This window comes from Mytilus edulis, chromosome 3 (genome assembly GCF_963676685.1).
Source record: "Mytilus edulis chromosome 3, xbMytEdul2.2, whole genome shotgun sequence".
In the NCBI taxonomy this organism is placed as follows: Eukaryota; Metazoa; Mollusca; class Bivalvia; order Mytilida; family Mytilidae; genus Mytilus; species Mytilus edulis.
The window spans coordinates 59876059-59985402 of NC_092346.1; the positions used below are offsets into that span (position 1 = coordinate 59876059).

Consider the following 109344-nt stretch of genomic DNA (forward strand, 5'->3'; position numbering starts at 1 on the left):
AAAGATATTGAGCCAAATAATTTACAAAAAGATTAATCAGAAGTTTTCAGAGTGATCTATGGATGATTTCACCTTGTACACCCGGAAAAAGTGTGAAAATGATGGTTAGTATTTTTTTATTTATACCTAGATATCCCAGATGATTTTAGATAACCATTATAGATAAATACCAGCAAATACTCAATGAAATTTTCGCTTTTAAAATGCATTACTGGCACGGGGCTGAACACTTTTTTTAGGCACAATTCTAACTTTGTTTACACCCCCGAGAGATCCGAAAGGAATTTGTTTATGAATTGAAAAAGGCATGAACTAACATAATAGTTTTAGCTGTAAGTAAACATGACACAATACAGTCTTTGTTATGTAATTATCACTCCGGTTTACAGGAATAACTGATAATCAAGGGAGATAACATACTTCATACGAGTAAAGTGAAATACATCATCACATGTGATTTTATCCAATAATTTGACCCATGGTCAGTAGATATCATATGCAGTTAATAAACAGTCAAACATGTACATGTATTAAGGGAATCATGAATTATTATTTGTAATGCACACTAGCAAATCACAAGATATTGTCTTTTCTCAGTGAAAAAGGGGGAGGATCAACAAAACTTTTCAAAACAATATTGCTGCACCTTTTCAACTATTAAGCTAGTTAGCTAGTACTCGTTGCTGCTAATATAAAAGATTTAAATGAAGGTTGATAAGCCACAAGGGAGAAGCATTTTTATACGACCGCAAAATTTTTTAATTTTTCGTCGTATATAATTGCTATCACGTTGGCGTCGTCCTTGTCCGAATACTTTTAGTTTTCGCACTCTAACTTTAGTAAAAGTGAATAGAAATCTATGAAATTTTAACACAAGGTTTATAACCACAAAAGGAAGGTTGGGATTGATTTTGGGAGTTTTGGTCCCAAAATTTTAGGAATAAGGGGCCAAAAAGGGCCCAAATAAGCATTTTCTTGGTTTTCGCACTATAACTTTAGTTTAAGTAAATAGAAATCTATGAAATTTTGACACAAGGTTTATGACCACAAAAGGAAGGTTGGGATTGATTTTGGGAGTTTTAGTTCAAACAGTTTAAGAATTAGGGGCCAAAAAAGGGCCCAAATAAGCATTATTCTTGGTTTCGCACAATAACTTTAGTATAAGTGAATAGAAATCAATGAAATTTAAACACAAGGTTTATGACCACACAAGGAAGGTTGGGATTGATTTTGGGGGTTAAAGTCTGAACAGTTTAGGAATTAGGGGCCAAAAAGAGGCCCAAGTAAGCATTATTCTTGGTTTTCGCGCCATAACTTTAGTATAAGTAAATAGAAATCTTTGAAATTTAAACACAAGGTTTATGACCATAAAAAGAAGGTTGGGTTTGATTTTGGGAGTTTTGGTCCCAGCAGGTTTTTAGGTATAAAGGGCCCAAAGGGTCCAAAATTGAACTTTGTTTGATTTCAGCAAAAATTGAGTAATTGGGGTTCTTTGATATGCCGGATCTAACTGTGTATGTAGATTCTTAATTTTTGGTCCCGTTTTCCAATTGGTCTACATTAAGGTCCAAGGGTCCAAAATTAAACTTAGTTTGATTTTAACAAAAATTGAATCCCTGGGGTTCTTTGATATGCTGAATCTAAAAATGTACTTAGATTTTTGATTATTGGCCCAGTTTTAAAGTTGGTCCAAATCGGGGTCCAAAACTAAACTTTGTTTGATTTCATCAAAAATTGAATAATTGGGGTTCTTTGATATGCCAAATCTAACTGTGTATGTAGATTCTTAATTTTTAGTCCCGTTTTCAAATTGGTCTACATTTTAAAAATACCAAAGGGTCCAAAATTAAACTAAGTTTGATTTTAATAAAAATTGAATTCTTTGGCTTTTTTGATATGCTGAATTTAATCATGTACTTAGATTTTTGATTATGGGCCCAGTTTTCAAGTTGGTTCAAATCAGGATCCGAAATTATTATATTAAGTATTGTGCAATAGTAAGAAATTTTCAATTGCACAGTATTCAGCAATAGCAAGAAATCTTCAATTGCACAGTATTGTGCAATAGCAAGAAATTTTCAATTGCACAGTATTACGCAATAGCAAGAAATCTTCAATTGCACAGTATTGTGCAATAGCAAATATTTTCAATTGCACAGTATTGCGCAATAGCAAGAAATATCTAATTGCACAATATTGTGCAATAGCAAGAAATTTTCCATTGATTGGAGTTATCTTTCTTTGTCCAGAATAGTAGTTGAATCAACTTAAATCATTGTTTTATACAATACACAATGTATATTCACTTTTGCTACCAACTGATAAATTAAAACAATCTTTACTATTCAGTGATAACAAAGGGAAAGGGGGATGTGAGAAAAAAAATGGGGGGGGGGGGGTTAAACTTTTCTCATTTCAGATTTCATAAATAAAAAGAAAATTTCTTCAAACATTTTTTTGAGAGGATTGATATTCAACAGCATAGTGAATTGCTCAAAGGAAAAAAAAGTATTTTAAGTTCATTAGACCACATTCATTCTGTGTCAGAAACCTATGGTGTGTCAACTATTTAATCACAATCCAAATTTAGAGCTGAATCCAGCTTGAATGTTGTGTCCATACTTGCCCCAACCGTTCAGGGTTCAACCTCTGCGGTCGTATAAAGCTGCGCCCTGCGGAGCATCTGGTTCTTTCTTTGCTATAAAACTTTCAAGAATTTGATTTTTGCTCTATCAATAATACTTATGTATCTAAACCAAATAATAACACAGCTTGAGTAATTTTTTTGGTCTTATTTCAGTTCCAGACATATCATTACTTTTTAACCTGAGATGGCAGGTTTTAAAAAGTCCTGAATAACTGGTAAGCATTTTGTTTTATTTGGCAAGCTCTAAATTGTTTATTTATGGTATTTATGCAATTCAAATTACAGTCGGTATGTTAAAAATATACTGATATGAAAACTGTTGCTATGGTCTTGGCATTAAATGAAAATGCTTGGTTACTGATCTTTTCGACTCCATATTTCAAGTTGAACCTTGCGGCAACTGTTCTTCATGTAACACTGCAAACTATAATTAGGTTTGTTTTGATATGTCGTTAGTTAATGACGCCATATTACGTGTGATGCCACAATGGTTCCTTAAAAACCTCATGCCGATATCTCACTGATAAAAGATTTTCACTGAAATACATGTAAAAAACATTTTTTCTCAAATAGAATTGTGTGAAAGAACAAGTTTTGAAAATTTGCACTTCATTGCACTCTAATTATATGATTCAAATGACTTTTACAGTAGTTTATTGTGGTTTCTACAGTGTAAAATACAAGGTTTCCACTGGCTAGAATAATTAAGTATTTTGGTGGTTTTTTTTATGAAATCTTCATTTTTGCATAATTCCTCTGTCAAAATGCACTTTTAGGCACCAGAAAATTTTATTGAATGCTTTAACAGGGTCTGTGTGTTGTAATTTAAGGTTACATTCAGATGTTTTGTCCTTCTTTTGACTAGTGAAGGTATACTGGAAGAAATTAATTATGCATACACTTTGTATTCAAAATAAATAAATATAGCGATACAAGTGTCATTGCCTTGTAGTGCTGAAACAACTTTATTTTTTTTTCAGAAATGGACAAAAATACACAGATTTATTCAGAATGTCATACCGATGAAGATCACATAAAAATATTTGGAAAAATCAGAACTATGGATTGCAATATGGGACAACATCCCTAATGCGCCTCGAAATGAGGAACTCAAAAGTCACGTGTAAAGAAAAAATCTCTGTGTAGTGATATTGGACATGTTTCTATTTTAACAAATGACTGAACTTAAATTATTTGTGGTGATTAGGAAAGTAGAGGAACATAGAATAAATGTGTAAAAACTATGGAGCTATTGAATGTGTTCAAAGTATTAAATTTTCAAAGAACTGATTGTGTTCAAAAGAGGATATTTTACCACAATGAGCCGCATCACAAAAGGATGTTCGGGGTTTGCTAATTTACGGAAAAAGTAATCTCACTTCGTACCCCGAAAATTTAACCACATATGTGAAAATGTCACAGCTTCGAAACGAGCTATCATACATATCCAAGTTTACGATATGGACTGAGCTACAGGAAAAAACGTTACCATTACCGCCTATGTAAAAACAATTAAAGATATTGAGCCAAATAATTTACAAAAAGTTTAATCAGAAGTTTTCAGAGTGATCTATGGATGATTTCACCTTGTACACCCGGAAAAAGTGTGAAAATGATGGTTAGTATTTTTTTATTTATACCTAGATATCCCAGATGATTTTAGATAACCATTATAGATAAATACCAGCAAATACTCAATGAAATTTTCGCTTTTAAAATGCATTACTGGCACGGGGCTGAACACTTTTTTAGGCACAATTCTAACTTTGTTTACACCCCCGAGAGATCCGAAAGGAATTTGTTTATGAATTGAAAAAGGCATGAACTAACATAATAGTTTTAGCTGTAAGTAAACATGACACAATACAGTCTTTGTTATGTAATTATCACTCCGGTTTACAGGAATAACTGATAATCAAGGGAGATAACATACTTCATACGAGTAAAGTGAAATACATCATCACATGTGATTTTATCCAATAATTTGACCCATGGTCAGTAGATATCATATGCAGTTAATAAACAGTCAAACATGTACATGTATTAAGGGAATCATGAATTATTATTTGTAATGCACACTAGCAAATCACAAGATATTGTCTTTTCTCAGTGAAAAAGGGGGAGGATCAACAAAACTTTTCAAAACAATATTGCTGCACCTTTTCAACTATTAAGCTAGTTAGCTAGTACTCGTTGCTGCTAATATAAAAGATTTAAATGAAGGTTGATAAGCCACAAGGGAGAAGCATTTTTATACGACCGCAAAATTTTTTAATTTTTCGTCGTATATAATTGCTATCACGTTGGCGTCGTCCTTGTCCGAATACTTTTAGTTTTCGCACTCTAACTTTAGTAAAAGTGAATAGAAATCTATGAAATTTTAACACAAGGTTTATAACCACAAAAGGAAGGTTGGGATTGATTTTGGGAGTTTTGGTCCCAAAATTTTAGGAATAAGGGGCCAAAAAGGGCCCAAATAAGCATTTTCTTGGTTTTCGCACTATAACTTTAGTTTAAGTAAATAGAAATCTATGAAATTTTGACACAAGGTTTATGACCACAAAAGGAAGGTTGGGATTGATTTTGGGAGTTTTAGTTCAAACAGTTTAAGAATTAGGGGCCAAAAAAGGGCCCAAATAAGCATTATTCTTGGTTTCGCACAATAACTTTAGTATAAGTGAATAGAAATCAATGAAATTTAAACACAAGGTTTATGACCACACAAGGAAGGTTGGGATTGATTTTGGGGGTTAAAGTCTGAACAGTTTAGGAATTAGGGGCCAAAAAGAGGCCCAAGTAAGCATTATTCTTGGTTTTCGCGCCATAACTTTAGTATAAGTAAATAGAAATCTTTGAAATTTAAACACAAGGTTTATGACCATAAAAAGAAGGTTGGGTTTGATTTTGGGAGTTTTGGTCCCAGCAGGTTTTTAGGTATAAAGGGCCCAAAGGGTCCAAAATTGAACTTTGTTTGATTTCAGCAAAAATTGAGTAATTGGGGTTCTTTGATATGCCGGATCTAACTGTGTATGTAGATTCTTAATTTTTGGTCCCGTTTTCCAATTGGTCTACATTAAGGTCCAAGGGTCCAAAATTAAACTTAGTTTGATTTTAACAAAAATTGAATCCCTGGGGTTCTTTGATATGCTGAATCTAAAAATGTACTTAGATTTTTGATTATTGGCCCAGTTTTAAAGTTGGTCCAAATCGGGGTCCAAAACTAAACTTTGTTTGATTTCATCAAAAATTGAATAATTGGGGTTCTTTGATATGCCAAATCTAACTGTGTATGTAGATTCTTAATTTTTAGTCCCGTTTTCAAATTGGTCTACATTTTAAAAATACCAAAGGGTCCAAAATTAAACTAAGTTTGATTTTAATAAAAATTGAATTCTTTGGCTTTTTTGATATGCTGAATTTAATCATGTACTTAGATTTTTGATTATGGGCCCAGTTTTCAAGTTGGTTCAAATCAGGATCCGAAATTATTATATTAAGTATTGTGCAATAGCAAGAAATTTTCAATTGCACAGTATTCAGCAATAGCAAGAAATCTTCAATTGCACAGTATTGTGCAATAGCAAGAAATTTTCAATTGCACAGTATTACGCAATAGCAAGAAATCTTCAATTGCACAGTATTGTGCAATAGCAAATATTTTCAATTGCACAGTATTGCGCAATAGCAAGAAATATCTAATTGCACAATATTGTGCAATAGCAAGAAATTTTCAATTGATTGGAGTTATCTTTCTTTGTCCAGAATAGTAGTTGAATCAACTTAAATCATTGTTTTATACAATACACAATGTATATTCACTTTTGCTACCAACTGATAAATTAAAACAATCTTTACTATTCAGTGATAACAAAGGGAAAGGGGGATGTGAGAAAAAAAATGGGGGGGGGGGGGGTAAACTTTTCTCATTTCAGATTTCATAAATAAAAAGAAAATTTCTTCAAACATTTTTTTGAGAGGATTGATATTCAACAGCATAGTGAATTGCTCAAAGGAAAAAAAAGTATTTTAAGTTCATTAGACCACATTCATTCTGTGTCAGAAACCTATGGTGTGTCAACTATTTAATCACAATCCAAATTTAGAGCTGAATCCAGCTTGAATGTTGTGTCCATACTTGCCCCAACCGTTCAGGGTTCAACCTCTGCGGTCGTATAAAGCTGCGCCCTGCGGAGCATCTGGTTCTTTCTTTGCGATAAAACTTTCAAGAATTTGATTTTTGCTCTATCAATAATACTTATGTATCTAAACCAAATAATAACACAGCTTGAGTAATTTTTTTGGTCTTATTTCAGTTCCAGACATATCATTACTTTTTAACCTGAGATGGCAAACTAGAGGTTTTAAAAAGTCCTGAATAACTGGTAAGCATTTTGTTTTATTTGGCAAGCTCTAAATTGTTTATTTATGGTATTTATGCAATTCAAATTACAGTCGGTATGTTAAAAATATACTGATATGAAAACTGTTGCTATGGTCTTGGCATTAAATGAAAATGCTTGGTTACTGATCTTTTCGACTCCATATTTCAAGTTGAACCTTGCGGCAACTGTTCTTCATGTAACACTGCAAACTATAATTAGGTTTGTTTTGATATGTCGTTAGTTAATGACGCCATATTACGTGTGATGCCACAATGGTTCCTTAAAAACCTCATGCCGATATCTCACTGATAAAAGATTTTCACTGAAATACATGTAAAAAACATTTTTTCTCAAATAGAATTGTGTGAAAGAACAAGTTTTGAAAATTTGCACTTCATTGCACTCTAATTATATGATTCAAATGACTTTTACAGTAGTTTATTGTGGTTTCTACAGTGTAAAATACAAGGTTTCCACTGGCTAGAATAATTAAGTATTTTGGTGTTTTTTTTTATGAAATCTTCATTTTTGCATAATTCCTCTGTCAAAATGCACTTTTAGGCACCAGAAAATTTTATTGAATGCTTTAACAGGGTCTGTGTGTTGTAATTTAAGGTTACATTCAGATGTTTTGTCCTTCTTTTGACTAGTGAAGGTATACTGGAAGAAATTAATTATGCATACACTTTGTATTCAAAATAAATAAATATAGCGATACAAGTGTCATTGCCTTATAGTGCTGAAACAACTTTATTTTTTTTTCAGAAATGGACAAAAATACACAGATTTATTCAGAATGTCATACCGATGAAGATCACATAAAAATATTTGGAAAAATCAGAACTATGGATTGCAATATGGGACAACATCCCTAATGCGCCTCGAAATGAGGAACTCAAAAGTCACGTGTAAAGAAAAAATCTCTGTGTAGTGATATTGGACATGTTTCTATTTTAACAAATGACTGAACTTAAATTATTTGTGGTGATTAGGAAAGTAGAGGAACATAGAATAAATGTGTAAAAACTATGGAGCTATTGAATGTGTTCAAAGTATTAAATTTTCAAAGAACTGATTGTGTTAAAAAGAGGATATTTTACCACAATGAGCCGCATCACAAAAGGATGTTCGGGGTTTGCTAATTTACGGAAAAAGTAATCTCACTTCGTACCCCGAAAATTTAACCACATATGTGAAAATGTCACAGCTTCGAAACGAGCTATCATACATATCCAAGTTTACGATATGGACTGAGCTACAGGAAAAAACGTTACCATTACCGCCTATGTAAAAACAATTAAAGATATTGAGCCAAATAATTTACAAAAAGATTAATCAGAAGTTTTCAGAGTGATCTATGGATGATTTCACCTTGTACACCCGGAAAAAGTGTGAAAATGATGGTTAGTATTTTTTTATTTATACCTAGATATCCCAGATGATTTTAGATAACCATTATAGATAAATACCAGCAAATACTCAATGAAATTTTCGCTTTTGAAATGCATTACTGGCACGGGGCTGAACACTTTTTTTAGGCACAATTCTAACTTTGTTTACACCCCCGAGAGATCCGAAAGGAATTTGTTTATGAATTGAAAAAGGCATGAACTAACATAATAGTTTTAGCTGTAAGTAAACATGACACAATACAGTCTTTGTTATGTAATTATACCCCCGCTTTAAAAAAGGGGGGGTATACTGTTTTACCTCTGTCTGTCCGTCAGTCCGTCCGTCAGTCCGTCCGTCAGTCCGTCAGTCCATCCGTCAGTCCGTCCGTCAGTCAGTCCGTCCCATGAAACTTTCGTCACATTTTTCTCAGGAACTACACATCCACCCTTTCTGTAATTTGGTATCAACATTTATATATGTTAGCCATACCGTGTGATGCGTTTTCAGATTCATCACTTGACAACTTCCTGTTTACCGAACACTTGTATGATTTTACACATAATAGCCAAGTTGAAAATTTTCGTCACATTTTTCTCAGGAACTACACATCCAATCTTTCTGTAATTTGGTATCAACATTTATATATGTTAGCCATACCGTGTGATGCGTTTTCAGATTCATCACTTGACAACTTCCTGTTTACCGAACACTTGTATGATTTTACACATGATAGCCAAGTTGAAAATTTTCGTCACATTTTTCTCAGCAACTACAATACAAGGATTTCTGAAATTTGGTTTCAGGATTTATATAAGTCAGCTATACCGTGTGATGCGTTTTCAGATTCATCACTCGACAACTTCCTGTTTACCGAACACTTGTATGATTTTACACATGATAGCCAAGTTGAAAATTTTCGTCACATTTTTCTCAGGAACTACAATACAAGGATTTCTGAAATTTGGTTTCAGGATTTATATAAGTCAGCTATACCGTGTGATGCGTTTTCAGATTCATCACTTGACAACTTCCTGTTTACCGAACACTTGCATATTTTTACACTATTAATATTATCCACTTGCGGCGGGGGTATCATCAGTGAGCAGTAGCTCGCAGTTTCACTTGTTATCACTCCGGTTTACAGGAATAACTGATAATCAAGGGAGATAACATACTTCATACGAGTAAAGTGAAATACATCATCACATGTGATTTTATCCAATAATTTGACCCATGGTCAGTAGATATCATATGCAGTTAATAAACAGTCAAACATGTACATGTATTAAGGGAATCATGAATTATTATTTGTAATGCACACTAGCAAATCACAAGATATTGTCTTTTCTCAGTGAAAAAGGGGGAGGATCAACAAAACTTTTCAAAACAATATTGCTGCACCTTTTCAACTATTAAGCTAGTTAGCTAGTACTCGTTGCTGCTAATATAAAAGATTTAAATGAAGGTTGATAAGCCACAAGGGAGAAGCATTTTTATACGACCGCAAAATTTTTTAATTTTTCGTCGTATATAATTGCTATCACGTTGGCGTCGTCCTTGTCCGAATACTTTTAGTTTTCGCACTCTAACTTTAGTAAAAGTGAATAGAAATCTATGAAATTTTAACACAAGGTTTATAACCACAAAAGGAAGGTTGGGATTGATTTTGGGAGTTTTGGTCCCAAAATTTTAGGAATAAGGGGCCAAAAAGGGCCCAAATAAGCATTTTCTTGGTTTTCGCACTATAACTTTAGTTTAAGTAAATAGAAATCTATGAAATTTTGACACAAGGTTTATGACCACAAAAGGAAGGTTGGGATTGATTTTGGGAGTTTTAGTTCAAACAGTTTAAGAATTAGGGGCCAAAAAAGGGCCCAAATAAGCATTATTCTTGGTTTCGCACAATAACTTTAGTATAAGTGAATAGAAATCAATGAAATTTAAACACAAGGTTTATGACCACACAAGGAAGGTTGGGATTGATTTTGGGGGTTAAAGTCTGAACAGTTTAGGAATTAGGGGCCAAAAAGAGGCCCAAGTAAGCATTATTCTTGGTTTTCGCGCCATAACTTTAGTATAAGTAAATAGAAATCTTTGAAATTTAAACACAAGGTTTATGACCATAAAAAGAAGGTTGGGTTTGATTTTGGGAGTTTTGGTCCCAGCAGGTTTTTAGGTATAAAGGGCCCAAAGGGTCCAAAATTGAACTTTGTTTGATTTCAGCAAAAATTGAGTAATTGGGGTTCTTTGATATGCCGGATCTAACTGTGTATGTAGATTCTTAATTTTTGGTCCCGTTTTCCAATTGGTCTACATTAAGGTCCAAGGGTCCAAAATTAAACTTAGTTTGATTTTAACAAAAATTGAATCCCTGGGGTTCTTTGATATGCTGAATCTAAAAATGTACTTAGATTTTTGATTATTGGCCCAGTTTTAAAGTTGGTCCAAATCGGGGTCCAAAACTAAACTTTGTTTGATTTCATCAAAAATTGAATAATTGGGGTTCTTTGATATGCCAAATCTAACTGTGTATGTAGATTCTTAATTTTTAGTCCCGTTTTCAAATTGGTCTACATTTTAAAAATACCAAAGGGTCCAAAATTAAACTAAGTTTGATTTTAATAAAAATTGAATTCTTTGGCTTTTTTGATATGCTGAATTTAATCATGTACTTAGATTTTTGATTATGGGCCCAGTTTTCAAGTTGGTTCAAATCAGGATCCGAAATTATTATATTAAGTATTGTGCAATAGCAAGAAATTTTCAATTGCACAGTATTCAGCAATAGCAAGAAATCTTCAATTGCACAGTATTGTGCAATAGCAAGAAATTTTCAATTGCACAGTATTACGCAATAGCAAGAAATCTTCAATTGCACAGTATTGTGCAATAGCAAATATTTTCAATTGCACAGTATTGCGCAATAGCAAGAAATATCTAATTGCACAATATTGTGCAATAGCAAGAAATTTTCAATTGATTGGAGTTATCTTTCTTTGTCCAGAATAGTAGTTGAATCAACTTAAATCATTGTTTTATACAATACACAATGTATATTCACTTTTGCTACCAACTGATAAATTAAAACAATCTTTACTATTCAGTGATAACAAAGGGAAAGGGGGATGTGAGAAAAAAAAATGGGGGGGGGGGGGGTTAAACTTTTCTCATTTCAGATTTCATAAATAAAAAGAAAATTTCTTCAAACATTTTTTTGAGAGGATTGATATTCAACAGCATAGTGAATTGCTCAAAGGAAAAAAAAGTATTTTAAGTTCATTAGACCACATTCATTCTGTGTCAGAAACCTATGGTGTGTCAACTATTTAATCACAATCCAAATTTAGAGCTGAATCCAGCTTGAATGTTGTGTCCATACTTGCCCCAACCGTTCAGGGTTCAACCTCTGCGGTCGTATAAAGCTGCGCCCTGCGGAGCATCTGGTTCTTTCTTTGCGATAAAACTTTCAAGAATTTGATTTTTGCTCTATCAATAATACTTATGTATCTAAACCAAATAATAACACAGCTTGAGTAATTTTTTTGGTCTTATTTCAGTTCCAGACATATCATTACTTTTTAACCTGAGATGGCAAACTAGAGGTTTTAAAAAGTCCTGAATAACTGGTAAGCATTTTGTTTTATTTGGCAAGCTCTAAATTGTTTATTTATGGTATTTATGCAATTCAAATTACAGTCGGTATGTTAAAAATATACTGATATGAAAACTGTTGCTATGGTCTTGGCATTAAATGAAAATGCTTGGTTACTGATCTTTTCGACTCCATATTTCAAGTTGAACCTTGCGGCAACTGTTCTTCATGTAACACTGCAAACTATAATTAGGTTTGTTTTGATATGTCGTTAGTTAATGACGCCATATTACGTGTGATGCCACAATGGTTCCTTAAAAACCTCATGCCGATATCTCACTGATAAAAGATTTTCACTGAAATACATGTAAAAAACATTTTTTCTCAAATAGAATTGTGTGAAAGAACAAGTTTTGAAAATTTGCACTTCATTGCACTCTAATTATATGATTCAAATGACTTTTACAGTAGTTTATTGTGGTTTCTACAGTGTAAAATACAAGGTTTCCACTGGCTAGAATAATTAAGTATTTTGGTGTTTTTTTTTATGAAATCTTCATTTTTGCATAATTCCTCTGTCAAAATGCACTTTTAGGCACCAGAAAATTTTATTGAATGCTTTAACAGGGTCTGTGTGTTGTAATTTAAGGTTACATTCAGATGTTTTGTCCTTCTTTTGACTAGTGAAGGTATACTGGAAGAAATTAATTATGCATACACTTTGAATTCAAAATAAATAAATATAGCGATACAAGTGTCATTGCCTTATAGTGCTGAAACAACTTTATTTTTTTTTCAGAAATGGACAAAAATACACAGATTTATTCAGAATGTCATACCGATGAAGATCACATAAAAATATTTGGAAAAATCAGAACTGAACTCAAAAGTCACGTGTAAAGAAAAAATCTCTGTGTAGTGATATTGGACATGTTTCTATTTTAACAAATGACTGAACTTAAATTATTTGTGGTGATTAGGAAAGTAGAGGAACATAGAATAAATGTGTAAAAACTATGGAGCTATTGAACATGTTGAATGTGTTCAAAGTATTAAATTTTCAAAGAACTGATTGTGTTAAAAAGAGGATATTTTACCACAATGAGCCGCATCACAAAAGGATGTTCGGGGTTTGCTAATTTACGGAAAAAGTAATCTCACTTCGTACCCCGAAAATTTAACCACATATGTGAAAATGTCACAGCTTCGAAACGAGCTATCATACATATCCAAGTTTACGATATGGACTGAGCTACAGGAAAAAACGTTACCATTACCGCCTATGTAAAAACAATTAAAGATATTGAGCCAAATAATTTACAAAAAGATTAATCAGAAGTTTTCAGAGTGATCTATGGATGATTTCACCTTGTACACCCGGAAAAAGTGTGAAAATGATGGTTAGTATTTTTTTATTTATACCTAGATATCCCAGATGATTTTAGATAACCATTATAGATAAATACCAGCAAATACTCAATGAAATTTTCGCTTTTAAAATGCATTACTGGCACGGGGCTGAACACTTTTTTTAGGCACAATTCTAACTTTGTTTACACCCCCGAGAGATCCGAAAGGAATTTGTTTATGAATTGAAAAAGGCATGAACTAACATAATAGTTTTAGCTGTAAGTAAACATGACACAATACAGTCTTTGTTATGTAATTATCACTCCGGTTTACAGGAATAACTGATAATCAAGGGAGATAACATACTTCATACGAGTAAAGTGAAATACATCATCACATGTGATTTTATCCAATAATTTGACCCATGGTCAGTAGATATCATATGCAGTTAATAAACAGTCAAACATGTACATGTATTAAGGGAATCATGAACTATTATTTGTAATGCACACTAGCAAATCACAAGATATTGTCTTTTCTCAGTGAAAAAGGGGGAGGATCAACAAAACTTTTCAAAACAATATTGCTGCACCTTTTCAACTATTAAGCTAGTTAGCTAGTACTCGTTGCTGCTAATATAAAAGATTTAAATGAAGGTTGATAAGCCACAAGGGAGAAGCATTTTTATACGACCGCAAAATTTTTTAATTTTTCGTCGTATATAATTGCTATCACGTTGGCGTCGTCCTTGTCCGAATACTTTTAGTTTTCGCACTCTAACTTTAGTAAAAGTGAATAGAAATCTATGAAATTTTAACACAAGGTTTATAACCACAAAAGGAAGGTTGGGATTGATTTTGGGAGTTTTGGTCCCAAAATTTTAGGAATAAGGGGCCAAAAAGGGCCCAAATAAGCATTTTCTTGGTTTTCGCACTATAACTTTAGTTTAAGTAAATAGAAATCTATGAAATTTTGACACAAGGTTTATGACCACAAAAGGAAGGTTGGGATTGATTTTGGGAGTTTTAGTTCAAACAGTTTAAGAATTAGGGGCCAAAAAAGGGCCCAAATAAGCATTATTCTTGGTTTCGCACAATAACTTTAGTATAAGTGAATAGAAATCAATGAAATTTAAACACAAGGTTTATGACCACACAAGGAAGGTTGGGATTGATTTTGGGGGTTAAAGTCTGAACAGTTTAGGAATTAGGGGCCAAAAAGAGGCCCAAGTAAGCATTATTCTTGGTTTTCGCGCCATAACTTTAGTATAAGTAAATAGAAATCTTTGAAATTTAAACACAAGGTTTATGACCATAAAAAGAAGGTTGGGTTTGATTTTGGGAGTTTTGGTCCCAGCAGGTTTTTAGGTATAAAGGGCCCAAAGGGTCCAAAATTGAACTTTGTTTGATTTCAGCAAAAATTGAGTAATTGGGGTTCTTTGATATGCCGGATCTAACTGTGTATGTAGATTCTTAATTTTTGGTCCCGTTTTCCAATTGGTCTACATTAAGGTCCAAGGGTCCAAAATTAAACTTAGTTTGATTTTAACAAAAATTGAATCCCTGGGGTTCTTTGATATGCTGAATCTAAAAATGTACTTAGATTTTTGATTATTGGCCCAGTTTTAAAGTTGGTCCAAATCGGGGTCCAAAACTAAACTTTGTTTGATTTCATCAAAAATTGAATAATTGGGGTTCTTTGATATGCCAAATCTAACTGTGTATGTAGATTCTTAATTTTTAGTCCCGTTTTCAAATTGGTCTACATTTTAAAAATACCAAAGGGTCCAAAATTAAACTAAGTTTGATTTTAATAAAAATTGAATTCTTTGGCTTTTTTGATATGCTGAATTTAATCATGTACTTAGATTTTTGATTATGGGCCCAGTTTTCAAGTTGGTTCAAATCAGGATCCGAAATTATTATATTAAGTATTGTGCAATAGCAAGAAATTTTCAATTGCACAGTATTCAGCAATAGCAAGAAATCTTCAATTGCACAGTATTGTGCAATAGCAAGAAATTTTCAATTGCACAGTATTACGCAATAGCAAGAAATCTTCAATTGCACAGTATTGTGCAATAGCAAATATTTTCAATTGCACAGTATTGCGCAATAGCAAGAAATATCTAATTGCACAATATTGTGCAATAGCAAGAAATTTTCAATTGATTGGAGTTATCTTTCTTTGTCCAGAATAGTAGTTGAATCAACTTAAATCATTGTTTTATACAATACACAATGTATATTCACTTTTGCTACCAACTGATAAATTAAAACAATCTTTACTATTCAGTGATAACAAAGGGAAAGGGGGATGTGAGAAAAAAAATGGGGGGGGGGGTTAAACTTTTCTCATTTCAGATTTCATAAATAAAAAGAAAATTTCTTCAAACATTTTTTTGAGAGGATTGATATTCAACAGCATAGTGAATTGCTCAAAGGAAAAAAAAGTATTTTAAGTTCATTAGACCACATTCATTCTGTGTCAGAAACCTATGGTGTGTCAACTATTTAATCACAATCCAAATTTAGAGCTGAATCCAGCTTGAATGTTGTGTCCATACTTGCCCCAACCGTTCAGGGTTCAACCTCTGCGGTCGTATAAAGCTGCGCCCTGCGGAGCATCTGGTTCTTTCTTTGCGATAAAACTTTCAAGAATTTGATTTTTGCTCTATCAATAATACTTATGTATCTAAACCAAATAATAACACAGCTTGAGTAATTTTTTTGGTCTTATTTCAGTTCCAGACATATCATTACTTTTTAACCTGAGATGGCAAACTAGAGGTTTTAAAAAGTCCTGAATAACTGGTAAGCATTTTGTTTTATTTGGCAAGCTCTAAATTGTTTATTTATGGTATTTATGCAATTCAAATTACAGTCGGTATGTTAAAAATATACTGATATGAAAACTGTTGCTATGGTCTTGGCATTAAATGAAAATGCTTGGTTACTGATCTTTTCGACTCCATATTTCAAGTTGAACCTTGCGGCAACTGTTCTTCATGTAACACTGCAAACTATAATTAGGTTTGTTTTTATATGTCGTTAGTTAATGACGCCATATTACGTGTGATGCCACAATGGTTCCTTAAAAACCTCATGCCGATATCTCACTGATAAAAGATTTTCACTGAAATACATGTAAAAAACATTTTTTCTCAAATAGAATTGTGTGAAAGAACAAGTTTTGAAAATTTGCACTTCATTGCACTCTAATTATATGATTCAAATGACTTTTACAGTAGTTTATTGTGGTTTCTACAGTGTAAAATACAAGGTTTCCACTGGCTAGAATAATTAAGTATTTTGGTGTTTTTTTTTATGAAATCTTCATTTTTGCATAATTCCTCTGTCAAAATGCACTTTTAGGCACCAGAAAATTTTATTGAATGCTTTAACAGGGTCTGTGTGTTGTAATTTAAGGTTACATTCAGATGTTTTGTCCTTCTTTTGACTAGTGAAGGTATACTGGAAGAAATTAATTATGCATACACTTTGAATTCAAAATAAATAAATATAGCGATACAAGTGTCATTGCCTTATAGTGCTGAAACAACTTTATTTTTTTTTCAGAAATGGACAAAAATACACAGATTTATTCAGAATGTCATACCGATGAAGATCACATAAAAATATTTGGAAAAATCAGAACTGAACTCAAAAGTCACGTGTAAAGAAAAAATCTCTGTGTAGTGATATTGGACATGTTTCTATTTTAACAAATGACTGAACTTAAATTATTTGTGGTGATTAGGAAAGTAGAGGAACATAGAATAAATGTGTAAAAACTATGGAGCTATTGAACATGTTGAATGTGTTCAAAGTATTAAATTTTCAAAGAACTGATTGTGTTAAAAAGAGGATATTTTACCACAATGAGCCGCATCACAAAAGGATGTTCGGGGTTTGCTAATTTACGGAAAAAGTAATCTCACTTCGTACCCCGAAAATTTAACCACATATGTGAAAATGTCACAGCTTCGAAACGAGCTATCATACATATCCAAGTTTACGATATGGACTGAGCTACAGGAAAAAACGTTACCATTACCGCCTATGTAAAAACAATTAAAGATATTGAGCCAAATAATTTACAAAAAGATTAATCAGAAGTTTTCAGAGTGATCTATGGATGATTTCACCTTGTACACCCGGAAAAAGTGTGAAAATGATGGTTAGTATTTTTTTATTTATACCTAGATATCCCAGATGATTTTAGATAACCATTATAGATAAATACCAGCAAATTCTCAATGAAATTTTCGCTTTTAAAATGCATTACTGGCACGGGGCTGAACACTTTTTTTAGGCACAATTCTAACTTTGTTTACACCCCCGAGAGATCCGAAAGGAATTTGTTTATGAATTGAAAAAGGCATGAACTAACATAATAGTTTTAGCTGTAAGTAAACATGACACAATACAGTCTTTGTTATGTAATTATCACTCCGGTTTACAGGAATAACTGATAATCAAGGGAGATAACATACTTCATACGAGTAAAGTGAAATACATCATCACATTTGATTTTATCCAATAATTTGACCCATGGTCAGTAGATATCATATGCAGTTAATAAACAGTCAAACATGTACATGTATTAAGGGAATCATGAATTATTATTTGTAATACACACTAGCAAATCACAAGATATTGTCTTTTCTCAGTGAAAAAGGGGGAGGATCAACAAAACTTTTGAAAACAATATTGCTGCACCTTTTCAACTATTAAGCTAGTTAGCTAGCACTCGTTGCTGCTAATATAAAAGATTTAAATGAAGGTTGATAAGCCACAAGGGAGAAGCATTTTTATACGACCGCAAATTTTTTTAATTTTTCGTCGTATATTGCTATCACGTTGGCGTCGTCCTTGTCCGAATACTTTTAGTTTTCGCACTCTAACTTTAGTAAAAGTGAATAGAAATCTATGAAATTTTAACACAAGGTTTATAACCACAAAAGGAAGGTTGGGATTGATTTTGGGAGTTTTAGTTCAAACAGTTTAAGAATTAGGGGCCAAAAAAGGGCCCAAATAAGCATTATTCTTGGTTTCGCACAATAACTTTAGTATAAGTGAATAGAAATCAATGAAATTTAAACACAAGGTTTATGACCACAAAAGGAAGGTTGGGATTGATTTTGGGGGTTAAAGTCTGAACAGTTTAGGAATTAGGGGCCAAAAAGAGGCCCAAGTAAGCATTATTCTTGGTTTTCGCGCCATAACTTTAGTATAAGTAAATAGAAATCTTTGAAATTTAAACACAAGGTTTATGACCATAAAAAGAAGGTTGGGTTTGATTTTGGGAGTTTTGGTCCCAACAGGTTTTTAGGTATAAAGGGCCCAAAGGGTCCAAAATTGAACTTTGTTTGATTTCAGCAAAAATTGAGTAATTGGGGTTCTTTGATATGCCGGATCTAACTGTGTATGTAGATTCTTAATTTTTGGTCCCGTTTTCCAATTGGTCTACATTAAGGTCCAAGGGTCCAAAATTAAACTTAGTTTGATTTTAACAAAAATTGAATCCCTGGGGTTCTTTGATATGCTGAATCTAAAAATGTACTTAGATTTTTGATTATTGGCCCAGTTTTAAAGTTGGTCCAAATCGGGGTCCAAAAACTAAACTTTGTTTGATTTCATCAAAAATTGAATAATTGGGGTTCTTTGATATGCCAAATCTAACTGTGTATGTAGATTCTTAATTTTTAGTCCCGTTTTCAAATTGGTCTACATTTTAAAAATACCAAAGGGTCCAAAATTAAACTAAGTTTGATTTTAATAAAAATTGAATTCTTTGGCTTTTTTGATATGCTGAATTTAATCATGTACTTAGATTTTTGATTATGGGCCCAGTTTTCAAGTTGGTTCAAATCAGGATCCGAAATTATTATATTAAGTATTGTGCAATAGCAAGAAATTTTCAATTGCACAGTATTCAGCAATAGCAAGAAATCTTCAATTGCACAGTATTGTGCAATAGCAAGAAATTTTGAATTGCACAGTATTCATGGTATTACGCAATAGCAAGAAATCTTCAATTGCACAGTATTGTGCAATAGCAAATATTTTCAATTGCACAGTATTGCGCAATAGCAAGAAATATCTAATTGCACAATATTGTGCAATAGCAAGAAATTTTCAATTGATTGGAGTTATCTTTCTTTGTCCAGAATAGTAGTTGAATCAACTTAAATCATTGTTTTATACAATACACAATGTATATTCACTTTTGCTACCAACTGATAAATTAAAACAATCTTTACTATTCAGTGATAACAAAGGGAAAGGGGGATGTGAGAAAAAAAATGGGGGGGGGGGGGGTTAAACTTTTCTCATTTCAGATTTCATAAATAAAAAGAAAATTTCTTCAAACATTTTTTTGAGAGGATTAATATTCAACAGCATAGTGAATTGCTCAAAGGAAAAAAAAGTATTTTAAGTTCATTAGACCACATTCATTCTGTGTCAGAAACCTATGGTGTGTCAACTATTTAATCACAATCCAAATTTAGAGCTGAATCCAGCTTGAATGTTGTGTCCATACTTGCCCCAACCGTTAAGGGTTCAACCTCTGCGGTCGTATAAAGCTGCGCCCTGCGGAGCATCTGGTTCTTTCTTTGCGATAAAACTTTCAAGAATTTGATTTTTGCTCTATCAATAATAATTATGTATCTTAACCAAATAATAACACAGCTTGAGTAATTTTTTTGGTCTTATTTCAGTTCCAGACATATCATTACTTTTTAACCTGAGATGGCAAACTAGAGGTTTTAAAAAGTCCTGAATAACTGGTAAGCATTTTGTTTTATTTGGCAAGCTCTAAATTGTTTATTTATGGTATTTATGCAATTCAAATTACAGTCGGTATGTTAAAAATATACTGATATGAAAACTGTTGCTATGGTCTTGGCATTAAATGAAAATGCTTGGTTACTGATCTTTTCGACTCCATATTTCAAGTTGAACCTTGCGGCAACTGTTCTTCATGTAACACTGCAAACTATAATTAGGTTTGTTTTGATATGTCGTTAGTTAATGACGCCATATTACGTGTGATGCCACAATGGTTCCTTAAAAACCTCATGCCGATATCTCACTGATAAAAGATTTTCACTGAAATACATGTAAAAAACATTTTTTCTCAAATAGAATTGTGTGAAAGAACAAGTTTTGAAAATTTGCACTTCATTGCACTCTAATTATATGATTCAAATGACTTTTACAGTAGTTTATTGTGGTTTCTACAGTGTAAAATACAAGGTTTCCACTGGCTAGAATAATTAAGTATTTTGGTGTTGTTTTTTTTTATGAAATCTTCATTTTTGCATAATTCCTCTGTCAAAATGCACTTTTAGGCACCAGAAAATTTTATTGAATGCTTTAACAGGGTCTGTGTGTTGTAATTTAAGGTTACATTCAGATGTTTTGTCCTTCTTTTGACTAGTGAAGGTATACTGGAAGAAATTAATTATGCATACACTTTGTATTCAAAATAAATAAATATAGCGATACAAGTGTCATTGCCTTATAGTGCTGAAACAACTTTATTTTTTTTTCAGAAATGGACAAAAATACACAGATTTATTCAGAATGTCATACCGATGAAGATCACATAAAAGTATTTGGAAAAATCAGAACTATGGATTGCAATATGGGACAACATCCCTAATGCGCCTCGAAATGAGGAACTCAAAAGTCACGTGTAAAGAAAAAATCTCTGTGTAGTGATATTGGACATGTTTCTATTTTTAACAAATGACTGAACTTAAATTATTTGTGGTGATTAGGAAAGTAGAGGAACATAGAATAAATGTGTAAAAACTATGGAGCTATTGAATGTGTTCAAAGTATTAAATTTTCAAAGAACTGATTGTGTTAAAAAGGGGATATTTTACCACAATGAGCCGCATCACAAAAGGCTGTTCGGGGTTTGCTAATTTACGGAAAAAGTAATCTCACTTCGTACCCCGAAAATTTAACCACATATGTGAAAATGTCACAGCTTCGAAACGAGCTATCATACATATCCAAGTTTACGATATGGACTGAGCTACAGGAAAAAACGTTACCATTACCGCCTATGTAAAACAATTAAAGATATTGAGCCAAATAATTTACAAAAAGATTAATCAGAAGTTTTCAGAGTGATCTATGGATGATTTCACCTTGTACACCCGGAAAAAGTGTGAAAATGATGGTTAGTATTTTTTTATTTATACCTAGATATCCCAGATGATTTTAGATAACCATTATAGATAAATACCAGCAAATACTCAATGAAATTTTTGCTTTTAAAATGCATTACTGGCACGGGGCTGAACACTTTTTTTAGGCACAATTCTAACTTTGTTTACACCCCCGAGAGATCCGAAAGGAATTTGTTTATGAATTGAAAAAGGCATGAACTAACATGATAATAGTTTTAGCTGTAAGTAAACATGACACAATACAGTCTTTGATATGTAATTAATACTCCGGTTTACAGGAATAACTGATAATCAAGGGAGATAACATACTTCATACGAGTAAAGTGAAATACATCATCACATGTGCTTTTATCCAATAATTTGACCCATGGTCAGTAGATATCATATGCAGTTAATAAACAGTCATGTATTAAGGAAATCATGAATTATTATTTGTAATGCACACTAGCAAATCACAAGATATTGTCTTTTCTCAGTGAAAAAGGGGGAGGATCAACAAAACTTTTGAAAACAATATTGCTGCACCTTTTCAACTATTAAGCTAGTTAGCTAGCACTCGTTGCTGCTAATATACATTTCCCCTACCATCACTCAATTTCCTGCCATCACTGTTTTTGCTACCATCACTCGTTTCCAGTAACTTCGGCTTGCGTACTGGACTAACAGCTTTAAGGATTTTTTTAAAATTATACCAGTTTAAGCAAGGACTGCAAAGATATGCCAACACAGAAATAGTAATTTGCGATATGAACTGGCACAACTCTAAAATTCCAAAGGTGACGACAGTTAAGATGTTACATAATTGCGTGGAAAAACAGTCCCTAAAAACGCCCTTACCGATCTAAGTTGGTACAGGAACATATACGGTTCCTAAGTTGATAAAATATTTCAAATTTGACTACGGGAGAGCAATTGCAACAGAGACTGCTTAGTTAAGCATCCCAAATTAATAGCAGTTAAAAAATGATAAGAAAAATAAGTAAACTTTTATTTACTAAGGTAAAATAATTAAACGTGGCTGCGTGCTTGTACATCCATCCCAAATGAATGGAGCCCTGTAATTTAAACTGATATAGTTTTCTAAAAATCCTTAAAACTGTAAGTCGTATATATAAGTACGTCGGAACCAGTGACGACTCTACAACAGATTTTTCCATCGGATCACCAACAGTGATGGTGATACATGGTTGTGTAGATTCTGTATATATACAACTCGTCTAAACATCAGCCCAACAATGTTAGATCTGTAAATTTGCTTTCGCAAATTTTTTGTTCTTTCCTCGCTGGGATTCGAACTCCTGCTACTAAAATATCGTGACACCAAATCGCCCTTACTGTATCCGACGCGCTAGACCACTCGACCACATAGGCTTCACAAATATAAAGCTTTCGGTGGCCGGGTGTTAACTTTCCTCGTCAGTTTTAATCTAGCGTCGTAATACAGTACATGATATATAAGGCGTGAAGATGGAATTGTTACAGATCAGCTGAAATATCTAATGTAAAGGATCCTACAAATTAATGAAAGATACAGTCACACAAATTATTATATTTATTAGTACGTCTGAACCAGTGACAACTCTACAACAGATGTATCCATCGGATCACCAGCAGTGACAACTCTACAACAGATTTATCCATCGGATCACCAGTCTAAACATCAGCCCAACAATGCTAGATCTGTAAATTTGCTTTCGAAATTTTTTGTTCTTCCTTCGCCGGGATTCAAACTCTTGCTACTGGGATATCGTGACACCAAATCGCCTACACTGTATCCGACACGCTAGACCACTCGACCACCTAGGCTTCACAAAAATAAAGCTTTCGGTGGCCGGGTGTTAACTTTCCTCGTCAGTTTTAGTCTAGCGTCGTAATACAGTACATGATATACAAGGCGTGAAGATGGAATTGTTACAAATCAGCTGAAATATCTATTGTAAAGGATCCTACAAATTATTGCAAGATACAGTCACAGAAATAATTATATTTATTAGCTCACCTGGCCTAAAAGGCCATGTGAGCTTTTCTCATCACTTGGCGTCCGTCGTCGTCGTCGTCGTCGACGTCGTCGTCGTCGTCGTCGTCGTCGTTAACAATTTTTCAAACATCTTCTCCTCTGAAACTACTGAATGGATTTGAATGAAACTTAACATGATTGTTCCTTAGTATATCCTGCACAAAATGTGCGCTTCGATTTTTGATCCGTTGAAAAACATGGCCGCCGTTACTTAAAATAGAACATAGGGGTCAAATGCAGTTTTTGGCTTATATCTCAAAAACGAAAGCATTTAGAGCAAATCTGACATGGGGTAAAAATGTTCATTAGGTCAAGATCTATCAGCCCTGAAATTTTCAGATGAATCAAACAAACCATTGTTGGGTTGCTGCCACTTAATTGGTAATTTGGTCATTATCTTGAATATTATTATAGATAAAGATAAACTGTAAACAGCAAAAAAGATCAGCAAAGTAAGATCTACAAATAAGTTAATATGACCAAAATTGTCAATTGACCCCTTAAGGGGTTATTGTCCTTTAATGACAATTTTTCACAATTTGTTCATCATATTTGCTAACTTTAAAAAATATTCTCCTCTGAAACTACTGAATGGATTTGGTTAAAACTTAGCATGATTGTTCCTTAGATTATCCTGCACAAAGTGTGCGCTTTGATTTTTGATCCGTCAAAAAACATGGCCGCCGTTACTTAAAATAGAACATAGGGGTCAAATGCAGTTTTTGGCTTATATCTCAAAAACGAAAGCATTTAGAGCAAATCGGACATGGAGTAAAAATGTTCATTAGGTCAAGATCTATCAGCCCTGAAATTTTTAGATGAATCAAACAAACCATTGTTGGGTTGCTGCCACTTAATTGGTAATTTTAAGGAAATTTTGCAGTTTTTGGTCATTATCTTGAATATTATTATAGATAAAGATAAACTGTAAACAGCAAAAAAGATCAGCAAAGTAAGATCTACAAATAAGTTAATATGACCAAAATTGTCAATTGACCCCTTAAGGGGTTATTGTCCTTTAATGACAATTTTTCACAATTTGTTCATCATATTTGCTAACTTTAAAAAATCTTCTCCTCTGAAACTACTGAATGGATTTGGTTAAAACTTAGCATGGTTGTTCCTTAGATTATCCTGCACAAAGTGTGTGCTTTGATTTTTGATCCATCAAAAAACATGGCCGCCGTTACTTAAAATAGAACATAGGGGTCAAATGCAGTTTTTGGCTTATATCTCAAAAACGAAAGCATTAAGAGCAAAACATGGAGTAAAAATGTTCATTAGGTCAATATCTATCAGCCCTGAAATTTTCAGATGAATCAAACATCCAATTGTTGGGTTGCTGCCACTTAATTGGTAATTTTAAGGAAATTTTGCAGTTTTTGGTCATTATCTTGAATATTATTATAGATAAAGATAAACTGTAAACAGCCAATATGATCAGCAAAGTAAGATCTACAAATAAGTCAATTTGACCAAAATTGTCAATTGACCTCTTTAGGAGTTATTGCCCTTTAAAGACTTTTTTCACAATTTGTTCACCATGTTGACTTACTTTAAAAAATCTTCTCTTATGAAACTGCTGTATCAATTTCAGCCAAACTTAGGCTAAATGAGTTTCAGAGTTTCAGAGTATCTAGTATAAATTTTATATTTCATTTCCTTGTATGTCAAGAAACATAGCTCCTATGGCTAAAATAGAACATAGGAGAAAATGATTTTTTTTTGCTTTTGAAGAAAATAGGACGATTCAAAGAACATTTAAATAAATTGAAAAGCCAAAATAATCATTGATGAGAGATTAAACCAAAAAAATTCAGGTGAGCGATTCAGGCTCTTGAGAGCCTCTTGTTAGTACGTCTGAACTAGTGACAAGTCTGCAACAGATTTATCCATCGGATCACCAGCAGTGATGGTGATACAAGGATGTGTACATTCGGTATATACAACTCGTCAAAACCTCAGTCCAACAATGTTTAATCTGTGTGTAAATTTGCTTTTGCAAATGTTTTGCTCTTCCCTCGCCGGTATTCAAACTCATGATACTGAAAGAGAGACGAACGATACTAGAGGGACAGTCAAACTCATAAATCGAAAATAAATTGACAACGCCATGGCTAAAAATAAAAAGGACAAACAGACAAACAATAGTACACACGACACAACATAGAAAATTAAAGAATAAACAACACAAACCCCACCAAAATCTAGAGGTGATCTCAGGTGCTCCGGAAGGGTAAGCAGCTCCTGCTCAACATGTGGCACCCGTCGTGTTGCTTATGAAATATCAAATCAGGCAAATAGTCGAATTCGGTAGGTCACATTTATGAAAGGGAAGGGGATTGTAGTTACGACGTAAGGAACATATCCGATATCATTAGTGAAACGGTTATTCCATAACGGTCAACCAACTCGTGATGGCGTCCGTAAATTTTACGAAGAGATGATTTCAACTTCACCATTTGGAACTCTTGATTTAATAGCTTCCTTGTAAGCAACAACCCTCTATAAAAAAATCATGATAGAAAATGCAAGCACGAGAATATCGTATCAATAGGCTATTTGCAAATTCCCGTAATTGACCCTGTAATTAGAGATCCCTAAAAAAGTTGTCTCCCTTATGAGGGACATTAATTTTTATTTACAATGTAGAGCTAGCAGAAAGAGCAAATTTACCTGTGCGTGATGTGAGTAATATATAAGGTTTTCAAATCTTTTAAAAACATTAATTTGTTGTTTAACTAAATACTTTTGACATCAGAAATTATTTTTCGTGAAAAATTAGTTAAACCGCCGAGACATCACTTTCAATTCATAATGCTTTGGATTGGCTAAAGCCAATGGAACCAGTCTACGATTGACAAAGGGAAGTAATCTGTTTAAAAGGTGTGTAATAATAGAATCAAATCGGTAATTGGCAAATGGACTATTGGTAGATATATACACCGTGTGCAGGTGCTGCTGGAATGTTGCTACTAGAAATGGAAAGTTCACAATTGGAAAGCTGAAATCATCTCTTTTGTCGTAAAGTTTTGTTTTCAATCGACCCTCATTGTCAATTTCTAGATGTAAGTCAAGATATGAGGCCGACTTAACTGTATCTGTTGTATCCTTTATCTCTAGTTCAATGGGATAGATGCGTTCGACATAGTCACCAAATTTTGAATTATTTAGTGAAAGAACATCATGTATATAGCGGAAAGTAGAGTTAAAGGATATTGCTAGCTTCTTATCTTTCTTTCTAAGAAATTCCTGTATGAAGTCAGCCTCATAATAATAAAGAAACAAGTAGGCAAGAAGAGGGGCACAATTCGTTCCCATTGGAATGCCGATAGTCTGTTGAAAAACACGTAGCGAACGTAGCAAATATGTTTTCAATCAAGAAATCAAGCATCTGGATAATGTCAGTTTCAGTACTTTTTTGTTTGAATCAGAGTGATCCTTTACAAAGTAGGATTTATCCCTTTCTAAGACAAAATACTTGTATCTTCGTTGGCCATTCTTTTTTATGAAACAAAGCAATACCAACTCTTTCAATTTGTCTTTTAGTTTGGAATGTGGAATACTTGTATAAAGTGTAGAAAAGTAAAATGTTTAAATACTATTACAAGATGAAAGAGAGTTAGATTGTATGTACTCTAAAAGATCTTTGGAATTTTTAAGTATCCACATCTGATTCACACCACCTCTAGAATAGGCAGTTTCACAATAACTTTGCAGCCAGTCTCTGATTGCTGATAAAATAGATGTTAATAATTTAGAAAGAGGTTTCGTGGAGCACTTGGAAGACTCAGCAATACACCGTTGTTTGTAAGGAAACTTATGCAGTTTAGATATCCAATACAGCGATGGAAGATCCAGTTCATCATCTTTGGTTGAAATTCGAAAGAAACCTAGAACAGACTTATGCTTATCCAGTATTTCCCCTTTGGTAAGTGTCGTGAGGGTATATGTCGGGTTTCCAAGTGAATTGTCAATACCTAATTCGTTTATCAAGCAGTTAATGTAATGAGTTTCACACACAAAAACGATATTGTTTGGGGCATTATCTGCGGGAACAACAATATATTTGTCATGAAGGTAGGATAAGTGTTTTGTAACACTAGGGTCTTTAAAGATTCACGTAGCATGGGCATTGAAATATCGTGACACCAAATCGCCTGCACTGTATCCGACGTGCTAGACTACTTTAACGTCGTAATACAGTACATGAAATATAAGGCATGAAAAGAGAATTGTTACACATCAGCTGAAATTTCTGTGACTGTATCTTGAATTAATTTGGAGGATCCTTTACAATATATTTTTTTGCTGAAATACAGGTGACTTTTACACGATTATTATTCTAGATATACCGAATGAAACCAGTATACATAGGGGCAAGTCCAAATGAGCACGAAAATCTGATACACTATAACAATTTCGTCCCCGAGGGTATCACCAGCCCAGTAGTCGGGACTTCAGTGTTTACATGAAAATTAATATTTGGTCATTTTTATACATTTACTATTTGCTAATGTATGAATTATTTGGAATACTAAGGATTTTCTTATCCAAGGCATATGTTACCATAGCCGTATTTGGTGCAACTTTTTTTTAGGAAGTTTTGGTTCTCAATGCTCTTCAATTTTATACTTGTTTGGCTTTCTAGCTCTTTTTAATCTGAGCTTCACAGACGAGTCTTATATATAAGCTTGGTTCCTTGATAACTAATTATGCATTGTTCGTTGTTTCTTGACTTTTTGTTATCTGGATAAACAAAGGCAACAGTAGTATACCGCTGTTCAATGGTCATAAATCAATTAAGCGAAAACAAATCACAATCACAAACCAAAAACCGACTGAAAACATACATTATTTGTGTGTGTTATATAGGAAATTTGATAATGTAGATTTAAGCTATGTCCCAATTTAAGATTTTTAAAATGCATGCCTAGTTTTTGTTTCAACACCAGCAGTTTATCTAATGCAGAAGATGACCAACGTATTACAATGAAATAACTGTCTCTGAAGTCATTTCACACTATACTGTAAAGACATGATCTTTGTACATCCTTCACCAGGTTCAACTTTAAATATTCTACATGGATTAAGTAAACAAGAAACTTTTAAGTTAAAAACAAATTGGGAAATAGAATAATACTAACGTAATTGGAAATTTCCTAATTTTATATTAATTCATAATACTTACGTAATTGGAAATTACATTAGGAGATTTCTAAGCTATCCACAGCTGAAGAATCTTTCTGTACTTTGTATACTGTATTTTCTTCACATCAGTTGAGATATAAATAACACAACACTATACAGTTAAAAAAAATTCTTCCATTTTCTATAAATTTTTCTCCTTTTTTTTCAGAATTTTCTTCCATATATACAAAATTCTTATTTACACAGAATTTAAAACTTTAACGTCTATGTGACGTAAATAAAAACGAGTAAAGGTTAATTCCGTTGTCCAGTCTGTTGTGTCCATAATAGACTTCACAGATGCGCCGTTATAAAGTGCCCAAGATGGGCCCAAGGCTCTTGTAGAATGAGCACGATTTTTTTTGTCTTTTTCATTGTAAGCACATTTAATTGCATTAACAATCCAAAACGAAATAGTCTGTGATGTAACCGGTTTATACGGTTCAATAAAAGATAAAAACAACTTGTTCTCAAACTCACTGTCAGAGTTTCTAAAAGGTGCAGTTTTCTTCAAATAATAATAAATAGACCGCTTCGGATCAAATAATTTATCTGATTGATAAGACGGAATAAAAATCTTGCTGCCAAACTGTTTTGGTCTATCCTGTTTTGATAGTCCATGACGAACAAAAGTCACCCATTTCTTCTGCACAACAATCGACTCTTCTCCAATACACAAAGATTTAGAAAAACCTTTCTCTTTAAACTGTTTGTCGATAAAAAAAAAAAAACATGCAGTCAGATAGAATACTGCTGGATTTGGATGAAATATGTTTGTTTTTGGCTGGTGTAATAGATCCTCCCTGAATGTCAGGCTCCTTGGATAATATATTATGTACTTCAGAAGATTTGTGTACCAAAGTCTGCGTGGCATTTGTGGGGCTATTATAATTAACTGACAATTGTACCTCGTCATGTGTTGCAGTATTTTTGGTATTAGACACATTGGAGGGTATGCATATGCATACATGTTGTTCCAAGGAATTGTTAGAGCATCTATTGCATAAGCCTGAGGGTCTGGGTTCCAGAAGCAATAGATCTGTGTTTGTCGAAAAATCGCAGAGGCGAAAAGATCTATGTGAGGTGTCTCCCAAATCTGAAACATTGCATGTGTTATCTCTTTGTTTAATTACCATTCCGTTGGTTAAATGGTCTCCTAGAATGTTCTTTTTTCCTGCAATGTGTGCAGTTTTCAGAAAAATTTGATTTTCTAGTGCTCATTGCCAAAGTTTCCAAGTTCTCATACACAGCTGGGAAGAACGAGTGCCTTCTTGTTTGTTTATGTATTATCAATGTTTATCATTTTTGGGAGAAAATGTTTTACAGGTAGAAAAACTGCCTCCATTTCTAAAGAATTTATGCGGAGAAGTTTTTCTTCTACTGACCATGTACCCTGAACTATGAGACTGTTGTTGATTTGACCTCCGTACCCTGAACTTGATGCGTCTGTTGTTACTGTTATTGACGTTTTCCAAGGTGTTATTGATCTGTCTATAACCAAATTTTCTATTTTTAACCACCATCTGAGGTGACCTTTTAAATGTTTTGAAAAAGGAATTTTCATACCTAGATTTTGACAAACTGGTTTCCAATGATAAAGGAGGTGTAACTGAATTGGTCTCATAAAGAGTCTTGCATTTGGAATTAATTCTTTGCATGAAGCCATAATACTTAATAATTGTAGCAAATCTCTTGCTGTTGCTTGATTTTGCTTGTTTAAGATAAGTTCTACTGCAGAAAGGAGTTTTGACACCCTTTCTGATGTAGGACGAACTATTCCTTTTTTTTTTAGAAAACACTGCTTCTATGTAGGTTATTGATTGTGTTGGAATTAGGCTTGACTTTTCTAGATTTACTACAAACCCTAAATTTGTTAGGAGGTTTAGCGTTTTCTCTCGATCTGAAATCAGCATTTTGTTGGTCTGATTTATCAAAAACCAATCGTCTAGATACGAATATTTTGGGCTCGTAAATGAGCTGCCACTACAAAACGCATTTTTGTGAAAATTCGAGGTGCTGATGTTGGACCGAAGCACAGCACCAGAAATTGGTAACACTGATTGTTGACACAAAATCTTAAATACTTTTTGTGTGTTTCGTGAATTGGTATGTGGAAATAAGCATCTTTTAGATCGTGAGAAATTGCCCAATCTCCTTTTTGTACTAAGTTTAAGATACTGTTTAGAGAATCCATTTTGAAGTGTTTTTTCTGGAGACACTTGTTCAGAGGTTTTAAATTTATGACAGGTCTCAAATCGCCTGTCTTTTTTGGTACTAGAAAAAACGTACGGTAAAAACCGTAGTTTTACAGGTACATTTTCTACAGCGTTTTTTTCAAAAAGTTGATCTATTTCTGTTAACAGAATAGGTAAATCTTTCGCAGGAGCATTTGTTTTCTTTATTCCTGTTTGTGGGATTTCCCCCGAAAATTCCAATTTGTAACCCTCTTTTATTTTTTTTAAACCCAACTGTCGTTTGTTATTTTTGCCCAATTTTGCCAAAAAAGTTTTAAACGACCATCTACAGGTATCTCCGGGTTCTGACATAAAATATTTGCCTGCTTTTTGTAGTCATTTTGATCTATCATTGCCACGAAAAGAACCTTTCTTTTCACCATCAGCCTCTTTTCTACCAGAACCAAAGCGTTTGAAATTAGGCTTAAATCCACCTTTCTTTTCACTAGGCTTAGCTGCTACCTTAGGAATGCAAAAATTAGAAAAATAATTTTTAGCCACTTTAGGACCATAAGTGTTTTGGCTAGTATGAATGACAGCACTCTTCCTTGTAACACTTGAAGTTGAAGCAGCTGATTTACGTGTTAATTCTGGCAGTAAATTTTTAATTTGTTTGTTTGTCTCTGAACGATTTTTTAGTTTCTCTTCAAAATCTTTCACAAAAACACCATCACCTGACAATTTAAGGGATAAAAATTTATCATTAGGCTCAATTATGTCCTCTAGACCTGTGTCTAACAAGGTAGCTTTCCTACGGATCAAATAATGAAACGCACCTGGTCTAGCTGTTTGATCCATAGATTTCACTGACATGGCAAAAATGTCTTAGAAAACACTGCTTCTATGTAGGTTATTGATTGTGTTGGAATTAGGCTTGACTTTTCTAGATTTACTACAAACCCTAAATTTGTTAGGAGGTTTAGCGTTTTCTCTCGATCTGAAATCAGCATTTTGTTGGTCTGATTTATCAAAAACCAATCGTCTAGATACGAATATTTTGGGCTCGTAAATGAGCTGCCACTACAGAACGCATTTTTGTGAAAATTCGAGGTGCTGATGTTGGACCGAAGCACAGCACCAGAAATTGGTAACACTGATTGTTGACACAAAATCTTAAATACTTTTTGTGTGTTTCGTGAATTGGTATGTGGAAATAAGCATCTTTTAGATCGTGAGAAATTGCCCAATCTCCTTTTTGTACTAAGTTTAAGATACTGTTTAGAGAATCCATTTTGAAGTGTTTTTTCTGGAGACACTTGTTCAGAGGTTTTAAATTTATGACAGGTCTCAAATCGCCTGTCTTTTTTGGTACTAGAAAAAACGTACGGTAAAAACCGTAGTTTTACAGGTACATTTTCTACAGCGTTTTTTTCAAAAAGTTGATCTATTTCTGTTAACAGAATAGGTAAATCTTTCGCAGGAGCATTTGTTTTCTTTATTCCTGTTTGTGGGATTTCCCCCGAAAATTCCAATTTGTAACCCTCTTTTATTTTTTTTAAACCCAACTGTCGTTTGTTATTTTTGCCCAATTTTGCCAAAAAAGTTTTAAACGACCATCTACAGGTATCTCCGGGTTCTGACATAAAATATTTGCCTGCTTTTTGTAGTCATTTTGATCTATCATTGCCACGAAAAGAACCTTTCTTTTCACCATCAGCCTCTTTTCTACCAGAACCAAAGCGTTTGAAATTAGGCTTAAATCCACCTTTCTTTTCACTAGGCTTAGCTGCTACCTTAGGAATGCAAAAATTAGAAAAATAATTTTTAGCCACTTTAGGACCATAAGTGTTTTGGCTAGTATGAATGACAGCACTCTTCCTTGTAACACTTGAAGTTGAAGCAGCTGATTTACGTGTTAATTCTGGCAGTAAATTTTTAATTTGTTTGTTTGTCTCTGAACGATTTTTTAGTTTCTCTTCAAAATCTTTCACAAAAACACCATCACCTGACAATTTAAGGGATAAAAATTTATCATTAGGCTCAATTATGTCCTCTAGACCTGTGTCTAACAAGGTAGCTTTCCTACGGATCAAATAATGAAACGCACCTGGTCTAGCTGTTTGATCCATAGATTTCACTGACATGGCAAAAATGTCTTTGACCATTTGTACAAGTAAATCAATATTTGGTTCAGAATCATTCAGTTCTTCCATTAATGAACCCAAAGCTTGTTGCATGTATGCAGTTATAATCAAACCCATTCTAGCTGCTGACTGACCTTTGAAAGCCATATTTTCAAAAAAATTCTCAGGTTGCTTTAACCCGGTTTTATATCTAGCTAAACCCCTCACTTATGTGACAGTCGCATATAAATCTATAATATTGACAACACTGTGTAATCAAAACAAAAAGACGTAATAGGTAAAATTGTCTTAATAAACATTTTAACAAAGAAACAAAATAAAAAACAGCATTTGAAAGACAGCAATACAAAAAAAAATGACCATAGCACAATAGCACACTAGAGGGTTGTATAAATACCAAGCCGCGCTTAAGTGTATACACAAACATTTACTGATTAATAAACAACGGCATTATCTAGAATCAATAAAGGCAATAGTGGTTTATACTGCTGTTCAATAGTCATAAACAGAATAACTGAAACGATTGCGGGTCATAAAACCAAATTCGACGGCACACTGCAACTAAAACGAATAAATGGAAAACAACGGAACAACATTTACATTGAACTGCAACAAAAAAAACCAAACGCCAACGTTCATAGAAACGGACTATTTAACATATTCCTCAAGACAAACTAATGAATTATTTTTGAAGTTGATAGCCACTAGCTCTTGAATATCAAATGAGTGAGGAAATGTATAACACACACGTAGATAACGTTGATATCTTGCTGCTAAGGTGGGGGGGGGGGGGGGGGGAGATATATAATTTCAAATTTGAGTCTGTCATAGATTCGGTAACTTAGATGACCGCTACGTTGGATTTGACTTTGGTTATATTTAATTTATAACGTGTTATTTAAATTCTTTTTATTGTCGAGCCTTCGACTTTAGTCGAAAAAGCGAGACTAAGCGATCCTACATTCCGTCGTCGTCGTCGTCGGCGGCGGCGTCCACAAATATTCACTCTGTGGTTAAAGTTTTTGAAATTTTAATAACTTTCTTAAACTATACTGAATTTCTACCAAACTTGGACAGAAGCTTGTTTATGATCATAAGAAAGTATCCAGAAGTAAATTTTGTAAAAATAAAATTCCATTTTTTCCGTATTTTACTTATAAATGGACTTAGTTTTTCTGCGAGGAAACATTACATTCACTCTGTGGTTAAAGTTTTTAAAATTTTAATAACTTTCATAAATTATCCTTGATTTGTACCAAACTTGGACAGAAGCTTGTTTATGATCATAAGATAGTATCAAGAAGAAAATTTTGTAAAAATAAATTTCCACTTTTCCGTATTTTACTTTATTTTACTTATAAATGGACTTAGTTTTTTTGCCAGAAACAAAACATTCACTCTGTGGTTTAAGTTTTTAAAATTTTTATAATGTTCTTAAACTATCCTGGATTTCTACCGAACTTAGACAAAAGCTTGTTTCTGATCATAAGATATTATTCAGAAGTAAATTTTGTAAAAAAAAAAATCACTTTTTCCGTATTTTACTTATAAATGGACTTAGTTTTTCTTTCAGTTAACATTACATACAGTCTGCAGTTAAAGTTTATAAAACATTTATTAGATTTATAAACTATCCTGGATTTTTTTCCAAACTTGGAAGCTTCTTTCAATCAAAAGACAGTATCGAGAGGGAAATTTTTATTGATGTTTTTCCTCATTTTTGTTGAGTCTGCGATTAACAGCAAAAGTAGGCGAGACACTGGGTTCCGTGGAACCCTTACGAATTTTGTCAAATTCGAAGTATTTACATGAGGAATGTAAAAGCGCTACCACAAACGTAACACTTACATTCTAAACATGTCTACAGATTGATATTTTAAATTCATTGATTCTTAGAGAGAATTTGTAAATCAATGCATTTTTTCGAGTATTATCTAAAAGTACTACACCAGAGTTCAAAATTTGAATGGTGTTTTAACCCCACTTTGAAGCTACTTAGAACACTTGGCTACCGAGGCCCCTCAAGAGTCCAAGAACTTTATATGTTTAAATGCATTATCAAATCTTTAACTTGAAAGAAAGGAGATTGATTGATATCATTACTGGACAACGAGCTGTAAGTAAACAAAAAAACACTTATCCTACCTTCATGACAAATATATTGTTGTTCCCGCAGATAATGCCCCAAACAATATCGTTTTTGTGTGTAAAACTCATTACATTAACTGCTTGATAAACGAATTAGGTATTGACAATTCACTTGGAAACCTAACATATACCCTCACGACACTTACCTTAGAGGAAATATGGATAATAATAGGTCTGTTCTACGTTCCTTTGGAATTTCAACCAAAGATGATAAACTGGATCTTCCATCACTGTATTGGATCCCTAAACTGCATAAGTGTCCTTACAAACAACGATGTATTGCTGGGTCTTCCAAGTGCTCCACGAAACCTCTTTCTAAATTATCAACATCTATTTTATCAGCAATCAAAGTTATTGTGAAACTGCCTATTCTTGAGGTGGCGTGAAAGAGATGTAGATACTTAAAAAATTCCAAAGATCTTTTATAGAGTACATACAATCTAACTCTCTTTCATCTTGTTATAGTATTAAAACATTTAACTTTTCTACACTTTATACAAGTATTCCACATTCCAAACTAGAAGAAAAATTGCAAGAGTTGGTATTGCTTTGTTTCATAAAAAAGAATGGCCAACCAAGATACAAGTATCTTGTCTTAGGAAGGGATAAATCCTACTTTGTAAAGGATCACTCTGATTCAAACAAAAAATTCTCTGAAACTGACATTATCAAGATGCTTGATTTTTTTATTGACAACATATTTGTTACGTTCGGAGGACGTGTTTTTCAAAAGACTATCGGCATTCCAATGGGAACGAATTGTGCCCCCCTTCTTGTCGATTTGTTTCTTTATTATTATGAGGTTGACTTCATTCAGGAACTTCTTAGAAAGAAAGATTAGAAGTTAGCAATATCCTTTAACTCTACTTTCCGCTATATAGATGATGTTCTTTCACTAAATAACTCAAAATTTGGTGACTATGTCGAACGCATCTATCCCATCGAACTAGAGATAAAGGATACAACAGATACAGTTAAGTCGGCCTCATATCTTGACTTACATATAGAAATTGACAATGAGGGTCGATTAAAAACAAAACTTTACGACAAAAGAGATGATTTCAGCTTTCCAATTGTGAACTTTCCATTTCTAAGTAGAAACATTCCAGCAGCACCTGCACACGGTGTATATATCTCCAAATTGATGCGATATTCCCGTGATTGCATTTTCTATCAAGGTTTTCTTAAAAGGGGTGTTGCTCACAAGGAGTTCCAAATGCTGAATTTGAAATCATCTCTTCGTAAATTTTACGGACGCCGTCACGAGTTGGTTAACCGCTATGGAATAACCGTTTAACTAATGATATCGGATATGTTCCTTACGTCGTAACTACAATCCCTTTCCCTTTCATAAATGTGACCTACCGAATTAGAATAAATACCGGATTTGTTATTTCATAAGCAACACGACAGGCGCCACATGTTGAGCAGGAGCTGCTTACCCTTCCCATGGCGTTGTCAGTTTCTTTTCGATTTATGAGTTTGACTGTCCCTCTAGTATCTTTCGTCCCTCTTTTATTTGAATTCTATAATGTATTAAAATGAAACTCAATTAGCTTCAATGCATTATTTACTATTTCAATAAAAAAGAACGCACAAAACTATCTTTATCCTTTTCATGGACAAAATACTGGATATGTACATTTTAGCTTACATGACCCGTTAACTGTTAAAAAAGAATCTCTTCGGTAACGTTACAACTGGGGCAATTGTATCCAAACTTGGCCAAATGTGTTACTAGGGTTAAAAAATGTATATAAATGTATATATTCATAAACTGTCAGACGAGGAAAAGTTATTGCCCTTAAATGACAAATTTTATTGTTTTTTCAAGTTTTTCTATTATCTTAAAACTGCAATAGATAAAGAGAAACTTTAAATTAGAAAAATTATCAGCAAGACCACGTTTACAAATAAGTCAGTATTAACAAAATCGTCAGTCGACATTTGGTTGCATTTTGCCCTTATTTAATAATAAAAGTCTAATAATTAAATATACGTTTTGATTCTGAAAAAAAATCCGCAAGTCACGATCTACTGACAATTTGAATTAATCTGGTAATATAAGAAGACTGTCAATCTGTAAGGAGTGATTGCCATAAAATGAGGATTTGTTTACCTTTTTAGCTCACCTGGCCAAAAGGGCCATGTGAGCTTTTCTCATCACTTGTCGTCCGTCGTCGTTACCTTTTACAAAAATCTTCTCCTCTGAAACTACTGGGCCAAATTAAACCAAACTTGGCCACAATTATCATTGGGGTATCTAGTTTGTAAAATGTGTCCGGTGACCTGGCCAACCAACCAAGATGGCCGCTATGGCTAAAAATAGAACATAGGGGTAAAATGAAGTTTTTGGCTTAAATCTCAAAAACCATAGCATTTAGAGCAAATCTGACAGCAAATAAAATTGTTTATCAGGTCAAGATATATCTGCCCTGAAATTTTCAGATGAATCGGACAACCCGTTGTTGGGTTGCTGCCCCTGAATTCGTAATTTTAAGGTAATTTTGCTGTTTTGGGTTATTATCTTGAATATTATTTTAGATAGAGATAAACTGTAAACAGCAATAAGGTTCAGCACAGTAAGATTTACAAATAAGTCCACATGACCAAAATGGTCACATAGACAAAGGTGAGAGACACAGGCTCTTAAGAGCCTTTGGTTAAATGTATGAGCAAAATCTTACAAAAAATACATCACATCAACTCTAAAGGAAGCGAACCTTTGAGTCGACAAGGTAAGCGTCTCCCTTTATGCATGCTTCATATAACATGCGAATTGTAATAATTCCGTCAAAAACTTAAGAGGTCAAGATAAGGTTTTGTTAAACAATCTTCGCTTATTTGTTGGTTTTACTGGGAACAATATTTTAAAAATATAGTGAAGATTTCGAGGAACCCTGTGTTTCTTTTGCTGTTATGGCTGATCGAGTAATAATGACTGAAAAATACATATTTCATTTAACAAACCTAGACATTATGTAAAATTGGTAATTGAAAAGTACCCAAGTCCATTATACTGTATAACACTGCAACACAGAAAGTATATTTTAAAAATTTTGCTTCAGACTTTCTTTCTTATAAAATAATCCTGTCAACGGTTTTTTTAACAGGAAAATTTACGAAAAATGATAAAGGAATTCAATAAAGTAATTTATTCGTGCAATTTTCATAAAATTTAATGCAGGTTTGGCAAAGTTATTTATGTCGGAAAAACTTTTGACCTATATTTTTTATTTATGGTATATAAAAAGAACTTATAGGTATTTGTCATTTGAATACAGGAAAATAAAACTAATATTTTTTATATGAACAATGGCGTATAATTATATAAAAAAAGCTTCTATGTGAGATTCATATGGTTCAATGAAGATATTGATGGTAAATTGATGTATACTTTTAAATTAATCCTACTAGTAAATGTTGAGCCGACAACAAGTGAGTTCAAGTACTATAATTTAATTTTCCACAACCCAAGTTATTTACTGTAATTTGCAGCTCTCTGTGTGTTATCCGTCCTTTTAAAAAGTAAAATTACAAAAATCCCGAGGAAAATTCAAAACGATAAGTCCGTAATCAAATGGCAAAATCAAATGATAAAACACATCAAACGAATGGACATCAACTGTCATATTCCTGACTTGGTACAGGCATTTTCAAATGTAAGAAATGGCGGATTGAACATGGTTTTATGGCGCTAAACCTCTCACTTGTACGACAGTATATTGACAATGATGCTTGAACAAAAAGTCCCTAATAGGGGTAAAAGTACATTACGAACCCCATCAAAAATTCGGGAATGTTTTCAGGTGCTCCGAAATGGTAAGCATATCCTTCCTCACATGTAACACCGTGCTGTTGCTTATGTTGTTACAAAGCCAGTAAATAGTCTTATTCGGTAGGTCACATTCGTGAAAAAGGATGGGATTGTAGGTACGACAAAGAGAACATATCTGATCACATATGTATAACGGATATTCCAAAACGGTCAACCAACTCGTGATGGCGTCCGTGAAATTTACGAAGAGATGATTTCAACTTCACCAGGTGGAACTCTTGGTTTAAAAATGAAAAGGTCACAATTGGGAAATAGAAATCATCTCTTTAGTCGTTAAGTTTTGTTTTAAATCGACCCTCATAGTCAATTTCTAGATATAATTAAGTTCTAATCAAATGGCAAAATCACAAGCTCAAACACATCATACGAATGGATAACAAATGTCATATACCTGACTTGGTACATGCAGGCATTTTCATATGTAGAAAAAAAAAGTATAATTTCACATGGGGAATGGTGGTATAAAGGGTTAAAAAATCAAAAGTTATTTTAGAACTAATTTCATGATTCTTTATTTGTTCTGTTCTTACACCATCGTTTTGTTTTATCTTTATCTGTTTGTGTGAACGTTTCATTTTTGGAATGTTGTTTGTCTTTTCGTCATGTTTAGCTCACCTGGCCCGAAGGGCCAAATGAGCTTTTCTCATCACTTGGCGTCCGTCGTCGTCGTCATCATCGTCGTCGTCCGACGTCGTTAACTTTTACAAAAATATTCTCCTCCGATACTACTAGGCCAAATTAAACCAAACTTAGCCACAATCATTGTTAGGGTATCTAGTTTGAAAAATGTGTCCGATGACCCGGCCAACAAACCAATATGGCCGCCATGGCTAAAAATAGAACATAGGGGTAAAATGCTGTTTTTGGCATATAACTCAAAAACAAAAGCATTTAGAGCAAGTCTTACAGAGGTAAAATTGTTTATCAGGTCAAGATTTATCTTCCCTGAAATTCTTAGATGAATTTGACAACCCGTTGTTAGGTTGCTGCCCCTGAATTGGTAATTTTAAGAAAATTTTGCTGTTTTGGGTTATAATCTTGAATATTATTATAGATATAGATAAACTGTAACAGCAATAATGTTCAGCTAAGTAAGATTTACAAATAAGTTAACATGACCAAAATGGTTAGTTGACCCCTTTAGGAGTTATTGCCCTTTATAGTAAATTTTTAACCATTTTCGTAAATCTTAGTAATCTTTAAAAAAATCTTCTCCTCTGAACATACTGAACCAAATTAAACCAAACTTGGCCATAATGATTATTGGGGTATTTAGTTTGTAAAATGTGTCCGGTGACCCGGCCAACCAACCAAGATGGCCGTCATGGCTAAAACTAGAACATAGGGGTGAAATGTAGTTTTTGGCTTAGAACTCAAAAACCAAAGCATTTAGAACAATCTGACAGGGGTAAAATTGTTTATCAGGTCAAGATCTATCGATCTGCTCTGATAATTTTCAGATGAATTGAACATCCGGTTGTTAGGTTGCCGCCCCTGAATTGGTAATTTTAAGGAAATTTTGCTGTTTTTTGTTATTATCTTGAATATTAATATAGATAGAGATAAACTGTAAACAGCAATAATGTACAGCAAAGTAAGACCTAAAAATAAGTCAACATGACCAAAATGGTCAATTGACCCCAAAGGAGTTATTGTCCTTTATAGTAGATTTTTAACAATTTCCATAAAATTTGTAAATTTTAAATAACTTCTTCCACTTTAACTACTGGGCCAAGTTTATTATAGATAGAGATAATTGTAAGCAGCAAAAATGTTCAGTATAGTAAGATCAACAAACACATCACCATCACCAAAACATAATTTTGTCATGAATCCATCTGTGTCCTTTGTTTAATATTCACATAGACCAAGGTGAGCGACACAGGCTCTTTAGAGCCTCAAGTTTAAGCCATGGTGTTGTCTATTTTTTTGTTCTCGACTTTTCAAAAAAGGATATGTAAAATGGATAAGGGGACGACCATTTGATATTCTGGGGGGGGGGAGGAGGATTTTGAAAATAAATAACTCATCCTTGATAATTACAAAAATAAATGGTTTGTTCTGTGGTAGTTTGAAAATAAATTACCTGACTTGCAATGTATTGAAAATAAATGACTCAGCAGGTCTAATCTAAAGTATGAGATGGCACCAGATTCTTCATAAATTCATCTTTTTTCCCAAAAAGTTCGCTATTTTGTTTTTTCTTCCTTTTATGACTTAAGTAAAGACTAAGTGGTCAATCAAAATATATCAATTATGTAGACTATGAATTTATACACTTTCGGTAAAAAATATTTATTTTGTGTTGTCAAATCGTACACTTTTACCTAACCGGTTATTCGGATAATCGTTCGACCAATTAACCGGTTAACCGATGGTTAAAGGTGATGTTTGAATGCCTTATCTATAGTACCATACATATGAAAACCTTCAATCCAAGTCATATATTTACGTTTTTATAATACAACGAATCGAAGTTTGTCCTTTGGTATTATAAGGCTTGTATGTGAAGATTCCTGACGAAGTTTGACTTTTAATAATCAAACACATCGTATCAACTATGGCGTTTGTACTAACTTCAGATTGAAAAAAAAGTCTTAATATCGTAAAATTCAATATGTCTGAAACCGACGATTCTTTCATTTTCTCTTTTTGTCTCCGAAAATAATGTGGAGTGTTTCAATTTGAAATGATTTAGCCAAAGCTTGTTACTTGTACTATCAAATATGCTTTGATTTCATTCACATTGTTTTGCATTGCACAATTTTTTTAGTTAGCATTTCGTTTAAAGTATGACAAAGCCTTGCACGACGGAGATTGCACATTCAGATATAGGTCTTTACGATATCAGAACAAAAATGAAATAATGAAGTAAATCGTTAAATTCAATCGTATTACTGATTCAAAATTACTGTTAAAAAAACATTTATACTAATTATGTTTCCTTAAGATCTTGCCCCGAGCTGAGAGACAAGTTCTAAATAATTCTATATTTTTGGATTAACAATAGCAATCAATATACTGGACAATTCATCTGTCAAATTAATCACCAAGACAATTTTTAAAGAAAACATAACTATTTAATGATTTCAATTCATATTCATATCAAATCTATCAAAATTGAAAAAAAGTCCGGTTAACCGGTTAGCGTTTTCGGTATTCGATATTCGGTCGTTCAAACGGTGAACCGGTTAACCGTTGACAACACTAATTTATCATCTATTTATTTCAAGGGTAACTGTTTTGTCTATTGTTAAAATTTAAGAAAAGCTGGTCAGTACAAAACAAAATACCACTTCTATCAAATTTGAAGAGAATTGCTGTGCATTATTAAGAATCATTTGATATTTGTAGTAGTGGCTTAAAGATTTGTCTCACAAAGATCAACGTGTTACCATTTTATAACATTATGTATAAGAATCGAGAGCATGCAGTTTTAGTTTGACGTTATAATGTTTGCGTGAAATAATTATCGATACCAAAAGTGTGTACCCCAAGCGCACGTGTAGTCTACAAAAGTCTCATCAGTGACGTTCGGTGAAAATGTAAAAAAAGTTTAAATAATCCTATGAAATTGACTGATCATGATTATTCATGTTTAACGCCACTTTCAGAACTATTTTTGATTTTGTTATGGTCAGTTTTTGTAGGTAAAAGAAGACGAAGTACCCGAATAGAATCATTGACCGTCGTAAGTAAACCTGACAATCCTAGTCAATCAAGATTTAACTCAAGCGCAACTGATACATGCGGGATTCCAACTCAATATCATTTTGATAAGTCAGTGATACAGTAGTTTGACAATTCGTTCATTGAGACCCCCGTACGAAGTTGAAAGCCATTGGATATTAATTGTGTCTGCTTCGTATGTAGACAGACACAGATTAATTAAGAAAACATACATAATTAATGTGAAGAGGACCAATTATACATAAACAACGATTTAAACAATCTACAGTTTATCCAAATAACACTAACGGTACCATATTTTCACCAATTTTGTCTATGAATGTCTCTTAATTGATGTTCGTGGCCAAAAGCAAGGGTTGCGAGAAGGTGTAAAATCGAGAAAAAAAACTATGATTTACACTTCATGACCTCATTATTTTGTTAGATATAGAGGGGGAACTATCATTGTTGAACAAGGTCATAATCATTTACAAATAGGAAATACTAATATATATATATCTTCATGAAATATTTCCTTGATTAAGATATATTTGTCAATCAATAACAAAAATGGATTAGAGAAATGATGATTCTTGTTTTATCATTTTGGATTTTTTTTAACACTGGTCTTATATACCAGGTTACTGGGGGTAGACGGTGTACCACCTCGGACGGGTAGGTTGTCTTTGTTAAAGTAAAGTATTTTAATATATCATCGACATAAATATCAATATTTCCTCTTTAATCACAGTACTCCAATTGTTTGATTTCATGTGTTCTGCATCATTGATTTACTACTTTTTTGTTTGTCGTCGATGTTTGGCGACATAAATGCTACTTCATAGTGTTCTAGAAAAGACCCCCAAATGACAAATGTTATACAAATCAATTCAGAAAACTAACGTTTTGATTTATATATAAAAAAATAAACGAAAACATATATGATATACAATAACATACGACAAGCACTAAATTATTAGTTCCGGACTTTGGACCGCTAAATACAGAATGTAGCGAGGTTAAACATGGCAAACCCTACCCCTAACTTGATTAAAACAGGAATGTAACAATACAACTTAAGAACAAACTATGCAAATCAGTTAAAGAGGTCTTCTCTCATCAAAATAATGCAATGCACACAAAAACTAACCACAATACAAAACGCACCGGTAATCTGAGAGTACTCGCAGTTTTTTAAAAGCTAATTCATAGCCAATAATAAAAACGTTACGTGTCTTAGATTAAATTACAAATCAGTACACATCAAAAATCCAACGGATTTAGTGTAAAGACTTCATTAACAGTCATAGAAAAATACAACCTTGTGCAATATCAAAAGTAGGTATCGGCAGATTTTAGAAGCAGGAAATTCAATGTGTATATGTATAAGTAGTGAGCACTTCGGTGTTGACATGAATTTCAATTATGTGGTCATTTTTTTTAATTTCCTGTTTACAAAACTTTAAATTTTTCGAAATACTAAGGATTTTCTTGTCCCAGGAAGGATTACCTTAGCCGTATGTGGCACAACTTTTTGGAATTTTGGATCCTCCATGCTCTTCAACTTTGTACTTGTTTGGCTTTATGACTATTTTGATATGAGCGTCACTGATGAGTCTTATGTAGACGAAACGCGCGTCTGGCGTACTAAATTATAATACTGGTACTTTTGATAACTATTATGAATGATACGCTTCTTTCGATATCTAAAAACCACAATCAGGAGAAACAGGATATCAAAATATATCTATTTTATCAGTCAGGATGGTATTGTTTTTTCTTTAAAACCCACTCCTTTTCTAGCTCACCTGGCCCGAAGGGCAAAGTGAGCTATTCTCATCACTTGGCGTCCGTCGCCGGTCGTTAATTTTTTTTACATTTTGAACTTCTTCTAGAGAACCACTGAATGGAATGGAACCTACATTGACATGAATGTTCCTTATGAGGATCTGACCAAGTGTTGTTACTTTGTATCTGCTCTATCATCAAAAATGGCCGCCAGCGGGAGGCTTAGTTTAACATAGGCCCCAATGGGAAGTACATACAAATGTCTTCTTTAAGAGAACCACTGAATGGAATGAAACCAAACAAAGCATGAATGTTCCTAATGTGGTGTTAACCAAGTGTTGTTACTTTGTTGCCGATCAATCATCCACGATGGCCACCAGCGGGGGACTTAGTTTAACATAGGACCCTATAGGAAATACATACAAATGTCTTACTTTAGAGAACCTCTGAATGGAATGAAACCAAACATAGCATGAATGTTTCTTATGAGATGCTGAACAAGTGTTGTTACTTTGTAACCGATCCATCACCAACGATGGCCGCCAGCGTGGGACTTAGTTCAACTTAGGACCCTATGGGAAATGTATACAAAAGTCATCTTCTAGAGAACCACTGAATGGAATGAAACCAAACATAGCATGCACTACAAAAGTCTAAAAGTCTGAAAAGACCAGTTTTTGTCTTGATTTGCATGAACTTTTAATCAACATTCTCCAAAAGTATGACTTGTGTCTTTAATTTTTCTTGACAAATTCTCATTTATATTAAATTTGTATGAAATTTACTTGACGTATTCTCGACATTCTGAATATGGTCTTAAAATTTCTTGACAAATTCTTGACATTTGAATACTGTCTTGAAATACTCTCGACATTCTTTTGTTTTTTCTCAGTATGGCTTGAACATTTTGAATTGTGTCTTTAATTGACCTGACAGTTCTGAGTTTTACAAATCATGACCAATATTCATGGAATGTAGGACAGAAAGTCACAGGACAAAAAGTCACAGACAAAAAGTCGCGGACAAAAAGTAACAGGACAAAAAGTCACAATTCATTTTTTCTTATTATTTTCTTTGAATAAAAAACGCTTATTTCTACAAAAATATTTTTGTATTTTTCTTTAACTATTGTATATAAACCAACTTTGTAAACAAGATTTATAAAAAAAATATCAAAAATGATCAAATAATTGTTAAAAGAAACAAAATGTCAAAGTGGCTTGGCACTTAAATGGCTTCATGGTGCCTAGAAATCTTTCTTTTTCATGATTAAAATTAAATAAATCTTCATTTTTCAAGTATAATGACACATTCCCTAACCGTTAATATGAATATATGTATTGAGGAGTAATTATTTCAAGATATTTCCTCTCCTATATTCAAACAATTGTCAACAGATTATTTGTGACTTTTTGTCCTGTGACTTTTTGTCCTACCAAATTTGTGACTTTATGCCCTGTGACTTTCTGTCCGTTTACCTATTCATGATATAATTTTAATCTTTTTTCTCTTTGTATAATATACTGTTACACTTCTTACAACAAAAATGAAAAGTGGGCATGTAAAATAATTGAAAATTTGGGTATCTAAATATTTTTTCAAATGCAAATATGGCTATGAAATATTATGTATAAAATAATTTAAATGTGAGTGTATTGATATCAAACAATTTAAATGTGGGTTTCTAAAAATTACAAATTCCTAAATCTTATAAATTAAATTATAAACAACCAATCATACTGTAGATAGATTTTATTCTACATTCACAAAATTCAATGTTAAAATGGCTAATAATTATTGTACAAAAATGTGGTTTGTATATTAAATAGAAAATTATGTTGATTTACAAATCATTCATTTGACAGAAGAAAAATTTATGTAATGTCATCTGTTGGAATATATATTAAGTATTACACATGGACAGGATGTTCCCCATAACATCAAGGTATTCCACACCACAGAGTACACGCAACTGTCAAATAGAAACTACTGATTTACCTGTAAAAAGTTTGTTGATAGATGAAAATTATGAAAATCATCATTTTAACGAAAAAAATTTAATTAAAATGGATTTTCTCCATCAAAATTAGGAAGGCAATTGTTTTAACATAAAAACAAATTGAATAATTCCCAAAGATTAATAGAATAGTATTACATACTCCAAGAATAATAAAAACAAATGTATTTATAATGGGTCCCATCAATGATTTCTAAAGAAATCATTGGTCTTATGAAATGGATCTCAAACAGACATGCATAATATAGATTTAAACATTTTTTTCTTTTCAGTAAGAGTTATCACAAATATTTATTTTTGATCAAAAAAATTATAAAATTCAACACTCAAATTTGAATAAAAAATGTTTTTGGGTTGTTATTAAAAATAAATAAGGTTTTTGGAACAAGATAAGAACAAATTCTCTGACCTACATGAAAGCCCCCCCCCCCCCCTTCTCTCTCTTTTTAGCCACACAAACCCAAAAGATGAATTGTGGGGTCCAAAAGAGACACATGGTCACATTTTAAAACTGCCTACAAGACACCTCTTTTAGTAAAGCAAATTTGCCTGGCAGTTTTGCGAATGGCAAAAACCTAAATGCTGTTTGTCAGTTACTTTGACTTATATTCCAAGTGAACACAATTAGTTAAACGTTTAATAAAATTAAATCAAAATTAAACTACATGGGGGATTATTCAAAGTCTTCCAACTTAGTTGCACCAAAAGGGTATCTTACTACACCAAATTTATCCTTGATTCTTCAAAGTTTAGATAAGTCATAATAAAAAGGATTATATAACAGCAATAGAATGTCATAAACAGTGCAGAATAAGTCTGTTCATATTTCAGGCGAAATTTATACTGTTGAGATAGTGTCAAGACATATTTAAGACTGTCAAGAATGTGTCGAGACATATTCAAACATTATTTAGAATGGCAAGAATGTGTCCAGACATATTCAGACATTATTAAGAATGTCAAGAATATGTCAAGACTGATCGAGACAAATTTAAGACAGTCAAGAATTGGTCGAGACTAATCCTGATTTTTATCAGATGATACAGGAAGTGTCGAGAAATTTTAAGACAATGTTCATACTTGTCAAGAAAAATCAAGAAACTTATCAAACAAATTCATACTATATCAAGAATTTTTTTAAATTATTCAGACAAATTAAGAATGTCGAGTAAAAATTCATGCAAATTTAGACAAAAACTGGTCTTTTCAGACTTTTTGACTTTTGTAGTGATGAATGTTTCATATGTGATGCTGACAAGTGTTGTTACTTTTTTTTTTATATGATTGCAACTTCGTACTTGTTTGGCTTTATAAATATTTTGACATGAGCGTCACTGATGAGTCTTATGTAGACAAAACTCGCGTCTGGCGTACTAAATTGTAATCCTGGTACCTTTGAAAACTATATTCAAAAACCCGAGTAGAGTCAGGTTAGCGACACAGGCCCTTGAGAGCCTCTTGTTCAATTTTTGATAGATAGATTTAAAAACCAACATTTGAACCAGGTAACATGAGAGTTATACAGAGCATATGCTTAATTAATTTGTAGATGAACACAATTATAACCGGTAATTTGAACTTCTCTGATCCAACAATACCTTATTTTGTTTTAAATTTTAGTTTTTCGTCACCACGTCAGATTTTTTAAGGGAAAACGGTACTATTTATTCTGCCATAGGCGACAATAGTAACATTTTCTAAATTTACCACTTTTTAAGATAAAAACCTGGATAAAACAGTTACATGTTGTGTTAGTACTTTATTATTCTGTTTTAAAAATTAAAGCCAAATAGTATCATGACCAACTTCCTACGGAGCTTGTTTATGTTATGCATGCCCACCGTCATTTTGCACCAAATTAATGAAATTTTGCAAGTCTTTTCGAATAATTCTCTAGAAAATATTTCAATAGGTTTCAAAATTTATATTGTAAATATACACACTGCAGTTATTCATAGATAAATAACAAATATATTGTACCCTTACATCCAATCACAGCGCTCCTAATCTGACTTCCTTCACCTGCCTTGGGTACACAAAAGGCCAACCTAATGCTGGGAAAATTTAATACTACCGTTTTCCCTTAAACGCTAACTATCGTGAACAGAGTGTGTGGATTTATGATACGCAGATGAATGTAAAAAGATATTTGGTGTTTGAACGATGCAATTGTAAAATGTTGAAACAATGTTTATTACACAAACTATTTCAATGTAAAGTCAAATCTTAAATTAATAAAAATATTTGCACGGCCAATATACTTTTACATATTTCTTCATGTTTTGATTGACGCTAAGCAATTAACAATCATTCAATGAATCATGTTATGATACAGTTTAAAAAACGAAATGTACTGTATTTAAGATCCATTCGTTTAATATGTTTGAGCTTTTGATTTTGCCATTTAAAGGGACTTTACTTTTTGAATTTTCCTCGGAGTTCAGTATTTTTGTGATTTGACTTCTTCCGATTGATATTTGTTTCTATCACCTTAATTCTTAACGGACACACATGTCTGCAAGTAAAGAAGATTTTTTTTAACACAGGACCACGCAAGGAAAAGTATTATCACTTGTCTTTTTTAAAGTCTTTTCTGTTCAAGCTGATCAGATCTATTTACCAGATAAGAAGTCATATCGCCAATACAATCGATATAAAGGAGAACACTTATGATTTACAGTTCGTACATGTAAACAAAAATGGTGATTTGACAAGAAAAATAGAACTTCTATGTGACCAAGAATCACTACTGTCGATGTTTCAAGTAAAAAATAAATCAGCGACCCGATCTCTAGGTTTTTATTATTCAAAATTCAAAATACAACTTAAACGGGAAACCCAGCGATTGTTTGCTTTATCATTTTCGATTGTATGTGAAATGATAATGTCTTAAATTATTTTTTTCAAATTTCAAAACAAAATGTGGGTAAATTAACGGTTGGGGATAAACGGCGTTGTTTTTCCATACTTTTAATCAAAATGTGAATATAAAAATGAAATAGCAGTTGTTTTGCGTTCACACCTGAAATTGTAAAAGAAAGAGATAGAAATTTACTCTTTATTGGTTACTTGTAATTTTGAAATATTTTATTGACAGGTATTTTCATCTATTAGCCAACAATCATCAATAATGGTGCTTTGAACAACCAAGATATATGTTTATGACCCAGACACTTTTTACTGCAATGAAATGTAGCTTATTACCTACGAATGTCAAATTCAAGGGAATTTTTTCTACCCTTTTTCGTATGCAACAGGATATGACGTAGTATATCAGTCGTCATTATCTATTATATCCCGTTACAAATTATTGAATTTTGTAAAAACTAATAATTTTCTAATCCCGGGAGTAGATTACCTTAGCTGTATTTGGCACAACTTTTGGGAATTTCGGGTCATCAATGCTCTTCAACTTTGTACTTAGTTGGGGTTTATTTTTTATTTTTTTTCTATGGTCGGGTTGTTGTCTCTTTGGCACATTCCCCATTTCCATTCTCAATTTTATTTATAACTTTTTTGATCTGATCGTCACTGATGAGTCTAATGTAGACGAAAAGTGCATATGGCGTATTAAATTATAATCCTGGTACCTTTGATAACTATTTACACCACTGGGTCGATGCCACTGCTGGTAGACGTTTAGTTCCCGAGGGTATCACCAGCCCAGTAGTCAGCACTTCGGTGTTGACATGAATATCAATTATATGGTCTTTTTTTTTTTTTATAAATTTCCTGTTACAAATTATTGAATTTTTTTGAAAAACTAAGATTTTTCTTATCCCATGAACAGATTACCTTAGCCGTATTTGGTAGGAATTTTAGGTCATTAATTATCTTAATGCTCTTCAACTTTGTACTTGTTTGGCTTTATAACTTTTTTGATCTGATCGTCACTGATGAGTCTTATGTAGACGAAACGTGCATATGGCGTATTAAATTATTATCCTGGTACCATTGATAACTATTCACACCACTGGGTCGATACCACTGCGGGTAGACGTTTAGTCCCCGAGGACATCACAAGCCCAGTAGTCAACACTTCGGTATTGACATAAATATCAATTATATGTTCTTTTTTTTTAATAAATTTTCTGTTACAAATTATTGATTTTTTTGAAAAATTAAGCATTTTCTTATCCCATAAACAGATTACCTGAGCCGTATTTGGCACAACTTTTAGGAATTTTAGGTCATTAATGCTCTTCAACTTTGTACTTGTTTGGCTTTATAACTTTTTTTATCTGAGCGTCACTGATGAGTCTTATGTAGACAAAACGCGCGTCTGGCGTATTAAATTATAATCCTGGTACCTTTTGATAATTATTTACATCTAAAAATTGTTAAGTTATGAACCAAAATAGCTTTGATATATATACAGAAAATCCCATGCATTATAATAACTAACATCCGATAATAAGCAATGCTTTCATAAATTGGTCAGGAAGTTCTTGACAAAACAACAAATCATCAGTTACATCCTGGTAGTTAGATACTCTGGACATTTTATACTATTAAATTGAGGTAAATGCACACGGAACGAATCGTCAGATACTTTTAACACCACTTTGTACTCGATCTTGGATTCAGATTGACAGTACTCATAATAACTATAACAAATGACAAATGCACATTGTCAATACTATTTTTTAATGTTTTTTATTATATATATACAGTGTCATATAAATATGTTACATGTATAATATATTAATTGCATATATAACACTTGCCTTTCTGTATACGTTATGAGTAAACACGATAACAACATGCGATCAAACTGATAATGACATTTTACACGGTAGGTATAGTGTCCGGCTAGGATCGTGGTTTTTCGAGTGATTTGATCGGGCTTTTTCGAGTGTGACCACTTTTTTTCGAGTGAATATGAACAAAAATGTAAACAATTAGACTTCATCTCTAACAAGACATGATATAGACGCTTGTGTTTGATATACAAAGTTATATTATGTATGATAGTATTTGATATTGAAAGATGGTACTAACCCGACATTATTTTTCGTTAAAAAAAATAAGCCTTAAAATGCTTTAATTCCAAAATACAGAATAAACCCATTTTTATACACATAACACTGATAATGTTGAAGGTAATGCATACAAGGAATCTATATATCCTAAAAAATACAGACACTTTACAAAAAATCTTGTTTTTGCATTGAAAACGACATTTTGAGACTTAATTCATTTGTTTATGTTCGGGTTTTTTCGAGAGCAGTCCGGGCTTTTTCGAGTGTGTAAATTTTTTTCCCAATGATTATACAAATTGCCTATAGTTTAAAATGCTATTTTTTAGTGTATTTACGATTAAAAATAATAAACAAACTAAGTTTCAAATTAAGTACTTTTCCAGGCATGAACCAATATACATTCGTCAGTTTGATAATGGTGTTCTAACACTTACATGTTATAAACATTCGTTCATTTGTATATATTTTGCTGTTTGTCATACATGTATTTTATAACTTTCATGTACAGTACATATTCGTGATGTCAACAATATAATGTATGCATAAATAATTTAGATTGAGACGTACATACAGATATTTTTATTCCTGATGATCTTTTCATTTCATTGTTTATTATGTATAAAATCTAGTTCAAATGTTTTGTCCATTGGAATAAAAATCGAACGGATTAATTGTGTCTTGTGTTTTGTGTTTTTAATTTTTCATTCTTTTGTTTTGTTTTTTTAATTTTTCATTCATGTTTTTTTTTTTGTGTTGGGGGCGGGGATCAGGCCTCCTTTAGAAGAATGTGTTTTAATACATAGCAATTTTCTGATTCTTCTTTGCTGTCCGGTACTGGATTTCTTACTCCGTTTTTTGATAAACCGCTGCACCATGGTCGCATGATACACCTGTCACGTTTTTAAAGTTAATTTCTCTTATGCATGGTTGTGTCTTATTATCTATAATTTCTTGCATGAATAGATATTTTTCGAATCGTCATTACACAGAGTGTGATATGAAAATACGAAAATCTGCGTTAATTTGATCTGCTGGTGTCACACCACCAATTATGAAAATACGAAAATCTGCGTTAATTTGATCTGCTGGTGTCACACCACCAATTATCCCCTCCAGTGTAGAACGTAGCCCTACTCTGACACAAAATAGCGCTTTCGATGTCCTTGTTTTCTTAAACTAACCAACAAATTTTTAAAAATCAAACTTTTGGTAAAAGACCATTCTGAGCCAACATTTACTTGTCTATGAGTTAGAATAAAAAATTGAGGATTATTGCGCTCCATGGTATACTAATTAAAGATTTCGAGAAAACCTCTATTCGAAGGTCAGTTTTTTTCTTACGGAAGGCTTTAAGGGTATTGACATGTAGAAATTTGATACGTGTACATATCAGGAAATACATGGTTTCTAGGAAGTTAAACTTAGGGTAAGATATTTTTGTAGAATAGATAGGGAATTTTAATTGGTGGTCTGACACCTTATACATCATCATAAGACGATATAACGGCATTTTCACTGGCTATTCGTTACTAGGTCATCATTGATGACCTTCAAAGGTTACGACGATGTACATTTCGTGTGCAAACTGCTAGAACAACGATTATCGGAATTTTTAGTTTAACGCAATGCGAGTGTTGGCCATATTAAGACAACTAGGTTTAATAACTTATGAGAATGGAATATCGCTTGATATCAACTCTCGATATTTTTATTCAAATAGTAATAATAAACGAGCCTTTGGCGAGTCAAAGGCTCGTTTATTATTATATTGAAATTAAATACATGTAACTCGAGTTGATAAACAGCGATATCTATTATCACTCGTTATGATTTATAAATAATTTCTCAATGTTAAAAACTTTACTTTTACAAAAATCTTCTCGTCTGAAACTACTTGACCAAGTTCATTATAGAGAGAGATAACTGGAATCAGCAAGAATGTTCAGTAAAATAAGATCTACAAACAAGTCACCATTACCAAAACAGATAATTTTGCCATGAATTATATTCTTGTCTTTAATGTTGAAGAGTGCCCTTTGTTTGACATGCACTGCAGCAAATATACTAAGGTGCGTGACACAGGCTCTTAAGAAACTCTATAATGTTTAATAAAATCCCATAACTCGGAAACGTAAAATCAATAATTTCTAAAAATTCAAAAGGGATGATACCGCAATAGACAATTCAACGAAGTTTCATGTAAATTAGTTACAGCGTTTTTGAGTTTTTGTCAGACATGCTGACGATGGACGAATGGACAACGGGTTACCATAATACGTACCGTATAACAACTTCATGGTTCACTACGAAGTTTTTAGTTACTTTGACAACAAAAGTACCAAAGTGGAAAGGGATTAATATTGCAAAAACTTTCCCAATCAACTATTAATAAATATGTTTAAACTAACAAAAGTACCATGAAATGAAGTTAAAAAGATTATGATTCTCCTGCACTTTGTTCTAAATACCTTTTATAAAGGATCTAATCATTTTTAATTTAATACTGGAAAGTTGTGGTAGAACGATTTCCGAACAGAAAACTTGCATTAAATTCAAAAAGGTTAGTTTTGATCAATGCAGTATTATATTTTCATGATTTATTGAGAACAAATAATATTTTCATTCATTAAATTACAGGTATAAACTAAAAAAGTTATTTTTTAAAGGCTAGAATACCTTTTTTCTTATTCAAATTTTCTGTAAAAAAAAACCCGCACGATTTCACAGTTGCTCTCGAAAAAACCCGGACAATAATAAACACTGAATTTTTGGTATAAATACAAGGAAATTGTGCTTCTTTGTTGATCGAAACAAGTAAAGTATTAAAAATAAGATGGGTAGTAATGTAAAAAACTATTATAATGTGTTATCACTCGAAAAAGCCCGAACTACACTCGAAAAAAATGGACCGAATCACTCGAAAAACCTCGATCTTAGCCGGACACTATACCTACCGTGTTTTACCTCTCTGATAAACTAACCACTTCTCCCTTCTCTTTCCTGAATGGATAATTTATGACGTTTCTCCTTCCTCGTTATCCTAGGAATAGACATTCAACTTTTTGCAGTCTTTGAAATATACCCAACCTCTCATGAAGAATGGAACTGAGATAGCATTATCCTTTAACTTTTTTTTTGTACATGCAGATGAAGTCCGTTCACTAAATATTTCACAAACATGTGTTGACCATGTTAAAAGCATCTCCCCATCGGACTTGATATGTGTACCCTAGATACAGTAAAGTCTGTATCATACATTGACTTACAACTTGAGTTGGCAATGATGTTCGGTTGAAACTTTTAAACAAAATGAATGGTTTTAGCTTCTTATTACAAACTTTCTATTTCCATGTAATGTAACAGCAAACATTCTAACAGCGCATGCATACGGGGTATACTTAAAAAGTGATTCGGAAATAGAAATATGGTCACTTGGTCTTTTCCCGACCGGCAGTAAAACGCTTGCTAAAGTGGGGCGTCCTTTTAGCTGTGTGGTATGTATCAAGTTTGCAGCCACGTCTGGTCAGAATGGGGACGTTGAATCAGATGCCTCATGTAAAGAGAGCGCCTCGCTCTTTGCACGGTAAGAACCCTTGAGAACAACCCTGTGAGGGTTCCGTAGGTGGCCTGTTACAAGGCAAAATTTCTGTCCCTATCCAATATACCCTAATTTTCAAGTGACAGTCCAAATTTCCCCGACCATCATCCAGGATGATGTGTGCTGTTTTAGAATTTCAAATGTGACGTCATTTTTTGTGCTTTTTTACAATTTCAAATGTGACCTAATTTTTGTGTTGGATTATGTTGGTTTATGTAATGTATCCGGTTTTTGTTTTCTGTAATTAATTAATACTTCAGTTTTATCAAGTTTATCTATTATATAGTCATTTTATAAAATTAACTGTTTGCAAAAGTATAAATTATTCTAAATGATAAGGATGTTCTTATCCCAAGCAGAAAACCAAAGCCGTATTGGGCACAACTTTTTTGAACTTTTTGGTCCTCAGTGCTGTTCAATTTTGTTTTTGTTTTGGCTTTCAAACTTTTTTTATCTGGGCGTTACTAGTTAGTCATGTGTGGACCAAACGCACTTCTGGCGTATTAAATTTCAAACCTGGTGCCTTTTGCTAGGTATTATTCGTGTGTTTTTTGTCCAATATGTTCTCCTATTTATTTGTATTGTAGTCCTGTAATGTTATATTGTCATTTTTATGTTATATTTAACATTGCCATTAAAGCGATAGGTTTGGCATGCCACATAACCAGATTCAACTCACCATTTTTTTCTTTAAAAAATGTTTTGTACTAAGTCAGGAATGTGGCCATTGTTATATTATAGTTTGTTTCTGTGTGTGTTACATTTCAACGTTGTGTTTCTGTTGTGTAGTTTGTTTTCTCTTATATTTGAGTGTGAATTCACATTACTATAAGACGTGTCACGGTACTTTTATATCCCAAATTCTTGTATTTAGTTTTGATGTTACATTTGTTATTCTCATCGGATTTTGTCTAATGCTTAGTGCGTTTCTGTGTGTGTTACATTTTAATGTTGTGTCGTTGTTCTGCTCTTATATTTAATGCGTTTCCCTCAGTTTTAGTTTGTAACCTGGATTTGTTTTTTTTTTCTATCGAGTTTCGAACAGCGGTATACTTCTGTTGCCTTTATTTCTCTATCATTACAAGACCTACCTATTGTATTTATTGTTAACTTGTTCTCGTCCTGCACATGTATGAATTATTTGCCACTGGACATTAAGCAACCAACAATCAATATATCAATCCAAGGTGAATCACTACTTCTTAGCTTGATTGTCCTTTTTGTTATTTTTTTTTTATAGAAGATTACTGCGCATGTACTAGAAAGCTAATAAACCAAATAGTCATAGCGGTAAATTTAAGTATCCCTCTGATAATTTTACAGACGACATGAGTTGATTGACAATTTTGTAATACATGTATAAATGTAAGAGATAGCCACGGATAATTTTCAATTTAGCCGTCTTTACAAAAAAAAAAATTTCGACTGTGATATCACCGAACGAGAATTGTGGCCAAATTTGTTAACATGAGGAACATGAAGGATGACACATCTTGATCAGGATCTGCCTACCCTCCGGGAGCACATGCTATCACCCCTGGTTTTTGTTTAAATTTGTGATGCTTAATATTTAGTGTTATATGTCATGTTTTTATAGAAGAAAGGCGAAAGATACCAAAGGGATATTCAAACTCACAAGTCGAAAATAAACTCACAACGCCATGGCTAAAAAAACTCGAAACAATCTTGCGGTGTTCTCATGTTCCTCAGAAGGGTAAACGAATCCTGCTCTTCGTGTGGCAACTGTCGTTTTGCTCGGCAATAAGTCTAATTCGGTATACACTGTTGTTTGTTTTTTCCGTATATTTTCATTTTTTTGTTTTGTCATGGTTTTGTCGGTCTCTTTTCGACTTACTAGTTTTGATTGTTGCTTTGGTATCTACCACTATTTTTATACACACATACTAGTCCTTTAATGGTTTTCTCTCAAACTGTAATTCTGCCCTTTTTTTCTCAAATTAAGATTTACACATGAGAAAAAAATATGTGGATTCGTCTAATGGGTTGGTCATTGGTACCGAAGAGTATTAGCGCCACACATTTTTATTTTTTTATTTTTGTTCGTATGTTTGCGTTTAACGCAAACCTTTGCGTTATAACGCATGCCTTTGCGATATAACGCAAACCTTTCGCAAACCTTTGCGATATAAAGCAAACCTTTGCGTTATAACGCAAACCTTAAACCTTTGCGTTATAACGGAAACCTTTACGTTATAATGCAAACCTTTGCGTTATAACTCAAAAATCTTGATTTCAATATATTGTATATATGTCCGTCTGTCATTCATTTCGGATGTGATTTACTAGTAGATAAAAAAAGAAACATACATACAAGGCCAAATCATTATAATAAATATGCATAGGAATAATGGAATACTTGAAGTGCAATTATACATAAATTAAGACTGATTTGTGCATCAGAAAAGTATATAATTTAACAAGAAAATAGATATAGTTTAGTATATAGTCATATTTAAATTGAAAGATCAAAAATAATGTCACACAATTGTGAAACCTCCATGTACAATAGACAAAATGATCTTTCTGCTTTAAAATGAATTATTAATAAGGAAACATTTTTTTTAAATCTCAGAATATGATCAAGATTCTTTGATAGAAAGTCATTGAATTTTCATTTCAATATAATGAAGTATTTTTAAGATGCTTGGGTAGCAATTTGAATAGAGAAAACATAATTTTATTAATAAAACATCTTCATTCTATACAATTATTGCCAAAGGGTAGCTTGTTTGAATCTAACCTACTTTACACAGTTCTCAAACGAGAGCTTACTTTGGAAGTATATTTATATTCGGTTATAGCTATATTAGCATGGTTGATTTTTTTCTTAAGTATAACCTCAATTTACTCAATTTTCTTTGTAATATATATACTAGTAGTAACATGGATATCGTTTTTGGGGACCTTTATAGTTTGTTGTTCAGTGTGAGCCAATGCTCCGTGTTGAAGACCGTACTTTGGCCTATGATGGTTTACTTTTACGAATAGTGACTTAGATGGAGAGTTTTCTTATTGGCACTCATACCACATCTTCTTATATTATTATGCTCATTATTAGTCAATGATATGATCTAATTATTCAAGCATTTTACTTTGCAATGACTACAAAGGTGATAAATTTTAATATATACAGCCTCCTCCATTAATAACTACTGTTTCGTTTGAATCTTAAGGTAGCACAATACAAAGATTTTATAACTCCAACTCCCAAGTTTTAAAATGCTGTAACTTTCTTAATAAAGCTTGAAAATTTATAAAAGTGGTAGTTTTGGATAGCTAACAGATTACTCTTTCAAATAAATGCAATGTTAGTATTATGCTTTAATTATGTAACCAATTATAATGTTAACTGTGTCTAAAATATTTTTCACCAAATTTCCACTTTCAAATGAAATTAGCTTCTGCATAGGTATCCCTAGAGGGTTGATTTTATTATATGTTGTTCCTATGGCCATTATCTACAAAAGGGTGTCTCAGATTTTAGATATAATGTATAGAACAAATTTTACACCTAATTAATCATTATCTTCTTTTATGTGGTTAGGATGTTTACACTAATTAGAGATTTGTGAGAGAATGGAATACCATAGAGACAATCTGAGACACCCTTTTGAAGCCCAAAATGTGTTGATTAAGATTTCGTTAAATTTTTTAGTATAGTTAAAGAGATGATAGAGCTACATTCATTCAAGTGAACGTACCCAGATTTTGCCACTAATTACATAATAATTGATTACATAATGATTGCATAATAAAAATATTGCATTCATTTAAAAGATAAATCTTTTATCTATCTATATATACCTCTTTTATTATTTTCTATGCATTCATAAGAAAGTTACAGCATTTCAAAGGTTAGTGATTGGAAGTAAAAAAATCTTTGTATTGTGCTACCTTAAATAAGAAATAAGATAAAACAAATGTTTGCGTTATAACGCATTTGGGTTGCGTTATATCGCAAATTAAAACGCAAAGGTTTGCGTTGTATCGCAAAGGTTTGCGTTATAACGCAAAGGTTTGCGTTATTTCGCAAAGGTTTGCGTTTTATCGCAAAGGTTTGCGTTATAACGCAAACATAGGAAGAAAAATAAAAAAAATAAATGTGTGGCGCTAATACGCTTCCGTACATTGGCCTACAAATAGTTATTTGTTTTATCCATGAAATGTTATGAATATTGTTGAATGCACTATGAACATTTTATGAGGGGATATACTTTCATGATCTTTGATGCATTTCCATTAAATTTCCTGGTCAATTTTCTTCAGTGCAAAGGCAGTATTAGCAATATTTCCCTCTTGATGGGTCAAGATATTAGTGATGCCGACAGTTGTAAATTATAAGATTGAAACGTATTTTATTGTTTAAAGTTGTTCTGAAATCATCGTTTATTCATCAATGATCATTGTGCTTAATATTAATGTTACAAAAAAATCGAATGTGTTTACCTTTTGAAATATATCAAAAAACCTGATTTAATCAAAATACGTTTTTTGTTTACAGAAACTTCTGCTGTGCCCACTTTTATGAAAATTCTGAGAAAAAATGCATAGGTGAGAAAACATGATACGCATATAAATATTAGAAAGTTAATACATATAATTTTCTAGCCGTTTCGACCAAAAGGTTTAAATGCATATTTAGATGTTATATAATTATTTCAAGTTGAAGTAATTGATCTTTATTTGCGTTGCAAACTGATCATGAACCCGTTTTAAGTATCTCGTTCTCCAAAGCATTTTATCAATTTCGTATAATCGTCAAAAACATTTTTCACTCGGTCAGTGTGGTTGTGATAATATAGCAGCTAGTTAATGGTCGTGTTTTGAAGCCGAAGTTTACCGATTGTCACATTTGTAAACAATCAACAAAGCAGCATGGATATTAAGGTAAGCACGTGTATAAAAGAGAGACGAAAGATACCAAAGGGACAGTCAAACTCATAAATCGAAAACAAACTGACAACGCCATGGCTAAAAATGAAAAAAGACAAACAGAAAAACGATAGTAAACATGACACAACATAGAAAACTAAAGAATAAACAACACGAACCCCACCAAAAACTAGGGGTGATCTCAGGTGCTGCGGAAGGGTAAGCAGATCCTGCTCCACATGTGGCACCCGTCGTGTTGCTTATGTGATTACAAATCCGGTAAATAGTCTCATTCGGTAGGTCACATTCATGAAAGGGAAGGGGATTGTAGTTACGACGTAAGGAACATATCCGATATCATTTGTGAAACGGTTATTCCATAACGGTCAACCAACTCGTGATGGCGTCCGTAAAATTTACGAAGGGATGATTTCAACTTCACCATTTGGAACTCTTGGTTTAATAGCTTCCTTGTGAGCAGCAACCCTCTAGCAAGAAAATCATGATAGGAAATGCAAGCACGGGAATATCGTATCAATTGGGAGATATATACCCCGTTTGCAGGTGTATATCATGTACAATTAGCTATAGTTTGTCTCGATGACGGAGCGATGTTTACTTTTGTTGACTCTCTCTGCTACTTGGTTGTCCCCTTTCGCAATTGCGTATTGTGATCACTGGATTTTTTTCGTGAAATGTCACGCTGAAGTAACTGAAATAATCGACCTTTTCTTTTTTTTAAATTTAGAACATAAGAAATGTTTCTAATGACGTAACTATTCATTTTTAAATCAACAGTTGGAAATTATCAAAGCAAAGCAGTTTAAAGGGGTGAGGGACCCGTCCCCTTTAAAGGAAACATTTAGTTGATAATTCAGGGAATAATTGGAGCGGCCATCCTCTTATGGTAGTCAGTACTCCCTTCTTTTTTTATGATAGTGCATGTTATGGTGTTTATTGATACTTCGTGTAGTGATATTTATTGTATGATTTACCATCGGATTATTGTATACACCTTTAGAATTGGAACGTTAAACAGTACTGACGTCCTATTTGTATTTTCAATATACTAGTATAAGGTTATATTGATTAACTGATTAACGAAAGTCCAGATAGCTGGCCATTCCTTTATTACACATTTCTAAGCAACAAAAAGTTATTTCGCCAGTGGTAACATTTAAGCCCGACTTTCAAAAGCCAACGTTTATGTTGTTTAGATGAGCAATTATTGAATAGTTGTGACGCAATTGATGTCTCAACATTCCCAGAATAAGATTCACTGGACCAGCGTTATTCATATTTGTAAGCCCCAAAAAAGCAGTTCCTTAATTGTTCAGTTGAATTGCAGTCCTAACGAGTATATATATACAAGGTCATGTTTTTCTCTGACTGTTTATGACGTCTTTACACTAAATCCATTGGATGTTGGATGTGTACGAAATAATAATTTAGTCTTAAAGATACATATTTTTTTCATTAGTTGTTAGTGGCTTTGAACTAGCTGTCAGTTAACTGCGAGTACTCTAAGATATGTACCTAGTGTCTTTTTGTTGTTGGGATGTACAAGAACTCAGCCACGTCCACTTGTATTTTTGTCCATCTGATGAGTAAAGCCTTATCAACTGATTTTTATAGTTCGTTCTTATATTGCACTGTTATACCACTGTCTCAGGTTAGGGGGAGGGTTGGGATCCCGCTAACATGTTTAACCCCGACACTTTATGTATGTTTGTGCCTGTCCCAAGTTAGGAGCCTGTAATTCAGTGGTCGTTTGTTTATGTGTTACATGTTTGTTTTTTGTTCATTTTTTGTACATAAATAAGGCTGTTAGTTTTCTCGTTTGAATTGTTTTACATTGTCATTTCGGGGCCTTTTATGGCTGACTGTGCGGTATGGGCTTTGCTCATTGTTGAAGGCCGTACGGTGACCTATAGTTGTTAATGTCTGTGTCATTTTGGTCTCTTTTGGAGAGTTGTCTCATTGGCAATCATACCACGTCTTTTTTTTTATATGTATTTTATAATTTAAAGCACTCAACATGCAATTCAGTGTTTGATAAATTTATTTAACTCATGTTAAAAACTCACGAGACTGACAAATGAACACATGATTTTATATCCACGTCTAAAAACAAATTGCAGTAATAGTTTGTCGGTGTTTGCGATCTTTGAATTAAACGGCTTGAATCTACTAGTATATAGAATGAATAATTTGAGTTGGAAAAAAGTTGATAATTCGTAATGATTTTGTATTGTAGAGTGCAACATTGGATATACTTCCGAAAATGGTACAACGTGTTTCAAATGCCCACAGCCTTTCTATGGATTCCACTGTGCTTACAAATGTAGTTGTAATGATGATCAAATGTGAGTAAAGGGCTATACTCGTAAACGAGTAACGTCAAAAGAAGAGGGTACATTTCTCTTATTTTGAAAGTTTGTCAGCAACAGTAAAACAACTGGTATAAATCGAACATTGGGAGTGGCCAATGACCTTTTCTTCATTTATATCTTCAATAATACATGGTATCATGGTAATATGCAAAACCATTGCATTATCAGAATGATAAACGACGGGTGATTTTATTGTATTTCTGTACATAAAACGTCGTAATATTGTTTGAAAATAATAATAGCAACTGCTTCACTTTTTTATATTGTCAGTACACGATAAGACTTAACTTTTTCATCAGCTTTCTCCGTTTAAAAGATGTGCACATGATTTATATCATTGTTGACTCTAGGACATATGCCTTGAGTCAAAAGATGAATTTTGAAAATGTTTTATATTTTCAACTTTATTTTCTACCTTTTCCATAAGCAAGTTTGACGTCTGATGTCTAAGAGAATGTTTTAAATGGAAATTCTTATATGTTCAGTTCTAAGAATAAGTCAAAATCTGATAACATTTTCTATTAACGTACAAGTTCACAATATGTGCTGCAGTGACAAAAAGAACGTTCTATTTATTTAGATTTTGGTAAGGCAATCTTATGTCACGGTAGTCCGATCATAACATAATTTAACTGGTATTTATAAAAGATAATAGAATTTAAAAAAAAAAAAAAAAAAAAAACTGACGTCAAAAGGAACTCAAAAGATTGACGACAGATCGTTTAATCTGATTCACTGTAATAAAACGTGGCGGACCTAATATTGACAAAAAATTTGATTAGGTAAATCATCTTAACCACTGAATTTAATTCCTCCTATCGATTCAACCAACATACTTTAAACATAAAAGGAAGTATTGAAAAACGCATTTCCTGTATTTCATTCAGACAGAACAAACCCGGAAAAAAACAAAACGGAAAGATTAGGAGGGATGCGAAAGATATAAAAGGGACATTCAAACTTCATGAGTCGAAAATAAACTAACAAAGACATTGCTCAAAAAGGAAAAGATAAACAGACAAATAACAATACAAAAACACAACACAGAAAACTGAAGACTGAGGAAATACGAACCTCATCAAAATCCGGGCTGAACTCGGGTTCTCAGGAAGTGTATACCACTAAGTTTTTTTTTGTAATATTATATACAGTATTAAGTTTTCCTTTAGAAGGTGTTGTCTCTGCTTCTTTAGCAAGCGACTCTATGTGTATTGCCTTATCTGATTTGGCTATACGTTTTACTTCTTTGTCTTTGACTAAATATTCTTTTCTTAGAGAAGATTGAATTCGTTCTGATTATGCGCTCTTTAGTTTTGTCTTGATGTCTTTTCTCTGCTGAGAGCATTTATAGGTGTCATCACTTATTCTTTTCTTTCTTTCACGTTTTCTGAGTCATATAGTGTTTTTGAAGTTTCTTTAAACACTTTTTTCCATTTTACCCCATTCCTGTTATAAGCTTTCTACTTTGCTTGACTCATTGTCTTGTAGATCTTCTAACACTTGAAATTTGTTTCTATGATCGATCTTTAATTTCTTCATAATTTCAGTTTGTTATATAACAAGGACACTTTCTCCACAAAAAGTAACCAAGTAGTTCTCAATTTTTGTTTATAGTGCCAAGTCCATGTCTGCCCATTACTCTATCTCTATCTAAGTTGTCATTCCCTTCTTAAGCATTCATGTCTCCTAAGACAATAAAGATGCCGTAGTGTTTTTCAAGGTATACTTTGAAGTTTATCATACAAGGTTTTCTTTATTTTCATCACCGGTATCATTTGTTGGTGCTTATCATTGTACCATTGTCATCTTTGCATATTTGAAACGGAACCTTTCAACACACCTGTGCACTATATCCTTCTAAAATAACTAACTATACACAGATATATGTATAAATATACTATGGGTGCACTTGGTAAAAGATAACTACATGTTTAAATGCATAACCTCTAAATTCACCGAAATTGTAAAAATATTCAATTTAGCTCTCGCCTCGATATAGCCTTTTTGTGCAAATGTGGCGTAAAGCAAACAACAATCAATCAATCAATCTCAATTCACCATAAACATTATTGAAACACATTGATATTAGTGTACAAAATTAAAAAGCCAATCCCCTTCCTTAACACTCCATCTAAAACAAATTTCTGTAACAAAAAGTTTAAAAGTATTTTTCCACAAAGCTAGATTATCAAAGTCCAAGTCCATGTAATTTTCTTCCAATTCAAATCTAGCGTTTCATCTGTGATGCTGCTCATCATCATGATGATGCCTGCCTTCTTGAAGTTGTCTGATTGTCAATTTGTTGTTAATAAAATGAATTGTATGCGTCTGTCATTCACGCGAAGGGGTTTGCTATCTCAATTATCTTATCTCCTATACATTACTAGAAACCGCGTGGAGACATTGTATTTTCGATAATAGGTAAGTAAGCGGGGATTATTGCAATACAGGTTAGGAGTGATGTTACGTCTTTTTATATAAAAAAAAAACCACGGTGTTCTTAATGCATTTTTACAGACGAAACAAATAATCATGAACGATTGAAATAAATCCATAAAATACATTCAAAGCTAACAAGTTGTTATTGTTTACAGTTTTTTGTTTATAGACCAATGGAAATAGATTCTTAATAGAAGCGATATTGAAGACTTAATCACTTTGATATAGCACTAGTCTAATTACCGCATGTTTTAAAATAAATCGGTAAGATAAATTCGTTACATTGTGTGCTAGTGACTTATTTTGTGATTTTACTATTTGTGCTTCCTTTTCTACAAAACGAATTTCCATCTTCTCGTCTGCGTGTTGTATATTATGAATTCGACCTTCTATCTCTTATCTATCTCTCTGTCTTGGAGAAGTGTTCCTTGTTTATGATTTAAAAAAAAAATCGAAGGGATCTTGAACATAGGTGTCTGATATTCAAAGATCTTACCAACTGAACGAATGACTACTTCCTCCTCACGGCCAGCTACATAGCCATATTACAACACCTTCCTATTAAAGTTAACTGCTTTTCTAGCCTATCTCTGCTGTTACGAAACGTTAGAGACTCTTGATGACTGTTTTGGAAGCGTCTATTTGGCATTTATTTCTCAAACAGTCTTACTTTAAAAATGGATTTAAGTATTGTAGTTTGTAGTATATTTTATTTTGTTCATGACTGACAAGTGGGTTTTTTTTCTATTTCTTTTAAGTTTTTTGTGTAAAAAGAGTCGATGTATTTTAGCACTGTGAAATGTTTTTCCTTGACTGACTATAACGTATTAACATTAAATTCATTGCATGTTGGATTTTGTACTGATAATGTTTTTTTTTTTACCAAAATATATGATTTTTTTCATTAGTTGTAATTGGATTTGATCTACCTTTCAGTAACACTGAGTGTCCTTAGTGTTCTAGTTTTTCTTTTGTGTTTCTGGTTTTGTTAAACACTTTTCATCTGATTTCATCGTTTGTTCTCAATTTGTGATGTTACATTTGTACGCCACTTAGTAAACGTTTTTGGTGACTTTAAAAGTGTATAACTCCGCAACATTCTATATGTACCTGTCCCTAGTCAGAAGCTCGTACTTTTGTTTATATTTGTTAATCGTATATATTTTGTTAATAGATGTGGTCGTAAGTTTTCTTGATTGAATTGTTTTATATTTGCCATGTTGTGGGTTTTTATTGTTTGCTGTTCGGTATGAATTATGAATTGTTAAAGGTCGTACTGTAATGACATGACAATATAGTTTAATCGACGATAGAGGTCAGAAAATAAATTAACTTGGCTGAATATGTGATCAAATGACTTAACAGTGATGCTAAACCCATAACTGTTTTGGACATTTCTGACCTTACGCTATTGAATGATGCAAACTTAACACGACACCGAGTCTTACTTCGTCATTTGCAAATCCTTCTCAGCGAACATTGTTGAATTGTGTATGTTGATGTCTTCTTTGATCATTTTGACGGTGAACGTTCAGGGTCAACAAACGCTACAAAAAAATCTGAAAAGGAAATGATGATTTTTAAGTTATTAATGATAATGGGTTTATGTTTGGATTTTTTTTTCCAGATGCGACCATCAAATCGGTTGTTTGATACTAAAACATACAGATTCTTCAAGAAATGAAGAAGGTAATTACTCAAATATTGACCCTCAGAAAGTCTGTCACACATGTTTCTTTAATATTATTCGTCTTTGCGTTATTTGAAGTTATGATTTTTCATACCCCCGCTTCAAAGGATGTCAAAGATATCCGTTCGTACTTTGGGATTTCAGTCGCAGGCATTGTTAGCTGTTTGCATACCGAATAATTCTATCTATCCTGCATTTTGTGTTAGCTCATACATTAAAAGCTAAACATATATCGCTAGCTTGTATTTGTATACTATAGAGATATTGCTTTAAAGCTCCGCCAACTACCGGGCTATTTTCTTGTATTGCTGTTGACAAGTGATCTTATAATGTGAATTGCAATTGTATTCCAATGACGTATTGCCCCTTTCTAATAATGTTCCAGTCTCCGATCCACAACCAAGTTTCGGCTCATAGACATAAACAGCAGGGACGCATGATATTTAGATAAGTCAACATAGCGGAAATCAACTTCTAATAGGTATAATTGCTCCCAAATGACAATTTTGTTTTGCGTTTTAACTTATCTTGCAAACAAGAAAAAAAAGAGACACAAAAATACAAAATATTACAAACAGAACGAGATATAAAATAGGAGCAAAAGATACTAGATTGACACTCAAACTCATAGATAAAAAATTAACTGAAAAATCCATGGCTACATAAAAAAAGACAGACAGACAAACAATAGTACACAAAACACAACATAGAAAAAAAAGCAACGAAAATCCAACCAAAAACTGGGAGTGATCTCAGGTGCTCTGGAAGGGTAAGCAGATCCTGATCCACATTTTGCACTCGTCGTGTTGCTCATGTTATGACAAACCCGGTATATAGTCCAATTTGGTAGGTCACACTCGTAAAAAAGGAACGGGATTGTAGTAACGACATGTGGAACGATATCATCTGTGAAACGGATCTTCTATTACGGTCAACTAACTCAAGTGGTCTTTTGTCTCTTTATAGGCCTTTTTTTTAATCTGTAACCAACGATTTTGTATCATTCCTCTCTTTGCATTTGAACCAGAACTATGGTAGTAAAAGAAAACTGTATAAAGCCAAAATTATCATCGAGAAAAGACAACAAACTAACGAAATTTTGGAATATTTTATTTACCAGTGTTTAAAATGCACAAAGGTGAAAGTGAGCCAAAAAACTCTAGTTTATGTTTTTTTGTTCAATTTGCAATCCATTCTTTCATCTTTTAATTTTGTACACCAGAAACCCGTTTTGTCTACAAAATGCTCTCCAGTGACAGGTAAAACAAATCTTTTTTATTCAATTCTAAAAGATATTTAAATAAAAATTATGATTTAAAGAGATGAATATTAAGTCATCATAATTCCGTCATATTAAGTGAAGAACAGGCAATAGTCGTTCAGAAAAGATCAGAAAAATATTTTAAACGATGAACTTCTATATTTCAGAAGTTGATATTTCACATACATTGCCTCAGAGTAGTGTGTCATTTTCTGGTAAGTACACAAACATAATAGAAAATTTGGCAAGACATCATCTGAAAGGAATGATTAGTTATCAAAGGTACCAGGCTTATAATTTAATACGCCGGACGCGCGTTTCGTCTACATAAGACTACGTGACGCTTACATTAGATTACCTCAGCCGTATTTGACACAACGTTTTGGAATTTTGGGTTCTCAGTGCTCTTCAACTTCATACCTGTTTGGCTTTTTAACTTTTTTGATCTGAGCGTCACCGATCCGTCCTATGTAGACGAAACAATCGTCTACATAGGACTCAAAATTATAAGCCTGATACCTTTGATAACTATTTGGTGTTCAATGTTACGTTCATTGAAGCCATAAAGTTCTTAAGATTCGCCAACATTTCATCCTTGTCAAAGGAACCTTTATGATGCTTTTGTTCTACTAAGAGTGAAGAGTGTTCTACAAGGTAAATGTTCATTCGATGGACAAAATTTATGTACACAGTGAAAGATGGTCTTTTGGAATACTATATAGATATAGGAAGATGTGGTATGAGTGCCAATCAGACAACGTTCCATCCAAATAACAATTTATAAAAGTAAACCACTAAAGGTCAAGGTACTATAACTGTTTACTCGCGTAGATATATTGACCATGTGAGACTTCTAAAAATCTCTGAAGAATTCAGGAGAGCTTCTAACTTTGAATGCTGAAATTTTTTTTAGACTAATTCTATTAAAGAATTAGATTTTCCACCCTGGCTATATACAACCATTCTTAATGTTAGATTGAAATATCGTCTGATAGAAATAACCAACAATGCTTTTCAATATAAAAATGATAGCATTCGTTATAAATGTATTGCTTTTAGAAACCATATGGCATATTTGGTAAAAATTTAATGAAAAGGTAAAACCTGTTTACAAAATCTATGACAAATTAAATTGGACGATTTTAGTTTTTTGGTTATTAATTTCCCCACCTTAGCAGCAATATACCATCCAAAATGTCCTCTTATAATTTTAGGCGTTTCGTTTAAATGAAGAGACGATAAATAAGTTCCGTAATAATATGTGTGGAGGCCAAACAATAGACGTTGCGAATAATAAGGAAACTATAATATTACGAAAAAATCCAGTTCACAAAAACTGTTCTAACTTAAAATGATGTACTGATATATTTCAGAAGAAATTGCTAATGCACATACTTTGACTCAGAGTAAGGTGCCAGAAACTGGTAAGTACACCAATGTAACAAAAAATTTGGTACGATATAGTCTGTGAGGAATTATCCATGGAGTACTAACTCACGTCTTTCTGTTGTAATTTTAATCATTGTACTTTAGCTTATAACGTTCAATAAATACAATTGAAAGGTTTGACTCAAATAATGCAAGTACGGTACACTTATTTTATTTATATTTCACATTAAACAATGACATATACTGAACATTTTTAGATTTCGGAAACTACAGTATGTGCAACTGTTTCTCCTTAGGCGGTAATGGTAACGTTTTCTTCTGTAACTCAGTCCATATCGTATGTATAAAGGCTCGTTTCGAAGCTGAGACATTTTCACAAATTATGTGGTTAAATTTACTTGGGGTTGAAAGTGAGATTCATTTTCCCGAAAATTAACAAACCCCGGAAATCCCTGTGATGCGGTTATTCGTGGTAAAAAATCCCTTTTGCACACAATAAATTCTTTGAAAATTTAATACTTTCAATACATTTGATAACTCCATATTCTTTACACTTTTATTTTATGGTCCTCTTCTTTCCAAATCAACACATCAGTGATACTAACCCATTTGATAATCTGAGACAAATTACATTTACCGACCTATTGTTGTATGACATCTAACAACAACTTCAGGTTGGCATAGTTTGTCAAGGGCAAAATGGCGTGAACCAAAGTATCTAAGCATTATGAGGTCCTGATCATCAGTTCACCTTTTTTTAAAGTGTTAATAAAATTGAGAAAGGAAATGGGGAATGTGTCAAAGCGACAACAACCCGACCATAGAGCAGATAACAGCCGAAGGCCACCGATAGGTCTTCACTAATGTAATGTGACTTCTGCTTTTGGTAATGATTGCTTCTTCCTTTTTTCCACATATGAGTTTAATTGAAACCTTTTTATTTATCTTTCATTTTTATTCTGATGAAAACCTGACTAATTGTAAAAAAATGTTCACTTTCATATTTATCATTTTTAGGGGTAATAACTATGAACGAACAGACTATGTGTTATGTTACCCAATACCTATATACATATTGTATTGGTCTTCATTTCATATTGAATCTGGTTGTACAAAAAAAACATCGCCTAACATCATAGATAAATTGATACAAAAGGAGGTTGCCTTAGTTTTACGGACGCCATCACGAGTTGTTTGACCGTTATTGTATAACCGTTTCACAAATAATATCGGATATGTTCCTTACGTCGTAACTACAATCCCCTTCCCTTTCATGAATTTGACCTACCGAATCAGTATATTTACCGGATTTGTTATCACATAAGTAACACGACGGGGCCACAGGATCTGCTTTCCCTTCCGGAGCACCTGATATCACCCCTAGTTTTTGATGGGGTTCGCGTTGCTTATTGTTTAGTTTTCTATGTTGTGTCATGTGTACTATTGTTTGTCTGTTTCTCTTTTTCATTTTTTGCCATGGCGTTGTCAGTTAATTTTCGATTTATGAGTTTGACTGTCCCTTTGGTATCTTTCGTTCCTCTTTTAAACACTTTTAATAGACTGGCCATAACTTGAATCGTGACTAAACTGCTAATTGATTATATGAAATGTGAAATATATAGAAAGTTATGATGATACAAGTTTAAGGGCATCCGATACAGTTTCAAGGGAGCTAACTCTTGGCGCGACGTTAAGCGTTTGAATTCCCGCAAAACGTCACTTTTGGCGGGACGTAATGCGTGTAATGTTCCGTAATAAGAAACGTAATGTGGAATTTCGATGCTCCAATTTCTGTTTCTCCTGCATGCAAACTTCTTAGACTAAACCATTAATATTAGTGCATTTGATTCTAACAGGATAACAGTCTAATAACATTATAAGAAATAAAACAAATTACTGTTTCTTTGAGATCTTCAACAAAATAGCGTATAGTGAGCAATCTCAAGACGACTGACCCTTTGGGTGCATGTCAATTATCATTTTTATTATCATTCATCATCCATGGCATGTTATTACAGCACAGGAAACCAATGATATTTTAAAACTAATATCGAAAATGTAGGTACACGCCGCTAATATAAACAATGATACAACTTTTATAAAAGAACAAAGTTCTTATTTCTTCCACGTTGCACGTATTTTATCTAACAAAAGGCAATAGCCAACAATATGTTATACACCCGTAAAAATTTTGACGGGACGTATTATGGTATACAAATGCCCGTGTCCGTCTGTCCGTCGTAAACATGGTTCGGCATATTATCCAAATTTCATTAAACTGAACATGGTTCTTTTTTCAGTCAGGATGGTCAAACGATTTGTTTAATTTTTGGTGAACATTTTGAGTTACAGGACTTTGTAACTTAAACAGTTTTTTCACAGTTAGCACTGTATCTCAAATACGATTTATGACTATTGCTAAAAAATTTACACACTTCTTAGTTATATTAATCTGAAGATCTGTATATATTTTTTGAGGATGATTCAAAATTGTGATTTTAGAGTTATTGAGTTGACAAAAAAGGGGTTTTCACATGTCGCGCCGTATCTCAGAAACTATTATAAAACTTCACACACTTTTTATTTAAATTATTAAATTAAATTCTTAAGATGTGTATACTTTTGTGTGATGATTCTTTAATTCATTTTTGAGTTCTTAAATTTTTATTGAGCTTCAATTTGGGGATCATATAAAACATGTTGTGATATACAAACTTTAAATCTTATTGAGCAAGAATAATGAATGAGTCAAGATATACTTAGCATGACTTCCTATACAATCCCCGTGTTATTTTAAAAACATGTACATGTATTATGTTTTTTCATAAGACGACGGCGTATCATGCGCTCGTAGCGCAACTGTTTATTTTGTTCTTTATATTATTTTTATAAATATGTTAGAGAAATGACGGAATGACAGCAAATACAATGCAATTTCCAATATAATCAATATTTTCAAATGGCATAACTCTTTTAAAGAATAGTTGATATGCACTGATTTTCGAGGGTGTCCATACGATATCAGTTTTATAGAAAGTTAGCAAGATTTGTACACTTGAAAAATTTAATTAACCAGAAGGACCAAAAGGACCGGAAGGACAGACAGAGGAATGGACGCGCTATATGGTGAAAAAAATATATAGTTATTGACCAATAAAATTATGAGAGAAGGATTTTAATCGCAACTAATCCAATCGTTTTTGCCTAATCAAAAAATTCAAAGATATAGTTCATTTTTTGGACAAAAGCATTCTATAGCAAATTGAAGATTCTCCTTTATAAGATTTTGCTTTTTGTTTTCTGACCACATAAAACAGAAGATGTGGTATAATTGCCAATGAGACAACTCTCAACAAGAGACAAACATGACACAGAAATTAATAACTATAGGTCACCGTACGGTCTTCAACAATGATCAGCTAAAGATCACGAAATGACAATGTAAAACAATTCAAACGAGAAAAGTAACGGCCTAATCTATGTACAAAAAAAGAAGTTTGCAGGATTCGCATTCGAAATGTTTTACGTACTATTGTAAATTCTTATTCGAATTGCAATGCGCGTTACATTTGATTTACTGTCCAAACGACATTTATACTTATAAAACGTATCAACAAAACCGGATTTCTCAGTGATTAACACGTGAATGAAAGGATTTTAAGGAATATTTGTAATGAAACAGCAGCCAACCAAACAAAACAATATAAATCTAGAGGTCTACATACGGTATGAAATAATATACGAGTGTGTACAGTAAATGTACCTGTATGTCAAGTTCTAAATTGCCGAGTCTTTAATTTTAAAAGCCGTAAAAATTATCAACAGTCTGTAATAACTTTTCTTGAGATGTTTCTCACTTAGACCACAAACAGAGAGAGGTATTTGTTATTCACATGATTTTATTTCCGGAAACAATATTACCAATTTATAGATAGTACTTTACAAGCAATATTTATACATCTGAAAAATGTCGCCGGTAATTTGCAGGGCTAACGTCGAAATTGTCTGCCAGCGACGTCGTGCACTTTAGCGCTAACGTTGAGGTTACAAAGGGGGGACACAATTTTTAGGATAAATCGCGTTTATTTTGGAATCAAGCACGGTGACCTATATTTTTTATTTGAGATTTGGAAAAAGCATGACAAAATGCAGTTTATGCAGAAAAATGATAAAAATGACATTTTCAGAAACAGTTTATTTCCATTTTTTTAGGTTTAAAAAAATACCACTTTGAGCATCTGGTCCGCAATGACAAGCAAGGCTTGGATAATTGTATAGTTATTGGTGTAGCGATTTATTTTTTTCCTTTTTGTCACTTATCACAGCTTCAGATTGAACCCGATCTTAATAATTTACGACAAAAAATATCTGCTCCAAAAAATTTATAACATTGCCTATTTTTTTACAAAATTGCACAAATTCCCAATTTTCAGCCTCAATTTTCTCGAAAACAAGCACGGTGACCTATGTTTTATTTTGTGTTTTATTTTATAACTCACCAAGGCCTACAACATATTTCAAAATTATAAAAATGACATTTTATCGAGAAACTGTATCGGATGCCCTTAAGCTTAATTTAGTCATTCATGCAAAACAATGTATGTAAAGTGTGAACCATGCTTCCAGTTGAGACACATGAAAATTGGGCAAAAAGTAAGAACTGGCCAATAAAACATTTCACTGACATGAATTATCATTGATATGGTCATATTTATTTATTAACCAGTCTATGGAAGAAGCGACTTGATAAAAACTTATCTTATATCAACGAGCGAGGTTGTCTTATATCAACGAGTTGCATTGTGGGAAATTTCAGACGAATGTTAGCATTTGTACGAAGAAAAGCAGATTTCGCGGTATAAAGTAATGACTTTTTTCTTAAAACAGGGTGACATTTAACACGACATACGTCTTGTGTGTAATTTCCATGAATTATTCTATGTAATAACAAGCAAGGTGTATTTAAACGAGAAACTGAATTGTTGAATAAATGAAACATAAATACACGCTTTATCATTTGTAGATGAACACATTCTATAAATATCATGTAGCAAATTCAGTGGAATGCAATTGAGATTAATTCAATTGTTTGCTAAGCCAAAATCACCTATAAGTTAAAGATACTGCTATATTTTATTATATCAATGCGATATTTGTCTTATATCATAGAGATGATTTTTTAATATAAAAAATTTATGAATGCGATACTTTTCTAATATAACTGCTATAGTTTTCTAATATAAAATGAATACAATGACACGTCACATTGCATGCCAAGAAAACTGCAAACATAATTCACAAACTTAGATCATGACCGGTTTAATGTTTTAGAATCGATATTACTAAAATTTCGTAACTGTAGCAAAATTAACGCTTACATGAACTTATCATTTCAAAAATGTTGCTTGACCCTATTGATAGTTGAAAGATTTAACAAACTGTTCAGTCTATTGTTTTCAATCACATGGTTTAACCGACTAACTAACATGTTTAACCGTACCCCGCCACATTGTTTATGTATGTCCCTGTCCCAAGTCAGGAGTCTGTAATTCAGTTGTTGTCGTTTGTTTATGTATTACATATTTGTTTTTCGTTCATTTTTTTATATATAGATAATGTCGTTAGTTTGAATTGTTTTACGTTGTCTTGAGAAGGAAAACAGTTCTTCTTGAATATCAACGATTTGACTTTCGTTTTTGACTATATAACCGATTGTATAAATACGCGAACATTTCTTAGTGCAAAATAACAATCTGTATCGCTTGTTATAAATTCATTTATTCAATGAGTACTAAAAAAATTGTTTAGAACACAAATAAATAAAATGTAAATGCCATTTGACGTCAGAAATGTGAATATATCTTTTATATATTTATAAATTTAGATCGTTCAGTTTGAGGACTGGAAAGCAATTATTTATAAGGAGAAATTATAAAGATTTATAGATATAAGAAGATGGTACATGAGTTCGAATGAGACAACTTTCCATCAAAGTAATAATTTGTTTAACGTAAACCATTATAGATCAAAGTAGGGCCTTAAACACGGAACACCACACTATATAGGAACAAAAACATTACTAGTGTCAAACCATTCAAACAGGAAAACCAAAGGTCTAATTTGTATAAAAAAGGAGATTCAAAAGTACAGGTCAGATTTTGTGGAATAAATCTGAACGAGGACAGTATGATTCATCTTTGTCATAAGTTAGTTTCATTGTTATAAATAAAGAAAGTCTTCCATACGTGCGTTGCGAGCATATCGGATATATATTATTTCGGTGCGTTCATTATGTAATTTGCTAAATGTTCTATATGTGAACAATCATTTTGATACTTAGCTATTTGATTACGTCATTGTTTATTAAACCCTTATTTGATTAGTTTTGATTCCAAAACTAATTGAGAAATTTGTAAGATGTTACCAAAAACAATGTGAATTTAAGCAATGGTCTTAAAACTGCTTATTCACATACAATACTACTAAGAATAAAAATCACAAAAATACTGAATTCCGAGGAAAATGTAAAACAGAAAGTCCCTTATCAAATGGTAAAATCAAATGATAAAACACACCAAACGAATGTATAACAACTGTCATATTTCAGTACTTGCATTTTCAAATAATGACAATGGTGGATTGAACTTGGTTTTATAGCGCTTAACCTCTCACGTGTATGACAGTCGCATCAAATTCTGTCATATTTACAAAGATGCGTGAACAAATCAGACATAATAGGTAAAATTGTAAAAATATGGGTACAACAGTCTATTATTAATACTGATATTAATATAATAAAAACACCGCTATGATATTTTAAAAGTATCACATTGATATAAGAACTAATAGCATTTGTTTATTTGTGTATATAAGAAAAACACAGCACTCAAAATTTTACACAGACATAAACTTTAGCTTCTAACTAACTTTTGAATGTATATTTAGGTTCAATTGTTGTTTATATTTGAACAATAAGTTTTAAAGTTAGTATTATCTTAATTTTTCGTTGCCATAAACAACATTTTCCGTATGGAATGTCTGCATATTTACAATTGATATTAGACAACATCGCTATGTGATATAAGAAATTTTTTTATCGATACGCTTCTTCCATAGACTGTTAACTATTTCCAAAAAAAAAAGAATTTTTGAAAATACTAAGGCTTTCCTACCTCAGGAATAGATTACCTTAAATTAGCTGTATTTGGCAAAACTTTTAGGAATTTTGGTACTCAGTGGTCTTAAACTTCGTACTTTATTTTGGCCTTTTTAATTTTTTTAATTCTAGCGTCACTGATGAGTCTTATGTAGACGAAACGCGCGTCTGGCGTAAATTCAAAATTTAATCCTGGGATCTGTAATGAGTTTTTTTTTTTTATTTCGAACCGTTGATAAAAATAACATATGAGTCACTCATCCAGTGTGCAGATTAAAGGTATTTCAAATTACTGTACATTTGTGTGTTAAAGGAATTGCTTCAGTGTTTTAAATCGTTGTTAGATTTATTTGTCTGTTCGAATTTTTCGCCATTGATATATTTTGATTGTGATACATGCTCGCGCAGTTGTGTTGATATCACGAGACTATACACCACTGTTATCATATAAGTAATAGACTCAGCTACTATGAAACGAGGTTTTACCAACTTTTTTCCTTTGAACAAATTTAGAAGTGTCATCAGGCAATCAAAGCTGTTGATTCATAACGTAAATACTACACTGAAGTCCGTGAAAATGAAAGTATACATTTAACAACAGTCAAGACCGTACACTCCACAAAGAGCCATATATAGTTAGATATCATGTCACAACTATCGCTTTGCTTATAGCCTCTTTGCAGGTTCCCACTATGAATTGATTACCTAAACTACAAAAAAACTCCGGCATAATTGTTTTCATCTCGGCCTATATAATTGATCTGTTACTTGAATTTCAGTGCTTCTTAAATGTAACCAAAGAACTGATCGTTATTTTTTATAATAAAACATATAAAATTTGTGGAATTAACAATTCTTTGAATGTTATAGATAAATTACGTACTTTTGGTGGTACTTTTGATTCGGTTGACAGTTTAGACTTTCCCCTTTTAACACTACACTTCAACACAATCTTGTCAAAACTTGTCCTTTTTAATTTAACGGTCGTCATATAAATCTCATTTTAAATTTGCTGCAACTTAAATTCAGCCTTTTTTCTCAAACGAGAAAGGTAAATATGCTAGATATACTAACTGGAGGTGTGATGAGATGGTTACTTCTATAAATTTGTTTTACCTTCACCACCTTTATGAACGTTTCGGCAATAAAGTTTATCGACAACCTGTAGGTATTCGTATGGGCATTTATAGCAGACTTGTTTCTGGACTGTTGTGAATCACAGTTTTATTGCCAAACTCGTCTAAATTTTATTTATTTGATAAATTCAACAACACTTTAATAATCAAGAATTCTATATGCCGAAATTTGTCCACAGCTACTCACTTCCAATAAATTAAATATTTACAGTAAGTGACCTTTTCAGGAAGGATTTGCTATATATGGATATTTCAAATTTACACCAGAAACTGATGTGATTCCGACAAAAGAGATGATATCTCTTTCTATAAAAAAATGATATCTACGCTTAATAAAATATTAAGAATCGAATGCCTGTTTCGTTTTTTTTTATTTAGATGTTACAGTGTTGACCGAGGCATGCAGATTTGTATGAAAAATTAATGTATGACAACAGAGTGGTACGGATCTGAGCGTAAATCTGAACAATTATTGCCGTTTTATATCACAGTGTCGTTGTTATGTGTGTCAAGTGGAAATTTAAATTATCTCTTAAATTAGAGTAAATAAAAAAAAAATGTGAACTCAGATTCGAACTCGATAGGAAAATGATTTAATTTTTTATGGCATATGTTGTCAATATTTGAAGCTTAAATTTCATAGTGCAGTTTTATTGCTGCTATCCGATAACAACAATAATAAGAGAGAAAAAGGTTCTATTTCTATAATTTATTTATCGGTGCATTTTAAATGACCTCATACTTGGCAGCAATTTAAGGTTTACACAAATTCGGATATGAACATTGGTGTAAACAATCGTTCGTGTATATCAAATGTGTAACAACATATGTTTGCTTTTTAGCTTATTATCTTAATAACCAGAATTCAATCTCCAAAAGGCTCGTCCGTGTCGCTCGAAAACAAAAAGTTAAAAAGCCTTTCTTTATCCCATTCTAAAACATATAAAGTATATGTTATGTCGTGTGTGCTATTGTTTTTCTGTTTGTCTTTTTCATTTTTAGCCATGGCGTTGTCAGTTTGTTTTAGATTGATGAGTTTGACTGTCCCTTTGGTATCTTTCGTCCCTCTTTTAATAACAATTCTGTCATATAAAACTGAAATGAGAACAAACAAAAGTTGTTCTGAATAACCAAAGTAATATTACATAACGGATAAAAATGCAGCTCACAATTACATTCCTAACGATGTAAATGATGTATGAATCTATTTCAGAAGATTTTGATATGGGACATACTTTGCCTCAGAGTACTAAGTCATTAATTGGTAGGTACACAAACATAATAAGAAAAATATATGAGTAAGTTTAAAAAGAATAACCACGGAATTATAAACTAATGTGATTGTATATTAACTTTAATCTTTATACTTAAAGCTCAGAATTGAAAATAATGTACTGAAATGTACGATTCAAATATTGTCACTACAGAACACTTATTTTAGTTACAACTCAAACTTAGAAAGATGACATCTACTGAAAATGTTCACTTAGTTATTCTTACACCAATTACATTTTCAATTTCTACTTGACGTATAAAGCCAAACACCGACTTTATCTCGATAGATTTTGTCTTGGGCGACATGTCATGGACCCGGACTTTCTTACCATTTTCAGGTCCTGATAATGAATTCAAATTGACTGTTAAGTGTTCGTGTTGCTTAACTTTTAATTTCGAGTAGACTTTTGAAAGTGTTTTATTTGCTCATGATTTTGGCTGGTTTTTTTTTTTACATCTTATTTTTTCTTGCAGTTTTTTTTTTTTTTTTGCCTTGTGTAAGCTTAATTCAAGTGTTTTTTCTCACGGCTGATTATACAAAGTTCTTCTTCATATTTACAATATGAACGTGTTTGAACAGCGAATAAATCATATAAAAAGATTTTAACATTGTATGGAAGTCCGTTTTAGTTCAGAAAAGTTTACATTTCATTGAAAAGCAATGACTATTTTCTGTCTTTAACTTAGGTTATTCAGAATATGCATTCATTGCGTTTCAAAAAGTAAAAGGACTTTTAATTGTATACAGAGATATCAACAGATGAGGATTTCGATATCTTTATTGGAAATTATACTAAATTTGGACCGTTTAGAAAAGGTCTATTTTGATGAAGAAAATAATGCAGTACATACCATGGAATTAGGCACCACATACCCAAATCATAGGAAATAAATATTTAATGAATAGTGATCGTGACCCCCCTTGTGACGTTAAAAACAAATTCCACTTTCTTGTAAACATGTGAACACTAGTATTATCAAATTGTTTCAACGTTCCGTTTTCATTTTGGAATAAGATTGTAATTGCAATTTATCACGATTAGATCATTCATTTAATTACGCTCATTTCAAATAGTTCGTGCTACCCTGCTTTAATGAAGCTTAATAATTCTATAATAATGAGCAACATTCTTTATGGCACCTGATCAAATAGTACAACAATTAAAAACATTTAAATTCTGGTCTTCTATATATATGTGTACTTTATCAAAATATATTTAAGAAATTCTAATAATAATTTCATTATTATATTAAATTTGTAAAGACGGTCCTTGTACAGTGATAATTAGGTTTGTTCAAAGATAGCTTCGCTTCACATTATGAGACATGTCTGGAGAACGTACTAAGTCCATCCAAATTAACATCCTAAGACACATTTTAGGACATATCCTAGGAAGCTTTAAATGATATGGCCGTGAACAGCATGTTATTGACTCCTCATTGAGGCCGAATAAAAAAAAAAAACAACGCAAATTATGTTGTATTGAATTCTCAAAAAATTAAAAAAAACACGATTGTAAAGTCATATTTTGTCATAATCTGTGTGGAAAAGAAGCATACGTCATTCCGAATATTAGTAAGCAGGAAAATATTACACAACCGCTAGATGTAGCTAAAAATACCAGTTTCAACTTCATCTGTTTTACGGTTCGCATGCTGTATATTTCAAACAGTGATAAAACAAAATACAATAAAAAAAGTATCATCAATCGTTTATATTATTGGTTGAGAACACGTCATAACAGTTCCGAATAACCAGGAAAATGTTATACAATTGTTAAATGAAGCTCACATTTATCGTTTTCACTTAAAATAATGTATATATATATATTTCAGAAGAAGTTGATATTACACATACATTGCCTCAGAGTAATGTGACAGTATCTGGTAGGTACACAAATATAATAGAAAATCTGTAAGGAATAAACCAGGGAATATAAGCTCATGTGTTTCAATGAAAACTTTGATCATTGTAATATAGATGCCACACTGAAAAAGAATCAGACAGTAGTAAAACATGACAAAAACAAACCCATTCACATGGAAATTAATTTATGTTCAAAATGTATAATGGTGTACGAATATTAAATTCGTTTCCTTGTCCGCTTCAAATAATGCATACGATATAATTACACTAAAATGCACTAGAAATTCACAATCAAAGTGAGCTGACTTCGTATTTAGATATAAAAGAGGGACGAAAGATACCAAAGGGACAATCAAACTCGAAAACAAACTGACAACGCAATGGATAAAAATGAAAAAGACAAACAAACAACAGCACACATGACACAACATAGAAAACTAAAGAATAAACAACACGAACCCCACCAAAAAACTAGGGCTGATCCCAGGTGCTCCGGAATGGTAAGCAGATCCTGCTCCACATGCGGCACCCGACTAAACACTTGTGTGTAGAAAAAAAATAGTTTCCTGCTTTCAATCTTTATTCGATTTATGTACATTAGTTAGTTTTCTCGTTTGAATTGTTTTTCATTTCGGGGCCTTTTATAGCAGACTTTGCGGTATGGGCTTTGCTTATTGTTAAAGGCCGTATGGTGACCTATATTTGTTAATTTCTGTGTCATTTTGGTCTCCTGTAAAGAGTTGTCTCATTGGCAATCATACCACATCTTTTTTTTATATATTCTATCAACAATTTTGGAAATATATGTTCTCTTTTGTAAATCTACATGCTTGGTTCTAGTAATAAAATAGTAAGAAATCATAGTACCTTAACATTGATAGCTGTATGTGGACCGGGAAATAGCTATGAGTTTCTTTAAATAATCTTTTATATATAACTGAGATTTTGTACAAAAAGTTAATGAAGTTTGATTTATCCTGTCTTAATACACAATTATTGTTACATTGTCAAATTCTGACATTTAAAATATACTAGGATAAATTTCTACAGCTACAAAAATGTAAGCAGGTAATTGGGTAGCAATTAAAATACGCAAAGTTAATTATTAATTACCAGTACATATAAAAATAAGTTTTCAAAAATGTCATTGAAATTAGTGAAACATGGTTGATTACTTGAATAAAATGCTTGTAGTTGAGCAAAGCAATAATCACAAATTTTTAAAATAGAAATACAAAACCTGTCACAATAATGCTTGAAGTAACAGTGTATGTCTTAGATGCATGATTTTCTATTAGTTGTTAGTGGCTTTGGACTAGCTGTCAGTTACCTGCAAGTACTCTCAGATCTGTTCCTGGTGTCTTTTTGTTGTTCGGATGTACAAGTACCTGGCCAAGTCCACTTGCATTTTTGTCCATCTGATGAATTCAGCCTTTATCAACTGATTTTTATAGTTCGTTTATTATGTTTTACTGTTCCAGGTTAAGGGAGGGTTGGGATCCCGCCACATTATGTATGTATGTGTCAGTCCCTAGTCAGGAGCTTGTAATTCAGTGGTTGTCGTTTGTTAATGTGTTACATATTTGTTTTTCGTTTATTTTTTGTATATAAATAAGGCCGTTAGTTTTCTCGTTTGAATTGTTTTACATTGTCATTTCGGGGCCTTTTATAGCTGACAGTGCGGTATGGGCTTTGCTCATTGTTGAAGGCGTACGGCCTTGGTGACCTGTAGCTGTTAAATTCTGTGTCATTTTGGTCTCTTGTTGAGAGTTGTCTCATTGGCAATAATACCACATCTTCTTTTATATATGTGTGTGGTTTAGTTAGATAGCAATTAATTGATCTAGTATTTTTTATTTTACAATGTAGCACACTATTTATCGTAATTTCGTAATCTTTATATATGTGTGTTTCTCCTAAATTTTCTATTCCTTAATTCTATATTCTAAAAAAAAAAAAAAAAAAAAAACACAAGCGGCTTTATCATATGATTTCTTGGTAGAATTTGAGCGTTCCAACAACAAATTTTAAAAATGTTTCATCCTTATCTTTCGAATTATTAAAATGAACTGGTCAAGATTCGGGAAGTTCATTAATTTGCCGTCTCTGTTTTGCTTTGTTTACAAATATCATGTGACTTGACCATTTGAATACGTCAGATACTATATTGTTTAAGCAAACTTCTTCATAAAGCCACATGCGTTACATATGATATCGTAATCCAAAAAGAAAGCCCAAAATGGTTACACATCAAATTTGTAATTAATAGTAAATGGAAATGAAAATCGTGCCTCTACTAGTGAATTATTGCTCTTGCTTCGCATGCTGTATATTTCAAACAGTGATAAAACAAAATACAATAAAAAAAATTATCATCAATCGTTCATATTATTTTTTTGAGAACAAGTCATAACAGTTTCAAATAACCAGGAAAATGTTATACAACTGTTAAATGAAGCTCCCATTTATCGTTTTGACTTAAAATAATGTATATATATATTGTAGAAGAAGTTGATATAGCACATACATTACCCCAGAGTAATGTGTCATCATCTGGTAAGTTCCCCAATATTTATAGATTATTGTCGATCATCTCAACGAGATCGATTTTCTCGCTTGAGCTAGTAAAATGTACGCTGCTCAGTCTTTAGTCTACTATGTTGTATGATGTTGTTTGTCCGCTGTTTTTCTCTCATAGCTATGGCGGTGTCAGTTCATTCTCGACAGGGGAGTTTGAATGTCCTCTTTAATGTATTTCGCCTTCTCATTTGCAAAGTCACTTTCTTAATCTATATACAATGTCGCTAGTTAGCGCTAACCTTTATCAAGACAAAGATATAATCTAAAGATTTTTATTAAATCGTCGATTATGACATATCATAACCTTCAAACATTTCAGTCAAAGTTTTTTTTGTTACTTTGTAAGTGCCATCGGAAATTTTGGAACGGGACGTTTGTCAATGTAGCTCCTATACCCTAAGTGATTCAAATCTATGGTCCATTAATTTGAGCTAGCTTGGGGAATTTGGATATACATTTTCACGAGTTTAATCTCCTTCTCGTGCAGATCTTTTGATTGAAACCACCAAAGACACCACTAATGTATTGATTATATAAATATGTATATTAAAAAAGAAAAAGGCAGGATAATCAACTTTATAGCCGATGACAATTTATCAGAGTCTTGACTAAAAATGAAAACGACCAAAAACAGAATAGTACACAGAACACAACAGGGAAAAAAAGACAAAAAAATACTTACAAAAAAATTAGGATGATCATGTTGGTAAGCAGGCTGTGCTCCGCATGTCAATCCCGTCGCATTGTTCCTATGAGTACAAACTTGATGATAAGTCAAATTTGATGTCACATTCAAAGAATAGAGGACGGAATTTAAGTTATTGTATTTACAATATATCCATCTTCAGTTCAAGAGCCATCATTAGTTGTCTTAGATAGAGGATCAATTTTGCTTAAGAGTGCAGCAACCTTTATTATTGTCTAAAAACTTTTGATTTATAAACTACAAATACTGAAAATAGTAATGACATTATGTTTTAAATTTATATAAAGGGACTGTTTACATATTGGAAAGAACTGTGACCGTTACAGACAGAAGCCGTACAACTAAACCGTCAGATGAAAATACAGGTATGAATATTTTTGTTGTCGTATAGATTCAAGACAATAACAATCAAAACCAAGGAGTAAACAAAGACTCACAAAACCAAAGGACATTTACATCAACAGTTATAAATAATAATTAAGAAACAACACGATCTCCACTAAAATCGGGAGTGAAATCAGGTGCTCCGGAAGGGTACGCATTTCATGCACCGTATACGGCACCCGTCGTGTTATTTCTTTGTTCAGTTCGGTAATGATGGATGGTTATTATGACTGAGGAAGAATATCAGATATGATGTCTGCCTCACTTTTGTCATAATGGCCAATTAGCTCATGATGGCGACCGTAAAATTTCTTGAGTGATGACCTTAATTTGATTGATTCATAGCCCTGCCTTAGCAACCATTAAGAAAGCAGTATTCCTCGTTCAACAAAATCAATGTATTTTGAGCTAGCTCTAGAATAACGTATCAATTGAGACACATATGCTCCATATGCTGGTGCCGCTGGGATGTTGCTTCACATAAATGGAAAGTTGACTAGAGTTGTCTCATTGGGACTCACACCACATCTTCCTATATCTATATATATGAAAATTATAATCATCGCGTTTGTCATAAATTTTGGTATTCAATCTACCATCAGTAGTCATTTCGAGGAAAAAGGTCTAAATATGAAGCAGATTTATCTGTGTCGGTAGTATCTTCAATTTCAAGTTCACATGCATATATTAAATGTAAGTGATCATTGAATCTATTATTATTAAGAGACAGTACACATCAATATACCGAAAGGTGAAATTAAAATACTGGGCTAATTTCTTTTCTCCTTTCTGTACAAGCCCTTGGGTAAATTCTGCTTCATAGGAATATAAAAACAAATCTGCAGGGTAGAGGAGCGCAATTGGTACCCATTGGAATTCAAATAGTCTGTTGGAAGACCAAACCTCAAAATTTAGCAAATATGTTGTCAATTAAAAAGTCCAGCAAGGCAGTGATATCCTCGTCGGTATATTTTCTCCTTGTATGATTTTTTACAAAGTAAGCTGAAATCCAGCCCAAAACTAGATATTTAAAACGTCTAGTGTCCTTTTGTTCAATTTCGCCATATGTTTGGCCATTCCTACTTGCATTTTTTCATTTTAGTTTGTGTTTTATACAGATGTCCATGATAATAAAACTATGAAAATAGCTGTTAAAAAATTACAAAAATGGTCTCCCTGCCTCATCGAACTTTACTAGCAACATTTGAATAGGTTCATTTAGGTCGTCGGACGTACACGAACTGAATAAACATTCGAAAAGTCCTTTGTCCATGGATTTACGAGTTTTGAACAGCGGTATACTACTTTTGCCCTTATTTATATCCAAATTCCAGCATCGTGTATCACTTTAAATTTGTTTTGGCAACGACAATCTTGATTATCGATATACCGATCTGGTTTCTTTTTCAAGAATCTACGATTATCCATTGTATCTTTATCACTGAATCTTTTATTTTTCATGTCACGAATTTGATAAAATTTGAAATAAAAGAATATCAAAATGATATAAAAAAAACCACAGTTATTATATTTAATTTGACTCATTAATTGCGAAGACTATTAATGTTATAGATATTATAAATAACGTATATTTTAGGGCTTTTCTTATCGTAGAACACATCGAGGGGTGTGAGGATTGAACAAATGAAAGGCCGACCGTAAATTTTTGTGGCTGTAAATAAACAAAACTGAAAATTATTTTCTTATAAGTTAAAATGTGCGTCATACATTGTAGATTGAACTTTGAAAAATAATTTCCCCAATTGGCCACACCAAAAAAGTTTGAAGTAAATTAAAGTTTGCATTTTTGTAGCTCCTACTCAGACTGTAAACGTTCCCAGTGTCTGAGCAGAAAGTTGACGAACAAGTGATATGTCAAAGAACGTCTCGTCCTTTTTTTAAAAGTTCATCTGAAGGTATCATAACTTAGTTGATGAATATTCTGTATCAACTTCACGAAAAGTACACGATGGTCTTGAAGGACTTGTCAATCGTCTTAATAACGTCTTATATTATTCTTTTATTTGTCTTTATGCATATTACTTTTACTGTTTAGTCTGCCTTTTTAGGGGTTATATCCATTAGACGTCACTCTGTACTTATTGTTCCTTATTGTGTTATTAGTTTTGGCATACTGTCTTTCATTTTTACAAATGTGCTTTGTCTATTAGTATATGCCTTTTTGTGTTTCTTTGATACACTTGACGTGTCTCCGTCATTGTGTCTTTGTTCTATGAATATTATTGTATTCTTGTCGGCATGCACCTCAAAGCTATCTAAACCTTCAAACAGACTTATTCGAAAAGGATATAGTTACGATACTGTTGTTTTAAGGATTGCATATTTTGGTATTAATATTGATTCACTCAAATGGTCTTTGCATCGGAAATAAACATATTTATTCTTAAACCAATTGTTGGCATGACACGGGTAATGTTCTTCTCTTATATTTTCTCATGGTATGATACATAACCATTAACGGGTGGGATCGTACTTGATTGTCATATAATGAAGAGATAATCTTTCAATCAGTTTTAAAATAGCGCTGTCAGTTTATTTTCAATCTATGAGTTCGACTTCCCCTCTGGCATTTTTCGTCCCTCTTTTCCCTCTAATTGAGGTCTGGAGCTGGCATGTCATTTATGCGCCTGTCAAAATTTAGGAGCCTCAGACCTTTTTACTCTTGTATGTTTATTTTTAGATTTAGTTCTTTTATAAACTTTGGAGTTTAGTGTGCCGTCCATTTTCACTGAACGACTACTAATTTTATAAAAAAAAAAAAGCAAACTGAATACCACCTGCTGGTGCGGGATTGGAGATTCATTGATGGCCTGCGGCTGCTCTTTGGCATGTTCCCTATTTAAATAATTCTCAATTTCATTTCCTTTCATTTTATTTCATTTTTATACGACCGCAAAAATTGAATTTTTTTGGTCGTATATTGGTATCTCGTTGTCGTCGTCCGAAGACATTTGGTTTTCGCACTCTAACTTTAGTAAAAGTAAATAGAAATCTATGAAATTTACACACAAGGTTTATGACCCTAAGGGATTGATTTTGGGTGTTTTGGTCCCAACAGTTTAGGAATTAGGGGCCAAAAAGGGCCCAAAAAAGCATTTTTCTTGGTTTTCGCACCACGAGATTCAATATGGCCGATTAAAATAGGCGGAGAATATATACAAATGGAAATAATTAGATAATAGTGTTAAGGAAATGAATATTCAAACATAAATAGGTACGTCATATCCTAGAAAAATATCTAACGAAACGAACTAGATATAATGACAAGCCTTGCATGGATTATAAAGAACAATTTTTTGGGAAATAAGTGCGACCTGAACCTGGGTCGCAATTCCGAACGTTTTGAAATAGGAAAAAAACGTAGCTCTATGGTCCGCAAAAAGTCAAAAAATAACATAAGGACCTAAAAGCTACGATACCGCAGCTACATTAAGGTCCAAAGGGTCCTAAATTAAACTTTGTTTATTTCAACAAAAGTTGAATATATGGGGTTCTTCAATATGTTGAATCTAACCATGTTATATTTTTAATATTTGGGCCCGGTTATCAAATTGGTTCACATTGAGGTCTAAAGGGTCTAAAATTGAACATTATTTGATTTCATCAAAAATTGAATTCTTGGGGTTCTATGATATGCTGAATCTAACCATGTATTTAGATTTTGGATATTGTACCATAATAGGTAAATGTCCAATTTAATTTTTTTTTAAGTTTTTAAGTTTAACTTCTTAGACCACATTCATTCTGTGTCAGAAACCTATGTTGTGTCAACTATTTAATCACAATCCAAATTCAGAGCTGTATCAAGCTTAAATGTTGTGTCCATACTTGCCCCAATTGTTCAGGGTTCGACCTCTGCGGTCGTATACAGCTGCACCCTGCGGAGCATCTGGTTACTAATGTGCTTTGTCAACATGCCATTTGTTGTTTCTTTGATACATATCGGGTGGCTTTGTACTAATACATCTCATCATTATGATATTGTGCTATTGTAAATTCTTGTATTCTTGTCTTTCATTTTTGCAAAGTGCTTTGTCTATATGCCTTTTTGTGTTTCTTTGAAAAATATGACGTGGCTCTGTATTTATATATCCTGTACTGTAACTGTATTATATGATAATTGTTGAATTCTTGTCTTTCATTTGTGCTTAAATGCTTTTCGGGCTTCTTTGTTACATATTTGATTCTTTGTTACATATTTGATTTTTTGTAGTGATAAATATTATAACATAATGTGGACTGATGAACCTCTAATTTGGACATGTTTACCTGTTATCTCTGTTTAGTTTGTTTAGACATCGTTGTCAATTTAATGGAATTTGATCAGCTGTCATATAAGTGAGAGATTTAGCTAGTTATAAAAACAGGTTAAATCCATAGTTTTCTACATAAGTAAAAATGCTTGTACAAAGTCCGGGATATGACAGTTATTATCCCTTCGTTTGATATGAATGAGCTTTTGATTTTGCCATTCGATTATAGACTTTTCATTTGAATTTTCCACGGAGTTCAGTATTTTTGTGATTTTACTTTTCACTAGAAATTAAAAAAGAAAATATAACTTTACCAGAAGCTACGATGATCTAAACTGCAAATCTACAAATCTCGACTACGACTTAGAGTGTAACCTTAAAATTTGGGGATTGTTATTTGTCGATGAAACGGAAGGAAGACTTAATGAATGTGTGTGCGGCCATAGATCAAACATCAACTGAAATTCAAATGACTTGGTTACTAGCATTTCAATGTTTCAATCCTTTCTATGTAAATTTGCATTATCAAATAAACTAGAACAGACCCACGAAATCGTGGGCATTAGAGGTTGTGGGATTTTGTGTCGGTAGAATGCCAGTAAAAGATTTCATATCTGGAGAATTTGAGAAAAGGTACTTGGAAACAGTTTAAGTCCTCTCCCTTGTTTCCAATGTTCGTTATTTTTTTTTTTGTGTGTTAAATTTCATTATGTTCACTGCTATATTATTTGGAGAGTCTCTATTTTATTAATTATTAATAATTATTGTCCTTTCCTCGAGTACTCTAGTGATATCAAAAGTCATATAGGTACATGGAGACAGGACAATATTTCTAAGTCCTCTCTTTTTTTCAAAGTCCGTTATTATTAAATGCAGAAAAACACAAAAACAAAATTGTCCTTTCCCCGTCCGAGAACTTATGAAAATTATGTGTAAGTTAAAACCGAAGTATAATAGTAGTGGTTCTTACGATATAGAAACCACGATATGGACAACGCTCTGATTGGCTTTTTTATTTTTCATTTTTGTTATCTATCATACGATTGGTTCTCAATATTAAGACCGGAAGTCATGTGTGACATGAAAGTCGGTTTGATGACGGAAGCAATATTCGGACGCCTTAATTTTCGTTTTTCTCCCAAAATAACCAAAACTGAATAGTCATAAGAATGGATGACAAATGCGATTATGCATGGTACCTATAGGACACAGAGGCATGATGATACCATCACCAGTTGGTTGACCATTATGAAATAAACATTTGTAATAGCATGATCAACAATTAATTTCTGGTGGAAGAAAGAGAAGCGACACACAAAATGAGGTCTTCTCGTTTAATAGTATAGATATGCCACAGGACTAACAATACTCATCTATCTTATAACACCTCTCCGTAGACAAAAAGAAGAATATTGTGTTCGACTATCAGAAACTGCGCTTGGTCTGATTTTTAACATATAGAATTCTACATTTCCTGATTGCAAGTTTCCAGCTCATGATTAATCCGGATGGACAAGTTTAAACTGGTGACCTAAAATTGTCAATAACACTTCTCGTCGGAATGTGATATCCGAAACCCCGAAACATCATGAGCCTAAATCAATCAATTGAACACACGACTTCAAAAAGCAAACCTGGTGGATCCAGTCGAGGACTATGCCAGGCAATGGATGAAACTGAAGAAAAAAGTCCTAATTATTCATTCCGAATGAATTTAGGTTGTTGATGCAAATAAAAAAATTAAACAAAAAACTTTATGTGTCTATGAGTACACCATGTACACATGCTCTGCAAATTATTACAGTCCAAAATATTTCAAACAACTTTCTTTCCTTCTTTTGTTGTCCCTACAGATGAAGCCCGAGGCAGTGTTATTTTCTTTTAATTTTAACTTAAATAAACTCATTATAGATACCAGGATTAAATATATATACGCCAGAAGCGAGTTCGTCTACAAAAGACTCATATTTGACGCTCGAATCAAAAAATGTTTAAAAGGCAAAATATAGTAAGAAGTTCTAGAGCATTGAGGACCAAAAATCCCTAAAAGTTTTGCCAAATACAGCTAAAGTAATCTATTCCTGAGATAGAAAAAAGTAAAATCACAAAAATACTGAACTCAGAGGAAAATCAATTCGGAAAGTCTATAATCACATGGCAAAATCAAATAACAAAACGCATCAAAAACTAGTTGACAAGAACTGTCATATTCCTGACTTGGAACAGGCATTTTTAAATGTAGAAAATGGTGGATTAAACCTGGTTTTATAGCTAGCTAAACCTCTCACTTGTATGACAGTCGCATCAAATTCCATTATAGTGTCGCCGATGCGTGAACAAAACAAACAGACACAATAGGTAAAAAGGTAAAAAATAGGGGTACAGCAGTCAACATTGTGTTATCATTTAAATCACTATAAAAACAACAAATGTCACGAAAAGGCATACATCAAATTTAACATCCTCATTCTGTTTTTAGCCTTAGTATTTAAAACATTCAAAGTTTTGTTAACAGTTAACTTATTATTATGAACTTATCAATGATATCTCAAATCAACACAAAAGTGCTTTCTACTGGGATGGTGATACCCTTGGGAAAATATATCTCCGCCAGCAGTGGCATCGACCAACTACATGTACATAAGTTTCCTTACAAACAACGTCATATTGCTTGGTCTTCCAAAAATATGATGCTGACTAAGAATTTGCTGCCAGTTTTATTGACTGCTCATGTGGTTCAATGATAGCTGCTGAAATTATTCTTTCAAATGGATTCAATAGATTTCCATGAATGTGGACAGCCTTTCTGATTTCCTTTAATAATGAAGGATGAAATTCAAATCTGTAAGAATTGTTTCCAGACAAAAATTAATTTCACATTGCTTAAAAGTTAACTCAGACATCACCTTATCAATTTTGCTAATAATGTTTTATTTACTTCTCCAGGAAAAGAAGATGCCGACAAGGTCGTATTCTATGCTTCCTCTGTTGGGTTGATAGTATTGGCGTTTTTTATTGGAATGTTACTTAAAGGTGTTCAGAACAAATATTGTTCTGGACAAAACGTATCTGAAGAGAAAAATGACGAAATACAGCATTCAGCAGAAGAATTACAAGAAATATACAGTTATGAAGCAATTGATGAACTACAGATTACAGATCAAAACCAAGGGTCTATTCCTCCTAGATTGCCAGTCCCAAGAAGTTTTGTACAACATAAAAATGATCACAGAGATTTAAAGGCTGACCAGAATGGTATTCGAAAAGAAAATCATCGATATTTGAATCCTTATCAACCAATACAAGAAGCAAACATTTATGAGCATGAGTATATGCCGATAAATGCTGAAGTCACCACAAACAAAACAGATGATGACCAATTACATCCATACAACTTTCTGTTGAAACATGATATGTCTGAGGATCATGAGTACAACTATTTGGGAAACACAAGCACCAAATCTGAACTCCCTGAAAGTAATGAATTTCAGTCTATTGTGTGAAATCAACAAGACTTAATTGGTTTTGAACAAGTTTATACCATGTAAATATTTTTTTATATTTTATGATGTAAATATTGTATATTGTGACAGGAGTAATTTTTTTATGTAAATAATTTTCTACTCAACAATTCCATCTGGAGAAGTTGATATCTTCAACAATATAATGACTCGCTAATAATTTGATCTAATCTTGTCCTAGTTTCATAAAGGATCCAACTTTTTTTTAAACTAAGAACTTGTGATATTTGGATGAGAATAACGTGGATTCATTACGTGTTTTAAAATGATTCTATAATATATTAAATCATTTATCACTGTTGTAAATTAAAAAAATGTTATCTTTACTTGAAAGTTGATTAAAAGTTAGTGATGTGTGCAAGTATATTTTCTTTAAAGCTTCTCAAAGATGCAACATTCATTCTTCAACAAAAGAATACATATCAAGTTTTGTAAGATAAATACAAAATTGATGTGAAATTGTGTTGGACTTGAAGAAAACTGACAAAAATCTGAATGAATGAATCGATTTATGGTATTAAACAAACAAATCAAATGATAATTATCCGGAACTCATCTCAAACAAAACCCATATGTATATACATTGAAGAAATAGTAGGCCACTCTTAAATGATCACAACGTAGAAGTATTTGTTCTCTTATTCAATAAGATATTTTGTGAATTAACCTCTTCAACTTAAAAGATTTTTTTACAATGAATAAACCTATTTTTTTTTATTACTGTTCATATAAACTAAACTGTTGTAAGTGATGGTATATCAAATATTCAAAACAAATTCCTCTAAAGTTTTGTGAAAAGTAAGTTTCATTTTATGTATCGAAATGAGTAACAAGTGATTATTTCAATCCCCACTGGAAGGCCTCTGATAGACTGAGTGAGCATAAAATTATAGCCGTTCACAAACAAATTACAACTAACAAACGTTTTACCGTCCACAACACTGTTATGAAATTCATTCTAGCTGTTTCTTGAATGTTGGTACATCACCTTTCCGTAGACTATTGGGTTTAATATCAGCTTTGTCCTGGATATTCACCAGTGAACCCACCCTCATTTATAATTTTCTGGCTGTAAATGGATAAACTTATATAAAGCAAATTTTACCCTCTGCTATACTTGTGTATTTCGACTGTATCAAAATAGTGGCGATCATTATAGTCATCACACTTTGCATTATTCAGTGAGTAAACATATATCTGTGGATTTTTAAATGAAAGAGAGTCCTTTTTGTATCTTTGCTAAATTGAAAAATTAATGTATCTTGGATTGCTGGGGAAATTAAACGTGTGACGAACAATGAAAAGGATTATATTTAGATTGTGCAGTATAAATATTGAGCTTCTTCCAAGCAGAAATCTTTGTTTGTTGATTCATTTAATACAATTCTAAAATATTCAAATTTAATAAATCAATAAACCCTTATAAATATCATTCTTTTCAAGGTAACTTGCAATGGTATAGAACTTGAGAATCATTTTCATAATATCGTAAACAATCGCAATACTTATGTTGGTAATAATACTGAACCATTTACCGTTAACTTATTTGTAATCTGCTATCGATAACAGTGATTTTACTCTCACTCAGTCTGTCAGAGGCCTTACAATGAGGATTTAAATAGAATAAAAGAGTCGAGTACATGCAGGTGCACGACAAGAAGAATAAAGAGTTTTAAACGTATTCAATATTTATATCAACACACAGGGTTTAGTCGTCTGCTAGGTATTCGTATTATTTCGATTAAGAGTGTTGGTGATCCCACAGATTAAATGTTGATAACATTTACGACATGAAATGGAAGCACAGACGAACGTTCACCTTATCAGACCCAGACAATTAATAAAATGAGTCGGTTAAGATATGATCTTGTCCACGCTGTTATGAAAATTATTATATATTGTTTTCTTGATAAGTTTAGATATTGTTTAGGCAATATAATAGCTATATAGATTATAAAACATTCTTTTGATATTACAATATTATTTATTGAGGGGTTTTATTGCGGTACATAATGTGTGTAAACTAAGACAAATTGAAAGAGTTGGTATTACTTTGTTTTATCAAAAAGAACGGCAAGCGTAGATATAAGTCTCTTATCTTGGGAAGGGATAAATCCTACTTTGTAAAGAATTACTCTGATTCAAACAAAAAAAATCTCATGCCATTACCAATATGCTCGAATTCTTGATTGACAACATATTTGTTACGTTTGGGGGACGTGTTTTACAACAGACTGTCGGAATTCAAATGGGAACCGATTGTGTCCCTCTTCTTGTCGACTTGTTTCTTTATTATTATAAGGCTGACTTCATACAGGAACTTCGTAGGATGAAAAATAAGAAGTTAGCAATATTCTTTAACTTTACTTTCCGCTGTATAGATGATGTTCTCTCATTAAATAATTCAAAAGTTGGTGACTATGTTGAACGCATCTATCACATCCAACTAGAGATGAAGAATACAACATATACAGTTAAGTCTGTCTCATATCTTGACTTACATTTATAATTGACAATGAGGGTCGGTTGAAGATAAACGCGATGATTTCAGCTTCCCAAATGAAAATGTCCCTTTGTAAGTAACAGCATTCCAGCAGCGCCTGCATACGGAGTATATATATCCCAAATGATACAATATTCCCGCGCTTGTATTTCCTATAATGATTTCATTGATAGAGGATTGCTGCTCACAAGGAAGCTTTAAAACCAAGTGTTCCAAACGGTGATGTTGAAATCATCCCTTCGTAAATTTTACGGACGCCATCACGACTTGGTTGATCGTTATGGAATTATCTTTTCACAGATAATATCGGATATGTTTCTTATGTTTGTAACTACAATCCCCTTCCCTTTTCATGAATCTGACCTACCGAGTTAGACTATTTACTGGGTTTGTCAAAACATAAGCAACATGACGGGTGTCACATGTGGAACAGAATCTGGCTATCCTTTCGGAGCACTTGAGATCCCCCAGTTTGTGATAGGTTTCGTGTTGCTCAGTCTTTAGTATTCTATGTTATTTCTTGTGTAATTATTTGTTTGTTTGTCATTTTTAGTCATTGCGTTGTCAGTTTTTTTTCGATTTATGAGTTTTGACTGTTCCTCTGGTATCTCTTGTCCCTCTTTTCATACAATTGAGAGGTTTAGCGCTATAAAACCATGGTCCGAACATTAACCTTTCTTAATATGAAATATTTGGTTTTATGGGAACGCAAAAACGTGGTCTAAGTACTAAACATGGTATAATCTATACACTTGCTTATCTGTCATCTATGGTCCTTTAATTCTGTGGACAATTATGATTTTTCTGTACTCTCTACATTAAACTGCCATACAATCTTATCAAGAAAAGTTTCCATATTTAATGATAAAATTATCTTTGGAAAAATCACATTGTAATTTATTTGCTGTAAATCTGTTAAATCCTTTTTCTGTGACGAAAAAGGAAAGTATGTTTGATGTACTAATATGATTGAAGCTTTACATTTTTTCCTCGACAACATAGTACGTTTCTGCAATCTAGTGTATCTAAAAGTAGTAAGTGTTCTTACGGGCTGATTTATTCATGTATTGATATGAATCTCAGTTTATGACCAAGCTCAGTAAAGACACTTCATTGTTACATTTGATTGATATACTCAACGTTCGTGTTAATTTTACATGCTGAGGCAATTTACAACGTCTTTTGTTATCTTAAGATCTGTCACACCTTACCGGATAGCACGAACGGACGCCTAACGGATGAAAATAAAAGTTGTCCGTTGACAAAATTGTTATCCGTTGGGAGTCCGTTGATGTACTGACCGAATAAAACGGACGTGTAACGGATGCATAACGGACACACACCGAATATGCAACGTATGAGAAACGGACACGTACCGGACAGAACGGATGTCGAACGTACATCCAACGAACGAGTAACGCATAAAACGGACACCTAATGGAAGCGTACCGGACAAAACGGTTTTATCTGTTATACGTCCGATAGAAGTCCGTTTCTCATCCGTTTTATCCGTTAAACGTCCGGTTGAAGTCCGTTGGTGAATTTATCTTCAAAACTTCCAACAGATGTATAACAGACACGTAACGGATACAAAACGGAAACGAAACGGACGAGTACCGTACAAAACGGACGCCTAACGGACGTTCAACGGACATTTTATCCGTTGGACGTTCGTTCAAAGTTTTGAACATGCTCAAAATTTTCCACAGGACAGAACGGACGTCGACAGATAAAACGTACGCTTAACGGACATGCAACGGATATGGACGGACGTCTAACGGATAAGAACGGACGTCTAACGGACATGAACGGATTGAAAAAAGTTATCCGTTAGGCGTCCGCTCGAGCTATCCGGTAAGGTGTGACCGAGGCTTAATGGTTACCTTTTTTGTTTTATATCTGGTCTCGCTAATTTTAATTTAAACCACCTTCTGTGTTCGTACTATGAACAGCAAATTTATTTATTTTGTAAACAAAATTTGCGTACTACTTACAACACATTTGTTTTTTATTTACCTGTGTATGCTATTTGATTTATTGGCATTTTGTCCAAGTTCATATATCGTCTTTCTAATAATCTTTACATCTCACACCCCTTTTATTGTACTACATTTGCATTTACATTGTGTCATAGATTAAATCAATTCGTTCAATGTATGTTTACGTAGATTTTGTTAAATATGTTTTTAATTGAGTAATGGCATTTCAACCGATACTTTATGGTGTGTTTTTCTAACTTACGAAACGGCAGGGACGAAATTAGGAAAAAAGCACTGATATTTGTTAATTAAAAACTACTCTTATATAGACCATGATTATGAAAATATTTAATTTTGCATTAAGCAGGCCTTTGGATGATGTGCAACATTTAAATCTATAGGCTGCACATCCTGGACTTATATTTATTGTTTAATATAGAATGAGAATAAACATTGGCTAATAAGGTCATAATCATTTAATAGGAAATACTAGTATAGAAACCTTTTTCGGGAAATATTTTCCATTATGATAAAATTTGACCATTCTAATTGAAAATGAACAAAAGAGAGCATAGTTCTTTATTAATTTTCTGGATTTGTTTCAATTCTGGTCTGTTGAACCAAGTAAATGAAGGAAGACGTTGTACAATATTGGGCAGGTACGTTAACTTTATCGGTTTTAATTACTTTATTGGCATCAGAGACAATATTTGTGATTTACAAAAGACATTCCGTCGTTTAAAGTGTATGTTTATGTTTGTTTTCATTGTAATAATACTTTTAGACATTTTCGAAAACTTATCGAAACTGTCGCTTAAACCTTTGACTAGGACGACAGGTAAACGTTTTAGATGGGTAATCACAAGATGTACAATAAGACTATTTATTTATAAAATATGTATCTAATTTGCGTTTTTTTAAAATACTGTATACAATTTGTTTTTCGTAATGATTTTTAATTTATTGGCTCTGTTTTGAAGCTGAGAATTGACTTTTAAACATTTTCAGAGGTCAAAGACTAAATACCCCAGATAAAACACCCACACATGATTTATTTAAGTTATGCAAAGTCAACGGCATTTTTATAAAATTGAAGGGAATGTTAGTGCAAGGTATATCCGACATCTTTTTAACACATTAAATGAATAATTGATGTAAATATTCCCCCTAAATGAGTGGAGTGAAAGAAAGTAAGAAAAAAATACAGGTTAGAAATACAAATTTCAAGTAGCAAGAAGCTTTTTTTGGTAATTCGAACACACTTACCCTGTTGTTTTGGTATAATAGAAAGCATCACCTATACAAATGTTTTATTGCAATGTTGTTACATCAAAACAAAGTCTAAATAAGTATTTTAAAAAATGTATCTGACGCATTGTAATGGTCCAAATCGTACACATTCAAACTCAAAAGGTTGTACCCGATTTTTTCTTTAGAAAGATTATTTTCCAAAAAAACAACTACTGCTTAAAATGACAGTTTGAATATCACAAATTATTCACGAAAAGAATTCCAAAAACTAACGAGAGTAGTTGGTGTTTCATGCTCAGATTCCGAATCGGAATCACAGATTTTTAAACTTTATAATTACGTTCATTCAAAATCGATTAACTTTTTAATAGTTGCTCTATTTGACATTTTCATTTGTTCCTTTCTAGTAACAGACAGACTATTTTCAAATACAAGATATTATAAAATCCGGTGTTATCTTATATATTATTCCGTGGATCAATCAATGTGGGGTTCTTAAGGTGGTACCTAACACTACAGGGAGATAACTCTGTAAAATCAGCTTAACGTTTTAATTACGTAGTGTTGTTAAGGTAATATTAAGCTTCTCAATGATAAAAATTAGTGTTTGTCCACCTGCTATATAACCAGTGTAATTTTACTGATAAAATGATTGGTCCAAATTTTATGAAACTTTAATATTTTTGTCAAAGAGTCGAAGTAAACACTTTGTTAAAATTTCATGAAAATGAAAAGAGTCAAATTAATTTTAGCGAAAGTGTTGGGTACCACCTTAAATGGATTGTTTATAACATAAGTTATTTCGAAAGTTTTCAAATGTTATTAATAACATAGTATATAGCGCTACTTACTCAGTTCCTTATTAGTTACTTTGATAAAAGTCAGTATATGTTTTCTTAAGCTCATCAGATGTTATGTATGATTTTCATCTTAGTTGAATTGTCTTTCTTTGAACGAAAAATTTCATATAAACACCGAAATAATATTATGTCAGTGGAAATAAGTAGAAATAAATACAATATGCACATTAAATTGAAAAAAAACTAATTTCAGAAGTACAGTTGCGTAAAACTTTGAAAAATAATATATCAAGTTGTGAGAATATGTACATTTCATCTGTTAATTAAAAGTTTGTTTTGCGATCAGAAAATCGAATTCAAAATGTGAAGCACGATCTGTTTCCTCTCCTGGATCACTTGATATCACAACGGTTATAAGTAGTTTTCGATATTCTTTAGTTTACTATGTAGCGTTTTGTAAAATATTATTTGTTAAGTCGTCTGCATTTTTCTTAATTGCAGTTGTTTTTTTTTCGTGCTTTATTAACAGTTTTTTTTTAAATTATGTTTTAAAGGTTTATCAATTTTCGAGATGTTATAATGTCCAACAATTTCAAAATGCATATAAATTTATATTGAGATTCTAAATGCGCTTGTTTTGGTATACTGAATAATAAATACAGTATGTTTTAAATAGGGACATCTGCTGTGCCCATTTCTACGAAAGTCCTGACAAGGAATGCAAAGGTAAGAAAAATTATGAACTATAATGCATGAATTCATATCAGCTGATTGTCAGTTTTTGATCGAAAGTAATCCGTAATATTATATATTTAATTGTGATCATATATCGCAAAGAAAAATACAGCAAAAAACAGAAATTTGTCAATTAGACCTGCTTTGAAATGATAGTTTCACTTGCATGTTTACTAGGTAGCATTTCTTTAAGCTATGGAGATTCTGTATATCGCTCAGATATAGGAATTTGCATTTAACTAAGTGTTTCCAACCTATTACAGACCATGACTGTATTTATATGAATCACAGTTACGTGTCACGGTACTTGTCTACCCCAAATTCACGTATTTGGTTTTGATGTTATATTTGTTATTCTCGGGGGATTTTTTCTGATGCTTGGTCCGTTTTTGTGTGTGTTACATTGTAGTGTTGTGTCGTTGTTCTCCTCTTATATTTAATACGTTTTCCTCAGTTTTAGTTTATTACCCTGATTTTGTTTTTTGTCCATGGATTTATGAGTTTGAACAGCGGTATACTACTGTTGCCTTTATTTAATGCCTCAATTCAGCAAAGATTCATCTAAACAATATCCTTTTATACAAAATTTTAATAACATTTTAAGGTATTTAGACGATGGTTTCGATCTCACTAATGACGACTTCAGTATGTACACTAAATAGATTTTATCCTGTCGACTTTACTTTAAATAAAAATAATACTAACAATGAACACACTCCTTTCAGAATTTGATATCGTTATACAAAACAATAAGCTTTTGTTTAAATTTACAAAAGAGATGATTTTTCATTTCATATTGTTAATATTCTTTTTTAGATGATAAATTTCTTTTTGAACCATCATATTGTGTTATGATATAACTCTCAACTTGTTCGATTAGCTCGTTTATGGAGCAACGTTTTTTTTCCATTAAAACGAAAGAAATATTCGCATATGATAAAAAAAAGTTACATCATGAATATAGTTTCGATATCACGAATGTGTCAACATTTTTACTAAATTTTATAATCACTTCTATGACATCATTCCGAGATATAAATTAATGTGCAGATCTTTCATATATTGACGTATTTCACGTGAAATCGTTAGTAGTAATATTCTCTAAAAACACAAAAATGTCGTCACACATCAGGTATGCCTATATCTTTACAAATTTTACCGAAAATGAACATCAAATTAGAACTAAATTATCTGATTTAAAAGAGAAGACGTGGTGTGATTGTTTTTACAAAAAGAGAACGTCAAAATCATCGTGTATTTTTGTGAAGTTGATACGATACTCTTGATAAGGAAGTATTTCCAGAAGGTAAAAGGTTACTGTAGCCGGAAACTACATATGACATATACTTTATGTATCAGTTTCGGATTCTTTTTATTTTTCAACTTTAAATATTTTATTTCACTACTGGTTGTAAACAATGTCCCTTAGCGCTACAACAAGGACGGTAAGGTTCCTCCCTGTGTTATTAATTGCTTATAACTGTTTCGGATTTTTACTGTTGTTATTAACTATGTGGAAAACAAATGGACAAAGGGCCTTGACTTTGGCAATTTTAGACTGAACATTACTGTTTGTTTTACTTACATCAAATGAGATATTTGTAGTTTGTAAATATTAAATTTTAAATTCCATGAATAATATTTAAACATGATTTTGTATTCCAGAATGTAATATTGGATACACGTCTGAAAATGGTTCAATGTGTTCCAAATGTCCAATGCCATACTATGGATTCCACTGTGCTTTTAAATGTAATTGTGAGAGTGAAGAAATGTAAGTAGAGAGTTACACTCTTAAAACTTTGAATTTTTGAAATACTAAGGCTTTTCTACTTCAGGAATAGATTACCTTAGCTGTATTTGACAAAACTTTCGGTCCTCAATGCTCTTTAACTTCGTACTTTATTTGGCCTTTTTAACATTTTTTGATTCGAGCGTCACTGATGAGTCTTTTGTAGAATTTATACCAACATTTTCCTTTTTTATTGTTCATTTACTTGCCTTGTTTGTTATGTTTTATTTGCTCCTTTTTACAGATAGATTTTAATCTTATTTTATGTTATATTGATTTAAGGTAGCACAATACAAAGATTTCATAACTCCAAATCCCAAGTTTTAACATGCTGTAACTTTCTTAACAATGCTTGAAAATTTATAAAAGTGGTAGTTTTGGATAGCTAACAGATTACTCTTTCCAATTAATGCAATGTTAGTATTATGCAATCAATTATAATGTTAACTGTGTCTAAAATATTTTTTCACCAAATTTCCACTTCCAAATGAATGTAGCCTCTGCATAGGTATTCCTAGAGGGTTGATTTTATTATAATTTATTCAAGTGAACTGACCGAGACTTTGCCACTAATTACATAATAATTGATTACATAATGATTGCATAATAAAAATATTGCATTCATATAAAAAATTAATCTTTTATCTATCTATATATACCTCTTTTATTATTTTTTATGCATTCATAAGAAAGTTACATCATTTTAAAGGTTAGTGATTGGAAGTAAAAAAATCTTTGTATTGTGCTACCTTATTAACTTATCGATAATAAAAATAACAGAACCTAGACATAATTGAAATCCAGTATGATAAGTCACGGATTTCAAATTGAATGTAAAATAAAAAGGTATCAGTAGGAAATACTGTTTACATACATTTAATAACCATAGATTGTCGTTGGATGTTGTAAAACTCTGCGAATCATTTCTATCAGTTAGACAGGATTTATGAATGAAACTTAACAAAAGAATTTGAAACTAACGGTATGATATGAACTTTACTGATAAAGTTACATTGGTATCGTTGATTTAATTAGTGAATATAATGAACTTCAAACTGATTTGAAAAAAAGGAAATAAAGTAAAACATGTTACATAAAAAGTACAAATAAAAATGGTTTTGTTTTCGTTTCTGTTTTGTATTGCTTGTGTTATTTTTTGACATACATCTCAACCCATTCAAAAGAAAATTAATATTTTTGCTTCTGTCATTTCAAATTGATTACAACATAAATTTTTTTTTTCAAATTATACACTCAGTTCTTTTTTCATTAAAGTAAATATGTAGTATCCATACTATTTACGTCACTAAATATCAAAACATAATACAGTATTGAAAAGCTCTCATTCAAACGTGCATACAAAATTCCTTTTCAAATAAACAAGAATATAGATAACTTTGTAAAGTTTATATGGAAATGCAAGAACAACTCCATCAGTTTGAGCAACGTGTCTGTCTGAAATGCACTCATTTTGCATTATATATACATCTTTACTCCAGACCGAACAACAAGCTATGAAGGGCCCCAAAAAGAAGTAGTGTAAAACCAATTTAACAAAAAAACAAACAGTATAATCTATATATAAAAATGAGAAACGAAAACAGTTATGAACCACATAAACAAACGACAGAGTCAGTTTGTTTGATTAAAACTTGTCCATCTTATTCGTAGATGCAACACTGTGTTAGGATGTGGTGAGTTTAACATATACCTTAAGATCAATTTTATCATTTACATTTTTGTTTCGCCTGTGCATGCTTTGAATTCAGCGTATATCAAATGTGCTTGAGTAATGCTTTTCATATTTTTCGTCAATACTTAAATTTCAAACTTCGAATAATCACCTCATTAGTTAGTTTACTTTGAATAGTGTAGAAAATATAATCTGAAATATTAATTCGATGACATTTATGCAGCTACTCTTTTCAACCACTGACTGTTGCTTTTAAAAGATATGTCATTTTTATATCATGAAGTGGAATTTTGTTTCCTGTTTCTGATTTTGCATTTATAGCTTTAATAACAGGATATATGTATGTACAAAATTAGGGACTGGTAGATAAGTGTATATAATTAGTTATCAAAGGATCCTCATAATTTGAAACACAAGACGCCCGTTCAGTCTACATAACACTCATCATTGACGCTCAGATCAAAATTGCTAAAATCCAAACAAGTATAAAAAAAATGAGATGTGGTCTGCTTGCCAATAAAAAGTAAAATCACAAAAATACTGAACTTAGAGGAAGATCAATTGGGAAAGTCCATAATCACATGGCAAAATCAACTCTTCACAAGAGACTACATGGCACAGACAGTAACAACTATAGTTTACCGGACGACCTTCAACAATGAACAAAACCCATACCGTATAATCAGCAATAAAAGGTACACTGCTAATACTCATATATATGTAAGAGTAATATACACGATGTCATTGGTTTTGTGTTTGATTAAATAATACTCTATAACAGTACATTTGCACCTTTCTGTTAAAAAACGGAATCAATACAAAGTACTATCCGAAGATCAATAATGAATCCACAGAAATAGGCTTAATGCATGTGGTGTTTGACATAACATTATTAGTACAAAATGCTGAATAAGGACACAGTATTTAATCGATATGCAAATTTTGTAAATCGATTAAGAAGAGAGAAATAAAGGTAACACATAGAAATTCGGGAATTAGCACAGCAGGTTCTACATTGGCCATGATGTAAGCATGATATTGGAAAGAAGTGAAAATAGACATAAGCTTAAATCCTAGACAATAAGACGATGCAAAGGTCTAAATGATGTTAACCATTATATGAATTCAAGTTTTTAAACTTTAGTTTTAACTCTGGTATTACCAATACCTCTATATTCACGACCATTAATGTGGTTCAACAAAAGTTTTGAAAACATCAATTAAATTAAAAACCACCTTTGAAGTCATTTTGACTCGAAAGCTCTAATGCTACAAATTTTTGTTTGGCATTTTATCTTTTTCTTTTTATTTCCATCTGTGTTAAGTTGAAAATCTACTACAAACATGTCCTCTGTGTAGGTTATAAAAAATATACTAACGCTTAAAGATCTTTTAAATCATTTCAGAATAATGTTTGGAATATAATTAATTCAATACTTTCTACATATGAAAATGCCCGTATCAAGTACGAAATATGAGAGTTGTTGTCCATTTGTTTGATGTGTATGAGATTTTGACTTTGCCATTTGATTGTGGAATTTCCCTTTTGAATTTGTCTCGGAGCTCAGTATTGTTGTGATTTTACTTTTTACAGAAAGAATATTAAATCGAATGTACAATTTTACAGAAAATAAAGCAAAAAAAAACAAAAAAAACAATCAAGTTCACTTACTGCCTGAAATTATGTTTTGCAATAGGTTGAATGATCAATACTAGATTTTAGGAAATTATCTTACTGTCGAAAAGTTTCATGCAATAACATAATGCCTAGGCGTCTGATTATTGATTAGGAATTAAGCTTATTGTCTAATTTTAGTCATTGCCGCTAACACACATTACCGAACCACTCATCCAAACATAATTCAACGTATCAGTTGATACTCATCTTGTATACTAAAACAAGATTTTAGCTGCCTGTACATGACTGTGTAACAAGATTTTATTTTTCTTATAATTTTATTATTATCAAGTTCTTCAAGAAAAAGAAGAGGACGGTCAAGTTATTTACTATGCTGGTTCGGCTGGTTTGTTTGTTATTGTAATTCTTCTTGGAATTATTCTATATAGAGTAAACAATAAATGTTCTCATAGACAAAGAGTATCTGGGAAGAAAAAACATGGAAGCTATAATCCTACAGAAGAGACAATAGAAATGGATAGGTATGAATCCATCGATGATCTACAACTTGAAGACCTTAATCTAAGAACTGTTCATCCTAGTTTGTCTGTCCGAAGGTATTTTGTACAACAACAATGTAATGTAAATCTAGATACGCATTACAGAGATTCAACGGAGGGTCAGAATGAAAGTCGAATGGAAGATGAAGGGTACCTACATTCTTATCAACCGATACAAGAGGCAAACATTTATAAGCATGAATATGAAGCGATTGGTGTTTTAAATGTCACAAAAGAAGATTATATTCATACAACTCACTGTTGAGACACAATAAACATGACTTTCATGAGTTATAAAAATAAAATCTGAGCTGAAACCCTCTGAAGGTAATGGCATTGTGTCTTTTGTGTTAAACCAAGATGAATGTTCGTCACTTAATTAATTTTTAAACATGTACTATGTAATAAAATAATGCATTCTTAGGGTATGAATACTTCACCGATTTTAATGTGATGTGCCTAAAATTGTTTTGTTATAATATTTCCATGTGAAATGTTTAGTATTTTGGCCTGAATTAAAAGTACATTTAGAGCCAATTTAACCCTTCCCAAACTTACTGCTTCCACCTGGATAAGGTACAATGTAATATCATATTAAACTATAACGAAATTGTGTCTGCTCCGATTTTTCAAACCTATCTTTCTTTGGCATTGATAAAAGCAGCACGTGGCGATTATTGATTCAATTCAAAAAGATTATATTTAAATTATAACCTTAACATATTCAAAACCAATTTATCAATTTATCAAACTTGATTATTTGATTGTCTCCATACTAAGGACTATGCGATATATTGTTATGTTAAGGTTTTATCGGTGAAGAAAACCAGATTGGCCGGAAAGAACAAACGACATTTAGCAGAGCACTGCTCAATTAAACTAGGAGTCCAATGCATATGCACATGCCACGTAAAAGGTTTGAAATCTCCGCCAGTGTAGACGGTCTAGTTAATATACAATGGACGAACTACTTAGAACACGCGACTGCCGATGACATATTTTAACTATTTTTGTCATACAATACCTGTCATAGTACTAACTTTTACTTGGCAGGAAAGTAAATTAAATAAAACAGGTTTTCTGTTCCCTTTATTTCATACTTGTAACTTTGTTATTATGAGTAAAAGAGAGATGAAAGATAAAAGAGGAATATTCAAATTTATAAAAAAAAAAATGACATGACAATGGCAAAAACGGATTAACAACAAACAACTATAGTATACACATCACATGATACAAAACTATAGACTCAGCAACACGACCACCCCTCTGCAACAAACAATTTTAGTAAAAACACACCTGGAGTGATTCAGGTGCTCCTTAGGGAAGAATTTACAGATATTGATCCTCATGAGGCTTGTGTGGTTTTGCGCATGTAAGTTCCGTCCGGGTAATACATCTAATTCGTTAGGTCAAGAGAGAAAAGCACGGTTTTTTTGTTACGACAATTTCGATATATCCGTCGTCATCTGTGAAACAAATATTCCCTGACGGTCAAGCAATTCATGGTGGCGTCTATCAATTTTTTGAATTGGATGATTTCAGCTTTATAATTGAAAAGCTACCTTGTAAGCAGCAACCCTCTATCAAGGAATTTCTCATAGGAACTACAAATCCGGTGATATATACTTAATATACAGGCGCTTCTGGAATGTTCTTACATAGAAATGAAGTTTACAATTGAGAAACTGAAATCCTCTTTTAATCGCAACATTATGTTCTCAAATGACCATTATTATCAATTTTAAGGTCAAAATAAGAGTCAGACTTAACTGTATCGTTTGTATCCGTTATTTAATGTTCAATGGATTGGACAGATGCGTTAAACATAGTCACCAAACTTCGAAATTTATAGCGAGAGGACATTATATTTATGACGGAACGTAAAGTTAAGTAAAAAGATAGGAAAGCTAACTTCTTTTGTTCTAAGTTATTTGTTCCTATATGGAGTCAGTCTCATATTAATAAAGGAACAAGTAATATTAAGATTAGTTACGCATTTTCAGTTAATAAAAAAAGGATGCAAACATTGGAAAGTAAAACAATGGAGCCGTGATGAAAATGTATTTCGTTTACTGATTCTAGTTAAGAGAACTAGTGTATCGAACATGTACTGATCAAGCAACTGAAAAAGATTTTGACATTTTTCTTTGTGGTAAATTCAGACATTTCAAAGTTGTATAGTTTAAAATGACCGTTACAGAAGTAAAACCCGTTACAAGTGTCTGCACACACAAAAAGCATTAAAAACATTATTCTAAGAACCATACATATTAAAACTTAAAGCACAATAAAAAAAAATAGTGTAGTCGAACACATTGTAAATTTGAATAACATCTACTATCAGGGTCTAGATAGTGGGTCCCTAATTTCCTTACTTTTTTATGTTTTAGATAATGTTAGTCTTTTTTTTCATTTAATTTGCCCATTATATTCTTTGTTGTATATTTAATATCTAACTATTCTCTTATAAATACTTTTTTCTTATTTTTGTCCATTTTTCCCTATTCAATATTTTGAATGGTTCGGAGCAGGGCATTTTCATTTTCAGACCTTTTATGAATGGCCATTAAATTTTGAGTTTTTTTTCCCAAGATCATGCAATATGCGGAATTGGTATCAAAACATTACAGCAAATGTTGGCCTCTTTCTTTCAAGCAAATGTGTTTTGTTTATGATTCTCTACCTGTAGTTTCTTGCTTAGTTTGAATTTCATGCTCGTTGGAACAAAGAAAACACAAAACAAGATAAATATGCAATAACTTTCTTCCCCGTTGTTTTACAGTTAATTATCAATTATCAATTGTGCATTTATGTTAGTGTTATCGTGGATCTAATATTATTAATTTTAGTTTTATTAAGAAAAACATGAATAAATGTCATGTCACTGAGCATCCTAATACATTTATTATATATCTCTTACTCCCCGGGATCTCTTAAAACAAGAATTGCTATCTTTTCCTTTTCTGTTTGTAACGTTCCGGAAAAAATATCAATAACCGATATTCAACTGCGTCTTATAAGTTCAAAGGAATTTTGATCTAAAAATAGAAAATGAATAACCAAGTATTTTCTTTCTTGTCGAGCAACAAGGGAAGGTCTATTAACAGGACAGATAAAACCAGGACAGTTATTTTCGATACGTTTTTATCTGTAACTTTTGTTTTACTCAATATATTGTTAAAATTTAAATTGTATAATAAAGAACATGGTATTTACTTATATTATTAAGAACAAACGACGAAACACAATGTTCTTTAACAAATTAGCTACGCTGATAGAAGTTTCAACGACAAACTAAGACATATTTAAACATAAAAATTCTAAATTATTAAAATGTTGACTACCTGTTTTCTGGTGTTTCTGAAAAGTGAAAATCAATAGTGAGTTCTACTTTTAAATTGAAATTTTTATCCAATATAAATTACTGTACTGCTTGACCAATAAAAAACGTGTTTAAATTAATTTAGAAAGCAGAGCGACTATACCTTGACCAGAGATGTGCTCACTGTTAAATGAAGTGGGACCAATTGTCCATTTACCAATTCACTAAATAATTTTTCTGATTCCTCATTAATTAATCATTTTTAATCAAAAATTTACAAATTTCAAACTGAACACTTTGAATAGAATAAAAAAAATCTTTGAGAATTCTTCACTTCTTCCTATGTAATAGTACTATCCTGGCAAATTTGTTTTTAATTTATAGTTTAAATTTATTTTTAATGATTTAGTCCTAATTATCATTTTTAAAAAAGCCAGATAAGTTAATAAATATACTATTTTATTTATGATTAAAAATAATGTTTATTTCTGCCATTTATAAAACATGTAGCATATTAAGCTGATGTCCAGCTGATAATTCAAACGGAGTAGGCTACTGTCCTGGCAGATTTTTTTGTCGTTAATGAATTAAATAACCATATCATTTTATATTTTCTCAAAGCTTATGTTCTAAACTTTTAAATGAACTAACATTTGTTTACCAGAAATTTATTTTGAAGAAGATATTTAAACTTAATATTTTGATTTTGAACAAATTCAACAAAATTTCTAACATAAAATTCTTCTGTCCTGGCAGATTTTTTTAACTTTAAAAGACGAAAAAAATATTAATTCATAGGTTTTTAGATAGATTATTCCATAATCTTTATAATCATACAAAAATATTATGCCAGACAGTTGTACTGAAGAAAATATAACAATTATAGGTAAACTCTTCTCGACAATTTCAGCCATTTGTTTCTTAAAATTTAGCGGAGTAGGCTACTGTCCTGGCAGATTTTTTTGGTGTTAATGACATAAAAGTTCA

At 32.4% G+C, this 109344-nt stretch overlaps 1 protein-coding gene and 3 long non-coding RNA genes across 7 annotated transcripts; all 4 read left to right on the plus strand.

Annotated features, from left to right (window-relative positions):
* Positions 1 to 2800: 2800 nt before the first annotated feature.
* LOC139516959 (uncharacterized) lies at positions 2801 to 12892 on the plus strand. Of its 2 annotated transcripts, XR_011663063.1 has the most exons (6): positions 2801 to 2862; positions 3628 to 4265; positions 6961 to 7029; positions 7795 to 8432; positions 11979 to 12047; positions 12813 to 12892. It is a non-coding gene; the product is annotated as an uncharacterized lncRNA (long non-coding RNA). The 2 variants fall into 2 exon arrangements; XR_011663062.1 differs by lacking the exon at positions 2801 to 2862 and having other exon boundaries at positions 4191 to 4492.
* A 189-nt stretch (positions 12893 to 13081) lies between these two features.
* Positions 13082 to 17020, plus strand: LOC139514904 (uncharacterized). Its single transcript, XR_011662743.1, has 3 exons — positions 13082 to 13641; positions 16108 to 16176; positions 16942 to 17020. It is a non-coding gene; the product is annotated as an uncharacterized lncRNA (long non-coding RNA).
* A 190-nt stretch (positions 17021 to 17210) lies between these two features.
* Positions 17211 to 21471, plus strand: LOC139514905 (uncharacterized). 2 transcript variants are annotated; one of them, XR_011662744.1, is made up of 3 exons: positions 17211 to 17770; positions 20088 to 20156; positions 20925 to 21471. It is a non-coding gene; the product is annotated as an uncharacterized lncRNA (long non-coding RNA). The 2 variants fall into 2 exon arrangements; XR_011662745.1 differs by having other exon boundaries at positions 17212 to 17542.
* Positions 21472 to 43226: 21755 nt separating this feature from the next.
* On the plus strand, positions 43227 to 93779 carry LOC139516960 (uncharacterized). Of its 2 annotated transcripts, XM_071307445.1 has the most exons (11): positions 43268 to 43427; positions 59660 to 59709; positions 62288 to 62396; positions 66490 to 66551; positions 67981 to 68028; positions 69187 to 69237; positions 78708 to 78758; positions 80606 to 80656; positions 83142 to 83192; positions 84210 to 84287; positions 91527 to 93779. In XM_071307445.1, the coding sequence occupies exons 1-11, from the start codon at positions 43336 to 43338 to the stop codon at positions 92081 to 92083; spliced, it is 1200 nt and encodes a 399-aa protein (XP_071163546.1). In that variant the 5' UTR covers positions 43268 to 43335; the 3' UTR covers positions 92084 to 93779. The 2 variants fall into 2 exon arrangements, with proteins under 2 accessions (XP_071163547.1, XP_071163546.1); XM_071307446.1 differs by lacking the exon at positions 67981 to 68028 and having other exon boundaries at positions 43227 to 43427.
* The last annotated feature ends 15565 nt before the right edge of the window (positions 93780 to 109344 follow it).

Bases quoted from the DNA above. Each gene is read 5' to 3' on its own strand.
- LOC139516960 (XM_071307445.1), top strand. From the start codon at position 43,336: ATGATGATTCTTGTTTTATCATTTTGGATTTTTTTTAACACTGGTCTT. The intron at 62,397-66,489 runs GTGAGTAAAGGG...TTTTTTTTCCAG, and splicing joins AGTTGTAATGATGATCAAAT to ATGCGACCATCAAATCGGTT. The intron at 84,288-91,526 runs GTATGAATATTT...TTACTTCTCCAG, and splicing joins ACCGTCAGATGAAAATACAG to GAAAAGAAGATGCCGACAAG.